Source organism: Carassius gibelio, chromosome B20 (genome assembly GCF_023724105.1).
Source record: "Carassius gibelio isolate Cgi1373 ecotype wild population from Czech Republic chromosome B20, carGib1.2-hapl.c, whole genome shotgun sequence".
Classification (NCBI taxonomy): Eukaryota; Metazoa; Chordata; class Actinopteri; order Cypriniformes; family Cyprinidae; genus Carassius; species Carassius gibelio.
The window spans coordinates 26,818,648-26,959,900 of record NC_068415.1 but is presented as its reverse complement, the minus strand read 5'-3'; the positions used below and the strand labels follow the sequence as shown (position 1 = coordinate 26,959,900).

Sequence of the window (141,253 nt, the reverse complement as noted above, 5' to 3'; positions counted from 1 at the left end):
TACACTGGACCTCAAGCAACATGGATTGTGTGCCTGTCCTCTCTTCCTCCAGACTCTGGGACCCTGATTTCCAAAGGAAATGCAAAATGTACTTTCATCAGAGAATATATCTTTGGTCCACTCAGCAGCAGCCCAGTCCTTTTTGAAGCGAGACTGTTCTGATTCTGTCTGTTGTTCAAGAGTGGCTTGACGCAAGGAATGTGAAGCTGAAACCCATGTCTTGCATACGTCTGTGTGTAGTGGTTCTTGAAGCACTGACTCCAGCTGCAGTCCACTCTTTGTGAATCTCCCCCACATTTTTGAATGGGTTTTGTTTCACAATCCTCTCCAGGGCGCAGTTATCCCTATTGCTTGTACACTTTTTTCTACCACATCTTTTCCTTCCCTCCGCCTCTCTATTAATGTGCTTGGACACGGAGCTCTGTGAACACACAGCCTCTTTTGCAATGACCTTTTGGGTCTTGCCCTCCTTGTGCAAGGTGTCAATGGTCGTCTTTTGGACAACTGTCAAGTCATCAGTCTTCCCCATGATTGTGTAGCCTACAGAACTAGACTGAGAGACCATTTAAAGTCTTTGCAGGTGTTTTGAGTTAATTAGCTGATTAAAGTGTGGCACCAGGTGTCTTCAATCTTGAACCTTTTAACAACATTCAGATTTTCTGAGATACTGAATTTGGGATTTTCTTTAGTTGCCAGTTATAATCATCAAAATTAAAAGAAATTAACATTTGAAATATATCAGTTTGTGTGTAATAAATTAATATAATATACAAGTTTTACTTTCTGAATGGAATTAGTGAAATCAATTTGTTGATGATATTCTAATTATATGACCAGCACCTTTATGTGATTGCATCTGCAATATTGTCATCACTGACATCAAACTCGCTCTTTATCAATGGCTGTCCAGAGGATCTCTCTGCATCAAACACAATAGAAGATATGAGGCCAAAAGATGCTTTACATAGCTTCTCTATAGCTGAATCAACATTCAGCATGTCTTAATTTGACACAAAGCTGGTATATTTTCTTCTCTTCTATATTTTCTAACAAGTTCTTGGATGAGATATCCCTCATTTACAAGATTCATGAGTCTGAGCTCAGACATTTAATCATTTAGCAGACAAGATATTTACTATTTATAAGAGAAAAATCACTTCCTCCATATAATCAATTATCTTTCTGCGCACCTGTTAGGGCTTTCAAAGTGCGAGCCCTGATGGAAACAATTAAAAACCACACAACTCACTCATCAATACTACACTAACATATACAAACAGTGAGAACCCAAAGCACACAACATGTAAAGCATCTGATATTTTACTAATACAGGCCAGTTACAGGAATGATGTAAAGTGGTGTCTCAAGTTTTTAGGAACCCATGAGTTGCTCTCTTATCTTCTTGAATTTGTTGGTCATGATGCTTTGATTTGTTTGTCTCTCAAAACACCATAACTTCACCACAATGATGGCTGTGGGAAAAACAGCATCAAAATGTTTATTTACCAGACCAGCAGAGGGCGACCCAAATCAGCCATCGCTCCAAAATAATGAAAAATATCATGAAATTCACTTCAGTATGTACTGACTTTGGAGGACGTTCTGCTGTTATGGTCGTATTAATGCATGTTTCTTTTCTAAAGTGTTGTAACCTTTTAACAACTGAGCACCAATAATAAGTCCATCTGAATTTGATAACAATTAGGCAGTCCATCTCATAGTGAAAAACCATGTAGCCAGGTTTGCCAGTTCTGTGAAACAATACCAGCCCATTTTCAATTCAAAACTAGCCCAGAATTTCTCTAGAAGCCCATGGACTTGGCAACACTGAATGTAGCTTAACAAAATTAAATAAACAGAAGTTAAATCATATTGCAGTCTTGAAATCAGACTGTGAGAGAGAGAAGGGGAAAAACATTAGTGCAATAACCAGTCTAAACTGGCCTCACTTGGCTCGTCAGATCATCATGTCATTCATTAGTCTATTCCTCTGCCTCTCCTGCTCTGGCTCCAGCGGCTCGTCTCACAGAAGGTCATCCTCGATCTGAGATGCAGCATCTTTTGATGATGCTCTCCGGGGGCACTGCAGCCCATGCCTGGAGGATCTGATCACAGAGCAGCCTCGCCGCAGGCTTCTGGATTTTTCTAGATGCTGTGAGTGTGTGATTGCCAGACAGGAGCATCTCTGAATGGCTCGTTCACCATACATCATGATCCAACACTTGGAGCTGACTTGACATGCCCCTGGTTTGATCACAAGGTCACCGTTCATTGCCTGCATTGAGTTTTGGCAGGTGATGTCACATGTCCACGGAAAGTGCAGTGACAGATGACAGATGTCAAAAAACACGTGTTTGATCGACATGATCTATCTGATCCAGCTATCGTCTAAATATTACACTCTGACACACCGTACTTCCTGGCTGCTTGAGAGTTGTTGATGAGCTTAAAGTTTGCATCATAACCAGTCCTCAGCTGCTGGTTCACTTGCTTGACTTCTGAACTGCTGTGCCCACCATCATGTACTGTAAATTAGTTCAGAGGGCCAGCTTGCTTCAGTCCTGTGGGGAACATCTCTGGCGCCACCTATTGTTGCAGGTGTGTTGCTGATGGAAAAGTCTCGGCCCTGAATTTTTCAATCCCATTTCTTTCAGCTTTATTTCCAGGAAAAAGCACTGCCTGTTGTCAGACAAAAATCTCACTGGATTATTACAATTAATGGCAAAATGAATGTAAACTCATATTTCCTATTGACACACTACAGCAAAATATTTTTTGTTCTAATAATTTTGGCCACCAGTGTACACTGAAGATTGGGAAAATAGCTGCTGAAGAATTCAGCTTTACCATCACAGGAATAAAGTACATTTTAAAACTTAATAATATCTCACAATGATATTATTTTTGCTGCATTGTTTATCAAACAAATGCAGGCTTCTTTTGAAAATATCATCAAAAAGATATAATATTTATATGGCAGAAATAGTAATGGTGGTAAGTTAACTGTGTTATCTCTTCTTCTTCTGTACATACACACCAGCGACGATGTAGAGACGGTCTTGCTCCGTACCCTCTCTGATGATGTCCTCACCAGACCGACAGTCCAGAACCCTCACCATCATACCGATCTGCTCCTCAACCAGACGACGGAGGAAGTCCTTCTTATGAAAGGCCTTCACGATCTGAATCTTCTCAATGATGGCCAGACTCATAGAAACAAAGCATATAACCTTTGGGGTTAGTAAAACAAAAGTATTTATTAAGTCAAGTTGAGAGACAGTGAAAATCAGATTTTTTTGCATAGCCAGATATTATTCAGATTTTGGAAGTCCGGACACATAAAAATGTTTATTTATTTTTTTCTAATATGATTCAAACCACATATGGAGGTAGCTTGAGATCTGATTCCAGTCAGATTTTTACGATGCGTCTGAGTCTGGATGCTGTGGTTTCTCAAATCAGATTTAAATAGTGTTTTTCGACACACAATGATCATATCAGTGTTGTAAATGCCTGTAGTATTCATACAGTATCCAAACAAAGCTGAAGCCAGCTGTGACCACAGCATGTAACATCAGGATACAGTGAGTTTGTGTTGTATGACAGAGAGAGTCCTCCGCTCCTCCCATCTGATCTCAATCACTGCACTTCTGATCAGACTCACCTGTCACCACTTACCTAGTTATGAACTATATTTAAACACCACTTCCCCATACTCAGGCGTATATTTTCATCTGTATTGAGTGAGTAGAAGACCTCATCTGCCATATTTACGTCCTGTTACAACCTGTGAAACAGAAAGATGATTGCTTCCAGTTAAGTGGCAGGTCTCCTTACTCTGTTTATATTTCTGTTTGGTTCTTGCCTCAGACATTTGTGGTTTAAACCGTGTATCCTATCTTCTGTGTGTGATCCTCACCCGTGTGACAGAAGACCAGACCACGATGGATTCAAGCAGAGCTGCCTCATCCAGTCCTCCTGACACTATTGAGGAACGAGTTCAGCAAACCCTCCTTCCCTCAACCTGCACTGATAACTCTCCTCCTTCTACCCCTCCTCACCCGGTGTACGCCGGTCCCAGTGTCCACTCAGCGTCTCCAGCAGGCTCGGCTGAGGACTGCAGCAGCTTCCTTCTCCTGTGTGCTCTCATCTTTGAGATGTAGCCACATTCAAGCCTGGCATTCAACAGATTCGTATTTTGGCTTGATCTAGACTTGACTGCATCTGCTCTTGAACGTTTCATTCCTTCTGTCAGAAGTAACAAAAGATCAACAGTATTGTTAAATTTGTAAAGAACAGAAGCATTTAACATACTACTCTGAGCCTTTTTAAGAGATGATCGAAATACGAACTGCAAAATTTTAAATAAATTAAATATATTCCAGAAACTGTAGTCACTGTTGGTTCTTCACAGTTGTTCCTCATTTTTCAATAGTATCATCAGCGTAATGCTAAATCGTCACAGAAGAGTTGGAATACAGAGCGCTTTTACTTAGGATTTTAATTTGACAATGCATATCCACACGTGGGAGTAAAATATTTTACATACAACAGAGCTCATTGTTGGTAACTTTAAGGCAAAGAGGTACAAATTTCACTAATTTCTAGCAACCTTCTTGCAATGTTAACGTGAGAAAACTGTGGTGTTCTACAAAACACTTGGTGAACACTTCAGCCTTTATCAGATTAAGAAACATTTTTAATATTAAAATGTTTATGTAAAAGAAAGTATTGATTTAATGCCCCCTCAGAAAAAGCTGCTCTTTCAAAAGGTACAAGGATGTAGCTACTGCAGCTAATATAAGGTACAAAGGTCTTTTTAAAGGGTACCACCCCAGTGACTGCATTTGTACCTTTTTGTTTTCTGCAGGTGCACACATGGATACATTATTTGCAGTTGGTTTAGTTTAGTCTCTAAGTCATCAGGGTCACTAATCTTGCCCTCTAGAGTTTGACTAACACTTAAGTGATTGTGCAACAGAGGGATACACACATCCTTCTGTTTATTTCCATTATGACATAACATGTTCAAACTCAGTATGCAGTAAGCAAAGCATTTAGTTGAAATCTTTTAGTAACATTATAAAAGCCATTTAATGTCACTTTTAATGCATCCCTGCTCTCTAACAGAGCATGCTGCACTACTTCTTGTCCAGGCCCTTGTCATTTCTAGACTGGATGACTACAATGCTCTTCTGGCTTGACTCCATGCACAATCAATCCTTTACCACACTTCACAAACCCGAAAGGGCCCATGTCACACCTCTGTTTATCTCACCGGGTGCGGGACATTGATGCTGGTGTATAGAGCAGCCTCAGGCTCAGCACCCACCAACTTCCACTCACTTTGACCATCTACACTTCCTCCAGACGTCTGAGATCTATGAGTCGCTTTGGGTAAAAGTGTCTGCTAAATGAATAAATGTTAATGTTTGGTGACCATCAGATCAACATATTAGAATTATTCTGCAGGATCATGTGACACTGAAGCCTGAAGTAATGATGTTTTGAAACCAGAATAAATTGCATTGTTTATAAATGTAAAGCATGTCTACTGAAATATAAACTGATGGGACTGACGGAGTTGGGGGATTGAGAGGTGGGAATCATGGGTGGGTGAGTTTAACAGATTTAGTGTCATCTTTCAGACTGGAGGGTAAGATAATATGTATCGACCGTACTAATCCTCTGATCCCTTACTCCTTCCCCTCTACTTCCCTTCATTTAACCCTCTTTTTACCACTTACTGTCTGCCAGTTCTAGCAGTTTTTTTCTGCATTGGTTTATCCAGATTACAGCTAATGCCCATGTTTGTGTGGTTGTTTTGAGGGTTTCAGGGTCAAACACAGACACTGTCACCAGACGAGCGTAATTAACTCCAGACAAAACACAACAAAACCTTCCAAGACAAGAATGGTCTAATCTTTTCTTTTTTTTTCATAAATAAATCTGTATATCTGGAGGTTGGTTGGTCATTCAGTGCTTTATTCCCCACTTCAGGCACAACCAGGACCATAAACCGCACACAGAGGAACCACAAATATTTACATTCAAATTATATTCAGAAATTATTAATTAATGGCTTATGTTTAATAGTTAAAAAATGGTGTTAGCTTTAGACCACATAATTTGCAATAGCTAATAGTTACTATAAACAGTAAGCCTACCGTAAAGCTCAACATAATTTTTAACTTTAATTTTAAAACACTTTGCTTGGTGGAAAAAATAAAATAAAATGATAAATTCAAAAGATGAGATGATTTCACTCTCTTAAATATCAAACATTTTATTCATGGATTCTGTTCTGACACAGGGTTGAACAAAAAGTGCAAAAGATTGTACATTAATGCATGATACTTTAATTTCAGTAAAAGCATATATAGTGTGAGTGTGTGTATTTCTAACACATGAGTGATGGGCAGAAACTTGAAATTGGCTGATAATCCAAAGTAAAACAGTCATATAAATATCAAAGGAATGCTGTATTTGTTCAAACACTGTGAATCTGTGGATTAATCTGCAGTAAATGACTGAAAAACATCTTTTGTTCATGCTTTTCTTCTGTTAAAGCTGCACGTCTTTACGCAGGTGGGAGGTGTGTCTACATTACAGACAGTTTACCAGATCAGTCCAATCTGCTAATCTGACACCAGATTACTGTGGTAGAATCAGCCTCTTAATCCAGTGAGGAGTCTGTTAATCACACACAGACACAGACGCATAGCTAGATTCACACACACACACACACACACAATGCTCTTGCACAACTGCAAAATTGCTGAAGTACACTATTTTTGTAGAAAACCTTATATATTCTTAAAAAAGAGTTGAATGAATTACTAAAAAGTATTAAAAGCAACGGACTGTTTGAGAATCTGGCTTGTCGACTTCTGATTGGACTAATGCGTTAGTTTAAGGCAGGACTATCAGTTTCTCTGCTCAGTTAGAGTAATTAGTGCTGCTTGTGTCACTATTATCAAGTCACATACTTGGTCATACTCTGTGTCATACTTTGGTTGATGAAGCTTCACATTGGAGATGTGTTAATGTTGCGTTGCTCATGTGTTCCTGTGTGGTTCTTCATTAGTGAAGGAACAGCAGTCTAAAGTGTGAGGAACAGCGATGCTTGGGCTGGGAAGCGTGTGCATGTACTTCAGTCTAGGATGAATCCCTCTTCAGTATTTCCTGGGCAGGCTGCAGCGACTGGGAGTGATGGATGAAATAGTTAATCTGTAGCTTGTAACAGTGTTAGAGTGGATTAGGACATGTATCTGCAGGATCAGATGGGGACACAGCGGTGGGGTGCTGGAGGGTCGCTTGCTCACTTTGGATTCTGCATATATATCTATATATATATATATAGTTTTGACATAAGAATGAATTTCTGAATGAAAACCGTCCATTCTGACTGGCCAAATTTGCCTGGCTTTCTCTCCTTTGCATACCTTATTTTTTCTCATTCTACATGACCTTATCTGAGGTTATGTTTGGGGTAAAATCAGGGCATTTGCAGCTTTTGGTTACTGAATATAAAGTAATCCCAATTCCATTTTATGTATGTATGTATTTAAATTTGACAAGAGTACTGCTGATTTGCAGGTATTATCAAGGGATATATCAGTCACTTAAAAAATTTATTTTAAGAATTTGATTTCAGATCTAAAGATGTTTCCACCTAATAGAACAGTTTTTAGCAATCCTTTTCACTATATGTATAAATTTGATAAACCATTGTTTATGTCATTTTATTGTAATGTCCGTTTTAAAAATAGTTTACAAGAACAGGTTACTTTGTGTGTGTGTGTGTGTGAGAGAGAGAGAGAGAGAGAGAGATTACATATCTCACTGTATTACTCCCAGTGTCTAAATCAGATTTACTCAGACATTATTACCACATTGATTCCTCAACGAGACATTATTAGGACCTCAGATTAACAACTTTAGCCCCCCAGGATCACTAAAAGTGCTAGTTTGGCAGTTTTTGCCCACCACTAACTCTCTGCAATTACACTGTGCTTAACACACCAAGCCACAAAAACACAGAAGCTTTGCCATGCACAAGACAGAGGATTATTACTTCTCAAATACTGTGCATTGTGCAACATTTTTCATTTTTATTTATTTTATTTTATTTTGCTACAATGTGCAGAAGTTGTACTTATATTGGAATAAAGTCTTGCTGTGTGACAGTTTTAAAATCCTGAATGATTCCCTAAAAGTTGTATAATATACACTAAGATGATTTACTGTCCTGTGGCTGCGGTCACATCATACAAGTGGATGTTTTTTTTTTTCTTTGTAGAATTGTTTAGGGCTGTTGTCCTGAAAAGTCTGATGTTTCAGTCGGTGCAGCAGGGGGCAGCATGTAATGAGTCCAGCTCATCAGTCTGTGTGTTTGCTCTGGGAATAATCATAGAAAAACTGCTCTATTCAAACAGAGTATTTATATATTTTAAGTTGTAAGTTTTGGAAGTCAACATTTTACATCCTAAAATAATGGTTTTGTAAAAGTCATTGTCTATTTGACTGGGGAAAAAAATTATATTGTTAATTTTATAATTAGATTTGTAACATCTTATTTTAAAACTTTACAGGAGAAATTAAAGAACTGTGCTGCTCATTTGACAGTTTACCATTTTGAGTATAAGTTGATTGGTGTAAAATGACAGGAGAGAGAGAGAGATAGACAGAGAGAGAGACGGGATGGGGATGGATGGGGATTTGGTGCGGGGGTCAGATGGGGGGGGGGGGGGGGGGGGGGCTGTTAGTGGCAATCAGTTCCAAAGTGGCTCACACACACACACACACTCACACCGCACACATGCTCTCACACTGACACACACACTCATATACACACTCTGGCAGGAGTCAATCTGTCAGTCAATACCTCAGGATGTGTCCACATGAACACACGGTAAGAAACATGGGCTTTTTAAAACAAACTTTTTCTTCCGTTGTCTCTCCATTTCTCCCTCTGTCGCTCTGTAGTTGTGCTAGTTTTATCCTGACACTCTTTTGTTCTCTCACTCTTTTATTCCACTCTCAAATCCTCTCTTTTCCCACTCTATCTACTCTTTTAACCTTTCTATAAAACTGAAGACCATCTAAAACTATTGAAAGTAAATCATTCTCTCAGCAGCTATCTAAAATAATGATTGTTTCGATTTAAAAACCGTTTTATAAGTTTATTAAAGCTAATATTTCAGTTTAAGATGGAATTACAAATTAATGTTTAATAATTGTTGAAAAAAGAATTATTTTAATCTATTAAAACTAAACATTTCTGATTAAAATTAACTCTTGTTATTCAAGTTTGTAGTTTATATTCTAACCTCTGAATTAAAGGTTGCCTACTTTGCTTAATATTAAGTCAAAACATATTTATTATTATTCAAATTTTAGTACGTTAATTTCAAATTCTTTAAGAAAGATCTCAGTTATTAAAATGAAATCCTGCCTAATGTCAAGATGTTTCTGTACTAAAAGATTTTTTTAATTTGTAATTTATTTATTTTTAATTAATTTATTTATTTTTATTTCCTCTAAAGACAAGATATAAAAATTGTTTAACGCATTGGAATTTAAATGGGGAATTATTTGAAGTTGTAAGGACTTTATTATTTAATCTTTATATTTGATTTTTTTTTAGTAGATTTGGTTTATGATCTAACCATTTATGTGTGACTCTTTGCTTGCTACCATATAACAAGTGAAATATTTGATGTTAGATTTTTGTTGTTGTTGTTGTAAATTTCAACATATGAATTGTTAATTATAAAATTTGTGTTATCTCAAAATGCCACAGTGTTCGGTTTTTAACCCAAAATGCTTTGAATGGTGCTTTCTAGAGAAGATGTGTTAGTTGGTCTGTGTCTGTTACCCTATAATGATAATTTGACCTGTATTTCATCAGTCCTGACAATATTAAATATTGTTGGAGTTGTACATTACACTTGTGTTAGGGAGCAACTGTTCAGTGGGATATCTAGATTGATGGATTAAGATTATGGGATTGGATTTAGGCCTTTCCTCTCTTAATCTGAAACAGTTTGCAACCCATACATCAACAGGATACATAATTATCCAATAAATGAAAAGCTGTTTATCACAAATGTTCTGTAATTTTTCATGATTTTTTCTTTCTTAAATTGGTTTTTATGTTTTTATTATTTAATAAAGGTGTCACTATCACCCTACACTACAATATCAGACCAGGCTTGGGAATCTTCTTGTCTAATGTGACATAACCTTCCAGAACATCCGTCATTTCCTGCTAATGTAGTCCTACTATAACTGCTCACAGATTACCATATGTAACCCTGGACCACAAAACCAGTGCCTGAATAAATGAGCGTCCACTGATGTGTGGTGTGTTAGGAGGACAATATTTGACAGAGATACAACTATTTGACAATCTGGAATCCAAGGGTGCAATAAATAAATAAATACAATAAAAATATTGAGAAAATCACTTTTAAAGATGTACAAATTAAGTCCTTAGCAATGCATTTTACTTATCAAAAATTATGTTTTGATATATTTACCGTAGGAAATGTATAAAATATCTTTACTTCATATCCTAATGATTTATGTCATAAAAGAAAAATCAAACATTTTGACCCATACAATGTATTTTTGGCTATTGCTTCAAATATACCCTTGCTATTTCTGACTGGTTTTGTGCTCCGGGGTCTCATAAAGTATCTGCACCATATAGCTGGAGAAGACTAATGGCTAATCACGATTTCTCTCTCTTTTTCTCTGCCAGTTTCAGATGATAAAACTGGAAGCCTTCAGTTCAAAGGAACAGTTATTTTAACAACCGAGTCTAATTTGCCACATTACTGTTTCCATCTCTGTGTAAAAACCCAAAGTCTGTTGTTGTTCGCCTTGAAAACTCAAAGACAACAACTTCCATACTTCCTGTCAACACAGCAATGTCTTCGTCTCTGCCGCTGCCCTCTTTGCCTCCAAGCCCCCTGGCCATGGAGTATCTCAATGACTTCGACCTGCTAAAGTTTGAAGTGAAGCCTGACACCCCTCCACCTCCTCCGACCTGCCTATACCCCAAACCAGGTGTCCACCAAGAGACGGCTGGTTCCCCGTATGCTCCTCACCCTCCTCCTGACTCCAGCCTCAGCTCCAGTCCCTACACCTCCCTTCCTCCGTCACCCACTCTCAGTGACGGACACCCGCCGCCATCTGCATCCTCCTCGTCCTCCTCTCTCTCGTTCCCACTGTCCATCTCCACTGGGTACATGTCAGGCCAGAGCTCCGGATCTCAAGGAAACCTGGACGGGAGCCCAGCGGCTGGAGGCCCCACGCCGTGTTCAAACCCCACCTCCCTGGAGGACCTGCTCTGGTTGGCTGCACTGCAGCAGCAGTTCGGTGGGGAGCCCGGAGGTGCCGCGTCTCTGCTGGGAGCACTTGGAGGAGTGCCGGACCGAGCAGATCGGGATCGAGGAGGATTTCTGGGATGTGAAGATGCGGTGGAAGCCCTGCTGAACTCTGCTGCAGCTGCTGTAACTTCACAGGTATGATCTAAGATATTTGGACCATGTATTTGTTTGTCCCAAGCGAGTGAAGCAAATTACTTCTAACTTTGAGTGCCCTCTTACACAACCAGCGCAATGCAGCGCCAGGCGCGACGCGAGTGTTTCTTGCTAATTCCAGCCCAATGCAGTTATCATTTTCATGTCCGGCACAATGTTTAATTTGCACCTATTTGTTCACCCGTGGGCGTGCTGGTCTGAAAATTGTGGTGTATTCAGGCACATTGATGGCGGGTTGCTATTTTAAAGCAATTGAAATAGACTGTACCATTGACCAGCTAAAACCTGGTCTAAAGTCAATGGCGCAGTATTATTATAATGGATAGTCACTGTATTAATCAGAATTGGCCTACCTATTTGCAGCTGCAGATCCATTTCCTTGCTAGAGAAGCACTCAGTTTTTTCACCATGTAAATAGCTAATCAACCATGGCGCTAGCGCTAGCTCTTAAAGGGAATGGGAGATGAGACTCTGATTGGTTTATTGCACGTTATGCCCAAAACACACCCATGACTCATTAAGAGAATAGGGAAAACCCCTTCAGACCATGCAATGGGTGCGCCGATAATTTTTCCCATCGGTAAACTAGCAAACGTGGATTCGGACACGCCCTAAGTGCACTTGCGTCATGCGCTTTAGACCATGCACTTAGATCATTAAAATAGGGCCCTGAAGCTCAATTTCAGACACCATTCCATTCCAAAATGTGTTGAAAAACACAATACATAAAGCAATGGAAGTACATGTTGTATTCTTAAGCCCAAAGTATACTTTGCTTTTGTACGTGTATGCTAGCGTATGCGTAAGGTCGAATGCACAGATTGTGAAGTATATGTCATTTGATAGAATGCATGAATGCATGAATGCAGGCAGTCGACACATCTTAGGAGGCAGATGCTGTTTGGGAATGCAACTTTGTGAGACGCTATTTATATAAGGTATTTAGGTAGCTAATTATACAAAATCATTTTGATTATGTACTTTTACTTGGGTTATTAAAACAACATTTGCGATGAGATCAATCCACTGGTTTGTCTAGTTATCCAATCATATGATCTGTTAACTCATTTGGTAAATGTATTTCCATTATAGTTTATGCGCATGATTTCTTATAGGCCGGGGGTTCTCAATCCTGGTTTAGGAGCCACCATTTCAACCATTTCACACAATCAACACTTGTCTCATTATCTGCATACCAAGTTCACATCTTGGAGTCTCTACTAATGATCCCATGACCTGATTCTGGTGTTTCTGATTAGGGAAATACACAAAACTTGCATTTTTTCATCCGGGGACAGGGTTGAGGCCCACCGGCCAAGGGAAACCACTGTTCACTAGAACCACTGGCCAAATGTGCAATTTGTATTGTAAACTCTTTCTAATGTGCTCTTTGTAATATCTTTGCATCTCCTCACAGTTCCCAGTTTTGTCCCAGAGTTCGAGCAGCAGTCACATGGGGGACTCCAGCAGTGACAGCGGTGTTGATGTTGCTCTTAACAAACCGTCAGACATGTGTCACCGGCCTATACTGGTCGTTTCTTCCAACCCTCCATCTCTCTCCAATGTCAACACATCCACCAGTCCCTTCTCACAACCCCTCAGTCCACAGAGCCGCCTCCATCACCCACACCATCCAATGCAAGGCTATTATCATCATCATCATCATCATCATCATCTGCAAGTCACTCAGGTACTTCCAGTCACTCATTCATCCTCCTAAAATGGTTGTCAGGACAAGTCACATGCATCTACTCAACAGCGATCAGACTTCTTCAGCAGACACGTTCCCAAAATAATTTTCATCTTTTCAGGAAACACTTCCAAAAGTGTGGGAAAATTTGAATTTTGAACTTTTATTTGCAAATGTTTATTAGGGAGTGTTAAGAAATATAGTTCTGAAAGTGTACTTACTTTATTTGCATGTAAGTGGCTTTTACATATTTAGGGATAGAAACACCTCTAAATACAGTTCAGTGAGAATGCTTTACATTTTGGGGTTTTGTTTTGAAGTGTGTTGAAAGCAATTTGATGGATGTGGCTGGTGAATGGCTGCCTCTAAATGTGGAGCAGTGCTATCAGATTATGGTAATATATACTATTAATATGATGTAATCCTGATCACTGTCACTTACACTCAATCAGATTATGCTTTATGGAAATGTGCAGCCAAAATGACACACACAGTACACTACACCTCTAGACCAAACCATGTAACACGCATAAACACAAAGCTCATACATTTTTGTTTTATTGTTATGTTATCCAACATGATGTCATGAGAAAACAGCATAGCCGTATAGCATACTAGCATAGTATTTATTAATTTGTTTGGTTTGCCTCGTGGCTTTTGTGTCACAGCTAGAGTTGTGTTCAAACCGGTTGGTATCAACAACATAAGCAAGTTCATTGATAATTACTATAGCGTTGATTGATTGATTGATTTTCAGTTAAGTAGTTTTGGTTGCAGTTGAAACATTATTGATAACAAATAAATCCAGTCTGCCACCATTTTGCCAAAACAGTTATGTATTGTGAGTTTGAGAATGACTAATTTTTAAAAGGAATATATCAATAATGCTTCAGTTGCAACCAAAACTACTTCATTAAAAATGCATGCATGCATACATATATCAATATTGTAGTAAAAAAAAAAAAAATACATGCTCAGATGTATGACTATTGCAGTTTTATTTTTTATTATTACTGTTGTGGTTTTTATCTTGTCATGGTTTTTACAGTTGTTGATATCAACTGGTTTAAATTCTATTAGCACCACAAAAGAAATAAGGCAATACAAACTACACTAAATAAGTAATACCTCTAAATGACAGTGATGTTTTCAACTGACTGTTCAGTACATCAAACATTTCTACCACTGTGTACTAATCATTTATCCGTTATTGTCCACGTGAGTGTTTGCTGAAGCTTTGAATTTCATTATAACACTTTGTGTCCATTCCATAAAAAATATCTCAGACTTACCTCTTGTTGTCTCTTTCTCTTTCAGTGTGGGGTGGATGAGCGCTTTTCTGACGAGCAGTTGGTAAATTTGTCAGTGCGAGAGCTGAACAGACATTTGCGTGGGGTAAGCAAAGATGAGGTGGTCCGTTTGAAACAGAAGAGACGGACGCTGAAGAACCGCGGTTATGCCCAGTCCTGCCGTTACAAACGACTCCAGCACCGGCACGCGCTTGAGTCCGAGAAGCACATTCTCTCACAGCAGGTACACTCTCAAGCACTGAAAATAGACAATATCAAACACAAACAACAAAAGTCAATTGTAACCAGTGTTGGGGAAAGGTGCTACTAAAAGTAATGCATTACAATATTGTGTTACTCACTAAAAAAGTAACTTTAAATAAAGTTCCAAGCATAGATTCAGGAGGAGCCTGATCATTCAGTCCTGTCAATCATCATTACGAGCCCATATAAGCAGCTCTCATTGCGCCCCCCAGCTTCAATTCGTCCGGCATCCCTCCACCTCCCCATCTCCACCTCTATTTATCTTTTCTCCCTTTAGGTAGTACCTCAATGGGGGGTTGAACTAGGCGCTCAAACTGAGCCTCGGGTTCAAACCTCCATTGAGGACAGCAAGCCAAGTTCATTTACCATTAACCATCAGGACTGGATGGGCAGGCGAACTCATGAAAGTAGCATAAAGTCATGCATTACTTTACTAGTTACTTAACAAAAAAGTAATCTGAATTGATAACTTGCGTTACTTGGAATGTGTGACCCCCCCCCCCCCCCCCAACACTGATTATAACAAAGCAGGGAATTATAATAATAATGAGACAATTATAACATAACTCTCTTAGTTTTTCTCATTCAAGAAGCTGTTTTACTCAGATATATAACAGTAGTAAAGAAAAGATGATCACCAGTTTTATTCTAAAGTTAATTTCAGTCAAAATGATTTAAGTTTTAAAGTGATGTCTCTCTGTTTTGGTTCCTCTAGCTGGAGCAGCTGCAGTGTGAGCTGTCTCGCGTGTTGAGAGAGCGAGACACATACAAAGCTCGTTACGAGAAGCTCATCAGTTCCAAAGAGACTCAGCCTTCCCATCCCAACACCTCGCCTTCTCCTACTCCTCCGGACTACTTTTTGTGACAACATTAGCATTGTACAGAAGAGAGCTGAAGGAGAGCTGATTATTGTGATGGGTGAAAGTAATTCCAAAGAGCTGTGAATACAACTCAACTTAAAATAAGCTATTAAACCAAAGCAGGTTGATTGTGAGGTGGACCTGGATTGTGACGTAATGGCGCTTGTGTCGTGCTACTGCTGATGGGATTGCGTTTTTGCCCATCGTTAGCTTGTGTAGCAGCAACATGATTTCATTAGCATTCATAGCTAATCAGAAACAGAAGGGTTCTAGCATATTTTGAGTTTTGGATAGACACTGAAATGTACAGAATAAAAGTAATAACAGCATTTAAAACTTTTAAGTATTTTACGTATTTATAATGAACACTCAGAGGATCATAAACTTTTGAATTAAAGGTGTGGATAGGTAGCTTTATAATAAATAAAATTTATTAAATATGTTGCCTATTTCTTTTTTTTTTTTTATTTAATACATTAACCATTTTTGATATTATATTGGTTTCATTCTATGAATCAATAAATAAGTAATATTTTATATCTTTGATGATTTAGCCATACACTTAAAGGGTCAGCATTTACTCACCCTGACGTTTTTCTAAATCTTCATGAATTTTTCTCTTTGTCAGTATGGAAAACAATACTACAGAAGTGAATCATCAATCATCAAATGTTTGGTTACCCACATTCTTCAAAATATCTTATTTTGTGTGTTCAGCAGAAGAAAGAAATTCACACAGGTTTAAAACAATGTTGGGGTGAGTAAATAATGGCAGAATTTCCATTTTCCGAGAACTGTCCCTTTAAGGCTTTGAGTTACTTTTATTAGGGCTAATGCAGTGCTCATTTATGAATACATTTGATTTGAAAAAAGGATTTCCATCATTTACCAGTTTGTAAAAATCAAACAGGTATACTAATTTGTTAGAGGATAAATCTGGTTTACTTGTGTAAAATCATTTACAGTTTAACTGCTGTTAATATTGATATTGTACAGTTTTAGTGTCTAAACGTACAAAAAAAGTAAATGTGTGCACATTTTCTGCTAATACCTATGAATACAAATGAGATCACCCATGGTAGCACAAAAGGCTTGCTATCTCATTGTGTTGAGCTATTTGTCATGATGAGTTTAGTTCTTACGAGAGTTTCATTAGCACATTTATTTGGCATTCACCAAAATGACTGTTAGAGATATAAATCTATGAAGAACTGCTGACTTTTTGAGCAAGAATGCAACACATGTAGAATCTATGTGTATAAGCCATCTGTGTGATATTTTCATAGTAGCTACTGCAACTCACTGAAAAGTAATGCAATCAACAAACAAACACAAACCAAACGAAAATCATTACATAACTATGAGTGACTGACTGTGTCTTTGGAAGTTACATTTTATGATTAAGTTAAGGGTGTAATTTAACTGTGACATCAAATTCATTTAGCAATTCACAGAGCTGGTCACTGTGGGTGTTAGTAGATGACTATTTAGACACAGACCTTTCTAGGAGGTTTACTTGGCTCGCCATAGGTTTATTAATTAAAATGTATCAGGCTATTTTCATTATTTATTCACAGTATTTATTCATTGTTTGTAATGTGATAATTTTGTTCATTTGATAGTGTGTATTAATTTCATTAATATTTTGTAGCAGGGTAAAACATATTATAAGAAATATTATATTCATTATGCTCTGTTTGTAGTGGTTTCTTATAAAATAAACATACTTTTACCATTAATGATTTCGTCAAGGATTGTGGATTGTACAACTGACTCATTCATCTTATGTGTCACAATGTATTTTATTTTTTTTTATTTCATTTTACTTTATTTTACTTTACTGTTTTCCCTAAGGTCCACTCATAATGTTCATGAAGTTGATTGAGCAAGACATGACCATTTTCAACCCTTTTGGGGATTCTTCTCATTTAAAGAAATAATTTACCCCAAAATAAAAATGTACTCACTCTCAGGCCATCAAAGATGTAAATGAGTTTGTTTATATATACTATTTTAGAAAACCTAAACATTGCATCTCTTGTTCAACAATGGATCCTCTGCAGTGAATGGGTGCCATCAGAATGAGAAGTCCAAACAGCTGATAAAACATCACAATAATACACAAGTAATCCACACCACTCCAGTCCATCAGTTAACATCTGGTGAAGTGAAAAGCTGCGTGTTTGTTAGAAACAAATCCATCATTAGAGGATTTGGAAAAAGTCCATGTCCTGTTGTCCTCTCTCATCAGATAGGATAGGTCCGAGGTATCTTGGAGAAGTGAGGTGTCCAGGTCACAACATCTTACTACTGGGGTGCCTCAGGGCTCAGTACTTGGACCACTTCTCTTCTCTGTCTGCATGGCATCGCTAGGTTGTTTCATTCAGTAAGATGGCTCTCCCTGCAAAAAACCTGCACTGGCCCTTTAAGGGCCCAGTTAGGGCTGCCAGCACAGGGCCCCTGTGAATTTGCTCATTGACAAATGTTGGCCCCTTAGCACTGGCTCACTTAGCCTCCAGGAAGCCTTAGCACTGTTTTATTGAAAATATTAAAGTTTGAAAGTCACCGTTATGGACATAAGTGCTAAGTGGGCCCTTAGAGGCTTGTTTGCAGGGTCTTCATACCACTGCTATACTGATGTCACTCAGCTCTACCTCTCATTCCATCTTGATGATCCAGTGATAGCTGCTCGCATCTCAGCTTGTCTAACAGACATTTCTTGCTGGACTAAGGGCCATTACCTTCAACTCAACTTTTCAGAGACAGAACTGATTGTTCAAGATCTGGTTCTGTTCTATATTGCAACACCCTCTTGGCAGGCCTTTCAGACAGTTCTATCAAAGCACTGCTAACTAACCCAGACTGTGGCAGCCATAATAGTCTTTAACAAGCTACAGGGCATGACTCACCTTTGTTCATCAGTTTGCAGTGGCTACCAATAGCTCCTCACATAAAATTCAAGGCATTAAAGTTTGTCTACAAAACAACCACTAGCTCTGCACCCCTTTACCTAAATTCACTACTTCAGACTTGCATGACCTCTAGAAGCTTGTGTTCTGCAGGTGAACGGAGCATTGAAGTGCCATCCCAAAGAGGCACAAAACCGCTTTCAAAGACTTTAACCTTTACTGTTGCCTGCTGGTGGAATGACCTGCACAACTCAATCCAAGCAGCTGAGTCCATAGCCTTCTTAAAGACACATCTCTTCCATTTACGCTTAACTCTCTACCACTCTTTTTATTCTATAAAAGTTTTTTCCATTTTGACTACTTTTTTCTTTTTCTTTATTATTAAAAAAACCTTACTACATGTACTGTGTTAAACTTACTAAGAAGACTTTCACAGCATTTACATATTATTGCTCTTTTGTTGCTTTAATTGCTTCTATTGTCCTCATTTGCAAGTTGCTTTGGAGAAAAACATCTGCAAAATGAATAAATCTAAATTATGGTGTTACCATTCAAATGTGACCAGCCCACCAGATCCCATTATGATATATTATTATAATAAATCCAATCTTTTTATCAACTTGTTTGTATTCAGTTAGCACAGATTTTGTATCTCTTTTTGAATCTGATTGATTGTTGGTCTGTTTTTTTGTATGAACATTGGTGAAACAATCAACAGATAATGTTTTTTTTGTTTGTTTTTTTTTCACTCAAAACCTGAGTCCAGATCAATGAGGCCTACAATCAATAAATTCCAAAAAGAAATACAAAGCCTGTCCTCACTGAAAGAAAACAAAGTTAATAAAAATATTGAATCCAGTATTTCATGGTAATATATAGCATAATGAGAGATTCACAAGCATTTTTTTAAAGGCCTGTCATTTTTGACCAGGAACATCAAATTCTGTAAGATATTTTCAGCACAGCACAAGGGTTAAAGTATATTATTTACAGAATAAGTACTCTTTTTAAGGTAAGCTAAAGTGAACTTAATTTTAACAAGGGATAACTTGACAGGTCTCAAAAGAAAACCTACTCAAAACAACCTCTGCTCAGCACTACCGTGTCTTCTGTGTTTTATTACTGCATGTGTCCAAAACCTCTTAAAGAGGTGCTCTTAACCTTCTTAAAGAGACACTAATCAGATTAACCAGGGCCATAGCATTTATACACAAGAAATACAGTATAAGTCGAACTAAATGAATAAATAAGACAATAATTTAAACCAATAACAAATAAACACTTTAGGGGGAAAATACTAAATAAAACTATTCTTGCCAAGTAAGATGAGTAAAACCACCCTTTTACATTTTTTGCAATTCAATGTGAAGGAACCACCAGACCGGCCAAGAACACACTAATATCATGGTGGCAAGTTTTGCAACAAGCAGCATTTCTATTTTCTTGTGTTAAGTTGGCCCCAGTTTTTGAAAGCTTAATTTCCTGTCCATCTCTTTAGTTTCAAATGTGTCCCTGCGATTGTTTCTTTTCCACCGCTCTCTCTTTGTGTCTCTCTGTGACTCTGACCCTGGATGAGAGTTGTTTAGGATGAGCTCACGTTTGTCCCTCCTCCCTCTTTCTCTCTCTCTGTCTCTCTCGCTCTCTCTCTCGGCAGAGCACAAAGCCAAGGGGATTATGGGTATAATAGAGCACGGGCCTCTCTCTGCCGGGCCTCATTGTCTATGAGAGGGGCTCAACTGTGGACCGAGCATACACACACTCACCCCACTGCTGTGCTATACACACATATCTAAACAACCACACACTAAACACACAAACACAACTTTTTCCAAAATTAAGTATACAATAATAATAGACAGCAAAATCTACATATAATGAGCTTATAATTAACTTCTATGCTGTACAGAAAAATGTACAAAGCTGTCAATGGGGCGGTAACCTTAGGTACAAATGCTAAAAGTTAATTTTTTTCCATTTCAGCCTCTAATTAAACAGAATGTTTTAGGACTTTAAAAAAAGTAAAATGAATATTGATGAAAAAAAAGAGATGTTTAAGATTCAACACTATTTCTTTTCATAATGTAATAATGTAAGATGCTCAGATTGTTTAACTGATACTGATCTAACAATCATAATGAAAAATGAATATAAAATAGTTCAGATTTTCATGGTTTTCTTCTTTTGTAGCATTCGTTCCCTTATCACAGTAGCCGCTTGAGGTGACAAGGGAATCTGACCCTTTTGTACAAAAGACTTAATATGGTTAACGCAGCAAATTTGATTGAGTGAATATGGGTTATTTCTTATTCACTTTAATTTTGTATGCACTCATACAATGTCAGGATAATAAGGGATGTAGGAGCTTAAGATATATGAATATATCACACAGTATGAATGACATTCTTGTAGAAATATGATTTGAATGGTTCTCTGCTGCTCCCTGCTGTTAATGTTGATCATTGCTGAAACTGCACCTGATCTTATTTGACCGATTTTACTTCAATTATTTGCGGTCATTCTTAGCAATTATCAATAACTGTTTATATATATATATATATATATATATATATATATATATATATATATATATATATATATATATATATATATATATATATATATATATATGAAACTTAGAAACCAAGAAAATATTTAAATCATAGCTAACTTGTGATTTATATCATATTATTATGTGTTTGAAAATTATATTAGAAAATGTATAATTTATTATCATAAATTTGTTGTTTTTAAATGTGTACTTTTATTTTAAAGGGATCTAAAATAACAGTGAAAGTGAAATATTGTTACAAAAGATTTCTGTCAAATAAATGAAAAAAATTTAATTAAAAAAATTAATTATGGTAGGGTGCATTTATAAGAAATGTTGAGAAAATAGCCTACAAACAAGCAATATTCATATGTACAGTATGCTTACAATATGCATTAAACAGGTAGGACGTAATGTTGTTTCTTTCAACTGATAAACTCAGTAAATAATAATGATAGTGTGAAGAACATTTTAAAAGTCTGAAGAAACTTTTTTCCAACCTGTTTTCATGGAACCGCTGATACAAAAAAAATAACTTTATTTTTCTTTCTTTCTTTTTTTTTTTAATGTACTGTAATATAGCTACTTTTGTCTGATTTGTGATTGCACACCCACTTATTTGTCACATTTTATGAACTGTAAACTAATCTGGCCATTGATACATTTTTTCTTCAATGTGCAGAATACAAAGAACCATACTTGTTTTTTTTTTTTGTTTGTTTTTTTTTACAAATATTTTAAATAATAATAATAAAAAAATGCTTTGCATGCTTAAAAAAGGCACCTGAGACAGGAGTTTTGACAATTATTATGCATCCCAAATCAGAGCAAACCATTAGTGAACAGAAATATGCATCCATTATTTATAAGTTAGCATTCTCCAGACTTTCAGATTGTGTTTTACTTTCTACTTACATGCAATTTGTGGTCAAATTGATTTGACTTATGGCCAAATATTTATGATTTATTTTTTCTCTTTCTTTCTTGTACTTATTCACGAGTTACGAAAAATATCATGGCCATTACAATCTAGATAAATACTGATATTTAAGAAGAATATGCCAAAGTACTCGCATTACTAATATTGCACAAAAGTCTTAGCGGAAGTGACTCAATAGCGCTTCATGGTGCAGAATAATTCACTTTTAACCGTTCGGAGTTTCACAAAATCTCATGTTTTATTAAATGCATTTTAGTCGCATAACTATCTTTGAGTTATTAAGCTTTTATTACCGCAGTCAGACGGCTGTTTTCTTTGAGCTTGTTTGCAGCAGGATTTCTGCTCACTTGGACTGCAGATGGACTAAAACACACAAACACACACACACACACACACACACACACACACAAGGCGATATCATTTGACATAGATTGAGTTAGAGTTAAACTGGAGTGTGAACTCATGAAATCAGATGTGAAATATTGAAGTGTTTTAAGTGTTGAAGTGACAGAAGTCTCTGAAGTGCAGTGCGCGAGATTAAACTTGTGTGAAGGGATGGACCAATATGAATCATAAAAAGAGTCTATTTATTGAAGGTAAGACCGGAGCTTTGTGTATTTGTGTTTAGTTGCACCTTTTATTGTGTTTAAAAGTGCTGTTTTGTCTCGTGTTGGTGTGTAAATATATACATATAATCCGTCAGATGTCATTGTGTTTGCGTTAGCGCATGTGCTAAACGAGCAGCTCACTCTGCAAAAATATAAACGTCTGACAAGATTAAACAATAAATATACTTCAGTTAAAGTGTTGTGTATTACATATGTGTAGTGTAAAGGTCTGTCTTCTTGCTAAGGTATCAGTTTGAGTCTATGGATGCTAAAACAGACTTAGGCCTGACGCTATGCGCCGATATAAACAAACTTAAATCATTGAAATATATCTCAACGTACACTTACTCTTTCCAGCTTATCATCAACAATTTATTTATTATAATGTTGTTTTCCTCTCATATGCGAATGACTATATTCTCCTGTTTTCCATCGTAATGTCATTAAAATACATTAAAGGAAAGAATTACATTTATGTTGACTACTCTTGCAAAATATCCCAATATATTTTATAGATAATATCAGATATTTTATAGTTTCTAATTTCTATGCAGTTTTCAAAGCCTTGTCTGAAAAGTGGTTTTGAAAAATGGTTTTAGAAAGCCCCGTTTTCGATAGAAATGTTGTTAGTGTTCACACAAAAATCGTTTGTTCACCAAAAATAGCATTTAATTGATAAAAAAAAAACAGTAATAGTGTAATTGATATTTGACAGAAATAATGTTTCCCATTTTAAGAAATATTTTTTTTGTAGTAGTTCCTTCTGTTTCTCTGTATCTAAGGATTGTCTGATGTGTTCAGAAACAGGGACTTAAATTGCTAAAATGTTGCATTTTCTTCTTGGTTTGGTTCACTTTCAAGGTAAAACTGTTTCAAAATGCATGAAAGAAGATACTTTATACAAGTCTTGTGTGAGTAAAACTGTCCTCTCATTGGTCAGAGTACAACTTTGTTTCTCATCATCCATCGAAAACTTAGTTTAGTGGGCTGATTGTGAATGTAGCCATCGTAATTAACCAGTTAGAGCCTTCATCGGGACATTATTCTTGAAATGCACATTTATGCACATTTAATTCCTTATTCAGCTGTTTTCTAAAGATAATAAAAAATGGATTCCTTTAGCTATCATTTATTTAACGGCTGTGTTCTGATGTGTTTGATAGCTCTGGATAAATATGAGGACAGGGGAGATGGAGGCTTTAAGCAGACCTGGAGGTGTTCCCTCTCAGATGATAGTGAAGACGACAGCAGACACGAGTAAGGTCCTTCAGCACAGAACAGCTTGCATGTGTGCAAATGTGTCTGAAGTTCACTCCATGTCGTGGTCAGTCTGCATGACGTAGTTTTTATCATCAGCACAGTACTAAAGATGCTTTCCTAATAGTAAAAGCATACAGTTGACCAGAAGATACACCCACCATAAAAACATTATGTGAAATAGACTTGGAATTTAATAAGTGTTGGGGAAAGTTACTTTTAAAAGTAATGCATTACAATATTGCGTTACTACATAAAAAAGTAACTAATTACATGGTTACATTTTATGGAAAGTAATGAATTAACGTTACTTTTGCATTACTTGCATATTTGCATTCAGATATGAGCAGTGCTTAATTGTTTTGAATATAAGAAGTTCTGTTTATAACAAATGTAAAAGCCTTTTCACACCAATAAGTGTAATGAATAAACCTCAGTTACTTGAAAAAAGCAATCTGATTAAGTAACTCACGTTATTTGTAATGCGTTACCCTCAACACTGAATATGATAATGTGACCGGAGACTCGAATCAAACACTCCAGGTCAAGCAGTCAAACAATGCAAACTCTTTTGCATGGCTTTTGCATGTGAATACTTTCTAGACAGGCAGAGCTGGGTATTAACCGATTGCATGTGATATGGATTACATAACCAGATAAAAAAATGAAGTACTTGTAATTAATTTAATTACATTTTAAAATACTCAGAATCAGACTATAGTGACTTTTTTTATTGATTAGCTACATATTATTCACTCAGTGGCAATACATTATTCAAATTGATTGATTCTGCCTGGTTTGTCTTTTTTTTTATCTTTTAAAATGTTTCTTTTAAAAATACCCTTTCATATATATACATTCCCAAAGTCTTCCAGTTTTGTGAACATGAACACAAAGAGCTGTCACTGCTCAGGTGCATGCAGAGACCATGCAGCGTTTGACCACTGGATTTGCAAAAATCAAAATCAGTGTTTTCTTTGCTTCTCAACACTGCATCAACTACTGATCACTCAGTTGGTTATTTAACCCTATATTACTATGTCTCTGGAAGGATTTTGAATTTCAAACACATTGAAATGCACAAATTCACCTTATTTCTTATTGCCATGTTATGCAGGGGTTTTCTTTCACCTACTATTTTTACTTGAAGTACCCTTGAGATTTTCAGATAAATATTATGATAATTAGGTATCACAATTGCACGTTCAAGATTCTCTTTGCATTGGTTATTGTTCACATGACATGCAGGTAAACAAATTAAATATTGACTTTTTTTAGTAAATGATTTGATGGATGTTATTTTAAAAGATTTTAATTTAATTTGACATTTTTCTGATTTAATTATTTGCTTTTCATTAAACTCACAAACCCCCTGCGGTTCCTTTACTAAATCCCAGTTTGGAAAACCTTGATAGTTAAAATGCCTAATATTTAATGCAATAACAATGAATGGAATATATTTATCCTATTAAATTCAGTGTTACAAATGGTCCAAAGTAATCAAAAAGTAGTCTGATTATATTAACTGAATTGTGTAATGTATTGCTTTACTAACCACGGTTTTTGTCAGTCAATTTGGAATCAGTAATGGACTACAATTTGTAAGTAATCCCCCCAGCTCTGTGGACACTTGTATCTTAGACTGTGCAGCTAAAAATGCAGCTTTCACCTTTTAAAAACACTTCTTGTGTTTCAACCCCACAACTGTCTGTGTGTCTGGTTTTTCAAAGCAAATACGTGAATAAATGGCCTCTAAATGTGTCTCTTGTTTTCCACTAGCGCCAGCCTTGTGACCATGGAGCGAGTGAGTGGCAAGCAGGAGCTTTCCCCCGAGGGAATGAAGGTATCCACAATCTTCCTGTCCCTCTCAAATGGTCCATTATCTCTCATTTCTTTCAGTTATCTGTCAGTGATTGAGCTCCGGTCCTCTCTGTTTTTCTTTCCTGATTCACCGAGGGTGTGTGTTGTTTTTCTGCTGTAACAGACTTATACCATAATCACATCTCATGGTGCAGTATGGTGTGGGTGGTCTTCTTAAATTTTCATATCACACAGAATCACGATCCATGATCTTCCCAGTTTTAAGAGGCACTATCATGACTTGTCTGTTTGAACAATTTAAAACGCAGTATTGCATTTAACAACAAAAATTATAGTTAACGGAGACTTCTGAAAACGCTGTAGAGCCCATTTTAGTTTGAAAACTCCAGGCTTGTGTTTCAGTGTTAACGGACCAAAACGAAGACTTTTGAAAATGATGTCATGGCTGCACACATTCTCTCTGCGTTCCTGGACGACCTGTAAACTGTAACATCATGCTCATTGTTGTACCCATAGATATGTAGAGGTAGATTCCCCTTTCGACCGCTCCAAGACACATCCGCCATCTAAATAATAGGGAATCTACCTATACATATCTATGGTTGTACATTTATTAATGGTCATGTGACGTAATGGTGACGCATGTTCTCGTTTGTGTAGTGTAGACCGAGATTGTTTCTGAAATGCAGTGAAAATGCCAGTGTAGACCAGGATCGTTTTCATTTTAAAATGCAGTTTTAAAGCTAAAACACACTAATGTAAACAGTAGGGCTGAGACAATAAATCAATGCATTGCAAATCGAGAAATGATTCTGCAGATTGTTCTCTCTTGAATCCATTCTGAGCTTAGTTTTTAACAACAGATGGCACTGCATGGTTTAGAAATAGCCATATTCTGCATGCTTCCAGTTCCTTACACACGCACCACTTGAACCTAAAGTAATCAATCATAAAGGTTGAACGAATTACAAGGATGTTGGCTCTGTTACCTGAATCTTACATCATAAAAGCCAATGTGAAAGTAGATCACAATACTCAGCAAAACACACAAGCACTGTTCTTCATGAGCATTTGCGTGTGTGGTTTAAATCACCTAGAGCACCATCTCCTGTTAAAAACTATGCTCCGAATCGATTCGTGAGAGAATTACAATGCATAACGAAACTCTCAGAATCGATCCACGACTCGCCATGCATCGATTTATTGTCCCAGCCCTAGTAAACAGGGCCTCAGGGGAGATTAAACAAAGTCGTCTGATAAAAAGGGCTGGGTGATAAATTGATAATGATAATTGTCCTTGATAAAACAATATGAACCGTTCGATAAATGTTCAATATAATGTTATGAAGCACTGAGTCACAGTCATACAAGCGCTAAACACCGCTGTAAGATTTACAGACTAGACCGAGATTTAAACTAGTTTACAGCCAGATAAATCAGCGCTGAAATACTGTGTGTAACAATAGAGTGAGAAGAGTTCAATCTACACATTGAAGAGTACACTGTGTTAGTGTCAGAAATGTGGGATATATCAAATTTTATTATATTATTAATGTAGAGATGCACACTTTAGAACATGCCGAAAGTAAGACATTATTTTTTTATAGTAAGACAATTATGTTTCTGGTTTCTAAAACTTTCATTTTGGAGCAAAAATCTGGCGTTAGTTTAAACTTCAAATAAATAAATATGTGACTTTTTTTTAAATAATTAATGATATTAAAAAAAAAGACAAATTTCTCTTGAAAAGGAGCAATAAGAAAATTAGCAAAAGTGCAGATGAGCAGATTCTTTTTTCACTTTAATTGCGATAGCCATAATAAACAGTTTACTTGTGCACGGCATCTTGAATTTGGTGGCCATGTTCATTTTGGTGGCACACTAACATTAATTGTTTGCAGTTTCTGTGTGTTTTTACAATATTCTACACTTTCACAGCATTGCAATGTGTTCTGGAGTCTTTATTTACTGAATGTGTTACCAACATGAAACTAAAACAAAATATCATGATATTAGTTGTGATTTTATTAGATTACTTCAGGATCCAGTTCACTAGTAAATGCTATCTTTTATCACCTTCGTAAAATAACACTTCTTTATGTACTTCAATGTTTTTTGCAGTTCAGTGGAGAAACATAGTCCTAGATTTCCCTGTGTCTTCATATAACATCATCACTTTGTGGGATTGGGGGGAAAGGACCCAAATTGTTAGCAATAAAGTGTAAAGCACACAATTTTCTGGAATGTCATTATGTGATGTAACATATTTTAACCTTTAACATGACTGGAATAGATGTTGTAATACAACATTATTTTGCCCATATGGAGTAACTGTGGTCAGATACGTGTTAATGAATTGATAGTTGTTAGGGTTGGTCTGTTACATTGAGCTGTGACCTTATAACCTGAGCACTCCGATCTGTCTTTGGCAGACTCCATCCATGAAGCGCTTCAGTGCTAATGGGTCAATGGAGACTCATGAACGACGTCCAAATCAGTTAAGGCCACTCAACATAACCGGCAAGCTCAGGTATTGCAATTGTATTGTGTGTGTGTGTGTGTGTGTGTGTGTGTACATGTATTTGAGTTGCATGATTACACTGTAAACTAGGGGTGTAACGGTTCACAAAATTCACGGTTAAAGGGAATCCAAAGTTATAGCTTAAAGGGAATCCAAAGTGCACCCAAACACCAGACCTGTTGGTTACTGGAGGATCTTCTCATTTCTAGTCTGTTAAACGCATTGGCTATTTTGCAACGAGCCTTCAGCGCGTACTGAGTGAGCGAGCGCCTGCTGAGTAGCCTAACATAAACATATAAGATGGTGTTTTTTTCTTCTTCGGGAGTGTCAGGGGCGTTGCCTGTTACGTTGTTTGGGTTATTGGGCTACCTTGTTGAACGCATATCATTATATTTCTTTCTCTCTCTTTTTTTTTTTTTTTCAAATATAATTAATTACTCCAACGAACCGTTCGGTATACATAATGCGTACCGCGTACCGAACCGAAAGCGTCGTACCGAACGGTTCAATACGAATACGCGTATCGTTACACCCCTACTGTAAACCTTGATAATCTCACAGAACTCAAAAAATATTTTGTAACAGATTACACAAAAACATTTAAGTGATGTTTTTAAATGTTTTAAGTTTACATAAACTTAAATGTAATTCCAGTTGCCTTAAATTATCTCAGAGTTATCTTAAATAATTATATTTCTGAACTTATAATCAGGGAGTAATTCACTCATAATTTTATCTATTTTTCAACTCCTATAATGTGGGAAATACACTCAAAATTAGGCTTTTGCTGTCCATCCTCAGTCTAACCACAGGCTCTACTCTTCACCACAACGGTAACACTACAAATCCAACATAACATAAATCTTTGTAAAATCTAATATAACACAACATTTATGTATTAACTTATGTCCCTCTATGTTAATCTTGTGTAAAAACACACAAAATAACACTTAATTTCTAAATTTATTTTCCATGTTTTCTGATGCAAAGCATGCTGGGAACTAGAAAACACAATCATTTTAAGTTCACCTCACTACAACAAACTTTTGAGTTAACAGAACTTATTTAAATTAAGTCCAATGAACTTTCGTTATTATTTGAGTGCAATTAACTAATTTCATTTGATTAATTTCACTGTTCGGTTTTACAGTGTAATCTTATTTAAATTTCTGATTCTCTCAATTATTTAAGGATAATATTTGCCCTCTGGGTAATATTCTAAAAACAATTAATTTTCAGTTGACATTTTTTAGTTATCTTGCATCGGTGACTGCCAGATTTCAAGAGTGTACATCCCCCAATTGGTGCTTTTCCCTTAAGAAGATTTACTTTACTTAAAACTTTTTACTTTACTTTAGAAGCACTTTACTTAAATTCACAACCTGGCAATAATGCACATGAACTAATGAGCTGAAAACAACGGCAAACATGCAAGTTGGAGTTTAGTGATCTGCCCAAATGAAAGTGTAATATGTTTTCTTTCTTGTGGTCATTTGCACTGTTGCGGTGAATAAATCTGTAAGCGAACAACAATTGCAATTGTGGTTGCTTGAATGCAGCATTATACAGTACATATACAATTTATTTGTAAAAAAAAGTTTGTTGAGCTATTCAGAGAAGCTTCTTGTACCATTTTTCATAATGTAAAGAGTGTGTTAATTTACATGATAAACACAATACTAGGGTTGTGACGGTGAGTAAATTTTCCCTCCTGTTAATGGACTTGTGACAACATTAATTGAATGAACAGTGTGCTCTTGCACCCTCAATACCCATGTGCCCTCGAGCAAGGCGCTTGGATGGGTTAAATGCAGAGCACGACTGCAAATGTCACGACTTTCACTTAGAAGTAGATTTCATGTACAAGATCTTTTGGATCTTCATTTGGTTATAAAATTTTTTCTGCACAAAAAGATTGTTTTTAATCCTTTTATTTATATTTAATGTATATACTCGTGTTGATGTTGTTGATGGTCCCCCAGTGAAGCAGCTCATTCAGCGAGTGCGTCTCCGCTCCCGAGTCGAACCAGCTATCTGATAATGAGTCCAGCACCGTCCCAAGGAGTCATGGTTCAGGGGCGGCTCTTCCAGCACGCACAGTTCTCTGCTCCAATCAGAACGCTGGAGCAAAGGTATGGCGCTGGATGAGCCAATAAACAGGCTAACTCCTCTTCAGATGTTTGATATAGATTGAGTGGAAATGCATGCATTGGGAGTAATACTGTCTAGTTAACAGACTGTGACATTTGTTGAGTGGATCTGATGTGTTTCAGAGTCCTTGTGCGGTTTGCCAATGTTTCTCTCCTGTAGATCCGATATGATCCAAAGAGTTGAGCTGGACCGCATTCTTCTCACCTGTCCCCAGACTCCAGGTGAGCAGATGAAGAACTACTGAGTTTTCTCATTTGATTATTTACAGAAAGCAGAAAATATCCAACAGATTGTTGATGTACATTTTCCTATGGCACTGAGAGAATAAGCACGTCAAAATTCAGAAACTGACTGTCTGGTTACTGGAGTTACTTTATGAGCAATCAAGTTAGTACAGTGTTCATTTTGGTCATTTCAGTTAGGTTAGTAGTGATTGATCTGAGATGCTTTGAGTCCTGTGGAGATCTTAGAAGCATTTGATCATATGAAGATGAGTTGAAGCACATGGCTGTTGTTCATCACTAGATTCAGAAGACATCAGTGTAAAGAGGCTCGTCCATCAGAAACGACGGCCCATGAACGATAGTCCTGTTCCTGTGGGCAAACCAGTTGAGGTGAGACCATATCTCTGCACATTCACTGCCTCTGCTTTCAGATGAGGGTAATTCAGAAGACAGATGAGGGTTTCTGAAAGTCTTAATTTGCCCTTGCACCAATAGGGCCCTAAAAAGGTCTTAAATCAGACTAGAAAGTCTTAAAAGAATGACATTCAGGGCAATAGTTGCATGTATTCCAAATCGTCTTTAGTATTTTTGACTTTCTTTTCAAAAAGATACCCAAATAGCCTTTAAACAATGATGCATTTACAAGAGTTGCAAAATGAAGACATTAAGTCTTGTTTTCTTTGAAACTGAACAAAATCAGCTTATGCTTAAAACTAAAAAAAGAACGCAATAAATGCCAGTGGGGTATAAAAACCTTTTCACGGGAATGTGAATTTCATGTTAATTAAAGCAAATGTTTCTTTTCTTTTTCACATAAAACATTGTTATTTTGCTGCTTAAGTAAATGTATCTTGATTTACAAATCTTTAGACATTTGCACTTGGCAACAAGACACAGATTCTGAAGAGCATTGATTTTTTGCTGTGTAATCAGAAGACATAGTCAAAGTTATTTGCATATTTTAGCAATTGAGGGCAAGAGGTATTCAAGCCTGAAGTGATTTTTTTTGTTAGAGTTAGGATATAAATAAATTAATGGAGACAGTATTTTCAAGTTTCGAAGGGTAGATTATACAACTTATTGTGTGCTCCTGTTTACATTTGGAGAACATATAGACAGTTATTCGTCATATTGATAAATACAGATATGAAAACAAAGTGGTGAGGGACCGACAGGTTTTTCCCCCCTGAAAGCCATTTCCTCAGGTGAACAATCGGTTTGTTGTTAAACAACATTACAGTAATCTGTTGAACAAACTGTACTTCAGTCCCTCACAGCTTCGTTTTTATTCCTGTCAGAAATTAAAAACTGTATAACCTTGTGTTTTCTTCAATTTATTCCTTAAATTTTTTTTTTCTTGTTCTTAAAAAGGCCTTAGTCTTACATTCACATTCATAAAACATGCTTATTCGTTTGTGTGTTATATCAAGAGTAAAAGGTGTTTGCATATTTTCAGCAGTTCCTTCAGCCTGATGATTACCTCACAGTTTGTGGTAAATGTAGCCAACCAAGTGAGGACCATGTAAGATGTGACCGCTGTGGTTATATCCTCCCTGCGGAGACTCTTCCTCTTCCTGCTGTGACATCAGCGCTGCTCCCTCGGCCCTCCATTCACTCGCAGCCGCCCACCCTTCAGATACGGACCTCTGGGGGCTGCTCTCAACAGATAGATGTTGTAATGAGTCCATCGGTGCGGATCATGCACGGAGGTATGCTGCTTCCTCACAGTGGAAGACTCGTCGTCACTTCTGGAGGCTCGGTGTGTAATGGATTGAAGCAAGCTGGGGGCAAGAAACATCAGATCACCAAACCATGTGAATTAAATGACCCCAGTAAGTCACACTTTTACATCACAAATCACATTATGGTACAAATGATCAACATTTTAAACATTTGTTGGTTAGGTTTAAGTTAGCCTGCCACTTTAGCAATACCCTTTCATTAAGAAGGACCAAAAGGCACAGTTTAAGTTATCCAAACACTCACTGGCCACTTTATGAACACCTTGCAAGTACCAGGTTGTACACACTCTTGCCTTAAGAACTACCTTCATGGCATAGATTCAGCAATCGATTCAGCAGAAATTGGATGATTAACGAGAAATGTAATTTTTTTGGGGGCGGGATAAAAACAGACATCAGCTAACCATAGACTTTAAAATGGCTTCAAATACATACAGTATATTAGGAAAAGTATTGGGAGACCCTTCTAATGAACAGGATTGACTGCTTTAGTAATTTCAATGAGTACCGATCTTAATGTTTAAGCATATAATTATATTCTAGGGAACTGTGTGATTCTAATTTTATAGCAACAGATTGGACAGGATCCTTCTCTATTCTAACATGACAATGCCTCTCTGTATAAGGCAAAGTTTAAATAAAGAAATGATTGATTCAGATAGTGTGGAAAAACTGGATTGGTCTGCACAAACCCATCTGAACATCTAGGGTGAGAATTTAAATGCTGACCTGGAGCCAAGAACTCCTCAGAGTTTCAACAGAGATGTAAAAAAATTTTTTTTTTGTGCATTACCTATCATGTGTTCCCGGGGAATCGAACCGAAAACCATGCGCTTGATAAGCAATGCTCTACCAATTGAGTTACAGGAACACTATATTAACACATATTAACCATCACAACATAAATGTACTATATTAAGATATATCATGTACTGTTTATTTGTGACTATAGTGAGTTAAAAAGCATTTTTGATCATGCTTAGCCAAAAAGTAAGGGATATGAGATGACAACAGTAATCCAGAATCTGTTTGCCTGTTTTGATGAAAATGCAGTTGTGCTGTCCAGCGACGAGGATGAAGAAAGTGATGATGTCAGCAGCAGTGGGATCGGTAACCGATTAGACAGCGTGTCGCCACGACCTGCTGACTCTGCCCACTCGTCTCCTGCTCCCTCCGGTGGTCGGGTGGAAGCGGCCATTAAAGCAGCTGGTGAACATGAAGACCCTAGCAGTGACTTTTTCACACAGACAAGCCAGAAAAACCTGGTGCCCAGAAGGAAAAGCATGAGAGATCCAGTAAGCAGTGTTACGTCTTAATGCTGTATTTTGGTCAAGTAAAATCAGGGCTTAGTATTTCAGATTTACACTTGCACTGCCAACTGCTACTGAACAATTTTTTCAAACATGTGACACGTGAAAAATCAGCAGAATTTGCATTAATTTACATATATACATATATTACAATATATATATATATATATATATATATATATATATATATATATATATATATATTAGTGGTCAACCGATATATTGCCAAGGCCGATATATCGGCCAATATTTGGCAACTTTCAAATATCGCCATTGGCCAATAAGTTTTTTCTGCTTGGCCGATGTGTTCGAGGCGGGACTCTTATTTTGACGGCGCTTAGAAAGACAACACCCGAGTGTGTAGCTCACATTCTCCCTCTTGTTCGCAGTCATGGTTAACAGTTCTGTCTAATACAGAAAGAAGTCTGTCTAATAATCAGAAATAATGGTTAAACAAATATTTATGTATACAAAAAAGTATTGTAATGATTGCTTTTATATTATTTGTAATAGAAAGGCAAACATTATTAGTGGTCGACCTATGTTGGACAATATTTGGCATTTTCTAAATATCGGCATCGGCCAATAAGTTGTTCTGCTTGGCTGATGTGTTCAAGGCAAAAATGATTGTAACGATTGCTTTTATATTATTAATAATGGAAAGTCAAACATTAAAATACTTTCTCGTTTGCCATCAGCACTAAGCAAATATGCATTTATATAATTTAAACAAATCTTTGAATGGCTAATGAACATTTAATATCACAAACCTTGCAAACTTATTCAAATCCAGCTGTGATATGTATGATCACCTGATTAAAATTGGAGCGGCATTTAATAAACAGAACCGTAGATCACTGACAAGCTACGCAGTATTGCATTCATTATCCCAGATGAATCGCCTTTGATAATGAACACTATATTGCGTAGCTGGTATGTGATCTACGGCTCTATTAAATGCCGCTCCAATTACAAGCAGGTAATGGTGATTTAACAGTAATCATGGAACCATATTTACTGACTAGATGTGCATGATCATATCGTTAGATATATCGCCCAGTCCTAATGTTAACTAATGTTAAGTGTGAATTAACAATAATCAAAACACTTTCAAACAATATCTTGGACATGTTAAACAGTCCAGATTAGAATGAAAAAAAAAGTTTGAAAATAAATAGCCCATTAATTCCAAATATTTAAGTATTTGGCGCTGTGATGAACATCACAGCGAATATCACAAATCAGAATGGCTATTTAAGATTATTTAAATATGGTTTAGAAAGTAGTGCAGCTGCTTTATTTATGGGTTTCCCAGGGTAAGGGCTGCATTTTCTGCAGTTAAGCTATCTGCTGTCAGAGAGTGAATGTGCTTTCATTCAGCGCGTCTCTCACGTGTACCTCCATGTGTTTTTCATGCGTGCTTGTTTATTTATTTTTTATATGAAAGACAAGAAAAGGGCTAGTATTAGTTGATTAAGTGCTGGCATCTTTCGATGTTTATTGAAAATGAGTAAAGACTCAGCTGTACGAATTGAGATTGGGAGGTCATTCCACCAGCTGGACACAGTCCAGGAAAAGGTCCGTTAGAGTGATTTTGAACTTCTTTGGGATGGCACCACAAGGCATCGTTCACTTGCAGAGTGCAAACTTCTGGAGGGCACATAAGATTGACTAGTGAGTTTAGGTATGTTGGTGACGTGCCAGTGGTCGTCTTGTAGGCAAGCATCAGTACCTTAAATTTGATGTGAGCGGCTACTGGTAGCCAGTGTAACCTGCTGAGGAGTAACAGGAGCTTTTTTTGGCTCATTGAAGACAACCCTCGTCTTCAACCCTGCATTCTGGATCAATTGCAGAGGCTTGACAGTACATGCAGGAAGGCCCGCCAGGAGAGCATTACAATAGTCCAGTCAAGAGGGAACAAGAGCTTGGACAAGAAGTTGGGTGGCTTGCTCTAACAGGAAGGGTATAATCTTCCTAATGCTGTATAAGGCAAATCTGCAGGACCGGGTCGTTGTAGCAATGTGGTCTGTGAAGCTTAACTGATCCATCACAACTCCTAGGTTTCTGGCATGTACTCGAAGGAGTTATGTTTGACGAACCCATCTGTATAGAGAAGTTGTGATGGTTAGCTGGAAACACCAGGAGTTCTTTCTTCATAAGGTTAAGCTAAAGGTGATGGTCATTCATCCATAGGGGTGCTCCGATCACGATCGGCCGATCGTTATGCGCATCTCGGCTCTGTGTAGTAACAGCTGCTCTATGTGAAACCACGCACCTGATGGAATTAACCGCTGATTAGAGAGCCGGCTTTACTGACGAGATGCGCATTAACGATCGGCCGATCGTGATTGAAGCACAACTATTCATCCAGCTAGAAATGTCACTCAGACAGGCTGAAATGCGAGCAGCTACCGTCGGGTCATCTGGTTGGAATGAGAAGTAGAGTTGAGTGTCATCAGTGTAGCAGTGATAAGAAAAGCCATGCTTCTGAATGACAGATCCTAATGACGTCATGTAGATGGAGAAGAGAAGTGGTCCAAGTACTGAGCCTTGAGGAACCCCAGTAGCAAGGTGTTGTGACTAGAAACATCACCCCTCCAAGACACACTGAACGATCTGTCAGAGAGGTAGGACTTAACTCACAGGAGTGCTGTTCCAGAGATGCCCATCTTTCTGAGGGTGGACAGAAGAATCTGGTGATAAACAGTGTCAAAAGCAGCAGACAGGTCCAGTAGTGAGTACTGAGGATATTGAAGCTGCTCTTGCTAGTCGCAGGGCTTCAGTAACCGAGAGCAGAGCAGTCTCAGTTGAGTGGACACTTTTGAAGCCAGATTGGTTGCTGTCCAGGAGGTTGTTCTGTACAAGGAACATAGAGAGCAGGTTTAACACTGCTCACTCAAGTGTCTTTGCAATGAATGGAATAAGGGATACCGGCCTGCAGTTTTCAAGAAGCGCTGGATTTAGAGATGGTTTCTTGAGCAGTGGGCTTACCCGAGCCTGCTTAAATGCTGAGGGAAATGTTCCAGAGTGAAGAGAAGAGTTGATAATAGGGATGCACCGGTTGACCGGCCATAAATCGGAACCAGCCGTTTTTTGCTTAAAATACGTGATTTTTGGCCTTTTTTTGGCCGATTTTTCCGGAAGGTGCGCCCGCGTACACAGACTTCATTGTAATCGTTCGCTATGTCATTTGTGTGGAAGTATTTCGAAATCTGTGCGTAGGACATGGTCAGCCGATCAGCACTGGATACGCAAAGCTTCATGTCCTGCACAGATAGCAGGAAGCGAACAGCCGTTGGTGTCATGCCGCACAAATAAGAGTCCCTTTTCTGCGCGCACTGAAGCTGTGCAAGCATATACTGTACTGGTCCACTCCCTGCACACGATTACACCGTGAAGAGAAGTTCAGACCGATCAACTTCTCATGTGTTGGTTGAGAAACGAAATGGACTAAACTGTGACAATTTTTTTTTTTTTTGTAAATTAGAACTTGCATACACGTTTGAAAAGCCAGAAATAAAAGTCAGTTCTGTATAGGATGATTATTTTTATTTTACCTTAAATAAGGTGTGACTTAATTTAATAAAAAAATCACCTGCTGTAGCACACTGAGAAAAAGTGTTTCATTCATCCAATTAAAACATTTTAGGGTAATTTTTAACTCAAGTTAAAAAAAAAAAATATGTGAATCATTAAAAAACTTTGCATCTTTGTTTTATTCGCACCAACATTATTTGATTTTAACATTTTTGAATAATCTATTTATATAGCATACTTTTATTTAGTCTCACTGGTAAAGACCTTTTTTTTTTCTAAACCAAATTTAAAAACTAAAATACTGAATGCTGATTAAGAAACCTCATATTGAATGTGTGTTGATTGTGTTGTTTGGATTGTAGAACTATGCAGTTATTGTCTTTAATTTTACATGGTTACAGTTAATCTTTAATTTTAAGGCTAGTTCTCTGTAGTTTCAACCCAATTCAAAAACAAAAGCTAAATGCTGATGTCTGTACCATCTATGTTTGTACTGAATGTAGGCTACTTACTGTGCAGTTACTGCTGTTAATTTCAGATGGTTGCAGTTATTGTTTATAATAGCCAAAAGCCAGTTTGGCCTATTAAATACGAAATATCTGGTTTATGAACACTTTCCTTCTTTCTTGTTTGTTGCTTAAAGATAAAATTAAAAAGAAAACGGAAATCGGTATCGGAATTGGCCAGTTTGCTTGTAAAAAAATCTGTATCGGAATCAGCCATGAAAATCATGATCGGTGCATCCCTAGTTGATAATGTGAGTAAGTGAAGGTATGACTGAAGAAGAGATCGGAGCCACAGCGCGTGTAGATGAGGTCCAGTTGGTTGCCTTAGTGGAGAGGGCTGCGGGAGTGGCAGTGTCTTCAGGTTTGATCCAAGTCTAGTAGTAGAGGTCAGAGGGACAGGTCGTAGGTTTGTCGGATAGTTCTTCCTTCGACGTACATTGTGTGCTCTCTGAGTGTTAGTAGTGATAGTAGGGATCTGAAAGCATATAGTGACTACAAGTGACCTAAATAAGTATTTGAGAACAAGCTATACAAAAAGTAAAGAAAGGTGAGAAAAGCAATACTCAAGTGCCTTGTCGGTGTCCTTGCTCGGTGGAGTCGCGCAGGTAGAGTCGATTGTTTTTACACTCGTCGGTCTTCACAGGAGGGCTTCCGCTGCCATGGTGAAAACTATCGCTTTTATATTGGCCTGATTACCTGTGATTGAAGTCAGCTGGCCATGCCTCACTATTTAGCAGACCTAAACTGGGCAGGCCCACGAAACCAAGCCCCACTTCAGCACGTGTTTACCAGGGTAAGACACACAGTAAATAGTAAATAAACCAAAGTTTCCTAGAAATGACGATCACGCAGTAGTCTAATGAGAAAACGAGGCAAAACACTTACAAACTGCTGTCCTTATCTGTTGCTCGACTTTTTCCCAGTTGATGGGAATAGTATTCTTAAAATGCATTCCAAATTCTGAATAATTTGTAGTGTATAATTATTTACGGTATTTAGAAGTGCCCACAGTAACAATATCGTGCACATTCATTACCGTAATATATCACATTACCGGCACATGTCTATTGTATGTAGAGTGTGTAGGTATATATTATATTATAAATCTGTGATAAACTCTTATATCAATGACATGGCAGATAGAATGGGATAAATGTCATGAAAATAAGTTATATTGAACATATAATATATATATATATATATATATATATATATATATATATATATATATATATATATATATATATATATATATTTACAAATTTTACATTTAGATAATATGACCAAGTTGTTTTTACAAGGTGTCTTCTAGGTCATACATTTGATTGGATTGTACTGTTTTTAATGTAAAAAGACAACAGTTTTATTCAGAGGTGTGTATAAATGATTTATTTATAAATGTATCACCTGAGTGTATTTTAGATTTTTTTGTCTAGTGTACATCTGAAATCTCTTTTATAACCTTTTGTTAATTGTATACCTTCTATAATTTATTCAGAGACCACTGTGAAAAATAGCCTTGATGTTGGCATGGCATTAAAAAGTGAATAAATAAATAATATATGTAACTTATTATTCTCTTGTAGTTTGGGAACACTGTGTGTGAAGATCCCTGTCCTAAGAAGAGGAAAATGGATCAGAAGATGAAGCTGAGCAGTATTATTCTGGGCTGCAGGAGCGTAAGGATCGGTACTCTGCGCAGGATGGTCACCAAACCTGTTGTGGTGAGATCAACCAAAAACCTGATTCATCTCACCTGCAGGGTCTGCAATTGAGATTTCGTTGTTTAACCTTTTTTTATATATACAAAATTATCTTCTTGCCATTTATTGCTGTTAGTTCTTGAACATCTAAATTATTCTGCAAGTTATGCAGCTGATGTGTCCATCAAAAACACTCAGATTAGTTATTTTTTGGATGCTGTCTACATAATTGTCCATAAATAAGATTGCTTGTTACTGGAGGTATGTTATAATTATTCACCTAAATTAGAGTTAAACCAATTGTGGATTTTATAGATACTTGGGGCATAATGTTCTCCATCACGGTGACTGATTTCCGGCGTGCTGCATTTGGCTGCGGAAAAAAATAATCCTACATAAAAAAAAATTCTTGTTTTGAGTCCATGAGTTCACCTACCAATGGTTTGAGAGGAGCAGCTTTCACTCTCAACCAAACTAACACTACTAGCCAATCAGAACGTTTTGCTCTTATAAACATGAGATGCACATAATAGTATTCAATTGCAGAGTTGCAGCCCTGATGAATGGAGAAGCGCAATTATATATGTACACATATATTTTACATTACTGTGAATGTGAATTTACGTTCATCTGGAAAAACAGTGTGCATTGTCTCACTAGAATTATAACGTAAATAATTTATAAACCATTGCCAGCACAGGAGAATACATAAACCTATGTCGAAATATGCCAAAATATGTCGCGATTTCAAAATAAAAGTTTCTGCCTGTGGCCAAATATTAAAATGTAATGGACAGAGGTGGAAAGAGTACAAAAATATTCTACTCAAGTAACGTGAGTAAATGTAATTCGTTACTTTCCACCCTGGTAATGGATTTAAACATCATTTAATCACGCTGTAAAGTTAAATGTCAGCAGGCCGTTGGTGCCCTCTACAGGTATTTGTTTTAATACATAATGTACTTAAGTTGGTTATGTTCATATTATGGCATATTAAATTATTTATTTTAACAGTGTTGTTTAATACAGTCATGTAATTTCTTGGTTTTGATATCATATTTGAGCCAAATATTATTACCTCATCGTTAGTTTAAATGTATGTAAATGTTTATATGTAGTTTTTACCTTAAGTTTTTCACTTAGGTCTGTTTCTTAAAAATAGGATTAAAATATTGTCTTCTTTTAGTGAACCAAGTATCTGTACTTTCTCATCTCGTGAGCTAAGTGTATTGTCACACACATCGTGTCGATGAGCAGTGATATAGCTCATTTTCCAAGTGCTTTCATTCTTCAGGTCAAGCATTTACTCATGAAAAAGAAAATCAGTTTGAATAAAGAAAGCAATAACTTTGCCATAGTATCATTTCAAATGTTAAAGTTGCTGCAGTCATTGCATGTGGATTATTTTTTTGTTTTTGTTTTTTTTTGCTTTAACCCCTGGACACTGGTAACTAATCTGTCTAATATACAGTAGTGATAAATCACACGATTTGTTTTGTAAAATTTGTAAAATCGATAATATGGAAGTAAACCATGTAAAATAGTGCATAGAATAGAAAAACATATATATATATATATATATATATATATATCTCAGTGATGCGCGGGTTGATCCAAAATGAGTGAGTCATCCAAAAACGTTTTTAATTATATTCGGGTCGTGGTCGGTGGCGTTTGCAATAAAGATCAAATAAACCTTTGTAATTTATATAGTACTAGACACAATTTTGAAATACATGGGCCTTAACTTTATTGGCTGAATAACTGGCGCGAAGATGACGCATGAGCTCAGTCTGCAAGAAGAGAAGGAGGTTGTTTTATAGAAAACTCTTTTTAAAAGATTTTCGTTTTGTATAAATTGTATCTTAATTTTGATCAATGTTTTATCAGTCAATTGACCGTATTTAATAAATAAGAAGCAAATAAATAGCAGACAATGTAATGAGGCGCCGACACGATCACTTGCATTGCATGTGAACTGGAGGACGCCAAAACTCAGCTTGTGCCTCACAGATTTGAGAAATATAGGCTATATATTACAGAAAGCTTGAAATGTCTATTTTAAAAGAAAATATTCAAACCAAAATAAATAGGCTACTCTCTGATTATGTAGACTAATCCATATGAAATGTGCATTTCTCTCTGATGTTCATGGCGAGTCTGCATCGTCAACTGCATCTTTGCAACGACACAAAAAACACTAGTTTATTACTAAACAATTACTTTTTAGTACAAGTCATGAGTTTAATGATGATTTTTTTTTTATCATTCTGAACAAAATTAGAATATATTTAGGTTTTTTTTGTTGTTGTTTTTTTTCATATAAATGCAGCATTCAAAGAACAATCATTGTAAACTATTTTGTAAAGATTTTTTTTTTCTGATAACCAGTTGTTGCTTTCTGTTCAGTCAGCCTCTAACATAAATATACGTTACATCTAGTGTATGTTTTCTTTGTGAGAATTGTATTAATTGTGGGTTTTTCTCTTCTAGTTTACAGTGGAAAACATACAGCTGGAGACAGAAGGTAAAAATTCAAGTAGAAAGCAATGTTACACGTGGTTCATTCATTTTGTGTAAAATAAGACCTCTTGAGTTGTGGTTTGCTTGCCGTGGTGTTGTGTTTGAAGGTGCTGATGTGAGTATGTTGGAGAGTGTTTTCTTGCGGTCGTCGGAGCTGACCAGATGTGAGTGGTGTACCGTCAAGAAGCTGCCGGTCCTGTTTCTGCAGACCACAGAAGAAGAGTGCCAGCGATTACAGACTCAGCTGCAGATGTGTCAGGACGAGGGAGGAGTGTGGTACGACTGCAGCGGCAACAGTGAGTGTCAGGACCTTACGTCACGTTACGCTCTGTATAAAGCTAGGAGCACCTTCTAATCAATAATTAAAAATTCTGATCAAAAATGTACCTTCCCATTATGAGGTGCTATTTGACTCCTTTAAATGATTTGCAGGGAATTTTGTTTTAACCTTTGTAATGGCATTTTTCTAACTTTATTATCATCTTGTGTTCTCAGTTCAAAACAGTGTTAATTTTGACACGAAATTTTAATTTAGTTTTAGTCTTAGTCTTTTGACTATAATTCTTTTTAGTTTTAGTCAAGTTTTAGTCATCTGATTTGTTTTAATTTTAGTCTTATTTTAGTCGACTAAAATTGCTTGGTATTTTAGTCGACTAAAATTGCTTGGTATTTTAGTCGACTAAAATAAGACTAAAATCAATAACAGATTTACTAGACAATTTTTTACAGCTGGTATAGGAAACAAACTTAACCAAAATATATAAAACACAAATTCAACTTTATTTCAACACAACTGTGTCTTTATTTCGATTCAAAAGCTTTTATGCAGCAACAAACACTGTCATGATACTGTAAACAATAACTAGCTGCCAATTGACCATCAATAAAAGAAAAATAATGTTAGGTCCAGGACCTTAAAGCTTACAGCTGAGCTGAACAATAAGTGCATACATTTAAAGTAAATATTTAATAAGTTGGCAGCTAGGTGGATAAAAAAAGTAACAAGATTTTATAAGGTATTCATTTGTCTAGCAATATTGTATGTTTTAAATACTACATTATTGCTAGATTTGTATGTATAATGATAGGATGTGAACATTCATGTTTCACATGACTAATATAGAAATATTTGTGATATTGTCAACAAGTAGAACATTATAAAATATACTAAACATTAGTATTAATCAAATGTATTTATCATGATATTACGTATTAGTATTGTGCTCGCATTTAATTTGAAGAAGGGGCTATTTTACAGTACTTTTCAGTTCGTAATATTTAATGCTACAACATCTACGCACTGCACTATTCCAATTTTGCTTAGCTCAATAAACAAAAGAACATCGTTGTGAAATTACATTTCAGAAAATGTCCGGGTGGCTCGTCTGTAAATGTCTTTTCAAATTGGTTGTGTTCTTGCCACGAATGAGCACTCTGCGTGCTTTACACTTTGTTTTGTTTTGTTCGTCGTCAAACGTGAAGTGAGCTGTGGACATTTTGTCGCTCTTTTAGACAGTAGGGACTTTAAGCAACAGCTGCGAATGGAACGGCTACAGCGACCGGAAGTTTGCCGTCACACCGCTGTAGCCAAGAACGTAAAAGTCACTAAGCAACGGTAAAACAGAACAGCGCAACGCAGCATTAATTCATTTATTGAGATCCAAAAAAATATATAATTTAAAAAAGCAGGAGAAGGATTGCTTTTGGCGTTAAATGACAATCTTTTGTCAGAAGAGGAGTTTTTAATATTGTATGATGTAAATAAGTCTAAAAACATAACATTTATTTACCTAACCTCTCACGTTGTAGCGACTCTGGCAAATCAGCTGTTCTCCCGTAGTAGACCGTTAAATTAGAACGTCACAAAGTAGCAGTTAAATTCGCGCAGGCGCAATACAACGCCAGAATGGCGTTGCCGTTCCACCAGAGGCTGTTGCTTAAAGTCCCTATCACCTCTTCGAATGCCGACTTCCCGGGAGCTCATAAAAACTGAAAACCTTCGCTTCACGTCTCAATAAGTCAGGCTCTGAATGGTTCTCTTCTCTCATGCAGTCTGTTCTTGTTTGCCGGTTCTTTTGCTCATTCCTCGCATCTCTCCCGTCTGCTGATTTGATTTTCGTCACAGTCTATTTTCGTCTCGTCCTTTATTCGTTGACGATAATGTCAATCAATTTAGTCATAGTTTTAGTCTCCATCAGTGCCTTCTATTTTAGTTTTCGTTTCGTTTTCGTCGGCAAAAATATATTCGTGACGAAAATAATGACGAAAATATTTAGTCAATGAAATTAACACTGGTTCAAAAAAAGTTTTTTATTGTAACATTTCTAATTAAAACAACAGAATTGAAACAAGTAGAATAAGATTAAGTTACCAATCAAATGAAATCAGTATAGAAGCCACAGAGTCGGCAGATGGTAGGTAGGTGCTTTTCAGGCATTTAATGATTCTCAGAAGGTCGCATGACTGCAATTATATTCATAAATTCATGTTGGGGTTAATTTTTTAAATAACATTTTAATTCAGAAATATTAAATGATTGAAATAACAGAAAATCACAAAAACAAAGCATATATTCAAACAACTTTTGAAAACGCCCTTTACACTCATCGTCCCCTGTATTCTCATTCATATAAAATTGTTTTGACAAAAAATAAAAAATAAAATCGACTTCATCTTTAAAGGTCATTTGAAAAACGACTCAAAAATTTCAGAGAAAAGCTTTTCTTTGAAAATGATACTTGCTTAAAGTTTCACCCAGTGTAGGGTTGCAGAAAATACTGTTAAATATGACAGATGTTCTGTGCGTCTATGAATGAATATGTCATTTACTGCCCACATGCTGAAGTATTTTCAGCCTCTGCCGCCTCAGTATAGTAGTACACAAACACATAAACTCTCTAGAACTTCTCTAAGAGTCACTTCATGAGCATTTTACAGTTCTTAAAAAAACTATCATCTTCATATATACAAACAGAAAGAAACGTAAAGACCTTCACAGCAACCCGTCAAAATATAAACTCTGACAGAAATATCACTATGTAATAATGATAGAACTGCTACTAATAATACAATTATTAAAAAAGTATTTTTAAGAAATATTTACCAGACAAATTATTTTAGTAGAAAATTTAAATATACAGAAAAAATTAAATGGTAATAAATTCATATTCGTTATTAAATCAATTACCGTATTTTCCGGACTAGAAGTGGCACTTTTTTTCATTGTTTGGCTGGTCCTGCGACTTATAGTCAGGTGCTACTTATTTATCAAAATTAATTTGACATGAAACAAGAGAAATGAACCAATAGAAAACATTACTGTCTCCAGCCACTAGAGGGCGCTCTATGCTGCTCGTGCTCCTGTAGTCTACACTGAAAACATAGAGCACCCTCTCGCGGCTGGAGACGGTAATGTTTTTTCTCGGTGCTCGGTTATAAATAAATGCGACTTATAGTCCAGTGCGACTTATATATGTTTTTTTTTCCTTGTCATGACATATTTTTGGACTGATGCGACTTATACTTAGGTGCGACTTATAGTCCGAAAAATACGGTAAACTGATATTTTTTTTCATTACAGTTAAATTAAACCATCAACGGAAACACAGAATTTGGTAAAAGTAAAACATTTAAAGGGGCTTTAAAATGTTTTTTTGACTAATGAAATCTAATTTAACCATTCAAACTGTTCTGAGTGATTGGGAAAAAACTGAATCCATAAACAGAACTTAAATGGATTTCATTGGGCCCTACTGATGATGCGAAACTCTGATTTTAAGATCTGACTTACTGACATAGGACACTGTCCAAAACACTTTCTTTTGGTAGTGATTTTGTTTCTGGAGGACTTTATGCTCTTGATTTCTTTTGGTTCTGTTGGTTATTTTATTGGTTGTATTTGAACTTGAACATCTTACTCCTTTCTTTTTTGTTGATGCTCTCCAGATGATGAGAAGTATATTGTATTGATATTCGAGAGTGGCCCCTCATTGCAAGAGGAGATGATTCTGGAGGATATCCTTGCTGAAATCGGCAGAAACAACAATCTGTCAGATTTCCCCAAGATGATCAGTTTTGAAGAGGCCAACAGTCGACTGCTTGAGTACAATAAAGCCTCCATAGACAAAGAAAAGGTGATTTATGTTGCGCTCAGTCATGATAATTATGACTTGATGCGTTTTATTCTCCTGTATGAAAGGAGCCAATGTTTGTCCTTCACCTCAGGTTAAAGGAGTTCGAGCTGCACCTTGTGCATCGACAGGGGTGCGAACACGCATGTCTGCTCGGCTCCAGGAGTACTGTGAAGAGGACGATGAGATGACAGAGCTCCAGCCAACCTTCACTGGTCCTATCATAAAGTAAGACCCAACACATCAGCTGTATCTTCATGTGTCACATGGCACATTTGTTTTAATTTTTTTTTTATGATTTGGCACAGTGAATTATTATTTTTAAAAAAATTGTAGCATAAAGGTACAATTTGTAAGATATTTGAAGTAAAATATCCAAAAACCACTAGGCTAGTGTTATATATTTTGTCCAGCTGATTACTAATGTTTTCAACTACTTGTAAATCATGAGAAAATCCCCATCTAAACAGTGACACGGCGCAGTGCAGTCGCCTGTCAATGACGTTAGTTACCGTTTGTTACTGCCTTTACTGACGTAGAAAACACATGACAACAGTGTCGTGGACAAATGCGGAAGTAGCTTCGCGACAAACTTCAGCTAGAAATAGGTGATGATCTCGCTTGTGTTTTACTCGACCGGTGAGTTGTTTTGATTCGTATCTTTACAGAAAACGTATGCTATAATAACGATCAACAAGATAAGTGTTATGGGGCATACACGCCAAACGTGGGGCATCGCATCTAGACCAGCGCGAGGACGCATCTGATCCATCGTCTGATCACGTCTTTGCATTGACTTTATATGTAATCTACTTGGGCAGATCGTTGAACTCACATTAAATCCATGATTTATCTCTCCGTCTGATTGATGGCCGTCAGCGGTTGGGTAGAAGACAACAAATCCCATCATTCCACGCTCCTCCTTAGTGTCAACAAACCACGCGATTGTTATTGTTTTGGTAGTGCGCCCTCTAGTGGCTGGTCCTACAACATGTACCTTTAATCAGGCCAGTTGGTAAAATGTTCACTTCCTACTTACTATCTTCTCTGGCTTCAACATTTAATTTCAGCAAAAAAAAACGTTTAATCAAAATGTCTTTATTTGATTTCGTAGTGAAGATGACAGACTTCTTTCTGCATGACTTCTCCAATCAACAACCAACTATTTTTTTTCATTGAAAATAATCACAGTGCATCGATTATTTCCAACAACCTCAGTATACAGTATATAGTGCATCATCACAAAACTTTAGCATTTGCATGTTTTGAAGTCATGCATATTTAAAAAGTCAAGACATTAACGTTTATAAAACATTAACATTTATTACAATACAAGGTTGAATGGGTGAAAAACAATAAAAATTATGCTTTTTTTGTTGTGGGCCATTGACAATTTTGAGAGGCCAGTGGAAATTTTAGCTGATGTAGAGATGGCCAGTAGAAAAAAAATCAGGAAATAAAATATTCCATACATTTGGTTGGTGTTGTTTTTGTTTGTTTCTGTAGGTTGCTGGTTTACCCCCCGCCGCCTGCTAAAAGAGGAATCTCTGTAACCAATGAGGACCTCCACTGTCTGAATGACGGAGAGTTTCTCAACGACGTCATCATCGACTTCTATTTAAAGTCATTATCTTTATTTCAGTCAATATTAATTGTTGTGACCAGATATAAAAAAAAAATAATTCTAAACCTCATTTTGTGAGTGGGCATAAATTCTGATCTGATAATCGTGTACTGTGTGCTCCTAGATATCTGTTTTTGGAGAAGTTAAAGAAGGAAGATGCTATCCGCAGTCACGTGTTTAGCTCGTTCTTCTATAAGAGACTCAATCAGAGAGAGCGGAGAAACACTGTCGACACGTCCAACTTACCGTGAGCTCACGTCGTCATCTCAAAGATTCACATTTCCTTGGAGCTCAGTTACTGTGCTGAGATCCATTTGAGACGTGACTTTGTGATGTGTTTCAGCATACAGAAGAGGAAACACAACAGAGTGAAGACATGGACGCGTCACGTGGATCTCTTCCAGAAAGACTTCATCTTTGTGCCCATCAATGAGTCGTAAGACACTGTTTATTTATCTCCATTTATCCATCGATCACGTGAGGAATTGGCCATAATAGGGCTGGGTGATATATACGGTGGTAGACACGATTAACCGGTAGAAATTTGTCACGGTTATGCACCCATGCCAAGTTGTGATGTGCTGTGGTCACGAAAATGTAACGTTTGCACACCTTTTAAGCATTGCTGTTTAAGCCGCTCAAATGCAAACAATATTGCTGTCTGTGAGATTTGAATCCGCTGCTCATAAGGCACAAGTATTTTTGTTGCTTTTTTGGCCTTGAATGGTTCAATACACATATGAATGAACATGCCCATCTTTGCAAGTATCCTCAGAAAAACAGTCATTTAGGTCTTAAGTGTATGTAAACTTAAAAACGTTAAAAGTACTACAATACCAGGAAGGAGGATTGGGTTTGTCTGCCATTCTAGCTCTGTCTGCACAGTGTGCGTGAACGCGATGATGATGTTTTCTGTCTGCGTGAACAGGGTGTGCAGATGAATGCAGATACACATGTTGACAGGCAGGAAGGAAAGAGGATTAAAATGCTTAGACTGAGCGTTTTGATTGGACGAACATTTCTTGGTCCTGCACCTTCCACAGATAAATACATTTAGACCACTTAACTTAATGATTGCTATGTGAAGAGACATTCAACCAGCATAACAAAAACTGTTTCTGAAGACAATCACCTACTGTACCTTTAAAGGGGAAGCTGCCTGTTATTCCTCCTGTCTGTCTGAGAAAACCTCTCACTGCTCTTGACTGAATCACTTTTGTAACTTTAATAATAAGAAACTTACTTTTTTTTTAAAATTAATTTATATTGTTGGTTTTTATTGTCCTGTTGCTTGTAATTAGTTACCTTTTTTTGTGTGATATTGACACAGAGTGTGAAAATTGACAAGAGTTCTGAAAATTCTATTGCAGCAAAAACTTTGATATCATAAAAGCCTTATTAAAAGCAGAAATAACTATATTATGATTAAAAGTCATTATTGTGATAAAAATGGTCATATCGCCCACCCTTAAGGAGAATGCATGGGAATGTCTTTCATTGCACTGTCAAGACTTTCGTTTGAATTACAAAGTCTTTCATCGGGTGTCTTCTGTGGTTTAGGGAAGGGTGTTGCCTGTAGTATCAGATAGTGTTATTTAAAAACTTGTGGTTTCTTAATAACTTGAATGTTGTACTGCAAATGCTCAGATAATAGGAAAATCAGTTATGAAATCAACTTCTGTATGGTTCAGGGGAAAAGATTGAATTCATTTAACTAGTTGTTTTACACTAAAATGTCAAACTGTCCTTCAAACTGTCCTTCTTGTGATTCATATTAAATCAGCTGCTGAAGTGGTGTGTAGTGTCATGTTTTTATAATGAGTCTCCTGATCTGTCTTTCTGTGTCCATCTAGTGCACACTGGTATCTTGCTATAATCTGTTTTCCGGGTCTGGAGAAGGCTCATGTTGAGCCAAACCCACTGTACCAGCCTCAAACTCTTGTGTCCACCAGCCCACCCACTGATGGAGGTTCGGATGAGCTGGATGGCGTCAGGCAGCACACGGCCGTCTCACACAGATCTGAGGCTGATGTGAACAGACAGCAGCAGTACACAGGTCAGCACGTGAGCCACATGAGTGATTGAATGCAGACTGCTCCTGTGTCACTGCTTGATTTCCACTTGTCTTATATTCTAGATGGTTTACACCGAATAATCGAGTGTTATGGGACAGATGACTCCCAACACTCAGATGACCAAAGTTCATGTCAGGTAAGTTGCTTCAGTTTGGCTAAGTTGACTTTTGTCATGTAGCCATCGAAGTGAGCTTATATTGTAGGGATGTATTTTATCTGTGCAGTGCTAGAAAAGATTTATAATTTAAATAAATTCTGTTCTTTGGAATTTTCTATTCTGCATGGAATTCTAAGAGAAAATGACAACTGTTAAGCGGCACAACTGTTTTCAACATTGATAATAATAATAAAACAATTCTTAAGCAGCAAATCAGCATATTAGAATGATTTCTGAAGGACCAGCTGTCACTGGAGACTGTAATGATGCTGAAAATTCAGAATTGATGAGGCTTTTAACAACATTAAAACAAATTGACCACAAAATTTTGAATGGTACTTTACATGCTTAAATGTAAATAAAAAGGTTACACATGCAAACTGCTTGTGACACGGCAACAATGGAACTATTTTAGGTTAAAAAAAAAAACATTGTTTCCAACATTGTGTTTATTTGTTTACATTATTGTTTTTGGTCCCCCCAAATTGAGAAACGGGCTTATTAAGGAACTTGGCAATCATTTCCCCTCAGTTTCTTCTCAGGTCAGGAACCTAGGTGTCATCTTGGACTCTGAATTATGCTTAACCAAGAAAATAAATTTGGTTGTTAAAAATAGTTTTTATCAACTACGGATTATTTCTAAACTTAAATCATTCTTGTTCGTTTCAAGATTTGGAGAAGGTCATTCATGCTTTTATTTGGGCCTTTCTTAAGTTAACCATTTCTCGCCTCCAGATGATTAAAAATGCAGCTGCAAGGATGCTAACCAGAGCAAAGAAATTTGACCATGTCACCCTGATCCTAACATCGCTCCATTGGCTCCCAGTCCATTTCAGAATTCAGTTTAAAGTTATTTGTTTGTTTTTAAAGCTCTTAATGATCAAGCCCCCTCTTATTTAAAAGTTCGTATTATCCCACATTCATCTAGTAGATCCTTAAGGTCTGCTGATCAGTATCTTTTATATGTCCCTCAATCACGTTTAAAAACCAAGGGCGCCAGAGCTTTTTCAGTTGCTGCCCCTCGCTTATGGAATCAGCTGCCACTGGATATTCGTCCAGCACCTTCTATTATAATGTTTAAAAAGAGGCTGAAAACATATATTTTCTCCCAGGCATTTTAATCTAATCTTAGTACTGTGTTTTTAGTACATTGTCTTCCATGTTGTTTTATTCTTATTTTATATTTATTTATAATTATTGTTTTTTTTTTTAATACTCTGTTCAGCACTTTGGTCAGCTACTTAGTATTATGGTGTAGTGTGTGTATTAGATTTTGTCAAGAAATGTAATGTTTGGATGATTTTTGGGAGTTTTGTCTGTCTCTTTTACATGTTGCTTTCTCGGTTTTCAGGACGAATGTAGTGAAGATGACAGTTTGATCGATGAGTGTGGGAGCTTTGACAAAGCCGAGTTGACATCCAAACCCACCATCTGCAAACAGTAAGAGCAAATATTCCTCAAATAACTTTGTATAGCTAATTCATTATGAAATATTTTGATTCAATATAACATTTTTGAACAGAGTGAATCAGTTACATCAAATCAGATAAATACTTTTTAATTTACACGTTAGCTTTGATGACCTGATATTAACCCTGTTTGTTTACCAGTTGAAAGCTACAGAAGAGTTTAAACTTGAGAAGCACCGTTAAGACATTTCTCAGCCAGTACAGACGGTCATTCAGAATTATATCTGCTTATACAGATGCCAATAATTTAGTTTTATTAAAGTTTTAAGAAAAAATCTCTCCCAACTAATGCTGTAAACTATACAGAGAGCCCACCTCCATTTGAAAATTTTGTGATCAATTACTTACCCAAAGGTCCTAAAAAAAGTATTCGCCAAACAATTACATACTCACTTGAATCACAGAATCATTGGATTTTTACCTCACCATAGTACAGAAACCGCTCTTCTAAGAGTAGTAAACGACCTGCTTCTTGCTTCTTTCTGGTTCTTTTAGACCTGAGTGCAGCTTTTGTTACTGTTTGCCATTCTGTACTGCAGATCTATCTCGTTTGTTGGAGATTGGTATTACTAATACTGTCTTACAGTGGCTGGGTTCATATTTCTTAGACAGGCAACAGTTCATTAGCACTGATAAATCCAAATCTCATTCTGTCACTTTGAGTGCCTCAAGGTTCTGTCCTAGGTCCACTTCTGTTCTTAAACTATGTGCTTCATCTGAGTCAGCTCATCCGGCGCCATGGTCTGAACTTCCACAGTTACTGATAGTTAATGATATGCAAATCTATTTTACTGTACAGCCCAACTTGCTTACATGATCTCAAAGTATGGATGACACAAAATGTAATTTATTTGTTTATTGTAAATTGTTCCAATACAGTTCCTATTTTTCAGCACTCGTTGTCATGTTATTAAAATCCTCAGGCCTTGTATTCTGATCATGGACTCCCTGCGTGGACCAACCAGGTCGACTGTGGTGAAAACATTACGCGAGTAAGTTATTGCTCTGACACAGACGAGTAAAAATAAAACCTTTAATTTAAAATGATTTTCTGATCGCAGGTATTTTTGCATGCACTTATGTATTTTTCCGTGATAATCATGGACAGTTCGCATGAGTTTTTAAACAATAACGAGAGTGGCTGTAAGTTTGCATGTATGCTAGTGAGTGTTTGTCCTGGTGTTTGTGCAGGTATCTAGAGGTGGAGTGGGAGGTAAAGAAAGGCTCCAAGAGGAGTTTTGGGAAGGATGTGATGAAGGGCTCGAGTCCTCGTGTGCCCCAGCAGGATAACTTCAGTGATTGTGGAGTTTATGTGCTGCAGTATGTGGAGAGCTTCTTTGAGGTGAGAGGACTCATGGGAACTGTATATCTAATAGTGGACTGGACGACATATTATAGATCCCCCAGAATAGAGTCTGAAAGATTAAAAAAAACTGCCAGAGCTTCCTCATTTTCTACACTTTAGTTGACACACATCCCAGACATCCTGGTAAAGATAAATGACATTGCAGTGTAATAGTTTCACATTTAAGCCAATAGGTAATTCAGGTCTCACTTTAGATTTTGGACCAATTCTAAAGGCTATTGCACAATGAGTCCGAAATCTTTGCATAAATTGAAAAATAAATATGACTTCACTTTGTGTCAATCACTTTTACACACTGCCTAAACTTTTGTCCATCATTAAAAAAAAAAAATTGATCGGGTTACATTTTCAGCATTTTTAGCATCCGTAGCAAGCATTTTTAAGGGATGTTTTGACAATTTATAGCCACCGTTCGAGATAACAACAAAATCCAGAATGGCGATTGTCCACCTCAGCTCGCTGCACAAAGCACCGTAAAGATCCTTGCACACTGATTTCACAGAATTTGGGGGTCTTCCTTTTTAATATGTGGCTCTAGTATCGCTAGCAAAACATCAAACTGAGCCACTGACATCCTGAAAGTGAACTTAAAATCACCCGTGATGATCTCTCTTCTACTTAATAAGGAGATGGAACTGTCCCAACTCTCTATATATCAGGATTAGATGGAACCAATATGTCCTTTATTTTTCTTTTTTTAAGACGCGAGAGGACCACAAAATCAACCTCGCTGCTTGAAGACTTGAAGATTTAGCTAATATTTTTTCTATGGATTAATAGGCATCACACTCTGTGTGCAAGGCTTCTGAGCATGACCAATTTTTAGGATGACGAAAATGAAAATTTCAGACCTTTTCTATGAACCACGATGCCACAATAATCCCCTGATTTGCTGCTTGTAGCAATAGTAAGATAGTTGTTACATTTATGTATTGGGTAGGTTTAATTGATCTAACATATGGTCATCCAGAATAAGACACTAATATGTGCTTTATAAGTACTAATAAACAGCCAATATGTTAGTAATATGCATGCTAGTTAATAGTGAGAATTGGTCCCTAAACTAAAGTGTTACCAGAATTTTCATAAAACAGTGTCTGTCGCCAGCTGTCATGTGCAGCTATCGTGGGCTGTGAAATAATAATAATAATAGTAATAATAATTAAAAAAGTTACAAGCTTTTTTTTTTTTTTGCAGTAGCACAGTTTTTAAGGAGTTATCTTAACTGATATAAGAATTTTGGCAGAAGTGTTGTTGTTTTTTGTACCAAGATATATTAAAAAAAAGAGTCGTTAAAGGAACCAGTAACCATATGGGCCGTTTACACAATGTTTTCAGCCAAAAACTGTTTTTACTGTTTACGCAATGAAGTTTTTGAAAAAGGCACTGTTGTTTTTTCTGTGTAAACACCCAAAACGGGAATCTTTGAACAAACATGGTACAAGTACATGGTACTGTTGTTGCTGATCAAGAGTTTGCTAACGCTTCTTCAGGAAGGTGTTGATTTACTTCATCTATTTTACAAACAACATCGGCGACACATCTTATTCAATATATAATCATCACTTCACTCAGGTACTGTTTACTAACAATATGACAGCGCCAACTACTGGTCTGGCATATGTAATACGGCGTTTTGGGCCATTTAAGTGGATGTTTAAACATGAATCATTTTGAAAACGCTGTCGTGTATACATAAAAAAAAAAAAATTTAATGCAAGGGACAAACTTTTCAATTTTTTGACCACACTGTTGTTATGTAAACATAGCATTAATCTGAATGGAGACCACCATTGAATTTATTACAATTTCTGTTCATAATAGCTCTGCACACATGAAAAGTGTGTCAGCTGATCAAAATCAGTAATTCAACAGTACAGGGCTGCAACAACTAGTAAAGAAGAAAACTGACAACAAATTTGATTATTGATTGTACTCTGTACATGGAAAACATCTGTCAGCTAAACTACTTTACACCCGTGAAGTTGCGGGAAAAAGTAAATGACACAAGATGTCCTAAACGTGAAGCACTTTGAAAGAGCATGGAGTTTAATATGATGGATGCATGTGTTGGTTCTTGCTTTTGAGCCTTGTTTTCCTCAGCACATTAGCTTGCATTTTACACTTGCATCCTTCTCTGTAAATGTAAGAAAGTCACACATTTCTATTTTGCATAAAGGCTCATCATGACAGAACATTTCTGTTTAAAATGTGATGGCATGCATACAGTATTCACATCAAATAGATGAAGCACAATATTTCTTTGTACATTTTACTAAAGCATTACTAGTTTGACTTTTAATGAAGGTCTAAAATTTTGAAAGTAACAAGTAATTACTTTCAAATGGTAAAGCAGTCAGTTTAAATTGCAACCCCTATTTATTTCACACAATGATCAGTTGCTCATAGCCGACATGAATACATTCACTATACTTGTTTTCAATCACTTCAAATTGCACATCATTTGGAGGACAACATTGGGCAGAATGTAGAATAATATATTTTTTTAAATAATGGATTAAACAAAGCAGTGTCCTACAGATGAATCCGCTCTACAACAATGCTGTGTAGTACATTATTTATTAAATTTTTCTCCACTCACTTTGACTTGTCAGCAGTGAAGTTGCTTCAGAGGAAGAGACAATAATGCTGATGAAAGAACATAAGAACACACTTTAGTGACCCTCATATAACTGAACTGACTGTTAAGTTGGCAACTAATGCAATAATTTATTTGTTTTTTTTCCCCAGAAACCAATTCCAAGCTTTCATCTCCCAATTAGTTTATTGGATTGGTTTCCCCAGCAACGGATGAAAACCAAGCGGGACGAGATGAAGGAGCTCATTCTGAAGCTTCAGACTCAACAGCAGCTCAATCTGGAGAGCTGTGAGCAGACACACAGCCCCTGTGAGGATACCTTCGAGTCAGCTGATCTCATCCCTCCAGTCAGCTCCTGAGCTCCGCCACGCTGCTACGCTTTCTCCATCACAGGACTCAGAAACACTAAGAGCCAATCAGGGCCTTGTGTGATTGTACGCTGCTGGACAACTCTGACGTTATTTCTTATGACCTTCTTATAGTTTTGAAATTTAAAAAGAAGAGCGTTTTGTTTTTTTTATTTGTATCGAATAAATGGTACATATACATAAGCTAGGCTTTTTTCTTTCACTTTGCTGCCTTTTGAGTATCACATCTCATTTACGGTCACTTCGTCATTTCAGTTTTGCACCATCTGTAAAATAAAGTTTGTGTTCATCAGTGATGGTTTACTCTAATGTGCCTAGAGGGTTAAAAACCGTATTGTTCAATATTCTGTTAGCACTTCATACCTCTTTTTTGTGAAAATCAGTATCAAAGCAAACTTTGTATCAACAACAAGATAGAAATCGTTTTTCAGTGTTCTGCTGTTCAAGAGTGCACATTTGTCTTGGTACAGTCTAATACAACAATATGAAGTGTGAAAAAATGTGGTGAATATCTTGTTTCCATATTTGAGCTGATTCACAACATTTGAGGTCTCGAGGCACTTTCACATGATTTTACGTTTCATAAAGCATACACTGGAGAAGGTCAGGTATTGTAATGAAAAGCTCAAAGTTCAGTGATTTTGACCCTGTCTGCTGTAGACTTGTAGCCAGTGGAAGTCAAGCATTGCATGATGAGTTGAAGCCATGACCCGAGTCATGTCAAACGGCCTTTAGCTTGTGAAGCAATTTTACAAGCATCAGTTCATTTTTGCTAAGTATTTGTGTCCATATAGTCCAAAACTGAAGCTTGCCATTTAATTTAAAATGCTGGTTGACGTCCTTTATAATGACAACGTTCTGACTGTAGCGCCAACAAAACATCCGTTAGAGTCAAAGAGGACGATAGTATTTCTGGAGAAAGCCATCTTGGTAGCTCATGAGCGCTCACCAGCCTAATTTTTGTTGTCCAATTATATCTGAATAATATTTTTCATAATACACATTGTTTCAAAGTAGCTTTAGAGAAAATCATGATGTTAATGTTTATAATAAATCCTTATAGTTGCATTTAGCGGATTAGAGCTGGGAGAGAATATAGTTAACGTTTTGCAATGATACAAGCAATCAAGCAGTTGAGAGATTTGCTGTATACACAAGTGCCACATGTGTTCTGTGGGGGTTCCTTGTGTTTGTCTTTTGACAGCAACCAGCTAACAAAAACTGAAACACATGGTGTATATAGTAAATGCACAGGGGGGTAACAAACTGGAACAATCCGAATAATCAATGGCAAAAACTTCAAAAAGACTACAAATACAGCAAAGGAAACACTTCAACATAAAAATCAAGACAAAAGGAATTTTTTCACAGAACACATGTGATACCAAGTATATTATGTCTACCCGATCTCATGAAAGTGTGTATCAATAGCATGAGTTTGTTTCGATTTGGCGTACTGTTTATATGTAGAAATTGACAGAAATTTAATTAGTTGTGATGGGATTGTTGCTTATCATATGCACACACACAAAGTAAATTTTTACCTATCAATATCACAATTTTGTGTTTTTATTTGGCGTACTATTTATATGCATTTTCATGAGACCGGTCTCATTATGTGGCTTAAAGGGGTCATGGGATGCCGATTTTCCACAGGTTGGTATGATTTTTTAATGAAAAGTCTGTAACATAGTTTGGTTAAAAGTTCTCAATGGCCATGTAAAAACACCTTTTTTACTCTTTCAAAAACAGCTATTTTCAGAGCAAGCCGTTTTGTAGCATTTTCCTTTAAATGTTAATGAGCTCTGCTGACCCCGCCCCTCTCTTCCAAGCCACTCTCTGAGTGAGTTTACTTTAGCGCATTCATCAAGAAGCTTGCTAGTTGGCACATTATTAGGAAAGGCAATTTGCAAAGATTCAAGATAAAAAAAAAAAACGTAATAAAAAAAAAATCTTACACTCAATTCTTCTGTTGGTGAAGCTGGATCACGAATGATTATGTAGATCGGGGATGCATTCCCTTCAGAAACAAATGTAATCTACTGGGTCTTCAGTGAATTCAGATGTCGGGAGTAAATGACGACTGCTGTGTTCATTATCACATCCAACAACAGAACATCACTTAGGGTCATTAGTCTCACGTAGCCAGACCTTCAGACTGACGGCTGAAGGTCTGGAATCCATGGCAGCTTTCATTGGCCAAGGCCTGCTCATGAGTCCATTTGATGGACATATCTAACAACCAATCACAGTTTGTTTCATTCATCGTCAAGTTTCGCGGCGTGGAAATGTCGCCACAATAACAGACCGGTGTTTGTAAAACTCTTGAATGTTTTTTAAACATTCTATGCCACGAACTTTAAATATTTCACATACTTTTAAAAATCCAGTGTTTAGTTGATCCTGATAAGGGCTGTTCATCACAGTAGTTAACACAATGTCTTTCTTCTTTCGTGAGGGGGTTTGGTGCCACAGTATCTTTGTTTCCAGGTGGAACATTAAAGAATGTGACACAACGTCTCGCGGAAATCCTGTAGAATACAACCAGCCTGATAAAGACTTTGACACTCCTCAAGAGTTTGTGTCCCATATGCATCAGACATTTAGCCAGCGGTCCGTGGGTGTGATGTATGAGGCTGAAACTAAGGGGTCATTCTTGTGTACATTTGTTCCGACAGTGAAACAATAGGGGACTAATGACAGTCCCTCAGGGCAGGTCTAAGGTAAGACCAAGCGGCAACCTTCCACTCCCTCTCAAACCAACACGGAAGTGACTAAAACTGCAGATCACCGATTGGCTCCTGGAGGCTGGCTACAAAAGGGAGTCTATGTTAAAATGTCCAACTTTACAGCAGAAAAAAAATATATATTTAGCTCTATATAGCTAATTTTGCCCTTCGTGACAACTGTGAGGGGGGTGATTTTTTATTTTTATAACTCATATGTTTAAATTATATTGTATGTGGTTAATGAATGTTCTTAAATGTTTAAATGCAAATCTTGAATGCCTACTAAGACTTGCATATTTGTGTATAATGTTTTGACCCTGGATGCTTACAGATGGATAATCATTTTTAATATATATGCCGGAAACATCATAAGCATTCAAATTTTTTGTTGGTTCATACTATAACCATGGGGAATCAACTCATTTATTAACAGTAGAATATAGAGTGCCACAAGGATCTGTCCTTGGTCCTCTGCTATTTTCAATATACATGTTGCCCCTTGGTAATAATATTGAAAATACAGTATTAGTGTCCACTGCTATGCTGATGATAATGAACTATATATCTCAACAAGACCAGCTGAATCTCTAAATTATATAAGCTAACAGAGTGTGTTAAAAATGTAAAAGATTGGATGACCAATCATTTTCTCCTATTAAATTCAAATAAGACAGCTTGTAACTAGACAGATTTATTGTTACTTTCTCTACAGTCAAAAATCTGGGTGTAATATTAGACAGCAACTTGCCTTTTGAAAAACATTCAACCCCCCCCCCCCCAACTTGCCTTTTGAAAAACATTCAACCCCCCCCCCCCCCCCCCCCCCCAAAAAAAAAAAAAAAATCATGCATTTATGACCTCTAGACTGGACTATTGAAATGCACTTCTAGGTGGTTGTCCTGCTTCTTTAATAAACAAGCTACAGGTAGTCCCCCAATTAGTATTACCCCAATTCTACACTTTTTTCTGCACTAAGTTTCGTATCAGTTACAAATGATCATCACTTACCTATGGTTTAGCTCCTGCGTACCTAACTAGCCTTCTACCACGCTACAATCCAACACACTTCCTATGGTCACAAGAGAAGAGAAGAGATGATGCTGACCCTCAGACGATGCTAACCCTGAATCAACAAACAGAACTAACAAATATCGCTACAAGTGTGACTGCATCATATAATAATTGCTGTTCATAATGTTCATCGTCTGGTTGACTACGTCTTGTATAAATTTTTCAAAAAATTGCATATGCACACAAACTGAGTCACTACTGATAATCTACTACTAAATATTGTAGAAACTTAATTTTCTGTAAGGTTGCTTTGCAAGATTTGTATCGTATTATATTAATAAGTCAATTTATATTGTCACTCTTTTTTTAAGTTACATTATATGGAGATTTTTTCAGTGTCCAAAGTTTGTTTGTATTTTATGGGGCAAATTATAATCTATATAAAATGAAAACATTTATATGTGTGGAGATTTAATTTGTTTACATAAAGTTTGAGAACACGGGAATATATTCTATATAACATGTTTGTTTAAATATTTGAATGTTTTAAAATATATTTAAATTTATATAAATGTAATATATTTACATGTACAGAAATGTAATATGTTAACAAATATTAGAAATGAATATATGGACATATATTGCAAATTAATATATTTTACATAGTCTGATATCTAAATGTGTTAAGGAAATAAATATATGTAAATATTTCTGAAAAAAAAAAACATATTTACATATATTAATATATGTTAAAAAGTAATATATGTCCAAAATCTAATATTTAAATATATTTACATTTATTGTATAAAATATATTTTCTTCTATTGAATTTAAGACACATATACACACACACACACACAAACATACACATCTAAAATGTCGTAACAAGCTTTATTGAAAATTAAGACATGACAAATGACAATTAATTTTATCAAGGCCCTTCTCCATTATCATTATTACCATATTGGCCCCCTGCAGCCACACACCAGACCTGGCAGGGGCCCAAGCAATTACTGATGGCTTCACACGCGTCCCTCATCTGAACCCCAGGATGTGCACGTGAAGGAGCACCATGATTACACTATACACCATTATTCCTAAATTGTTTCATCATGTTTTTATATGTTGTCATTTTTGTAAAAAATAAAAATTAAATAATAATAACTAATAAAATCGAAAGATTATGTAGGCTATTTACTTTGGATGTTTTGGTGATCTTATTTTTCATTTACAGGCAATATTAAATGCACCCAATTTATTACAAGTCGGGTTTTTTCTCCCCAACTGTTCACAAACAAAATCTTTATGTGTCACACAAAACATTAAACACAATTCTCTATGCATAAAGTGTCTTGATCCCGACCCTGTAAATGTACATAGGAGCTCATGAAAGAAGAGCTTTAGGTTTGGAATAAGTGTGTATATGATATAACCAAAAATAATATATTATGGCTAAGGTGTTTGTAAAGAAAGGCAATAAATGTTTGCTTTTGAGATGTGTTTGTGATCTTATGAACGCAGTGCTTCATTTCGCAAGAGATGTGAGGTATTCTGCATTTTTGTGTGTGCAATTCTTGGATTTGAAGATTAGGGAAAAAAGGCAAAGTTTTGAAAATGTGTGAAAGCAGTTTAAAAAACTTTCTTTTTTTAATGGGAAAACACTAGAGTGCGCTGTTTTCCATTAATTTCAACCAACAAACAAGACATTAAAGATCATAAGCCCTACCATTTTACATAATTTGTAATGTCAGATACTCAGAAAATTCAGTATGTGTCATTAAGCAACAGCCTTTTCCTCGCGGAGGTGAACTCACACGGGACGAAGCCCACACCGCGGAGGCAGGCGCGTGACGTCACAGAGGATCAGCATCCGGGACACCGGGACTGAGTTCATGTGAATGCCTACACACTTCACCGACGGACTGCACAGGCGGAGAGCGACAGAGGTGAGTTTCGTCGGTGCATGATGTTCGCTTTCGCTTTTTTTTGTTCGTTCCTTGGAAGCAAGCGGAAATTGGATAATTGTTAGTTTTGACAACGAAAAATAGCCCAGATATAGCATTGTGAGGCAAAACACAGTAAGTCATCCTAGCACTAGTGTATTCTGTGCTGTGTTCATGTGAGTGTGAGCGAGTGCTTTTATGCCTCTGTTATGTCACACCACTGTGAACAGTTCCTGATGGTCAAGGCACCGCAAGCCATCAATGCATCTCATTTTTATTTTGTCTGATCAAGTGTTTATGGCCATTCATTTGGCCCTTACTTTTAGAAAACACATAATATTTCCTGCTCCCTCAGAGCTCATTTACCTTGCAAATGTTGTTGCTGTGCTTGTGTAAGGAATTCAAATGGTCAACCCAAAGCAAACTTTCACTTCCAGGCACTGTATTGAATTGTATGGTTTTAAAATTCTATTTTATTCTCCTGAATGTTCATAAAAGCCGAATGCATCCTTGGACGTTGTTTAGTAGGTCATCTTAACAGTAAATTGCTTCTGCTGTGTCACAAGAAGTTGTAAATGCCCTTTGCTCCTTGGGAACTTTTACGTGTTCTGCGTCCCTTTGGTTTGACTGTCACACATCCGTCATTGTGTATGGAACAGATCATATGGGAACGGCTAAAAGAAAGCAGATATGTTGTTATGCTCTGGTTGTCCATTATAATGAAAGAAATATGAGAAGGACGCACACAGACTGTGTGTGTGTGTGTATGAAACGGTCTGACCACAGTGACACACCTACAGGTGCGGCTACCAGAGAGTCGTGACTCACTTCACTTGCACTTTAAAGACATTTCTGTCATAAAAGCTCTCGAGGGATTGGCTTGGTAATGTACATGACAATGTTAATGTGTTTGGTCTTGGTACCGTGACTTGCTACTGCTAATGCATCCACAACATGCTGCTGTGAGCATGTTAATAAAAACTGCTGTAAATATAGCATACATGAAATACCCCACACCTCGCATACATGCATCACCTCGTAGCAGATCTATACAGGTGGAGCTGGGGAAGGTGGAGGGTTTCTGGAGCAAGCTGCAATGGTTACGGCAAGCACTAGTCTTATATTTGAATTAGAGCTGCATGATAAATCACGTGCCATATTTAATACGCATCTTGTCAGTAAATCTGGTTCTGCAATCAGCAGTAAATCTCCATCACGTGGGTGGTTTCACATGGTGCAGCATTTACTACACAGAGCCGTTGTTCACTGACAAGCTGCGCAAATCCATGTTCATATATGATCGTAGTTTTGCACAGCTTGTCAGTGAACAGAATCGGCTTTACTGACAAAATGCACATTAAAGTCCGCTTGAACCGGAAGTTGTTGTCGAATTTATTTCAGTTTATTGACGTATTTCCAGCTAATACAGAATGTTGAATAGAGGGCATGGTTTTATGTTTGCGCTCCTCCTCTCTGTCTCTCAGTCATAGCAATCTAACGGTTGGAGGGGTGTGTTTTAGGATATTCTGCCCAAGCAGTCAAACTGACGTCGTCAGAAAAGGTATGCCATTCCAGAGCGGAAGTAACTGTTCAGATTTAGATTTAATATTAAGAATACAATATCTTTTTTTCAGCCCTACTTTGAATGTTGAGCAGCAAGCTCATTGGCTACTGATACAGGAGAGAACCAATCACTGTGCCATGTGATGATGATGTCATTAGGTCAGATTGAGTTAGACCTATTGGACTGCGCCATCTAGAGTTTCAGGCCAGAACTCTGTATTTCTGTCAGTTTTTGCCTTAACTGAATCTGTAGGCCTGTAATCATCTTGGGAATTTCAACATATGAACTGTGCTGTGTTGGTTCTACATATTTGAAGGACTAATAAAGTAAAAAGCCCATAGAAGCCGTGGTTTACAGTGAGTTTATAACTGCTTAGGGCCATTGTCCGTATCATGCATTCATTCGTGGACACTCTTCATACATCATTAACACAAAGTGCACCACTTGTCCAAGGATTATGGGACCTCTGCTACTATGATATTACCTTCTCCTCTGCACTATTGACATTCATTATTCATCTTTGACAGCATTCAAATTTATGCACTCTAGGTAGAAGATAACCATAGCAACTCCCCATTGGTGGCTGCTGTCCTACAGAGTGATGGGTTTGTTTTTTCGTTTCACTGCACTGGTTTCTTGTGTCCTACGCTAAAGAGTGGATGTGTTGCAAAACTTGTTAGCTGCCTACGTAGGCAGTATTTTAAGGCATTATAGATGTACAGCAGACATGTTTTGTCTCTCGGAGGACTTGTTTTGGGGTACAGATGTAAATTTACTTCCCTAACAACAATTTTTTTCTCAGGGTTGTGAGATACACCCTTGCAATTTTGACACTTTCTCATAATTCTAAATTTATCTCTCAGAAATGTGAGCTATAGACTCAAAATAGCAATTTATGAAGAGGGGAAACGATACTTATCTTACATTTGCGAGAATTGAGTCTGTCGTAAGTTTAGTGTGCCGTACAGACAGGGTTCCTCACGTAGAGTTGCTATCTAACTAGGTCACTTGTGAGCTTCCATGTCAGTTGATGACTACAGCCTGCTTAGGAAGCTTCTGAAACACAGCATTATTAGCTTTTGGAGTACAGCCACTGAAAAGCTGTGTGTTGTGCTAAGCAGCCCACCTCACTGTGAAATCACATAAAGGTGTAGGAAATATTAAATATGATCTGAAAGGAACTTAAAACTGACGTGGTCATGTCATTGTTAAGATAATTTGCATAATGAACGTTCATGTGTTCACAGCTTGGGGACTTTTACTGTATGATTAACTGGAACCGGTTGACCTTAGACAGAAATGACAGCAGTGTTTGTGTAGGTCTCGTCAGGCTTTTGTGTGTGTGTGTGTGTGGAGGAACAGACCGGTTGCATATGTGACCTTTCTGCTGGGAAACAGGTTTTGGTGCTTCAAACTCTTGATGATTAGAAGACTTTAATATTCTATAGTCTATGTAAAGAAATAAAATCATTAACCATTCTTTGTCAAAAAATATAGCACACTTGATTTAAGAATAGCTTGTCGGTCACGCGTGTATCTTGTGGTGTAGAAACCTCTGCCACTGATTAACTTTTTTACCAGTGCTGTCACACCATGGTCAGGTCTTTTATACTAGTCTTGAGAGTTTGACCTGTGATCGCATCGCGGTAAATAGTCAATCTTTAAGCCAGCGTGAAAATCACTGAATATTTCAACTCAGATTGAACTAATATGGACGCAGCTAGAAAGTTGAATAAAGTTGAGCATTGTGTTGTCTAATGAGCTCCACCTGTTCTGTTGTCATTGTGTCGGTTGCAGCTGACTCCACCTGGACCAGCCTTCATATGTGTGACACCCTACAGTGCATCACTGCATGTCTGATAATCAACCACTGAAGCTGTTCTGAGCTTAATGCAGTTACTGGAGAATTTGTATAATATAATGTCAATTCAAAGACACAAAACCCTATTTGTAAGTTCTATTATATTATATATTTTATTATATTATATAAATTTAAATAAATGCAAATAAATTAAATGTATTATTAATAATAATTATATATATATAAATATTAAATTATTTAATTTATGTAATTTATAAATGTATTATATCATATTATTTATTCTAAAGTTATAATATTATTCTAATATTCTAATATATCACAGAATTTTTTTTTGTTTTTTTTTTTCTTTACCATTCTTAAAAATATATAATATAATATAATATACAATATAATGTAATATATTTTCTTTCACGTTAGTTACTGAAAAACATGCAAACAATTATTTTCTTTACCGTTCTTAGCTGAAAAACTAAAATATGTAATATAATGTAATACATGTAATATAATACAATACAATATAATGTAATGTAATAATAATAAATCACAGAACTACACTTCTAAGAGCTATTATATTTTATAATATATATTATATTGTGCTGTCTATATTATATTGACATTAGATTTGAAGTGGATCCAAAAAGTCGATCAAAGTTGTTCTAAGACATTTAGGTTTTAGGTTTTAGGACAACTTTGATGAAAGGTTTTGATCCACTTCAAATATTGACTACTGTATATTAAAAGTCTTATACTGTATTATGTTTTACTATAAAATTCAGTTCAGATGTTAATAGAGTTACTGAAAAATAGGGGAAAATAGTTTTCTTTACTTTTTTTAGGAGAAAAACACAAAAATGTGTTATGTTTTGTTTAAAGTAAATTAGAAAACGCTTTGGTAACACTTTAGTTAAAACCATTATATATAATTAATTGAAAAATAGTTATTTCTTGTCCAATCGCATTAATAATTGTAAGTTAATACATTATAACACATCAATTAATTGTTACACTATACATTTTAAATAGGTTTTGACCGATATGTGTTTTTCAAGGCTGATGTGTATACCGATTATTACAGATCAAGTAGACCGATAACCGATATTTTGAACCGATATATATATATATATATATATATATAGAATAAGAATTAACAATAACAAAGGCTCTGACAAAAACTGCCTTCTCTAAGTGTTGATTGAGTGTAGTTCTCCCACATTACACGTCTGATTCTTGTCTTCCTCTGTGCATCCATCTGCAATAAGGGTAATATAAAGAGAGGGGTAAAAGCAGGCCACTGTATGTTTCATGATTAAGCCTATGAATACTGTGCTACAGCTAAACAGCTTGGGAAGATGTTAGTATTTGGCTTCAATAATTTACATGTCAGAAATATGTGTGTAATAGCATAACCTCTCATAATTCCTCATTAATTATTTTCTGATGGCTAAAACATTACCCACAATAGTTGAGGTGAGTATTCAACTCATCATCTATTGCACATTCATGGATTATCTTAAACATTTATATAATAACTGTTAAAGATTGTCTTTATAGTTATATTGTAGAAGTTGTTAAGAAGACTGCAACTATTTTTATGAAACTATTACACTAATAGCCTTTTTACAGGAACACTTAGTTCATTAGTCTATTAAACTGTCTCAGTTTTTGTCACTCTAATCTTGGCCTATGTGACACTAAATTTCTGTTAGTTTTAATTTACTGCACAGTGAAAATGAAGGCATAAATCAATTTAATATATCTTTTAATCAAATGAGCATCAAACTCTTATTAAAACGTAAGAAATAGCGTGTGAAAATAATAATAAAAATAATTGTGTGATTTATTTTAAACAAAAGTTATAAGAATTGCTGTAGTAGTCAAGGGTTAAAGCAAAAACAAAACAAAACAAAAAAACAAAACAAGCTAAAAATCTTTTGACTGAAGATCTTTCCTCAGCCAAACCCCATTCCAGAGCCATACCTGTGTCACACACCCAGTTTCAGAGCAGTGTTTTTCTTCTTTTAATTAGGAGCACTTGTCCTCTTAATAAAAAAATAATAATTAAATGGCACCTTCTGATCAATAATCAAAAATTCTGATCAAAATTTAGCCTACCTAACACGAGGTGACATTTGACTCCTTCAAGTGACTTACAGGTGTATTCTCTTTACCTTCGCAATGGCATCATTTTCATCTGTCAAATTAAAAAATAGTTTATTCTTTTAAAAATTATTTAAAACTATATAATAGGAAGTAGAATAAGACACTAGTTACAAATCATATGAAATTAGTATATATTTGGTATATATTTACATTTCATACATTTTTCCTAAGCGACTTGCAGTGCATTTAGGCTATAATTTTTTTTTTACCAAACAGTATTTGTAATATTAATACTGTCAACTAGTATTTTTTTTTTTACCAATATTACTTATAAAAAAATAATTTGTACTACAGAGGTGCCACAGAAGAACACAAAAGTTGCTTGTAAGTACATTTTCAGACGTTTAATGAGACAGAGTTGGCATGAGTGCAATTCAATTCATGTGGAGATTAATGTTTCAAATATAACATTTTGAATACAGAAATATTCAATTATTTAAATACCTGAAATTATACCTAAAAATGACACTGAAACCGCCAACAGGTGGCGGTAAGTCACTGATTTTATTACCGAATCAATATTTTGAATCATTCATTCAGTTGATTAGTTTAAATAGCTGATTCATTCAGGAATTTAGCAAGTGACTGTCTTTATGACTTTCATTCGTGAATGGAACACCGTGGTGTTTGCTTTTAGAGATGCATAGCGGCTGAGATGTTACTTTATTTGGAACTATTTTCATTGATGAAATAGAGCAAAATCAGGCAGTGTTATTAAATCAAGATCACATTTGCAAACACCTTTAATAATTAATAAATCTGTCACTTTCCTTATCGTGATCTGTGGGCGCACAGAAAATGGGAGCGCACGAGTGAGTTCTCGAGACTCAAAAGCATGTGCAAATGATATTTTCTGTCATCTGTTATCGTGTTATAAGTGTGGAACCTGTGGGAATGAGTGGAACTATTAGTAGTAGCTGCAATCCCACACCGAAATTCAACTCCTACTCTGTGTTCTCTGAAGATAACCCGACTGTGAATGATGCGAGCGCCATCACTGTGTTGTCAGTGAGAAGCTGCAGCCGTGGCGCGGAGGATTTTTGTGTGCCACAAAATGCACTACGTTTCTTTTCCCCTCATTTTTTTTCCAATCGACAGAAATCTTTGATGGCGACAGAAAACTTGAATCCCTGAGTAGTGTTATGTATATCATTCTGCACCACAATAATGTATTTCTGATCATTTCTTTAAGCTAACCCAGACTTATATTTTGACGGATTGCCATGAGAAACTTTTACGTTTCTGTAGCCAGTGTAAATGATATGACCATACTTTTACTCAAATGAAACTGACAGATGCTCATGAAGGGACTCTTAGAGGTAGTCTGAGCAGTTCAGGAGATGTTGTTTGTGTGTTTATGTCCTCATGTAGTTAGACAACAGAAGCTGAAATCACTTTTGTATGAGGAGAAAACAAAACAATTTACATGCACAGAGATACAGACAACTCAAAATTCATCAAAAGTTATTTTATCGGCAAATTGGTTTTGAAAATGACCAATACTGGTAATCATAAAAATGCTTAATATCGCCAACGATAATAAGCCAATAATCGGTCAACCACTAATTTTAAATTTGGTTGTAATTATGTACGACAGGATATAAGCTTTATGTATTAAAACACACATTATGAATCATTCTAATGCATTATATAGCCTTTGATAAACCCTTATAAAACATTATACATATAGGCTGTTTTTGTGTGGTGGATGATCTCATGAACGGTGACAGTGAGCTCTCAGTCTCTGCCAGCTTGCTCTCAACAATCCAGATCTGTGTGCTGTGAGGAAGAGTGGGCCTGCAGTCAAATAACTCCAACTCAAACTGTTTCAGAGCAGCAGTTTCTTTCATTTACATTTATGCATTTAGCAGACGCTTTTATCCAAAGCCACTTACAGTGCATTCAGGCTAACATTTTTTACTGATCATTCTTCCCTTGCTTTCCCTCTCAGGCCTTTAGACATGTTTTTATTTTTCATCTGAGTCAGTTTGTTTATCTGCTGTCAGATTATCATGTTCGAATCATGAATGGAGGAGTTATTAGTTGTTTTAGATATCCATCTTGGTTTAGGAGAGGATTTAAAAATTAAAAACCAATGGTTGAATTTATTGGTGACACATTGTAATAATGTTTAATTAACTAACCCTAACAAATTTTATGTTGTTTTTCATTTAAGCTGTATTCATAATATGTGCTTTACCGTGAATGTAAATTAACTTACAAATTAGGTCTGCACGATTAATTGAACGCGATCATCATGCACATCATGTCAAGTAAAGCCGGTTCTGTGATCAGTAGTAAATATCCATCACTTGCTTTGAGGGAGAGCAGTGTTTACTACAGCGAGCCCTAGTTCGGTATTCTCGCGTAGCAAACTACCACATCAAACAGCCAATCACATTTTGTTTAGTTTATTGTTACGTTTCAAGGCGTGGAAATGTCTCCACAATAACAGACCAGTGTGTAAAACTCTTACATATTTTAAAGATTAAAGATTCTATGCCACAAACTTTAAATATTTCCCATATTTTTGAAAATCCAGCGTTTGGTTGATTGTGATAAGCATTCATCATCACAGTAGTAAACACGATGGCTTTCTACTTTCGTGAGGGGGTTTGGTGCCACGTTATCTTTGTTTCCAGACAGAGTGTTAAAGAACGCGACACACACGTCTCACGGAAATCCTGTAGAATTCAGCCAGTCTAATGACGACTTCGACACTCCTGGGTGTTTCTACTTTTGGGTCCCATATGCATCATACGTATAGCCAACGGTCCGTGGTTGAGACTGAGCCTACTAGTTCACTGACAAGCTACACAGAAAAACTGCAGACGATATAATCATACAATTATGAAATCGAAGAAATTTCTTCTTCGGGGCGTATTTGGAGTTTTCACCCAAGAGCGCCCTCTGGCCTTTAGATGGAGATCACAGAACCGTGCTTCACTGAAAGATATGCGCGACAATCGCAGCTGCTGTCTAATCCTGATTTCAGTTTCATTTTTATTAATTGAATTAACCTATTACAAATATAAAAAATAAATAAACTAGTTCTCTCTTGTTGATTCAAGCAGCATTCTAAAAAAAGGTCCTGAACAATTGCTCCTTATATTTTTACATTTACATATGTAAATGTTACTTTTGCTTGATAACCAAATATCTCTTTCACATGTAGTTTACAAAGCATGAAGGAGTAGTAGTAGTAGTTTTTGGGGCAAAACATACAAATTTATTTATAAATGGTATATATCAGTTTAGAATGATTTCTGAAGGATCATGTGACACTGAAGATTGGAGTAAATTTGCAGAAAATTCATCTTTGCTTCACAGCAATCAATTACATGTTACAATGTATTCACAAAAAAAAGATTACAGTGTTTTAATAAATATTCTATCAAATATATGCAGCCTTTAACTCTCATTTTGCATTGTTGACACACTGTTTTCCTAATGAATGTTGTTCAGTTGCTTCGACGCAATGTATTTTGTTTAAAGAGCTATATACTGTAAATACAGATGACTTGACTTGAGCTTGCTGAGGAACCCTCTATAATGTGAGTAAATCACAGGCATATGTGAGGAAGTGTTCCTTCTAGGTGTTGCTGTCTGGCCGCCGTCTGTATGGCTGATAGGGCATTTCTGCTTAGTTGCTGGTGCATTTTGGGTGGTGACTAGAGTAAAGTGAAACTGCCAAAGATATTGATCTTGCATTTGTTTATATAAACCACCATATTTAAAATCAATGACAAGAATGTGCTGTGAATGGCCTCTAAATCATCTAAATACCATTACAACGGAGGCCACTGACTTATTCAAACCATCTGAGAGACTGAGACGTGTGGCTACACTTCTTCCTCTATTCCTGAGATCATGTTGCACCTCTCATCCTGAATCATTGACTCCCTAATCCATTCTAATAGAGTGACATAACCTGACTGATTGCAGCTTCCTCTAGTTGCAAACCAGTTTACATCAGCAAGGTTTATGATGCATGGAGAAAATTAGGCTTCAGAACTTCCTGTAGTGGGGTCCCTTGGCAGCAGACCGGGACAAAATGAATAAATCTCAAGCTGTAATATTACTAGTACATTTACCGTTACTGTAATGTTTTCTGTTAGCATGCAAAACAAGAATACATTCTGAAACAGATGACGCTTTTACTAAAGTCCATACTGTATAGTTTGGTTTGAAGTCGTCAACATCCTTGCCTGTGTGAACAGCACATTTTTGCATTTACCGGTAAAAACGATATTTTATGTTTACCAGCAATTTTACAGGAATTTACTGGAATTACTGTATGAAAGGTGCTAATGTCATTACAATATAGCATAATAGTGTTGACGATGCCATCACCCACCCCACCACCGTTTTTTTAAATGTACGATCACTTTTTTTATTTTAACTATCACTTTCGTTTCGTCATTAAATATTTTTGCGTCTTAGTGTGCACGGCATTTTTTGTAACTTTCCACGCAGCTCCGCATCTGAAGATGTACGAGTTCAGGGTGATTCTAGCAGAACATGTACGTCAGTGTCTGCATTTGTGTGAAAACATAAGCAGTCTGATGTGAAGTTCAAACTCCATCATGTGGTTTTGACGCTTTGACGGAAATCACTGCCTCGTTTTTTTTTTTGCATAGTTTGTCCAAGGATTTTTATTTGAAGTATGTTTTCTGTTTATTGTATAAAAATAGAATTCATATTCATTTAGATGTTGTTTATTCACTATTTTCTTAAAGTTGTCTTGTGTTTGATGCGAAATAAAGCCAATAGTTTAAGATTGTTTTAAACAGTTTGTACCTAAAGAAATTATTAATTCATCATCTCATTCATCACGCGAGAAGTCTTGTACTGGCAAATGACTTCTTCTCACCGGTGATTCCCGATGGTTTTAGAGGACAAGCGCACGAAGTCAGCAGAGGCTTGCGGAGCCAGCCGAAAGTATAAATCCTGCTAACTCTACACTAACTGCCCCCGCTCACCCCCGCCAATGTCATCATCCATGCCCATGTATCACTGTAGACATCATCCGATGCCAAATTTGTAGATATCACCCAAAACTACTGCATAATCATACAGCATAAGATAGTTTTGATTGACGTTTAGAAAAATTTTATAATCTATATAAAAATTCTGCCTTGCATGTTTGAAGGGGACCAGTTATGATTTTGACTGTCCCTGCTTCTACTTTAAGGAACCAAAGTTTTTGCATGAATAACTTATGTTTGTTATTACAGTTATTTATGAGAGAGCAAATTGTGACATTGTAAAATTTTCAAACATATATGAAGAGTTCAGATGTAAAAGCCTCTAAATGCTGTTTGAAAGTTTTGTCTAAAATTTATTTTTTCTTAGTTATTTCACTTTAAGGGCAATGAAAATAACGTATTCATTCATTGCCTATATAGACAGTGCCTAGCGAAATATTCATACCCCTTCATTTCACATTTTATGTTGCAGCCTTATGTTAAACTGCTTTAATTTTTTTTCCCCACATCTATCAAAAATCAATACACCATAATGACAAAGCAAAAACAGAACTGTCACAAATTTGTAAATTTATATACATATATAAAAAGAAGTACATTGCATAAGTATTCATACCCTTAACTGAGTACTTTAGCTGAAGCACCTTTACAGCCTCAAGCCTTTTGGGGTAAGACACAACAAGCTTTGCACATAAGAATTAGGCAATTATCTGCCATTATTCACCTCACTTGTTCACTTCTCAAGCTCTGTCAGGTTTGATGGGGGCAGATGCCCATTTTCAGGTTTCTCCTGAAATATTTGATTGGGTTCAAGCCCAGGCTGTGGCTGAGTCACTCAAGAACATTCACAGAGGTGTCTATAAGAATCCTGTTTCTCAGAGTCTGAGGGTCCTTTAGGTGCTTTTATGCAAGTTCCAAGTGTGTTCACTGAGGAGAGCATTGAGTTTGGCCACACCACCATAAAGCCCGGATCGGTTTGAGTGTTGCAGTGATGGTTGTCCTTCTGTAGGTTTCTCCCATCTGCATACAGTATATGATCATGGAGCTCGACTAGAGTGACCATCAAGCTCTTGGTCACAGTCTAGTCAAGGCCCTTCTCCATCAGTTGCTCAGTTTGGCCAGGGGGCCAGCTCTAGGAAGAGTCCTGGTTGTTTCAAACGTCTTCAATTATGGATAATGAAGGTTACATGATTCTGTGGACCTTCAGTGAAGCAGAATTGTCATATATATTAATGCTGGACAACGGTTTTTTTTTTTTTTTATCGCAATCAGTCGCATTGTTGTGCGATTGCGGGACCCAACACAGCAGGTGCGGGCAGGTAGAGACTCGTGTGTGTGGGATTTGGCAGAATAAGGGTTTACTCACAGTAGGCAAACTTTACCGTGCCTGAGCACATTTGACCCCTAAATCCCGGTTCGTTTGACTAGTGTGATGGATTGTACCTTAGCAACTCAAGTCTGATGATGAAAATGTTGAACTGGCTGATTGACAAGAAACCGATTCACAAGCACGACTGGAGCAGGACGTTTCTCAGTGGTAAGTGACAAGTGTTGACAAGTTTGTGGTAATTATGAGATGTGATCAAATATATGTACTCTCGCATCTAGAGCTGAAACAACGAATCGATTTAATCGATTAAAATCGATTATTAAAATAGTTGTCAACTAATTTAGTAATCGATTCGTCGCTAAATAAATTTTATTTGCCATAAGCGGCTCATTTCGTGCATATTTCAAATCTGCGGTGACCAAAGTGTGGCAGTAATGAGCCACCGGAGGTTTTACTCAGCCAGTACAGCAGGTGAAGTAGCGAATAGCCAATAGCTGGCCTCGTTTTGTGTCACGTGCTTCCCGAACAGCGTCTCTGCAGCATTCAGCGGGAAGTGGGAGTACTTTACTTTGAGCCTTCAGAATGAAGAGTAACCTGTAAACTCTGCACTACTGAACTGTTTAAGGGGCCGTTCACATATCGTGTCTTTTGCGTGCTCAAGTTCGTTATTTCCTATGTAGGCGCGCAGTATGCACTCTCATAATGGAAGCGACGCGGTCGCGACACGCACGCGGTGCGATGCGCCCGTTTTTCCAGGCGCGTCCACACCGCATCCATTTATCCTTTGCTGAAATTTCCGGGTCTTCATGGAGAGGGCACGTCATGGTTGCTTAGCAAAGGCAGACGCCTCAGGGGCGCTTTGGAAAGAAGGAGAAAGCGGCGCGACTAGCGTTTTACACGCGTTTTTAGAAACGTTTGTTTTTAAATGTTTGAGTATATTTAAAATGCACTTCTTTTCTAAGTATTCACTGCTCTTTTTCACACAGCAGGTTTTTTGTGTGTCCCAAATTTTTTTCTGGACAACCTTCTGATGGATTTTACTTTAAATTGTGAGTTCCATTCAGGTTTCATGCCATTGGCACTTTTTTTTTTCCGAAGGATTGTTTACAATTTCATAGCATAAGCTATAAAGCTTTTTCCCAGTAAATAATAAAATACAATGCACTGCAATTTTATTCTGTTTTATCCTTATACTTCGTGAAAATATGTTCTCAAAGATTCCTATGCTTTGTTTGGGATGTAAAACTACTTTAGGAGCTCTAAGGACTGCCATGGTGAAAACAATATTTGAAATCTCCTTGTGAATTTTGCTAGAGTATGGGTCAATGTTTTGATTGCAGAAGAGTTCGACAAAGGATTACTAACATAATAAAACAACTCCATGTATATTTTTGATGAGGATATGACAATGCAAAATGGTTAAAATCTCTTAAAAGTCTATGCTGAATGATAAAGACCCTTTATTAATAATTTCATTGGGGAAAAAATGGAAAAAACTAAAATATAAGTACATAAACCGATTAATCGATTAATCGTAAAAATAATCGACAGATTAATCGATTATCAAAATAATCGTTAGTTGCAGCCCTACTCGCATCGTATGATGTTAACCACACAGAAATTTAACTGGTTTGTGACCAGGCAAGTTAGAGACCTGGGTAGACATTATGCAAATATGTTACTTTGTGATGTAGAGCCATAACAGAATAAGATTAAAATTCCTGACGACTCGTTTCGACGACTGTGAGCAGATTCTTTTTTTTTTTTGACAGACAATAACTTTTATCTATCATGTACTGTTGGCTTCACAACTTTGCAGATAGTTTATGTTCACATACAGCTACATGACACAGTGCATGAAAGATAATATTTGAAAAGTCATAATGGGGCACTGTAATGCTTTGCGTGATAATAACGTTATCTTGCCCAGCCCTAATATATATAGGAGGAAGACTTCAACTCAACTAAACAGCTTTGAGATTAATTGTAACACTGAGTGCAAACCAAAACCGTGGCTTGAGTGGAGCAGAGCTCTGCATCCATGTTCAAACATCCTAGTGAAAGAAGCTGTTCCAGCGGCGAAGGGAGTATTCATGCTTGTTGCCATGCACACATTTAAGTATATCTCCATTGTATTATGTTTAGGTTTGTTTTCACTGGAATTACAGCTCAAGCAGATACCATTTATCAGTAGATAGTTGAGAAGACCTTCTTTACAGGTCATTTTTTTATAAAACTGCTTATTCAGACCTTCCTCGGATCTGCTGTGCTGCTTTGTGTGTGCTATATAGTTTGGATGTATACACACATTACGATGATGTTGTGAGTTGCTCCACAGACATTGTTGACAAAATAGCATACATTATTACAATGTGTAAATTAGGGGTGCACGATATATATCGGGCGATGATTATTGCGCATCTAATCAAGCTGATAATGAACGTGGTTTTGTGCAGCTTCTCAGTTAACAACGGCTCTGTGTAGTAACAGCTGCTCTATGTGAAATCACGCACCAGATGGTATTTACCACTGATTAGAGAACCAGCTTTACTGACGAGATGCGCATTAATGATCGGCCGATGTATCTCGTGCACCCCTAGTGTAAATTACAGAAAATAGACTCCACTCAGACAATGTCATGCTTTTTGTTTCTGTCCACGGTGTTCATTTTGATGAGTTTCTGTACCTCACAGTTCATGGTGGAGACGTGCTATCAATTTTAAGATATGCTTGGCTGTTTTTATTGATTTATAGGAGCCAAAATCTAGGTCAGTTTGATTAGGACTTTCATTTTGTAGCAACAGGATGAAATACATGTTCTTAGGACTGGGCGATATATCTAACAATATAATCATGCACATATAGTCAGTAAATCTTGTTCTGTGATTAGTGTTAAATCGCCATCACCTGCTTTCAAATGGAGCAGTATTTAATAGACAGAGCCATAGACCACTTACAAGCTACGCAATATTGGTTCACTATTGAAGGCAATTCTTCTGGGATAATGAACGCGATACTGCGTAGCTTGTCAGTGATCTACGGTTCTGTCTATTAAATACTGCTCCAATTATAAGCAGGTGATGGCGATTTAGCGGTAATGACAGAACCAAGGCGTTTCTCAATGTCAAGGATACTTCCTTGGCAGGACTGATCCTTCCAGTTCACTTCCTTCAGAGGCTAGGTGAGACTCCTCTTTCGCATTCGGAGAACACGTAAATGGAACAGGCTAGCAAATGCACGTAATTGCATCATTACGTCAGTGAAAAGGTCCATTTGAATGACGCTGTGAATGGTATCATTAAATTACTTTGGACAACTTAACTAGTTATTTATAAAATAAATGCCATGGACGCAACCAATTGTTAAATGACAGGTCCGGTTCAGTTAACCATTTGTATTTGTATAATTTACAATATCAATACGGTAGTAATTTGTACTGGCATTTAAATGTCAAACTTTACTTATATTTACTACAGTTATAACAAATGTTTGGTAACGTAAATAAAAACCGTTAACACTCCGACTCCGCTAACGTTTGACATTTTTGAATTTTTGAACTAGCAAAGATAGCAAAGCTGCACGCATAGGATTGTGGGTGATTTGAGAGCGCGAAGGATACACATATGAATCCTTTCCTGTGTATGGGATATTCTTCGAACGAAGGACTCAGTCCTTGGTTGAAATTCCGAGGATCCTCGACATTGGAACAGTCCTACGACGGATGTCAATGACGTAGCATCCTCGAAATACTGGCTTCCGAGGATCCTTCCTTGACATTGAGAAACACCTCCAGATTTACTGCCCAGCCCTACATGTTCTTATTAAAGATGCTTTAACGTATGTCAGGTTATCATTTTGTGTAATTTCTGGCAGTTGGTATATGCTTTTCAAAGTTATACCACGTGTAATGTCATCGACCCACATGTGGAATAGCAAGTACATTAAACAGTGTTTTTGTCGGTTTACTTGTTCATTCTTATAAGAAACATTCAGACAATGTTCTTTTTTTTTCTTTTTTTTTGTGAATAACTCAAAAATACTTTTAAAATACAATTCTGTGACATGACAGCTGATATGTTTAAAAAAAAAGCTATGTTAAAATAATTAAATTAGATATACAATCAAAATTGTGCATGACATAGTTGTGTGTGCATGTGTAGATGTCATATATATATATAGGTAAAAATTGGATAAAATCGTCTGCTAAATGCATAAATTAATTTATTTAATTTATATATATATATATATATATATATATAAAAAAATGTATATATACACAATGCGTTCACTTGCACTGCACTGTGAACTAAAGCGCATCTCATCGTAAATGAAACTCAGCGTAGGCCTATGCCTCATACATTAGCATTAAATATCTTTGCTGCATCCTTTCTAGAACAGACAATGGCTTTTTTTTTTGCGGCTCGCATCAGCAAAGCATTGCATCGCCATAGACCGCAAAACAATCAGTGGATGGCGGGCGGGTGCGGCTTTGAAATTTGCTCAAAAAACGTTGGCGCGGATGATGAGTTTTGTGACAGATCTCCTTAATAAACGGAGTTCTGAAATCTCTGCCCCTTTACCGATCAGAGTGGCGCTGATACGGAGTTAACCCGCTATCTCCAAGAACAACCAATTGACTCTACGGCAGATCCACTACCCCCCCCCCCCCCCGGCATATATATAGCAGGTAAAATAAGTATTGAACGAGCCACCATTTTTCCCAGTTAATATATTTCTAAAGGTGTTGTAGACAAAATGTTTATTTTTATGTATGGATTGCTTGAGTTGATACCAACATCTGGTGAAAATTTCAAGTCAACAACACCTTTAGAAATATATTTACTGAGAAAAATGGTGACGTGTTCAATACTTATTTTACCCGCTGTGTGTGTGTGTGTGTGTGTGTGTGTGTGTGTGTGTGTGTGTATATATATACATATATAAACCTTAAATGTATTTATTTAAATATTATTATTTATTAATGTTTTCATTAAGTTTAACTTGAAGTACTAAGTTAACTAAAACGAATAAATAAAAGTTAATGCAAATCATGTAGACATTAAAAACAAATGAATAAAAATGGCAATCACACAACAAAAATACTGCATCAAAATACTAAAGTAAGACTGGTATATTTGGATATGTTATTATATTTTCTTGTTATTTGAAATGAACATGAACATTTGGCACATTTGTGTTAAACTAGATTTTTCCCTTATCTTTATCATGGGCATTTTTAAATGTCATTGACTCATAAATGGAAATGATTATACAGCAACACGAGACCAGGAAGAAATGATGGGTTCAGGTTGCACAGATCCAGTTGAACGCAATAAATTTTACAACATTGACAATAAGTTACTTTGTGAACTTTGGCCTTATTTCTAGCCTTGAGCTTAAAGAAAGAGTTGGTCCGGAAACATTTCACAGAGCTTGTGTGTGACTTTAGTTTTTGAAGTTGAAATGAGACAGAGAGTGGATGTTATTGTCGTCTCCAGGTGGCTCTGAAAGTGGATGAGGGCGCTGAATACAGTGTGTTGTGAGTCAACAAGTACAGCTGGTGGGTGACTTTGTAGTGATCTTGCTCTGATGTGACATTCACGGACCCTGAGGCTGTTTGCACTGCCAGACTGGTTTCAGGAGAAATGATGGTGGACTTACACAGAAGTGTCTACTCTGCTCACAGTTTGGCAGCAGGGATCTAATTTCAGGTCCATGTTTTTGACCTGGATGTGGGCTGATACTCTGGGAATGTGACCTACTGTACCTGTTCTGGGTGACCTTCTAGTATCTGAAGTCATCATACTTTTTAACTGTGAAAACATGGCTAGTTCTTGTCTTGTCACACCAAGGACAAACCTAGCCTATATAGATATGGCCCAGCTCTCCCACACTGACATTGCTCAGATCCAATAGCTGCAGTGATTTCTCTGACCTGTCAAGGTGTAGTGAGCAAGGCAGCTGAGTTATCTGACACATTATGACTTAAGGCCAGAAAACAGATCTGGAGTAGATCAGTTAGCTACTTGACTGACGGATCATAAATTAAAAACCAAACTAAAGTTTGGTGGCTTTTAGTCCATATTTTTTCCAGTTTAACAGCGTAAATAATTTCTGTCTTGTTTTTCCTTGACAAGAACTGTGTTTATTTCAATGCATAATACCTTTGTGATCACATCAATGGGGGTATTCATATTTCAACCCTCTACATGTTGACTAAATCTTCTCTCTGTGCCACTAAATGATGTCTAATATTAGCCAGTGGCTAATAAATTCTCCGATTTTACTCGCCAGTTTGTTAGCTGGAGGCTAAGTATAAGTTTAGCTCAGATTGATTAGCTCAGTCTGACTGAGGGCTTCAGAGTTTCTCTCTCCATCAAGCGATCTGTGATATTTCTCAGTTCATCTCAATGGATGCACACTGTACCTGTGTTTGACGTACTGTAAACTCTCCTCGCCGTTGCTTTGGTGAGAGCAGAGAGAGCGAGAGATTCTTACAGACGTGCAGAATTGACGCACTACATGTAAATGTAAGTAGAAGAAACTATTTCCTAGAGACATCAGTGGTGTTGGTATCAGTTACACTTGCAGTCAGTCTTGTGATTTGTGATTGATTGACAGATTTGTGTCCGAGCTATGTGATATCTCATGTGATATCTAACAAGGATAAATTGTAATTAATATTATTAATTAAAATCAATGGTAATTTTCCATCACTTACCAAAAGCTCAGATTTGTATTTTATTTATATTTTTGATGAGGCGCAATTAATTGTATGATACAACAAACACTACTACATTTTTTAATTAAATTTTGCACACACACAAAAAAAGTTACAATTTCACCTCACAAATGTAATTTTCAATGTGTAAGTGCATATCTATATATACTATTTTTCCCGGTATATTATCTTTAAACATTTTGATATTTCTAAATTAGGCAATAAAAAAAATGTTCAGAGTTTGTCAGTATTGTAGACCCCAGTCATGCATTCTGCTGTGTTTCTTCCTCAGCAGTGAAATGGATGATGGGAAGCCGGTGTGGGCGCCTCACCCTGCGGATGGGTTCCAGCTGGGAAGAATCATCGACATCAGTTCTGATAGTCTGACCATCGAACCTCTCAACCAGAGAGGGAAGGTGAGCAGGAGCGTCTGCAAAAATACACAGTGTCACTTGTTAAGGCTGAAACACACCGCACACAAGTACACAAACACACATGCTTCCAGTTTGCATTTAATATGTGACAGAATGCCATTCATAATGCAATGTAAGCACTATATAAATGCTCTTCTATGCTCAGTTTTCTTTTAAGGTAGAGACAGACTGATAATTGGTTTGTACTTGTAATGATATTATGTTATAAAATTCTCATAGTAATATTACCGTTACTTTTAAATTTTGTGCCAATTTTACCCATTACGAAACACTGAAAACATTTTTTTCATGCATAACTTTGTAAATCTACTGCTCATTTTATCTAAATTTGAGAATGTGAATTTGTAAAGAAAGTAAACTTTTCTAAACTTTTCTAAATTTATGGTGGCAAGAAAGTAAGATACTGTACCTCAAAATGATGACAAGAAAACATGTCTTTCTTCTTGATAATGAATCAATTGGTATTTTAAATGACATATTCTAATAAATCCTTCATTCACTGAACTCCCTGAATCCATCAGGACGGTTAATAAATCATTATATGACTGACACCTGAGCTGAAAGTTGTCATTGCTTATAGCCTTGTCCATCTTGAAATGTTGGAATGCACATCTTGGAGCTTTATGAAACTTTATATCAAAAAAGCTTTAAGCATTACTGGCTCATTGTTCATCTGAATGTAGTTTTAATGTTTTATTTGAATATATATCTTAAATTACGTTGTCATGAACACTTAGTTATGTTTTTACAAACCTTAAGTACACAAAACTTCATTTCAAGACGGTCGCCATTAAAAATAATGAGGGAAGGGTTAACGGGAGAGACAGTTCTGTAGAAAACGCAGGAAGACAAACGTGACCTATACCTCAGGCTGGAAATATAAGTGCTCTCTCACTTACTAGTTGTCAAGGAACACCAGTGAACATCGTAATTAAAAACTATATTCCCAAATGAAAGTTTGGATGATTTAATAGCTTTTATTAAAATGTTTTTGACATAAGGACAAGGAACTGCTAATATGATCTCATAATGAAGGTACTCACATTTGCTCTCCTGTTCTGTTTCTGTCAGAAACATTTTTGCACTTCACAGATTCTTTGCAGAATGATTTAAACTCTTCGGATGAATGCTTCTGTTTTCAGAGCCACTGCAAACACATCCTGTTGCCCATATGGAGTCTGGCCTTCTCTGGAGCTTGACAAAGATTACAGTAGCAATAGCTCTGTGTGTGTGTGTGTGTGTGTATGTGTTTTCACATGTGACAACTACAAGACAGAGTGTTGTGCGCAGCATTACATCTAGCCCATGTGATTTGTGTGCAGTGTGATGTCCCCAGGATGTGAAAGCACAATGGGCAGTCTGTTGACACGCTACAAATGTGTGTGTGTGTGTAGTACACACTACTGTCTGATATTAGAACAGAAGCATGGAGGTGGAATATGTAAAACAGCAACCTTCAATCTTGCATTTGACATGTTTGCTATGGAAAGCATCAATATTGCTTTTCTCTAATCGCACATATTAAAGGGACAGTTCACCCAAAAATTAACTGAATTGGTGTTACTCACCCTCATGTTGTTCCAATTATCTAAGGCTTTTGTTCATCCTAAAAAAACAATTTAATATATTTTTTATGAAACCTAAGAGATTATTGCCCCTTTATTGACAGGCCATGCAACCAAAATTTTTTGCATCAGTAAGTTCAAAAAATATCATAAAAGTTATGCAAATTAAGGTCTTCTGAAGAGACACAATGGCTTTATATGATGAACAGATTTAATTTGATTTATTTACACATTTAAATTAATCCACACGCATACATAGAGCACATCAAATTAAGGCTGTAACCTTGGCTTTAACATGGGGGACCAGTGGAGGGTCTCACATGTTGCATTACATATATTACAATATCTTTATTTGAGTTTAGCATTGATTTTAACATGAGTTTTTTGTTTGGAAAGACATGAGGATGATTAAAGCATGTAACTAACACAAGTTGTCATGTTTTCAGCATGCTGTGCGTTTAACATTAAACTCATTGTGTTCCAGAATTTTCAAGCTCCTGTCAATCAAGTCTTCCCTGCTGAAGATGATGTCAACAAACATGTGGAGGACAACTGTAAGTGTTACTGTGTTTGAGATCTTCATGGTATGTTTTGGTTAAAATGACAGCATTGACTAATGATTTCACCTGTATGTTACAGGCTCACTGATGTACTTGAATGAAGCCACGCTACTAAATAATGTCCGTGTGCGCTATAGTAAAGATAAGATTTATGTGAGTATTTATTCTGTTGCAAATGTTGTCATGAAGATTCTGTATGTCCCCTGTGCTTTATGTTATCCACCCTATATGGCAAGATGTCTTGAGTACTGTGGCTGAGAGAGCTCAACTCGCTGCAAATGAAAAAAGACATGCAAATGGAAAAAAAAAAGACCTGCAAATTAAGAAAACATCTTTATCAGTTTGACTTGCAACATAACCAAATACAGAAACGCGCTACAAATGCTCGCAATACAACCAAATACAAAAACACTTTGCAAATACTTGCAACCCAACCAAATACAGAAACTTTCTGCAACACAATCAAATACAGAAACGCTCTGCAAATACTCGAACACAACAAAATATAGAAACAATCTGCAAATACTCACAACACAACCAAATACAGAAATGCTCTGCTAATACTCACAACACAACCAAACACAGAAATGGTCTGCAAATACTCACAACACAACCAAACACAGAAATGGTCTGCAAATACTCACAACACAACCAAACACAGAAATGGTCTGCAAATACTCACAACACAACCAAATACAGAAATGCTCTGCTAATACTCACAACACAACCAAACACAGAAATGGTCTGCAAATACTTGCAACACAACCAAATAGACAAACGCTCTGCAAATACTCGCAACACAACCAAATACAGAAACGATCTGCAAATACTCGCAACACAACCAAATACGGAAACGTTCTGCAAATGCTCGCAACACAACCAAATACAGAAACGATCTGCAAATACTCGAAACACAACCAAATACAGAAACGATCTGCAAATACTCGAAACACAACCAAATACAGAAACGATCTGCAAATACTCGAAACACAACCAAATACAGAAACGATCTGCAAATACTCGAAACACAACCAAATACAGAAACAATCTGCAAATACTCGAAACACAACCAAATACAGAAACGCTCTGCAAATACTCGCAACACAGCCAAATACAGAAACATTCAGCAAAACACAATCAAATACAGAAACGCGCTGCAAATATGCAGTTTAAGATAATCGCAACAAGTGACAAACATGGCTGGGACACTTGTGTCTACTCTGAAAGGTGATATTTTGTTTATTTTAACATCCTTATCATGTGATTCCTTTACTTTTTTTTATATTATTAGCCTAAATAAGCTGACGAAATACATAATTAGTGTAACTGTAAAACGTTGCATTAAGGTATGTAAGTTGGCTAACTTTTTCTTTCCAAAAATTAACCATGGTTTTAATATAAAAACCAAAACAAACTATGTTAACCATTTTTCAGCTTTAGTTTAGTAAAGGTTTAGTAACCAAAGTGTTTTTGTTTGTTTGTTGTTGGTTTTTTTTGCCGTTTTTATTACCATTTGTACACAGTAAAATATCTGAGTGTTACTTAATATGGTAAGTGTAGCAAAACCATTCACTTTCGTAAGGGTTCCGATGCATTCTGGTATTTGGTTGTGTTGTGAGTATTTGTTGCACATGTGCTATCAAAATGAAGATGAAGTTTTCTTTATTTCCTGTTGTGTTTTTATTATTATTATTATTTGCATTGATTTCTTGAGTTGTAGTGTTGAGCTCTCTAGGCCACCGTACTTGAGCCCACAGTATAATTTGCTTGTTTTCTAATGAAAAGTAAATTTCATAATCAGCACAGTCCGCTAATACCTGTGTGCTGCCTGATTTTTTTTTTTCTCTTTACATAGATTTGTACATGAACAGCATTGTATGTGCAAGTTACTCAACGCTTATATGTATAGTTTCACTGTGTATTGCATACATCATCTGGACGTGTGGTGAATAGCGTATACGTTAAAAGTTTGTGAAATGAAGCAGCATGCAAAACAAACAAACAGAAAGGAAAAACCTAGGCATAAATATACCCAGGCCTTTAGTGTCACCAGAAGACCGCTTCAACTTTCCGAAGACACAGTTGCTTCATAGTGAATTTCCTAAATGAGAAAAAAAACTATATATATATTTATATTATTAAATAGGCCAATAAATTCGATAATTCTATAAATTTTTGATACATTTTTATATTCATTTATTTAAAAAAAATACACCGCCTCTCAAAAGTGTTTTTAGGATAATTATTTATTTTTGATCTTGTTATCATAATGAAGAAAAATGCCTTTGTGTTGCAGACGTTTGTTGCAAACATCCTGATTGCTGTGAATCCATATTTTGAGATTCCCAAGCTGTATTCTCCAGAGACCATTAAACAGTACCAGGGCCGATCGCTGGGCACGCTGCCTCCTCACGTCTATGCAATTGGTAAGCAAGGGCTGCAAAAAAAAGCATAGACCGTTTATGTGTGGGTGGGCCTACGTATATGCTAAATTTAATGCAGAGGCAGTGAAATTAAGGCTTCTCAGTCATGGTCAAAAATATATACTACTAGCTTGTATACATGTTAATATTCCATGTATCTGTTTGTATTTTTTATGTTTTTATTTGTTATATTTAGCGGATAAAGCTTATCGTGACATGAAGGTGTTGAAGATGAGTCAGTCCATCATTGTGTCGGGAGAGTCAGGAGCCGGAAAAACTGAAAACACCAAGTTTGTTCTCAGGTATAGAAAGGTCTTAATATTATATACTGCATCATTAATAAAAAGTTAATAATAGAAGGCTAAGCATGTCTGTGTAATCCTTTATTCTTTACTTGTTTTATTCAGTTACGCTTTCCTCTCACAGGTACTTAACTACATCTTATGGTACAGGTCAAGACATTGATGAAAGAATAGTTGAAGGTACGTTTGAAGGACTTTACTATACTAATATACATTTGTACTCCACTATACTGTTATTACAGTAATGGAAAATATAGAAAATAAGGCTATTTTCTGTTTGTTTCTAGCCAACCCTCTGCTCGAGGCGTTTGGAAATGCCAAAACTGTCCGAAACAACAACAGCAGTCGCTTTGGGAAGTTTGTGGAGATTCACTTTAATGAAAAGGTTTGTTTTGTACAAAATCCTCTCTACAAACACAAAACTGTGAAGCTTTTTAAATAAAAATGTACAATTTTAGCTTATCAAGGACTATTACAAAAACACCCATGACTAAAAGATCCCTGGAGTCCCCACAATAAATACAATTACAAAAGCTATCAAACACAAGAGAAAACACTCATTTATATATATATATATATATATATATATATATATATATATATATATATATATATATATATATATATATATATATATATATATATATATATATATATATAAAGGGCCCCCACCTCTCTATCATGCTCCAACTACAACAGTTGGGAAAATAGGAGCCAAAATAAGCAGAACACCAACTAAGATCACAAATGAATCAACCTTAAACATAGTATCTACAACAATTGTCTAGTGTACCGATCACCACGTGTAAAGCACTATAGTTAACATTATGCCAGCTCAACGTCAAGGACACCATGAAAGCAGGGATCCCATGAGTCCAGGCTTCAGGAGACATAAATACAGCAACAACCACTCTCATGATCAATCATGTCATCCCTCATTAGCCATTCCACCTGTAATCAATACAGCTAGAGCGTAAAGACGGAGCGGATACACACAACAGTTGTACGCAATACACACCCAAAATTACTATTCAAACACATCCATAAATAACTCTGAGTTTGGGATGAAATCTCACTATTAACTTACCACCAAAAGATGCTAACAGTTTAGGGGAAGGAAGTGAAGATGAAACCATTGCAGATAGCCGGGAGGGTGAGAGTGAGCGTAGGTTACATCGAAAGATGACATGTGGAGGGGTAAGTGATGTGTCAGGGACCATGTTGAGGATAAGAGTGAGGAGGAAGTGTTTCGACGTGTGCAGTGGAGTAACCAGAACATGATCAGTGGAGCAGTGTTGTGTATAAATAAGGTCCAGTTGGTTGCCTAATTTGTGAGTAGCCGTAGTTGACACTCGGTTGAGGTCATAAGAGGCAAGCAGAGTGTGGAAATTGAACAAAGGCCTTCTAAAGTGAATCGATGCATTTTTTAAAGAAAAATATCCATATTCTAAACGTAATAATCACTTTATTGTAGCGTGCGCCAACAGTTGTACTTGGAAGCAGCTCCGGGCGGATGATGTATGGAGGTCAGTTATGCGCATGTTATGTTCATAACATAAACTTGTGTGTATTTGACATTTAAGTGCAGTAAGACATGAAAGAAAAAATGGTAGATCAGAAGTTTAAACCATAGACTTTATAAAAACATGGACATAGTGTCCGTGACGTCACCCATTGGTTTCCGAAGAGAGTTTTTGAAACCAAAAGTGGGCGTGCCATCTTGACATTGTGTCACTCCAAAGTAATCGAAAATGGGCAAAAAGGTGGGAGCTGGTTGCTGAAGCCACGCCCACCTAGCACGACGGCGGTGTCAGTAGTGGCACACCACCTGTCACTCAAGTGACCACGCCATTAATTATGCAGAACTTTAAGGCTTAATATAATTAAAAAGGATGAGTTATTAAAAATTCCACCCCCCTCACAATTGTCATGAAGGACAAAATTAGCTATATAGACCAAAATCATTTTTTGCACCAGGCTGTAAACGTTTTTTCTGCTGTAAAGTTGGGGATTTTAACATGGGAAGTCTATGGGATTGACTCCCTTTTGCAGCCAGCCTCAAGCGGCCAGTCGATGAATTGCAGCTTCAATCACTTCCTTATTGGATTCACGAGAGAGAGCGGGAGGTTGCCGCTCGGTTTAAACTGATATGGCTTTAAAACAAATGATTTCGGTAGACCTGATAGACATGATAATCAATACCAATCACATGTTTTTTTTTAGCAGATTATCTGAGTGACGACCTGTAAAGGCAGCCCTATTCTGAAAAAGGGGACAGGGAAGAGCAGTTCATTTGCATACAAAGAGATATACTCTGAAACAGCCTGTTTCTGCTTCCACTCAAAATAGACATTTTTAAATTATATAATAAATGATCTGTGAGGTGTTTTGAGCTTAAACTTAACAGACATTCTGGGGACTTCTGAGACTTATTGGGGTCACTTTATCTACAGCGATATCGTTGACTTGATTGCACAGACACTATTTAACTGAACAGAGATGATGACATCACTGAATTCAATGATGAACTGCCTTTAACTATCATTTTGCATTATCGACACATTGTTTTCCTAATGAATGTTGTTCAGTTGCTTTGACACAATGTATTTTGTTTAAAGCGCTATATAAATAAAGGTGACTTGACTTGATTTGACTTATTATTACATTCATATTACATCTTGTAAAAAGGGGCATGATAGGTGCCCTTTAATAGTGAGAACTGATCCCTAAACTAAGTTTGTTATGTTGTACACAGAATGCAACTCCATATGATGTTGCTGTTGTTGCAATGTGTGGATTTGTACATTTAACTAGTTACATGTTTATTGAACACTGATTTGTTTTCCAGAATGCAGTAGTAGGTGGTTTCGTGTCCCATTACCTGCTGGAGAAGTCCCGTATCTGCACGCAGGGCCAGGAGGAGAGGAACTATCACATCTTCTACAGGCTGTGTGCTGGAGCTCCTGAAGACATCAAGGAGAAGTTCCACCTCAGCTCTCCAGACTGCTTCAGGGTTTGTGAACTCTGTGTCTCATCAGTCTTACACATACACTTACACTTTTACTTCTGTAGAATGGCCAGTGAGTGATTTCACAGACTCAGTAAAGACATTAACAAGCACCATGGCATTTACTTTGACATTTTTCAGTTAGGGGTGCTCCGATCAGGATTTTTGAGGCCGATCACAGAAAGCAGTAACTGCCGATACGATCACCGATAGCATGCCGATTATCGGCCGATAGTGATCGGTTGCCGATCAATCGGAGCTTGAGTTTCAATTAAGGTTGACACATTTATGAGTGTGATCATCCAAAGTGCTGAAAAATGTAGATTAATTCTTGACTGTCTGCCAGATGTTCTTTTTCTGAACATTTCTTGTGTATATTTTCTATTTAATCCAGTATCTAAGTCGAGGATGCACAAGGTACTTTTCTACCAAGGATTCAGACAAGCTGGTACCTCAAAACCGCAAGAGTCCAGAGGTAAGGCATTTATTTTCAATTCATTCTCTGTATAATCTGAGAGACTGCCACCAATTTGTTTTCATTAGTATGAATGGGGAAAAACTGATTGTGGACATGAGGCAAGACACTAAAGACAAAAACATTGTTGGTCACACTTTATTTTAAGGTCCAATTCTTACTATTAACAAACCATTAACTATGACTTTTGCCTCATTAAACTCCTAATTTGCTGCTTATTAATAGTTAATAAGGTAGTTTTTAAGTTTAGGATTTGGGGAGGATTAGGGATATATAATATGTTCATTCAGAATATGTGGTTTATAAGTACTAATAATCAGCCTATATGCTAGTAATATGCAGGCTTCTATGCAACTAGTTAATATTGAGAATTGGTCCCTAAAGTGTTACCACACTGTTTTATCATGCATTTGTAAATTTTGAGGTTTTGGGCTATTTAGATTTGTATAAACTGTTGTTTCAGGCCACTGGAAAGAAAACACTCAAAATACACATTGCAGTTTATCAATTTGTGCCTGTACAAAATGTGTCTTTAAAGGCCGTTTTCTCAAAATTATTATTTTTTTCTCTTGCACAAATCCAGTTCCATTAGTTTTATTCATGTTTACATTCTGAAGGTTTTTACAGAACGATTTGTACATATTCATATTTTATACAAAGTTTTTTCTAAAAAAATATGGTGATTATTATTTTGTATTTTTTTTTCTGGATGTATTCTGACAGTATTTTCTGATTAATGGAGTGATAAACAGAGAGATCCAAAATGTTGAAATGTCCAAAATGTCAACAAAATTATTTAAATAATGACTCATTTGCATTTAAACATAATTTCAGGGAACTTGTAATTGCTATGCTTAATGTAATCAATCAGTTGGGGAAGTATGGTGATATCTGTTCTGTTATTTTTACACTGATCTATATATATCATGTATATATCATGTATGTATAATGTATATGTATGTTTTGGATCATGGGACAGTAGGTGATTGGTGTGGTGGTAGAATAGGTTTTGAAGGGTCAGTCAAAGGTCCAGGTGGATGTGGTTCTGGTTTTATGGCAGCATTAATTCATCATGAGTGATTCAGATTGTCCTATGCAAGCATTTACACTTGTGTTTGGTTGCTGGTCTACAGCTTGATTTTAATTCTCTGATACTAGGCCTCTTGTTAATGACTGTATATTGTGTGTAATTCAAGCATGATTGTTCATACTAATCAAATCACTTCACTAATCATTTGTAACATCATTGTCTGTGGTTGTGTGTTTGTGTGTATCTGATACATCACAGGATGAGAAGGTGAATATGTGCGCTGTGCAATCAGAGGGGCTTTGCTTTTCTTTTCTACTTTTGTCATTTAAATACTACATGACCTGGGTCCAATGTGTTTCATGGTTTGTTATACTTAACATCCTTAACTTGTGGACTTGTGTATTGCATGGAAAGTGGTTTTTATTTAATTTAACCAATCTCTTATGTTAACAAACCTAAAGGAATATTCTGGTTTCAATATTAGTCAATTTCGTTAAATGTGTCCTTTCCTTAAAAAAAAAGGAAAAAACTGCATAACTTTGTATAAAGTTATATCCTATACTGTAACATTTCTGTGCCATTTCCATGTAATACTTGAAAAAAAAGCATATGAAATATATTTGACCCAGATCGTGTAAAAAGAAATAAAAATAAAATTGGGAAATTTACTTTCATTTCTTGGGAGCGAAACTGTCATTCCCCTCCACTGTTTTGACTTTTCCTAAGGTAATGGGATATTGTTCTCTTAATATTGCTGTTTTTGTCACAAATAGTAGAATTACAGCAGGATCTAGTGCTCTTTTAAAATCCACCACATTGAAGTAAAAGATATTAATGATGTACTGTGACACTCTTGCTATGCTGCAAATTTTCGTGTCCATCATCATTATCTGCTCCTCTCACAAGACACATTTGTCTTTAGCAGCTGCATTTGTGTACCAAAATACCTTCAGCTTCCTTTCAAGTGTTTTTGAACAAAATGCTATTCAAAATGAAACTATTGGCTATAGTTTTGGCTCAGTTTTATCAAGCATCTGGGGGATGTCTCTGCCATTAAAAAGTATCCACAGCGTTACATCAGACTCGTGATTGTTATGAGGAGTTGGGAATTTAGTGAAAACCATGATACTAGTAATAGAGTTTATCTGTGGCTGTCACCAAAGGTATCACACCTAAAATGTACAACTCCCAGTCCACAAGCAGTTTATGATGAGGAACGAACAGTGATAAATCCTCCCAGCATGTCACTGCCGCAAAACTACATTTTTATAAGCTGTCGACCCCAAAAAATGGATCTCAAAAGTAAAGCACAATGTTTCATATTACTCTGAGAACTACGCCCACTGGAGGGAAACATAATTGCCAACAGTAACCATTTTTAATTTATAGCAACGTCAATGGATTAATACCAACATATTTGAACCTGAGAAGAGGAGATATATTTAGAAACTAAATGTTATTGGTCTATGTCACTGCCCCTTTTCCTTACCTTCCTTTTGTTTAAGAAATGACAAAGTCCGTGAGCATTGGATTGCTTTTCCCAGTGTGGGCATGGCCTAAATGTGCTCTGTCTCTATAGGCGATATTTCCACTGCATGGTACGACTCTGCTCGGGTGGGTTTGCGTTTCCACTTCAGTTTAGTACCGCTTTAGAGTGGGCAGCACTAAGTTGCATTGGATCCTTTGTAGTGATGATACTCTCCGGCCAATCAGTGATCAGCAGGGTTTACACATCACATTTTGGTAATGGTACTGAAGAAAGTAGCAGGTACTGTACCCAGTGGAAACCCCCCCAGAAGTGAACCGAACCGTGCCGTAGCATGCAGTGGAAATGAGCCATATCATGAGTTTCACGATGTAGCGTTGTGGATACATTTGAATGATTGTGTTCCCCACCATCAAACTGATGAAGCTGCTTGATACACGACATGGTTAAAACGATGTGCTGATGAACGGGTCATGGTTGGTTTTCCCAAAAGCATCGCAAGCCTCAGTACATCGTAGTTTCACCCATTACCACCAGTGGAGCTATGATCAACTTAAGCTTCCCATGCTTTTGGGAAACGCAGCCAAGTTGAGTTTCTTCTAGCAGTCAGGCTCCTGGATGAACTCCCAGGTTTCTCTTCTGAGTCTAACTTGAGCGTTGCTCCTCAGCATCTGAAGGCAGGTCCTCTGAAAGACCCTCTGCTGGATGATCATGCAGACTTTAACAGAATGTGTGTGGCAATGAAGAAGATCGGTCTGGATGACACGGAGAAGCTCAACATGTTCAGGGTGGTGGCTGGGGTTCTGCACCTCGGAAACATTGATTTCGAGGAGGCTGGAAGCACCTCAGGTAAACCGAGAGCTTCAGTTATTAAACACACACACTGTTTTGGTACTAACAATTAAAATACTCTTGCCAACAACTTGTGTGATTATTAATTTAAAGAAGATGACAGTAAAACTAATCTAGGCTTTAACATGATCTACAAACTTGGAGGATTTATACATTTATATCCAACTGTTTAGTTTGGAGAAAAATTGGTTCGTTACCAGTCAGACAAAATATGCTGATGTGGTTATATAAAAAAATGGATGTTATATTTTACATAAAAGCCCAAGCTAATTGTGGATTAGTGATCTCTAAAACTAAAAAATAAAAATTTTGTTAATTGAAATAAAAAATAAATAAAATATGAAAGATGAAAAATGTGAGCTTAAAAAATTTAAACTTATTTAATTTTAGTTATTTGCCAAAGCAACATTTCTAATTTATATTAAAGTTGAAGTACTACAGTACTAAAACTAAAGCTAAATATTAATATTAAAAAAAGAATAAAAATTACGGAAAGTACATAAAAACAAAAAATGAAAGCTGAAAATATGAAATTAATAGCTTATTGATATATACTATAGTATATAAATGACACAATATATTATAAAATAACTAGTGTTACCAAATGTTTCATAGTTTAAGAGGACTGTTCACACAACAGCGGCTTATTAAAGGGACTAAATAATACATTGCCTATTTTTATAATACAAAAACATTTCTTTAAGGGTTTGATTTATTAAACACATGTAACATTACTATGGTAATCTAAAATCGCAAGTCAATGGGAAGTTGTGGTCATGATAGAAATTGTATTTGTGTGGTGGGTTGAGAATGGTTTGAGAAATCCATAAGCGTATGCTTTTACATATAGGGTTAAAAAATAATAAATTCATTACTCAGCACTTGAGCGTAAATTGCATAGGATTTCCCTCACTATAAGCATAAGTCCACATTAGCCATTAGCTTAGTTATAAACCACATGTTGATGAAAATGAAGAAGAAAGCTAACATGTTGATATTTACTGACTGGTGTTCAGGAGGCTGTGTCTTGAAGAAGACGTGTGCCCAGCCGTTAGTGTTCTGTGCGGAGCTGTTGGGTCTGGATGAGGAGGATCTGAGGGTCAGTCTGACCACCAGAGTCATGCACACCACCGCAGGGGGCGCTAAAGGCACCGCCATCAAGTAAGAGCCGCTCGTGTCGCGTCTTCAGCTGAACTGAGAGTCCAGTGGATAGCCGTTCAGCTTGTTGTCTTCTGTAGGGTTCCTCTGAAGGTGGAGCAGGCCAGCAGCGCTCGTGATGCTCTGGCTAAAGCCATCTACAGCCATCTCTTCGATCACGTGGTCACCAGGATCAACCAGTGCTTCCCCTTCGACTCGTCTGCTCACTTCATCGGTGTGCTGGACATCGCTGGCTTTGGTACAAGACCACCTATGCTCATTAATACACTTTTTGGAGTCCCCTAAGCCGTAAATGTCATGTAACTGGACAACCCTAACTCCTGCCTATACCAAACTCTCATTTTTGTCTTTCTTTTCCTCAGAGTATTTTGAGCACAACAGTTTTGAGCAGTTCTGCATTAACTACTGTAATGAGAAACTCCAGCAGTTCTTCAATGAGCGCATTCTCAAAGAGGTGAGAGTGCGTGCGTGTGTGCGTGTGTGCGTGCGTGTGTGTGTGTGTGTGTGTGTGTGTGTGTGTAAATCAGCTCATTTACTGCAGCTTCAGATGGGGCTCATCCGGTCAGAATTTACTGCCCTTTTCAGATGTCTTTGCCATTACTACAGTAAACACAGTAAATAAACATTTATATTACAGAAGATTTTGTTTTCAAATAAGTGCTGTTCTTTTCAACTCTCTATTGAGCATTTTTTTACACACACACACGCACACACACACACACACACACACACACACACACACACACACACACACACACATATATATATATATATATATATATATATATATATATATATATATATATATTATTGTAATTTTTTTCCTCAAGCATATTTAGCTGCAGTATTTTCTAAATGTGTATATCAACTCATTTTTCAACATGAAGTTGAAATCAACAGTTCAATTATATTGTTTCATCAAATTAAACAACACAAAAAAAGCACCAATAAATTGAAAATACTGAATCAAATTCAACACCTATACAGTGTAGCCATTTATGAAAGACAGCTTACACCAATTTTTTATTTTTTTTACAGTTGTGGGATTATAGCAAGAATTGCTTGTTATAAAGTTAGAATTGTGTGATATAAAGTTGCAGTTACCATATAAATATTTTTAGTAGCGGAAACTGTCTTCCATAGACATTTAGTAAAGCAAAAAAAAACTTTCTATTAAATTATTCATTCTTTCATTCGTTGTGTCTTTTTTTTTTTTTTGTACACTGTTACATGTATTTTAGTTTTTTGGCAAATTAACTTCGTTAACTGTGTTTCACTGTAAATAATTTCATTATTTTTTGCAAGGACAGTTTTATCTTAAACATATTTGGTGCTGAAATAATAAATGCTAAGTGTCTTTGTCTCAAAATTGGCCATTTTAAGGTATGAACCCGACTGATATTATGTCTGTTGTTTGTGTCTGGTTAACAGGAGCAGGAATTGTATCAAAAAGAAGGTCTGGGGGTCAATGAGGTCCATTACGTTGATAATCAGGACTGTATAGGTCTGTGTCTCATTAAACATGACTACACTACACTGATTTGATTGGCATATAGGGTATAAAAATGATACCTGCACCCTTCTATACACCAAATAAAATCAGAATGCAGAAACTTCTGACAGCTTGATGATTGAATGAATCTGCCTCTGCATCTTCTCCTGTTCAGACTTGGTGGAGGCGAAGTTAGTTGGCATCTTGGATATCTTGGATGAAGAGAACCGGTTACCTCAACCCAGCGACCAGCACTTCACTGACACCGTCCACAGCAAACACAAGGACCATTTCCGCCTGACTGTGAGTCACGCTTTACTCTACATCTCACTCTAGTTAAGAGGCTTCATTCTTCAGATCTGTCAACATCCCGCAGGTTCCCAGGAAGTCCAAGCTGACAGTGCACAGGAACGTCAGAGACGATGAGGGCTTCATCATTAGACACTTTGCTGGAGCAGTCTGCTATGAAACGGTACACACACACACCATTTAGGGAAACCGTAAATATCTCATCCTTAAGTCATCTAAGGTGTATTTGACTTTCTTCTTTCAGGTGAATTTGGTTATTTTAAAAATAGTCTTTGATCTTTCAAGCCGTTTGATGCAACTTAGCGGGTGTTGCACTCCATCGCTCCATGATCAAAAAATAACAGTTTTTTTTTCCCATTCAAAATGTGTTTATCAATTCAACTCATTAACTGTTTTATCAGAATTGTGACATACTGTATAAACACAATTGCAAGAAAAAAGTCTGAATTGTGAGATATAAACACAATTTCACAAAAAAAGTCAGAATTGTGAGATATAAACTCACAAATGTGAGAGAATAAGAGTCAGAATTGTGAGATATAAACACAATTGCAAAAAAAAGTCAGAATTGTAAGATACTGTATAAACACAATTGCGAGAAAAAAGTCTGAATTGTGAGATATAAACACAATTGCGAGAAAAAAGTCAGAATTGTGAGATATAAACACAATTGCACAAAAAAGTCAGAATTGTGAGATATAAACACAATTGCAAAAAAAAGTCAGAATTGTAAGATACTGTATAAACACAATTGCGAGAAAAAAGTCTGAATTGTGAGATATAAACACAATTGCGAGAAAAAAGTCTGAATTGTGCGATATAAACAATTGCAAGAAAAAAAGTCAGAATTGTGAGATACTGTATAAACACAATTGCACAAAAAAAGAGTTGTGAGATATAAACTCACAAATGTGAAAAAAGTCAGAATTGTGAGATATAAACTCACAAATGTGAAAAAAGTCAGAATTGTGAGATATAAACTCACAAATGTGAGAGAATAAGAGTCAGAATTGTGAGATATAAACACAATTGCACAAAAAAAGTCAGAATTGTGAGATATAAACACAATTGCACAAAATAAGTCAGAATTGTGAGATATAAACACAGTTGCAAAAAAAAGTCAGAATTGTGAGATACTGTATAAACACAATTGCGAGAAAAAAGTCAGAATTGTGAGATACTGTATAAACACAATTGCAAAAAAAAGTCAGAATTGTGAGATACTGTTTAAACACAATTGCAAAAAAAAGTCAGAATTGTGAGATACTGTATAAACACAATTGCGAGAAAAAAGTCAGAATTGTGAGATACTGTTTAAACACAATTGCAAAAAAAAGTCAAAATAGTGAGATACTGTATAAACACAATTGCGAGAAAAAGTCAGAATTGTGAGATACTGTTTAAACACAATTGCAAAAAAAGTCAGAATTGTGAGATACTGTATAAACACAATTGCGAGAAAAAACTCAGAATTGTGAGATACTGTATAAACACAATTGCGTGAAAAAGTCCGAATTATGAGATTTAAACACAATTGCAAGAAAAAAGTCAGAATTCTGAGATATAAACACAATTGTGAGAAAATAGTCCGAATTCTGAGATCTAAACACAATTGCGAGAAAAAAGTCAGAATTCTGAGATATAAACACAATTGTGAGAAAAAAGTCCGAATTCTGAGATATAAACACAATTGTGAGAAAAAAGTCAGAATTCTGAGATATAAACACAATTGTGAGAAAAAAGTCAGAATTCTGAGATATAAACACAATTGTGAGAAAAAAGTCAGAATTGTGAGAGATAAACTCGCAATTGTAAGAAAAAGTCACATTAAACTTTTTATTATTATTTTTTTTTCTTCAGTGGTGGAAACGTGCTTCCAGTTGATTCTTAAGTTGCTGTTAGAATGCTTTAGAATAAAAAAGTGACAGATATACTGAGCTCATATAAATTAAATTTTAAATGTAAAAAATAATTCCTATCATGGCATTTATTCCAAATGCAGCTTCTATGCCTCCATTAGTGTAAAGAAGGCTTTAAAATATTTTTTATATAAATAACTTATATTCTGTTGATTCAATTTCTGCTTTATCTTTGAATACTAAAACTGATTAGTGATTGAAAATGTATTTAATAAATGAAATAAAAACGGATACATGTAACAGAAAATCTACATTGTAACCAGCAAATCCATTGCAGAAGATAATTAACTAAATAAAACTAAACTAAAATGTAAAAATCTAATTGTGTAGTAGGGAGGGCGTTAACGGTTTAGTTAAAATCTTAACATGCCAGTAGCAGCCTGTGGAGTGAACTCTGATCGTCGCATTTTGAACCAAACCTTAAAATCATCTGCTTTCTAGAGAAGGAATAAAACATTTAGTTGTATGTGATATAGACATTTTTCCCATTCTCTTTCAGACTCGGTTTGTGGAGAAGAATAACGATGCTCTTCACACGTCCTTGGCGAGTCTGGTGAGCGAGTCGAAGGATAAATTCATCGGAGAGCTCTTCGAGAACTCCAACCACTCCAAAGACACCAAGCAGAAGGCCGGCAAACTGAGCTTCATCAGCGTAGGCAACAAATTCAAGGTCAGGCTCAAAGCCACTTAGTCTGACTGATGTTCAAGCAGGGTTCCTATTAAAAATAATAAAAACATATCTTACATGGTATAGCATAGGCCTTCATTCCCATTTATGAAGTCTTGGGGATGGAAAAACAGGTATTGCAATACAGCCTAATGTGATTATTAAACTTCAGAAGACTGTTATTTAATTAAAGGAACATGTGCACTGCACATTCATAGTCAAAACGTGGCACTGTTGCACAATATTTGTGGTTTCAGAGCAGTTCACATGAGTGTACACTGCTGTGTATAATCAAATGCTTGTGATCTACTATTGATGAATTATGACAGTGTTTGCTTTATGGTGTTTGTGATTGAAGTGTGCGTATTCTATTTTGATTACATATTAAACTGTATCTGGCATTTAATTCTGCACAAACTCTTCTCTCTGAACAGGTTCTGTCCCAACAGAAAGACTAAGATCATTATTTAGCCCATTCAATACAGAGAATTGACAAGTATCACCACGATTATTTTTTGCATGCGTTTCATATTGCTAGGCCTTATCATACATATTCATATATTAGTGATCCAAACTTTTGGTTGGTTGACATGCATGCAAGGTCAAAAAACACTTTCGTTGTCTTATAATATACATTTATTTTAACCTTACTTGCTCAAAAACTCCCAAACGATTCGCTCAGCGATTAATTTTTCCAAACCCCTCCTTTGCGTGACACTAATCTGTGGTGATTGGTCAGATTGGATCATGCCTGATAAAGCAGTGTTTGTGAGCGCAGTGCTGCTTTGTGTACAGCGTGACCGGGGAAACTTAATCTTGGTTGCTCCAAAAGCAGCACCTTGTGACAAAAACTGAATTAGCATTTTCATTCAGACTAAGGTGAAAGACCAACAAGTGGGCGGGCAATAGACCAACGCTACTTTTGCGTCATCGAAGGTTAACGCCTCTTTTTTGGGGAAAACAAACGGATTCCCCTGATACAGAACTCGCTCTTAATTTCTTGATAGCAAAAATGGCAAAAACATACACACTCTCTTTGCGGGCAGAGGACTGTGAGAGGTATTTAATGAAGCTACTGGATACGGTGTTTACAGAGGTTTCCCTTTGAAATGGTCGAAAACTGGATTAATACCCCCACGCAGTGGCCAAATATGGACATCTAACGTTACCATTATCTCGTGGAATCACCATTTTGTCATTGACGATGAGGCCATGTCAAGAGGAGTCGGTGGTTTACTTGGATCATATTTCACTTGATTTCAGCTATTGACAGTTTTGTTGTAGTTAGAAATACGAAGCTGCTAGTAGCTACGTGATTAACGTTAGCTCTCATTAGGCATGCTACCTTGGCTGTTAACTGATTTTAAGTTTCAAAATATTAGCAGGCTATGACTAAACAATATAAATATTATACAATATCTGTTTGTAATTGTGTCTGACAGGCCTGTACACATCAGAAACAATGAAAAACAAAAGGTCCCTGGAGCGAGTTCTGTATAAGGAATCCGTTTGTTTTCCCCAAAAAAGAGGCGTTACCCTTCGAAGACGCCAAAGTAGCGTTGGTCTATATGATAATGTTTCATGTTGACGTCAACATGATGGACTGGTTTCAGTGATTCAGAGTCGACTCTTTCTTTTGAGAGCGTTAACTTTATACACGGTACACTTTCAGATTTAAAACTTTACTGGGTGTATTCATTCACTTAAAGGTAATTTTAAACTAATCCATAATAGGGGCACTGTAATGTTACTTGGACAGGCATAAAAAGCTTTACATTTGATACCCAGGTGGTGGTGTTTATTTTGATATATTTTTCTCTCACAGACGCAGCTGAATATTCTTCTGGAAAAGCTTCACAGTACTGTGAGTCATCAGGCCCTACTTTGATGTTTGGTGTTGTTTTCAGTTTTATCTAAATGCTGAATGTTCCCACATACCTGAGCTGGAAGCAATGACTTGGTCTTTGTGTTTTTTTGGTGTTTCAGGGTTCAAGTTTTGTCCGCTGTGTGAAGCCCAATCTGAAGATGGTCAGCCATCAGTTTGAGGGCGCTCAGATTCTGTCTCAACTACAGTGCTCAGGTTAACACACACACACACACACACATTGTTTCCTACAGGATTTTGATTGATGTGTCCTGAGGTGTGTTGTGAAAATCCAGCTAGAACTATTTTAGGTTGCATCCGCAGCATTTCAGTAGCTATTTATTATGAGTGAAGCTTTTATGACCTCATATTAAACTGAGAGGCTCCAGTGAAGTTTTTAATGTAACATTTATAAGTTGAGGTGAGGGAGGGAAGCTCATGCATTAACTATGATGCCTTTGGTCATCCTGTTTATAACTTTTAGTGTAATTGAAAAACCCTTTCACATTGTGGTTCGTGTATCTTTTTGCTGAGAGATCTGTACTGATTTTGATACAGAAGTAAACATAAAACAATATATAGGGAGATTAAGAGTGACAGCTGATCTTTATGTGCTTTTTCTGTAAGTAGCGTGTTACTGCGGACTGGCAGAGTATGATACTCTTATGAAGATCTCATTCATTTACAAGCTGTCAGAATTTCATCATACTTTTTGACCATATAATTATTATCATCTTCACCAAATGTCTCAGTCTGTACTCAGTTTGGGCGTCTGGATAACATGAAGGTGTTTTTCCTGATGTATCAAATATGATTTTTAACAAAAACACACTTGCAGACTTTCTTTGAAAGATTGTGTCTAAATAATCTATGAACTGTTTTATTTAAAAGAAGATTTCTGTTATTTCAGATGTCAGGCTTTGCGGAGTTTAAATTCCTCCAGACTGATTATTGAAGTGTCAAGGAACAAAGAGTGTTAGCTATCATCCCAGTTTTCTCGTCTTCAGGATCAGATCGATTGAGATTCTCCTTGGCATGTGTGCTGCTTGTCTGTTGTCTGACTGTGTGTGTGTGTGTGTGCTCAGGGATGGTGTCAGTGCTGGATCTGATGCAGGGCGGCTTCCCCTCTCGAGCGCCGTTCCACGAGCTCTACAACATGTACAAGCAGTACATGCCCGCCAAACTGACACGGCTTGACCCCAGACTCTTCTGCAAGGTGTGTGTCACACACAGTCAGTGTGAAATACATCTGCGGGATGATGTTTGTTCTGTGTGCTGGGAAAGCTTCCCAACAACTACTACACAGTGTGATAGCAAGTCACATCTTTCAAAACTGTTTTTTCTTTCCTCAACAGGCTTTGTTCAAAGCTCTCGGCCTGAATGAAAATGATTATAAATTTGGTTTGACAAAAGTTTTCTTCAGACCTGGAAAGGTGATGTATCTTCCTTATGATTTTTTTTTTTCTGTATCTCATGCATTTACCCCAAGACTATTTTTGGATAAAGAAAAGTGTAATATCATGGTGTAAAGTAGGTAACACTTTAGAAAAAGGTTCCATTAGTTAATGTTAGTTAATGTATTAATTAACATGAACAAACAATGAATAATACATTTATTACTGTATTTATTCATCTTCGTTAATGTTAGTTAATGAAAATACAGTTATTCATTGTTAGTTCATGGTAATTCACAGTGCATTAACTAATGTTAACAAGCACAACTTTTGATTTAAATAATGCATTAGTAAATGTTGAAATTAACATGAACTAAGACTTATAAATGCTGTAGAAGGATTGTTCTTGCTTAGTTCATCTGAACGAAAGTAGTTAACTAACATTAACTAATGGAACCTTATTCTAAAGTGTTACCATAAAGTATCATTTTGAAGAAAATGTCTCAATTAAAAAACATGAATGTTTCTAATAATATCTCAATGTTTTTCCAATGAAATATGAGCAACCCATCCATTAATTCTGATTGAATTTATCCTAATATACCTTTATGTGATGGAAATCTTGTCCTTTTTGTCTGATGGTGATCATAAATTGATGCAGTTTATTGACTTGTTTGATGTTGTCAGTTTGCGGAGTTTGATCAGATCATGAAGTCGGATCCAGATCATCTGGCTGAACTGGTGAAGCGTGTCAATAAATGGCTGATCTGCAGCCGCTGGAAGAAGGTGCAGTGGTGCGCCCTGTCCGTCATTAAACGTACGTCACACACAGAGGACATCCAGTTCTGCACAAATCAAGAAGGGAAAAAATTAGCCATTGGTCCACACTTTAAGATTCATTCTTTAGACTTACATAAACATCAACAGATGCATCTTGGGATGCTTAATACATTTTGCCTAGAAATAAAGCAATATGGATGCAAATAAATCAAAGAATAAATACAGAAATAAACACAAGAATAATTACAAGCAGTAAATAATTACAGAAATGAATATACCCTCCGTTTGAGTTGTTCATGTTGTTTTCTTGCTCTGTCAGTGAAAAACAAGATGCTGTACCGAGCCAAAGCCTGTATCCAGATGCAGAAGACCGTTCGCATGTGGCTGTGCAAGAGGAAACACAAACCCCGGTGGGCAGTACTTCTTCTCTTCTATGTTTCTTAGTGGCTTGCTGTCAGCTACTGCAAGAAATTATTTTGGCTCATGGGGTACAGCATAGCATTTAATATAAGTCTGGCAGGAAACTTTGTAAATAAACATTTAAAACATGCAAATATCTAGCTGTTTTTATACCTTAAAAATGCTGGTATTAGACTCGGTTTCCCTCTAGATGTGCATTTTAGTTCAAAATGAAACCGTAACATTTTGTTTGCCCCCACGAGTCAGTAAAGACATTTATAATATTGAAAAAGATTTCCATTTCACACAAATGTGTTCTTTTAAACATTGATGTTCATCAAAGAATTCATCACAGTTTCTGCAGAAATATTAAGCAGCACAAATGTTTTCAACGTTGATAATAACGAAAAGTTTTCAGAACAGCAAATCAATATATTAGGCTCAGTATTAGAGCATTGCATTAGCAGTAGGGATATGCCGGTATTTAATTTTCCTGTTGCGGTAAATTGATAGTGCCTTTATCACGGTATACGGTAATTATCATGGTATTGAAATTTTGTTTTGTTTTGTTTGAAAATGAAAATGATTTAAACATTTACTTAAAATGAATTTAAGAATTTAAGTTTAAAAATAAAAAATTATTTAACATAAAATACAGTGCAATACATAAAATATAGTGTAATCAGTTCGGACATCGCATAGTGCTCATTCAATAAATGCACAGCTAAACAATGAGCAATAGCTACATTTACTGTATAAGTTATTAATCTTTGTTAAAAAATACAAGTCTTAGTTCATGTAAGCTCATTAAATAACACAGTTGCAACTTTCAATTTTAACAATGTGTTATTAAATATCGTAATACCTAAGATTAATGAATGTTCAGAATAATTTTTTCATTGCCAGTTTATGTTAACTAATGAAGCCATAATGTAAAGTGTGAATGAACAATAAAAGATCAAAACACTTTCAAACAATATCTAGGGCATTTGTAGTCTAGATAAAAAAAAATAAAAGAATGTTTGAAGATAAATAGTCTATTAAGTCTAAATATTTCAGTAGTTGGCTCTGTAATAAACACCATAGGGAAAACACAAATCTGAATGGTTATTTAAGATTAGTTATGGTTTAGAAAGTAGCAGCTGCTTTATTTACTGTGTTTACAGGGTAAGGGCTGCATTTAGCGCCATCTGGTGTCAGAGAGTGAATGTGCTTTCATTAAGTGCGTCTCTCATGTGTTCCTCCATGTGCTTCTCATGCGTGCTTGTTTACATCAGAGGCACAGGCTCTTTCAAGCAGCATAAAGCGGTGTTGTGCATTTTAAGCAGTTGATGGGAATAGTATTCTTAAAATGCATTCCAAATTCTGAATAATTTGTAATGTATATTTATCCACAGTATTTAGAAGTGACCGCGATAACAATATCGTGCATATTAATCACCGCGATATATCGCATTACCGAATACCAGCACAAGTCTAGTTAGCAGCGTAAAAGGTTGTGGGTTCAATTCCCAGGGAACAACACACATACTGGTAAAAAAAGAAATGTATAGCCTGAATGCACTGTAAGTTGCTTTAGATAAAAGCATCTAAATGCATGAATGTAAATTTAAATTATTTAAAACTGAATATTTTACAATATTACTGTTTTTACTGTATTCAGTCGATTCAAATAAATGCAGCCCTTGATGAGTAAAAGCAGTGTCTTTCAAAAAATGTAACAATAGTGAAAATGAAATGAATTTCTGTGTTAATCATCAGTACGTCACTGATATAAAACTGTTGAAAGCTCAGGAATAGTCAAGCAGGTGTGAAAAGCATTGATGTGTGTGTGTGTGTGTGTGTGTTAGGATCGATGGGCTGGTGAAGGCACATAACCTGAAGAAGAGGATGGAGAAGCTGAATGAGGTGGTGTCTGGACTAAAGGAGGGAAAACAGGAGATGAGCAAACACATGCAGGAACTCGATTCCTCCATCAACGCACACATACTCAAGATAAAGGTGGGCATCAGAGAGAAAGGCAAAGTCCTGTCATATTCCTGAAAGCCCCTGTTCCTGCAGATGAAGACCCATGTGCTGTACGTGTCTTCTCTCTCTAGAGCACTGTGATGAGCCGCATGGACATCGACCACGAGCACCAGGCCCTGGTCACTCGCTCGCAGCAGCTGCTCAGCTCCATGCAGAAGAAGAAGCAGGAGGAGGAGGAGATGGAGCGACTGAGACGAATCCAAGAGGAGATGGAGAGAGAGAGGAAGAGGCGCGAGGAAGACGAGCAGAAGCGCAGACAAGAGGAAGAGGATAGACGCCTGTGAGTAGACGTCCTTAGCCCAGGTTACTAAATGGATTAGGACCATAAAGGAGCATCAAACTATTAATAAAGTACATGTGACTCTTACAATAGCCACCAAATAATAAATCACTAAAAAAACTATTTCCTGTAGCTTTCCGATCAGATGTTGGTGCCCTTGCTGAATAAATGAACGGAAACTGTTTTTACTTTTGTGCCTTTAAGACTTAAAGATGCAAAGGACCTGCTATAATTGGCTAATGTTGGCATGAACGTTAAAGTTAAAAGTTGGCATGAAATTATCATTCACCTGACTTTATAAATGCATATTTTAAATAATTTAGTAAATATTAAAAATGCATATTATAAATCTTATTTTTTAAATGTTCTTTTTTGATAACTCATGTCACTTAGATATGCAGCACAATGTGGAAGAAAAGATCTGTCACTCATTCTGAGGTTATTGTCCCCAGCTCTGCTGAAGCTTGTGTGTGTCTGTCTGTTTTAGGAAAGCCGAGATGGAGGTGAAGAGGAAACAGGAAGAGGAAGAGCGCAAGAAAAGAGAGGAGGAGGAGAGGAGACTGCAGGTGACATCAGCTTTATACACCACATTAATTCTTCTGCATTATTCTTCACATTCATCCCTCAGCAGAGTCTAAAACAAACCTTAAGTCACACCTGCCGATAGGTGAGAGTTTCCTTAACAGCTGTCTATTTAAAATAAATGAATGATCTTTTTGCACCTGTGAGAAGAAGATGGACATTGTTTCTTTACATACTGTATAGACCTTTTTCACATTTCCGGGTTTCTCAGCAGCGGAAGTCGTCATCGTTGGGTTAACTTCGAGAGCAGTGAATGGGAACGTACCACAAATATATATTTTTTCCATCCTCATTTGCTCAAATAGCAAAAGAAAAACTCCACGTGTTTCCATGACTTTCAAAAAAATAACGTCAGTCAGAAGAGAGAACGATGTTAAATTTACCATCCCTTCCGTAGACGCTGCATTAGAAACACCCTTGCTTTAGCGTTAACTAGTTTCGATGTGAAGTTGAGGTAATACAAAGCTTAGTTTTATAAATGCACATAATTTATTTTACGATTCTGATGATCATTAAAAAGGGTCAATTACCGTATTTTTCGGACTATAAGTCGCACCTGAGTATAAGTCGCATCAGTCGAAAAAATACGTCATGACGAGGAAAAAAACATATATAAGTCGAACTGGACTATAAGTCGCATTTATTTAGAACCAAGAGAAAACATTACCGTCTCCAGCTGCCAGAGGGCGCTCTATGTCTTCAGTGTAAACTACAGGAGCACTGAGCAGCATAGAGCGCCCTCTCGCGGCTGGAGACGGTAATGTGAACTCTTGGTTCATGTCAAATTAATTCTGATAAATAAGTCGCACCTGACTATAAGTCGCAGAACCAGCCAAACTATGAAAAAAAGTGCGACTTATAGTCCGGAAAATACAGTATAACAGCTGTTTGAAATCGTAAGTGCTGCTTGCGTTGTGTTTGTGTTGGCAGCAGCTGATTGGTTGATGTGATGGTGTCTCTGCTGGGTTGTTTCAGGAGGAGATGGAGCTGCAGCTGCAGGCGGAGCGCGAGCAGGATTCGGCCCGACAGGCCGTGCTGGAGCAGGAGCGGCGAGACCGAGAGCTGGCCCTGAGGATCGCTCAGAGCGAGGCCGAGCTCATCCCAGAGGAGACGCCCGTGGAAGCTGGACTGCGCAGGTATTTGTGTCCCTCTGAATGCCGCTGCCGAGGAAATGGCATACCTTCAGGCTGATGATACACAGTGCAGTGTTGCTTGGGCACTTTCCCACTGATAATGGGTAACAAATATCTGTCTGGTTACTTTAGATCGGTCGTGGGCCCTGTGTCTCACCAGGTTACCCACTGAAGGCAACATAAACTAAAGTTGCCTGCCAACATTGCTCAAAAAGTTGCCCGGTGTATTTTACCCAGCACACTCTACAGCTAAACATGCCCCATAGAGCGATCTTACATGATGGTGACTCCAGTGGGCTGAGGGGAAAAATGCATTGTACAAATAAGAGCTGTCAGAATAGATAAAAAACTTAAATATTATCAATATTAAATTATAATCTACTTTAAATGGCATAATTCCTGATGGAGGGAAATCTTTTGGCTTCTCTCCTGAAGCCACTAGAGGGCGCAACAAGCAAAATATTACTAATGTACGTTAATTAAAGCTAGGGCTGTACGATAAATCACATGATATGATCATTTGCATCTCGTCAGTAAAGCTGCTTCTGTGATCAGTAATAAATCTCCATCACGTGCTTTCAGATGGAGCAGCATTTAATACACCGAGCCGTAGTTCACCGACAAACTATGCAATATCACGTTCATAATCGAAAGCGATTCATCTGTGATAAGGAAAAGCAATATTACGTAGCTTGTCAGTGATCTACAGCTCATGTAGTAAATGCCTCTCCATCTGAAAGCACATGATGGATATTCATTATTAATCACAGAAGCAGCTTAACTGACGAGACACTTACATCATTATCGCAACTCGTTTACCATTAATGAGGCTGCCTGATGCACACCTAACTTTTGAATGCAATGTTTTTGCATTCGAATGGGGATTTTTATTTTAAATTCGACAAATATTCGAAATTTGAAAAATTATTTGACAGCCCTAGCACAAATGAATTACAGTACATGTGCCATTACAAATGCATTCATATGTTCGAGTGTTTCTTGTCTTGCAAACACAGTCAGTCATACAGCTGCAGGTTAAAGGAATGTGCTGGGTTCAATGCAAGTTTAACTTAAAACCACATTTACAGTGCAACCAGATAACAAGTTTTGCTCAATTAATAAAAATCTTCACTTACGAAATTAATGTAAATTGATCAAAAGTTATCATATAGTTATGTTTCAAAACATTTGTGTTTCAAATAAATGCTATGTATTAAAATACTAAGCGTTTTAAATTTCTATTTTATTTTTTATAGCACATAATTTATTTGGTAACACTTTTACAATAAGGTGTCATTTTTAAAATTAGTTAATGTATTTACGAACATGAATGATTAATAAACAATACATTTATTACTCTATTCATCCGTTAATGTTACTTAATTTGTTTGTTCATGTTAGTTCACAGTGCATTAACTAATATTAACAAACTATTTTTTTATTTTAATAATGTATTAGTAAATGCTGAAATTAACATTAACTAAGATGAATAAATGCTTTAGAAGTGTCATTCTTGGTTCATATTAACTATTGCACCTTATTGTAAAGTGTTACCATTTATTTGTATAGTATAATAAGCTTGAATATATCAAAAGGTCAAGCATCATTGATTTCTCATGCTTTGACCCTTTTCCTTTGTCTTGAACCTGGAAGATTCTTAGAAAGCATTAATGGTGGTGGGATTTAGTTTAATTACCGGCGGAGACTTGGATTAGTTTCTCCGTCACTCTGTTTAATACTCTTCCTGTCTGTTTTTACAGTGCTGCACCACCACCACAAAAACTCAAGAGCTTGACCATGTAGGTTACATTTCTCCAGTTTAAATCTTTCTTCTTTACTGATCACTTCTAGTTTGGTTTAAAAGCAGCTTTTTGACAACTCTTTCCATCAAGCACCATGTCGAGTGTTTAAAATAATAGGTCAAATCATTGCAGTCTCAGCAGATAATCACCAGAATGTGTCATTCTGGCATATTTACATCAGAAAATAACTATGTGGCAGTTTACTGGATCCTATTTAGTCAAAGTCACAAATGGAAAATCCTATGAGCAGTTTTCTAATGATGTCATATACTAACATGTACCATGGTCCAATAATCCTGTCCTTTAGGGAGGAAATGGCCAAGGAAATGTCTGATCTTCTGGCTCGGTGGGTAGAAGGGTTTGCTGTTGGCGCTACAGACATACACAACCAAAAATCAAAGCATTATCCACTGAAATGAAAACAAAATGACCTCGTTGAAGTCTGAAAATGCATCAAATTTGAATCATGCCGATCAACCAATCTCAATATTTCAGTAATTCCACACAGTATTTTGTAAATCAGAATGAATCCAGAGTCTTTGAATTAATGTTCACTCCTTATAATTTATTAAATGCTGATTTGTCCTTTTTTTTATTTTTCTGAAATTGATTTCCTGTTATTGCTGTTGTGTAAACCTTTCTTTTCTTCAACGGATCTCTGATGCCATCTGTGACATTTTTGTAGCGATATTTCAATAAAATGTTTTTTTTTAGCACGTTTGATTTAGGTTTAAAAATGAAGGGGTTTTGTAAATGTGATCAATTGTATGGAGTGTAAATCTGTCTTTTTACATTTTAATTGGTGAGTTGAGATCCTTGTTTCTCTTAGATGAGCAAAAAGAGTCAGGTCAGTAGGGGATTGTATCTGTTGTGTAACTGTATATGTGTATTTGTGTTTTGTGGATTCAGAGCTCCGCAGGTGACTGCCACAAATGCTCAAGCTGATGTGAAGAAATATGAACTCAGCAAGTGGAAATATGCTGAATTACGGGACACCATCAATACATCCTGTGGTAAGACAGTTGTTTTCATGAATGCTTATGTCAATGAGACAGATTTGTGTTTTATGTTTGTTTGATGTTTATGACAGTGTACAGCAGCCCAAGTATCCAAACCACACATGAAATTGCTTTGATTTGCATTTCTATCCAATCGAATAGAGATATTCTCTTTACAACTTATTTTCAGCATAACACATCTCACTTTTGCACTCAAGCTGGCACAGACAAATGAACTTGAACTGCTTCTGAACCAGAAACATGGCATATAATCTGCTTGTCTTTTGTGTCTTAGACATTATCTGCTGTAAATGAACTTAATTCTGTATTGATGGGTAAAAATGTGTTTTGTTTTCTGTTTCCAACGTACTTTTCCAATATCCGTCTAGATATCGAGTTGTTAGCTGCGTGTCGTGAGGAGTTTCACCGCAGACTGAAGGTCTATCACGCATGGAAGTCAAAGAACAAGAAACGCAACACTCAGGATGAGCAGAGAGCACCGAAAGCCGTCACAGACTATGGTACGAAAACCCCCCCCCCTGGAGATCTCCTTTAAAACTTAGATTGGCCGGATCTAGATTTAGGGTGAAATGCAAATGAGATACTGTAGACAGAACTAATTTTTATGTGGGTTTGTTTTTTTAATAGTTGACATAATTGCAAGCCATGGCTTCATAGGTGAGTAAGGCCAAAAAATAAACCAACAGCTGACTAACTCCCCAAAACAGAACTAAAGGACCTAATGAAACAGAAAAACATCCAGTATTCAGCCTAACTCACTCCCTTAATAAAGCCAATAGAAAACAATATTTTTAATAAACAAAATATCCCTTTCCCTGCTGCTTTCCTAACTATTATAAGTATATATGTAATGTTTTAGAAAGAAGAATCCTACACTTACCAAAGATACTGTAGATCTACTTGACCACAAATACAGTAAAAACATTTATATAGCTTAATATTATTACAATTAAAAATAAATGTTTTCTATGTGAATTTCTGTTAAAATGTAATTTATTGCGGTGACCAAAGTTGATTGTTCAGCATCATTTCTCCAGTCTTTAGTGTCACATGATCCTTCAAAAGTCATTCCAACATGCATTTCTTTCTTCCTTTTTTTTCTTCCTTTACATTTATTATTTTCATCAATGTTGAAAACAGTTGTGCTGCTTAAAATTATTGTGGAAATTTCAACCAAATTTCTTTTGGTTTCTTTAAAAGTTGAATAATAAATATTTTGCTATGACTGGTTGGCGCCAAACTTAACGCTATTTAGACACACACTATTAATGCTACTGTTGTGATCCCATTGTCCTCCTCCAGCCCAGCAGAACCTGGTTGTGCCCCGGCAGCAAGAGATCGTCATGAACAGACAGCAGCGCTTCTTTCGCATTCCCTTCATCCGACCAGGAGAGCAATATAACAACAAGAAAGGATGGTGGTACGCACACTTTGATGGGCCTTGGATTGCCAGACAGATGGAGCTGCACCCGGAGAAACACCCCATTCTGCTGGTGGCAGGTCTGATTCACTTTCACTGGCATCTCTTTCACTCATTTGCAGATGTGGGTTCATTGCCATTACCTTGACTTTCTCACAGCATTACATTACATTGTGCTTCTTATAGAGATACTCAATATATTGGTAACTGCATCAGTTTTTCCAAAATGTTCAAATAATAAGATCAGTGGAGAGCAACATCAAATTACATCTAAGTTTTTGGCTGTATATGCCAACCTTTACAGCCGAGTATACTGAGGAATGTCTTTCAGATCAATCTAAGCATTTTGTATTAACAAAAAATTTTATTTAATACAGTAATGTGTAGTTAAATGTAACTGTTTTCTGTTTTAGGTTAATTAAAATGGTATTGTGTTCACACTAGGGGCTGCAAGATATTGGGAAAAATGTACATTGCGATATTTTATTTTTCTGCGATATGAAATACAAAAATATTCTTACAAACAAAAATGGGGTGAGCAAACTTACATTCTCATTTTAAATGATTTAAACATCGACACCATCGTGTCAATTGATTAATATGCGTGAGGGAGAGAGAGCAAGACAGCGCTCGTGTTGTTTGAAGACATTGAGCGTGCGGCCGGGGCTCGCTTTGCGCGCGCGCTCTCTCTCTCAGGCCTGTGACAGGTGCAATATAAATAGGCGTCGGGTCTATTTCTAGCATGCACGTGTTTGCCGCGCCTGAGACGCGCGTCTCACGCAGGCAGTCTGCAAGCTCTAACCTGTTAACATGGGAGCCGAATTAAAAAACGGACACGCCACGCAGCTGAGACGCTTGCGCCACGCATCTAGTGTGTCGCCGGCCGCGCGCTCGCGCTTTCTCTCTCTCTCTCTCGCGCGCGTGCTCTTTGGCCGATACAGTTAATGAATAACGGATTAACTACGACAGCCTACATCGCACATCCTGCGATGTGACTATCGTGGATTTGTACATCGCGATATCGATTCTTAAACAACACATTGTGCAGCCCTACTGCGAGTGTTAGTGCTCTATTGCCATTTAATGTACAGATCTGATTTTTTTTTGGATGTTCACATTGTCTTGTTTTTTTTTGTTTTTTTTTACATAACATGTTCAATATCAGATTCCAGTGAGAATGAATGACGGTCCTGAACTGACCCATATGCACAAAAGAATGATAACATAAAGCACACTTCAGTAAGCGTTTGAGCATTCATTTATAAGCTGATGTGCTGCGAAAGCCAGTCAATCCATTGAAGCAGGACAATGATGATGATAAATAAATATTTACTGTTTGACCCCTTATGTTTAGCTCATGGAGCCATCACTGTAATACTTATGAGTTTAACACCTCACTGTCTCCACTGAATACATCCACAACTTTCTGTAATATTCACCTTAGTGATCAAAGAACTACCGCTATGTAACGAGTGTCATTCTTGAAGGATATGACCATTCATATCAGACCTGAATCTGATTTCGAAGCACGCATGAAAGTATCCCAAATCTGAATCAAAGGTCATAAATATATGATAGTAATATAGGAGCAGTATCTGTTTAATGCAGTTACTGTTATTGAAATCCTCATTAACTAATTACTAACAAACAATTACATTGTTTAAATGAAAAATTCTATATTCGTGATATTAAATTATATGATGCACATAGAACTTTAGTGTTCACTTTCAGTTGGTCACTTTCACATCAGTATTGACAAATGAAATTGGTCTCTCGAAGCGAGAACTCTGACTAAATAGGTGCATTGGCATGTGTTGATTGCATCCAGCTACCGCTGACAGCAGCGCAAATATAATTAGGCAGCAGGTGCAACGCATACTCAGCTTTTCGCTTGGAGCCGAGCGATGACATCGTTCTGCCCCTGACTGCTCTACAGAGAAGACTGAATGAGTTCAGTGCACTCTTTGGAGCTTCTTAGTGCTGGTGGCATGGTTCTTCAGCAGTGGTGGTTTCCCATGTTGAGTGTTGCACACATCAGGCTGCACTAACCCCTGTTTGTGTCGCAGGCAGGCACCCCTGTGTACTTCAGCATGCTAAATAAGCTTTTTTCCCTAAAAGAGCATTCATGGGTGTGTCTTTTAAAGCTGACATTGCGTCTGGCAAACTCTACATTTGCATCTTTGTAAAGACAATGTTGCGTCTTGCTTACGTGGATGAGTCATGTTCTCATTGCAGGAAGATGACCATCTCAGAAATGGGGACCAGGGGGTGTATTACAGAAATCATCTGTTTGGTAACCACTGCATTTTCAGTTAGGACCACATTTAGAACAAAAGCTATTACAGAACAGCGTTTCCTAAGTGTGTATTCTTATCTTAACTACAGATAGGAAAGGGGTATTACAGACCTCCTAACTTGACAAAAAAACCTTTAAAACTGTCTCAACTTTAGGACAACCCCACAGCTGTCCTAATTTCACAATTATTTGAAAGCTTGCAAAACCTCTTTCTGTCAAATCTGTTTGGAATTGGGAACTATCTGATCTTAATTCACCTGTCGACTGGGAGAAGGTGTGGTCTGACCTCAGTTTAAACTCTCAAATCTTGGCTCATCATCTTATACATTTCAAAGTTATTCATAGAGCATATATAACTCCTTACAGAATAATAATTAAAAAAAAGAAAGAAATTACAACTGCCATATCTGTAATTCTGCATCAGCAGGTACTTTTCTTCATATGTTTTGGGAGTGTCCTATATGTCAATAATCTGTGGACACATGTAAACTTAGTTTTGTGTTTTATACTAAATGGATGTAATTATGTTATTTGTTAAATGTAAAAAAATGATTTTTTTTTTTACAAATCTTTGAAAGCTAATGGACAATACACTTACAATTGCACTGTCCAAAAATGTTATTACATTTGTTAATTACTAAAAATGAAGAATGCAGATGTTTAATGGTAAAAAAGAGTCTTGCAGGACCCTGAAGATGTTAGATTATGTAGGAGATTTTGTCCATTAGATCGTAATGATCTCTTTGACTCTTGAACATGAATAAGATAAGCAAAGTACGAAGGAGCTATACCATGCAGAAATTAAAATCTTAAAATTAATTCTATAAGATACTGGTAACCAATGCAACAATCTCAAAACAGGAGTAATGCGATCATACTTCTGAGTACCCATCAGTAAAAAAAAGTTTGCTGACATCCGAGACTTCACCTCATCTACACAGGCCAACAGACGCCATAAGGCAGTGGAAGAATCTGGGTTAAAAGACAAACACAACTGAGTGTCATCAGCGTAAGAATGAAATAACATACCATATTTATCCAAAATCAATCCTAACTGTAGCATATACAGAGAAAATAAAAAAAGGTGCTAAAATAGAGCCTTGGGGGACACTACAAGAAATGAGTGCAAATGTGGATACAAATTCTCCCATATGGACCCAAAAACTCTTATTTTGAAAATATTACTTTATCTTAAGGACTTTCCACAGATATACACAGATGTTTCAAGATGAGATGTAAGTATTTGATGGTCACTGCCATCAGATCTAAAAGTACAGTAAAATTTCTGAGATCAGTTTCAAGGAAAATATAATTAAAAACTCTCAGCAAAGCTGATTCAGTGCTGTGATGTTTTTTTAAAACCTGATTGAAACACTTCACAGTTCTCATTTGTATCAACAAATGACTGAAGTTGGGTGAGAATGCTCTTCTCCATGATATTAGCCAAGAATGGAAGTTTTGAGATTGATCTAAAATTAGCTTTCACACTCTCATGCAAATTAGATTTCTTCAAAAGGGGTTTGTACCACTGCATGTTTACAGTAGTCAGGCACAATCCCAGAAAACAAACTTTTTTTAATTATAGAAGGGCCAACTGCTTTAGTCCAAGTATAATATCATATTGAGATTGAGAGAGAAATTGGCTTAAAATCTGAGAAAGTACCACCAGATAACGATTGCTGAATGACATTAGAACAATGACTAATGTTATTACGTACATCTGATGTTTGATTTATGAAAGAAATTTAAAAGGAATTGCATGAATCTGCAGACAGGTCTCCTACCACCTCTAATTAATAATTAAATTAATAATGGATTAATAATGGAATCTATCGTAGAAAATACCCTAGGATTATGAAGATTTTTCTCAACAAGATCTGCAAAGTACCTCGATTTAGCATTTCTTAAAGCCCTTTGAAATTTGGACAGAGAAACTCTAAACATTTTATAAGAAATTTTTATTTTTTCTATCTTTTTCCATTTTCATTCCGATCGTCTACCACTCCATTTTAATGAATGAATATGCTCATTAAACCACAGAGTTAATTTATGCAGTCGATTTCCCTGCTTTAAAAAGAGCTACGAACCACAACTGATCTTGCGGTCCGAGCGACAAAGGTCACCGCAAATTCTCTGGGTCATGCAATGTCCACACTTGTGGTCCAGGAGTGCCACCTCTGGGTGTGTGTAGTTGACAAGGGGAGATGCCGACAAAGTTTGTTTCCTTGAGGCCCCCGTGTCCCAGACCGTCCTTTTCTTTGATGCAACTTTGGCCAGCAGTTCTCTGCTGCACAGGAGCAGACTGAGGGGACCTTGTCCAGCCCTGGCGGGCAGCCAAGGCCACCCCACCCATCCCAGAGAGGGAGGGAACTGCTCTTCGGGAGATAGTGAACGCACCTCTCCCTCCCATGGAGGAGGGCCCTGTGGAGAATCTTTGTTTCTAAAAGTCTCAACAGTACAGCAGATTTTCTCTATCTCTGGATCCCAAGAGGACACGGAGAGTCACGGACGGACCAAACATGGACCACACTCTTCCTTCTCTGTTCGTGAGTGTCATCAAAGACCCTACTCATGAGTGGCACACTCAGACCCCTCTTTGGTCCACCTATGAGCTGCCCGGGCTGGGTCCCTGCATTCCAGGTACCCCAAGAGGTAATAGACACCTTCCCTTCAGCACGAGCGCTGTCTACAAGACATGCTTACACCTTGAATTGGAACCTGTTCTATGAGTGGTATTCTGAAAGACCCCGGGTGATTTCTGAGATATCAGAGTCGTGCTTTCCTTTCTGCAGTAAGGGTTGGTGCAAAGACTGTCTCCCTATACCCTTAAAGTCTATGTTGCTGCGATTGCTGCTAACCATGACCCCATGGAAGGGAATGAGGAGGAGGAGGCAGACCCAGCCCTAGTTTTGCTCTGTCCCATCCAAGCCTGAGTATGTGTTGCACCTGCTGCCTAATTATACTAGCGCTGCGATCAGCGGCAAATGGATGCAGTTATTGAATGCCAATGTGGATTTGCTTGTTTAGTTACACTCGAAGTGGATTGGTCTCTTAGTGAGATCCCAATTTCGTTGATCAATACAAACCAGGAACAAGGGTTACATACGTAACCAAGACATTTTACATTGTTGCTGTTTGAATACTGGCAAGTATAAATGGATAATATTAGCTAGTATATTGCTTAATTTCTAGATTAGTTCCTAATGTGTGATGTCTATTTTTGTTTTCATAGGTAAGGATGATATGGAGATGTGTGAGCTGAGTCTGGAGGAGACCGGTTTGACTCGGAAGCGTGGTGCTGAGATTCTGCCGCGCCAGTTTGAGGAGATCTGGGAACGCTGTGGAGGAATTCAGTACCTTAAAAATGCCATAGAGAGCAGGCAGGCCCGACCCACATACGCCACTGCCATGCTGCAGAGCATGCTCAAATAAACACACGCACACATATAACAGCTCTAGGTCCATAAGGGAATCTACCAACTCCTACGTAACCAGAACTGACTTTCAATTACCGTATTTTTTGGACTATAAGTCGCACCTGAGTATAAGTCGCATCAGTCCAAAAATACGTCATGAGGAGGAAAAAAAACATACATCGCATTTATTTAGAACCAAGAACTAAGAGAAAACTTTACCGTCTACAGCCGCGAGAGGGCGCTCTATGTTTTTTAGTGTAGTCTACAGGAGCACGAGCAGCATAGAGTGTAATGTTTAATGTTTTCTCTTGGTTCATTTCTCTTAGTTCATTTCACTTGGTTCATGTCATATTAATTTTGATAAATAAGTCGCACCTGACTATAAGTCGCAGGACCAGCCAAACTATGAAAAAAGTGTGACTTATAGTCCGGAAAATACGGTAGTTCTTCTAAGGTTCTTTTCAGTTTTTAGTCTTTTTACATTATTTTTGTTTTGTTTATTTTAAGTGCTTCTTTTTAGTAGCGGTCTCATTTGTTCTGGATTTATTTGAATATCTGGTGTGTCGAATCATCTCATTGATCTTTAATTGCTGTACTTGACAGTGTAATTGCCTCTAAACTGCCTCTTACTATAATTTACTTTAAAGTAATATTTTTGCTGTGATTTGTGATGAACATCAGTAATCCATAAATACTTCACTGGCAATGTTCCTTGAGAGAAATTCAACAGTCTTTTCCTAACGTTTAAATCAGTCTTGCATTGAATAAAGACCTCTTTGACTTGCAGATGTAAATACTGATATTGTTCAGCACTTTACAATATTCTGAGTTTTGTTATTCACTGTGAGTTTAACTGCTTGCATAAAGTATTTACAAAAGCTACAATACAGTAAATACAATAACTCTGGTAATGACAACTAAATTATGACTTTGAATGAAATATGTTTAATAAAAAAATAATGATTTTAATAATAAGATTGAGTGTTTTTGTGATATTGTTATTGTCCCTAATGTTGTGTAAATCTACGATGTGTGTGTTTTGCAAATTATGCAATATGATACACAAGTCATGTTGTAATTGTGATATCAGACCAAATATGTATAAGAGCAATATGCAAATGAGATTTATTTCTATATACAAAATCAAGATTTGTATGAAATGGAACAAGGTACTAATGTAGGCATGAGATCTCCAGCTAAATAAAGTTGTTTGTTTTCTTCCAACAAGCACAGTTTTTCACATTTGTTATAGATATAAACCAGCACAGTTGAAGTACAAAAATACATATAGACTTATTAGAGCCTCGTTTCAGGGATTACCTTCTACAACATTACACAATACAATAACAACGATAATGTATATATATATAATGTATGTATGTATGTATGTATATTTAATGTAGTACAAACAACTGTTAAATGTCATTTTGAAATATGTTTGTTTAATGTAGAATAAATTCAAATAAGTGATGCTACAGTATTAACCGTTACTCAGGGCTGCCCAGGGACATCACTAACATAGCTCTAGATTTAATATGAAACTATACTTAAAGACATTTTGCACTGTTGCAGTGCTTTGGGTAAATTTTACAAAAGTGGTTCATATTTTTGAATTTGTTGTTTTATAGCATTCAAAGAATATTTCTGACAAAGTTCTTCTTTTTATAAGACAACCATGCTAAAAGACAAAAATATATATATTATTATTCGCTATGAATGTGAAACTATTAATAATTATTATACACCAAAACAAAATTGTGTTCCATACTATGATAATTTTTGAACAGTGTGAAACTATTCATTATGATCAAACAGAAGAATAATTTCCTCATTGTGAGGAAACCCATAATGCTTTCTGCCACGTGACAACAATCAACCAGCTCATTTCTTAATGTTCTCATGAGGAGGACATGTTACATAACCATTCAGCTTGGCTCTCCATCTGTTCAGGATGTTTGGCCACTCATTCTACAGCCTTCAGAAGTTGTGGGATCATGGGAAGTCTTTTCAAGCGTCTTTTAATGGCTGGATAAGCACAATCAGAAGACCGCACGATGTGACGTCCCACCTCTATTCAAAGACAAACAAGTTTTTGCAGTGATGTGCAATAGATAAAGGATGTTTAGCTAATAGCTGCATGATTTTGGACTTTTATTTATAATTGAAACCAGAAGGACTGTATAAATGGTTTTGATTACAAAAGTTATGTAATTAATATTTTTTATAATATTTTTAATTGCACTAATGCACAGTCAAGCTTAAAAACCCAGTGACAAATTTAGTCTATAAAAGTTATTATTCACCTCAAACATGACATTAAGTGAGACCTGGGGCCAGTTGTGTACATTTAGCCATTAGTAAGACAAAAGGGTGATCAATCATACTTTTTGAATTCAAATGAGACCAATCTATGTATTTATAAAATTGACTTAAAAAGTCCAGTCTGGTGAGTTGGCTAAGCATTTAATGTCTTATAGTTAGAGATTTATTCTTACAACCACAACAGTATTGGATACCATATGAAATCTGATCTTACCTCAGTGACAGTGATTATAATGTGTAAATCTTCTGTGATTAACTCGTCAGGCCTGGTATAGTGGTCTGGTCTCTGTCTCTATAAAACAGGACAGTACATACAGCAATATGAAGCATGTGTTTTAAAAGGCAAAGAAAAACATTAATATCACCTGAAGGGAAACCAAAAAAAAAAAAAACAAGTCATATCCCAAGGACAAATTCACAGGTGTGTGATGCATCACAGTCTCTGTAAAAAAGACATGTTAGTCGTGAATATATTAATATTAATAGTGAATTCCAGTGCTGCAGAAGTAGAAGCCAAGAATTCACCAAACTGAGTTTACTCCCATGGTAGATGTAAAGGAGATTTTCAAATTAATTTAATTAATTAGTAAAGTGAATAAAGACCAAAAATACCCCACATAATAATGTGTAACAAAATAATAATAATAATAAGTTTTGCATTTAAAGTTATTTAAATTTTGGAGAAGAAACCGTAATGAGGATATAAATACAGTGCTGCCTTTCAATCCCAAATTAAATGCCTGACCTCTTCAGTTTTGAATATTTGAGAACAGCTTGTGCCCTAATAAGATAATCAGATCACTGTTAATCAGGAAGATACATATTAATAATGACTTGATATGCTGGACTCTGCTTTTTATTTATAGTTTTCTGGAGTAATTTGATCAATATTTCTACTCTTGGAGGCTTCAGTTGTTAATCCAGAATGGCTGGATGGGGGACATCTGACTGTCCGGTCAAAGAAAAGATAATATCACAAAGATAAAAGGCACAAGATGAAAATGAAGAATGAGATGTATCTAAAGGGGTAAAAAAGTGTTGATAAATGTGTTTAGAACAAGAGGAATAGACAGGGAAGCAAGTAAAGATTTGAGACATTTTATACAACTCAATTTTGTTACAACTGTTATCATAGTACCACATCCACTGTAATCCACTGTGAATAGTTATCCTAAGAACGATTACATAGGATAAATGTCTTCAAATGAGCATAATCTCTATGCTTTTTTTTCCTTAGTTTGTAAAAACAGACGTGATGAAATTGGACGTCAATACCATTACCTTCAAAGTCTACATAAACAGAATTATTTTTTACAAACTTGAGTATTGGACCTGGAACATTCCTTTAAGTGATAAATACTGGTATGCACAGATTGTTCCATTATTTTATTCATTGCTTACATTAGTATATGTTTGACTAATCATCATTTCAGATATATATTTTTACTGTATGTTTTGCCTTCGTTATCTGTGATAACCGAAAAAAATGTCAGAAAATCTGACTGAGGAAAAAAAAAAAAGACCTGCTTACACTAGAGTTAGTGTCTTTCTGGTCCGTACACATTTCCTGCACATAGATAACAAGAGAGAAATGATGGCATAAAGAAAGGTGAGCACCCCCACCAGGCACACTAGGGAAAGAAAGGGGTCTAGTGTCACGGAGACCAGCTCTGCACATCTCTCCCCGATAAATTGCCAGAATTTACCTACAGGACATCTAAAAGGGTCAAGAGACACAGTTAGAACATGCACAGTGGAGGATGACTCCTAAAGAGATCCATCAGAGCTACACAAAAACATCCCTGTGTTTACATGTTTCTCAAGAACAAAGTTAAATTTTTTTTTACATTTTTTTATTTGCCAACATTTAGTCAGAAACGTGAATTACCTATAGTTAAGGTAAAAACCTAGATCTCACATTAGAGACAATCATTGTATTCAATTCCAAAACAGAATTGAATTCCATTTAGATCATGCAATCTAATAGCTATATGTGACCCTGGACCACAAAACCAGTATTTTTATTAATAATATTATTATCATCTTAAAACTGGATAAATAAGCTTCCATTGATGTACGATTTGTCAGGATAGGAAAACATTTGGTAGAGATACAACTATTTGAAAATCCAGAATCTGAGGGTGCCAAAAAAAAAAAAAAAAATTTGAGAAAATCTCCTTTAAAGTTGTGCAAATGAAGTCCTTAGCAATGCATATTACTAATCAAAAATTTGGTTTGTATATATTTATGGTAGGAAATGTACAAAATATCTTCAAGGAACATGATCTTTACTTAATATCCTAATGATTTTAGCTTAAAAGAAAAAAAGATAATTTTGACCCATACAGTATGTTGTTGGCTATGTCTACAAATATCCCCGTGCAACTTAAGACTGTTTTTGTGCTCCAGGGTCACATATGTGATTGTTCTCTGAGGTACCTGCAAGCGGCACCATGCCCGGGTACAATCTCACACTCTCCTCCATTGAGACAGAAGTCAGGCTGGACCACACAGAGGCTCCGACATGGCAGTCCATCCACGGTCACGTAGCCTGGGTCACATAAACATTGTGCTTCCTTTGTCCAGAGGTTCACCACGCATTTGGAAAACTCGTTGCAGGCAAGAAACTTGCATGGGTCACCTTCATCAGCTAAAATGAAAGAAGAAATTGGACTCATCTCAATTGTAGCAATTCTTGACCTTCTGAGAGAAATTCTGTCCATGTTCAGACAGACTGATGCATTTTTTAAATGAACCAGCCAGCTCATGTATGATGCTTGCAAAGCCCAAGACACTTACCTGGTTCTATGTCTAGGGAATGGCTGTCAACCTTTATGTCCAAATGCTGGGCTGCAGCATTACAAAACTCCTCCAAGACGTGCTGGACAGCCTGAGTAATGTTGTATGGCACAGACTTGGCAAATTTTGCCTTGCTATTGACCACCACACTTCCGTTTCTGAAGTTTAGGATTTCTAACTTCTTAAAGCCTGTTAGGTTGGACTGTAGATATGGGAGAAGCTGTGCACAGAGAAGACAAAGGCATAGGCAATAAAGGGTATGTTTTCTTACAGTAATATCCCACTACTAATGAGGATGTTAATAAGCCTGCCAACAGAAATTGAAATAGCTGCACTCACCAGTTCAACAAATTTGTTTTCCAACACTTGGTATTCTGCAGAGCTCTTATTGAAAAGATCTTCAGAGAACAGCATGTTTGTGACACGCAAACTGAAAAACACAACTAGTTCTTTGCCTTTGTTAGCTGTGGTCATTGAAGGAGTTGTGAAATACTTTAGTGATGGCGCTCTTGTTGTCTCCAAGGGATATCCTTCATTTGGGAAAGAATATCCATTGTCATAACTCAAGAGATCAATGGTCTCAGTACTTACTATATCTATTTGGTCTAATTCTTTTAAATTAATAAATGGGTCTTCAGTTTCCACATCCAGCACTTGGTCATTTTCTGACTCAAATATAACATCCAGGGCAACAGTTGGTTGTACTTTTTCAGTCTGTGAATCATAATCCTTTTCCAGAAATATTGGAGTAACGACTGATACATTTGTTAGAACAACTACCTGAGTTTCTACATTCAGCTCTTTGTCATTTTCGGTCTGCGTAAAAGCAACATCATGGGCAACAGTTGATCGTTGTTGTATTTTTTCAGTTGGTAAATCATAATCCTTTTCTAAAGGTGTTGGCGTAGTGACCGATACATCTGTTAGCACTACTTCCAAAAGTTCAAGGTCTGCAGGTGAATTTGCCAAAGGTAGATCAGTTGTGAGTGTCTCCATGTGTTGTGATGCAGTCTCTTTTTCTTGTTCTTCAAGGAGATCTTCTGTCAGAGTGTCTTCCTCTGGGAAATCATTAATGATAGGTTATAAATGACATTTATAGTAATTTACAATTTATCTTGTTACATTTTTTCAAAATATTTTTTAACATTTCTTTGACCAAGCATGTTTATTGAGAAACACACATGGCATGGATCTCTTACCCATTTCTGTGACCTTTGGCTCCTCAGTATCTCCAACAACAGATGTTAACTCCTGGGCAAAAGTCGATTGTTCTTTTTCAGTTGGTGAATCATAATCCTTTTCCAAATGGGTTGGTGTTACGACCAATAAATCTGTTAGCACTACTCCAAAACGTTCAAGGTCTGCAGGTGAAGTTGTCAAAGGTATATCAGTTGTGAGTGTCTCTGTGGGTTGTGATGCAGTCTTTTCCTCTGGGAAATCATTAAAGATAGGTCATAAATTATATTCGAAGTGCAAAATAGTTCAGTGTTTCAGATGACTGCTAAAACTCATTTTGTGAACATTTTCACAAATTCTAAATATAATTTAAGTTAATTCTAAAATGTTTTATTGAGAAACATAACGTAGATCTCTCACCCATATCTTCAAGCTGTGGCTCCTTAGTATCCCCAACAACATATGGTAAGTCCTTGTCTTTCTCCGAAACTGATTCTGTGATCGTTTCAGGTGGAGATTGTGCGGCACTTGATTCAGTAGTGAGAACATCAGACTCTTCTGGTCGTAGGGTGTTTTCCTCTATAACCAGATCTGGTATCTCAAGAACTCCCTCAATAACCTTAGGTCTGGAGAGTTGATCCTCCACCCCAAAGTCTTCCACATGTTTACCCATGTCTGTGCCTCTTTGAACACTGTCAACTGGCACAAAAGGCAAATTGGCACTTTCTTTGGGTTGGTAATAGTCAATACTCTCAACAAGGTAAATTTCTGTAACAGAAATCTCAGGTGGTTTAATCTTAATCATCTCTGCAGGAGGTTTGGTTGAACCGTCAGTCGTTTTTGGGACCTCCCTCGCAATCTCCACAGCGGTTTGTTCAGTTCTAATGCTAACATCATATTGTACAACTTCAGCAGGTTCAGATTCATCAGCTTCTCTTTCAGGTTCCACTACCTTTTCTGTTAAATGAATTTCCTCCTTAGGTTGTCCTGTCTCGGTTTCTGGCCTCCTGGTTGCCTGAACATCATCCACTTGTTTAACTTTTATCTCCTCAACATCTTCTTTTGATTCTATAACGACCACTGGATCTGGCTCTAAAACTTTTTCCTCAGGTTCTGCTACTTCATCCTGGCTAGTTGATTTTCCAACCTCATCCTCTGGTTTTGGTAGCACAGCTGTTCCCACAGGCTCTAATGTGCCATACTCAGCATACATTTCTGTTACTACAGTTACTTCTTCAGGTTGTAATACCCAATCTTCTAAAATGACAGCATCTCCAGTTACATTGGTATCTTTCTCAGGTCTAGATACTTCTGCAAGTTCTTTTGTCACAACTTTCACCTTGGGGAAATCAACCTCAGACTTGGTCTCTACATCTGCTTCATGTATCACGATTTTTGTCTCTACTTGCTTTACTACCGTTCTAGTGTCTATTGGTTGAGGCACCTCTAGAATTCCATTAGAATCTGTCACTTCAGTTATTGGATCAATTGGTTCAGTTGAAGGTTGCAGGGTGATTCTAAAGTTAGTTGTGACAGCCAACTTTGGTTGTTCAGACCTAGGACTAACGACTGAACCATCAGTGGTTTTGGGGACCTCACTCGTGATCTCCACAGCAGGCTGTTCAGTTTTAATGCTAACTTCATATTCTACAACTTCAGAAGGTTTTAATTCATCAGCTTCTCTTTCAGGTTTCACAACCTCACCCTTTTCTGTTAAATTAATTTCCTCCTTAGGTTGCCCTGTCTCAGTTTCTGGCTTCCCAGTTGCATGAACATCATCCACTTGTTTCACTTTAATCTCCTTATCAATTTTATGTTCCTCAACATCTTCTTTTGCTTCTATAATGACCTCTGGATCTGGCTCTAAAACTTTTTCCTCTGGTTCTGCTACTTCATCCTGGTTAGATGATATTCCAACCTCATCCTCTGGTTCAGGTAGCACAGCTGTTCCCACAGGCTCTAATGTGCCATACTCAGCATACATTTCTGTTACTACAGTTACTTCTTCAGGTTGTAATACCCAATCTTCTAAAATGACAGCATCCACAGTTACATTGGTATCTTTCTCAGGTCCAGAAACGTCTACAGTTTCTGTTGTCACAAACTTTTCCTTGGGTAAATCAACTTCAGCCTTGGTCTCTACATCTGGTTCAGGCATCACCACTTTGGTCTCTTCTTCCTTTACTACTGTTCCAGTGTCCACTGGTTGAGGCACCTCTGGAATTTCATTAGAATCTGTCACTTCAGTTATTGGATCAATTGGTTCAGTTGAAGGTTGCAGGGTGATGCTAAAGTCAGTTGTGACAGCCAACTTTGGTTGTTCAGACCTAGGACTAACGACTGAACCTTCAGTGGTTTTGGGGACCTCACTCGTGATCTCCACAGCAGGCTGTTCAGTTTTGATTCGAACTTCATATTCTATGACTTCAGCAGGTTCTAATTCATCATCTGTTCTTTCAGGTTTCACTACCTCACCCTTTTCTGTTAAATAAAGTTCCTTCTTAGCTTGTCCTGTCTCAGTTTCTGGCCTCCTGGTTGCCTGAACATCATCCACTTGTTTAACTTTTATCTCCTCAACATCTTCTTTTGATTCTATAACGACCACTGGATCTGGCTCTAAAACTTTTTCCTCAGGTTCTGCTACTTCATCCTGGCTAGTTGATTTTCCAACCTCATCCTCTGGTTTTGGTAGCACAGCTGTTCCCACAGGCTCTAATGTGCCATACTCAGCATACATTTCTGTTACTACAGTCACTTCTTCAGGTTGTAATACCTGATCTTCTAAAATGACAGTATCCACAGTTACATTGGTATCTTTCTCGTGTCCAGAAACGTCTACAGTTTCTGTTGACACAACCTTTTCCTTGGGTAAATCAACTTCAGCCTTGGTCTCTACATCTGGTTCAGGCATCACCACTTTGGTCTCCTCTTCCTTTACTACTGTTCCAGTGTCCACTGGTTGAGGCACCTCTGGAATTTCATTAGAATCTGTCACTTCAGTTATTGGATCAATTGGTTCAGTTGAAGGTTGCAGGGTGATGCTAAAGTCAGTTGTGACAGCCAACTTTGGTTGTTCAGACCTAGGACTAACAACTGTACCTTCTGTGGTTTTGGGGACCACTCTTGTGACCTCCACAGCAGGCTGTTCAGTTTTGATGCTGCCTTCATATTCTACAACTTCAGCAGCTTCTGATTCATCAGCTTCTCTTTCAGGTTTAACCACCTCACCCTTTTCTGTTAAATGAATTTCCTCCTTAGGTTTCCCTGTCTCGGTTTCTGGCCTCCTGATTACCTGAACATCATCCACTTGTTTCACTTTAATCTCATCATTTTTATGCTCTTCAACATCTTCTTTTGATTCTATTATTACCTCTGGATGCAGATCTAAAACTTTTTCCTTGGGTTCTGCTACTTCATCCTGGTTAGTTGATTTTTCAATCTCATCCTCTGGTTCAGGTAGCACAGCTGTTCCCACAGGCTCTAATGTGCCATACTCAGCATACATTTCTGTTACTACAGTTACTTCTTCAGGTTTTAATAGCTGATCTTCTAAAATGACAGCATCTCGAGTTACATTGGTATCTTTCTCAGGTCCTGATACTTCTATAGTTTCTGTTGTCACAACATTTACCTTGGGTGAATCAACCTCAGATTTGTTCTCTACATGTAGTACAGGCATCACCACTTTGGTCTCTTCTTGCTCTGGAATTTCATTAGAATCTGTCACTTCAGTTATTGGATCAATTGGTTCAGTTGAAGGTTGCAGGGTGATGCTAAAGTCAGTTGTGACAGCCAACTTTGGTTGTTCAGACCTAGGACTAATGGTTGTTGCAGTGGTGAACAACATGTGGGCGGTGGTTACCTGGTGAAATATGATATCATCTTCTGGTATCGTGTTAAGACTAAAGTCACTATCTGATGTAGGTTTCTCTGTAGTCCTTGGCTGTTCTTCCCTCGGGGGTAAAGCTGAGGCAGCAGCTGAAGATGTTGGAGCCAAATTGTTCTCTTTTACAGCAATAACAACTGGTTTACTTTCATCCTCACTAGGAGCTTCCTCTACTGGTGGAACTTGAAAAATCTCTGTTTTGAGTTCACCAGTTTCCCCTTGAATAGTTTTAAGCTGGTGTACAATGACTGCATCACTCTCAGACTCAACTGTTTCTGATTCTGATTTAGTTGTTGTGGTGCTGTCTGTGTCCAAAGTTGGGTCTACAATGGTCTCATCATCATCTGATGAAATATGAACTTCAATTTTTGTTCCTTTTGTTGGAAAACTGAGGTCCCCATGTGACACTTGATCGAAGGACTGCAAGTTAACAGTTGTACAATTATGTTATTGCATTCAAAGATTTTATGTTAACACTATCTCTGTTTCATAAACATAAAATAAGCAACAGAGAACAAAAAAACTTAATTGCTTAATTATATGACATTAGTTACCTCAGTTATAATGTCTTTAGAAGCCTCAGTCACAGGCATACTCGTTGAAGACTGGTCTTTGTCTGATGCGAGATAATGTGTACACAACTTATAAATACTATGGGATGAACTTATACAAGATAATCAAACAAGACTCTTTTTAAATAAATAGTAAATGGACATATTTATAAATATATGCATTTACCTGTCTCAAAGATTAGTGATTTAAGATCAAGAAGAGATGCCTTTTTGCTTAGTGCTTTAACTATCATATCCTTCAGACTTGGTCCTGTAGATGAAACAACTGTGCCAATGTCCAGAATTCCATCAGGAACGGAAGGTATTGTAGTCTCAAACACAGCTAAGTAAACTGCAGATACTCCTCCAGCTCTGGATAAATAAAAGTAATTTGCATTTATATTTATTTGTGTAATAGACACTTTATTGAAGCAATAGAAACGAAAGCTGATGTACTGTACACAAAAACTAAACACATTATACAACACCCATAAACACATTATGCAATGTTTACCCATTAGGTGCTTCTGCCTCACTTGCATGTATGAAAGAAAACAGAACATAAACAAATGCAACAAGTAATTAGACATGCACAAACAGCTCATTAGTGAAATATGAATGTTAAGGGATACAGGATACAAACACATATAGGCTTGTATTTCTGTGTGAATGTAAATCCTTATTTTCACAGCAGTAATCCAGAGCTCAGATGATCAGTTGGTCACTGTCGTTATAATTAAAGTTATATTACAAAAGTACGCCTACCTAATACTTAACACTTGGACATCCATAAATCCAGGTAGGTCATTAAGATCATGTTGCATCTGCAAAAAAATAAACAAGTATGCACCTTAATATCTAGTATTGACCATCATATATGGGTGTACAGGCATGTATTAACCAGAACTGCGCAATCTTTGTCAAGACAGAATACAACAATCCCCAACAGATTCACAGAACATTTTCTACAACACTGTTGAATAATCTGAGCCTCTGATGCACTCTTAATAAATAATATAAAAAAAAATTAAAGATTAAATACATGCTTAGTTGGAAGTTCTATTCTAATTTATTGATTTAACTTAACATTTTAGTTTGCAAACATTACGTTAATCTTTATTACATCAGCTTAATGTTTTATAAACTCTGTTAATTGATTTTTTTTAAATCTAGTTCCCACCATGCTTTGCATAAGAATGGATAAGGTGAGTCATCGTTTAGTGTTGTGGGGTGGCTATAAGGACATAGATACTATTCTGACTCTTTATCAGCCTTGTAATCATGTTCTTTAATCTTTTAATTATCATTTTACGGTGATTTTAAGGCATGCAGGGACAAATTACTCAGAATTTGTGGATCATTGTTTGGTCATTTTCACACACCTGATCCTGAAGATGCCTTGACAGGTCATGGTACTGAGGTGAATCAGTGTCTCTCAGTATCTCCTGGTACCCATAGTCCATCAGTTTAACACTGAACTTTATGACCTGATGTACTGGCTGCTCGGGAACTACATTATGAAGATCCAACTCCTACAAATGAATTACAAGAGCTATTTTATAATTAGTGCAAAAAAACATGCAGAATTCCCCAAACAGTTGAAACTAATTTCTAGGCTAAATATAAAATTTAATTTTACAAAAGAATACATGCAATTGCTACAATAAAAATACATCCCTTGCCTCCACTAAACACCTACAAACTGTTCAGAACATCCTTCACTTTACCCCATCCTCCGCCACCACCTTACTGTTCCTCATCTTCTAGATCTGACTCCCACTCACATCAACAACATATCTATCACTACTGAAAGGATCCCTTAAGTATTTAAGCAGGCTTGGGTTACTCCCATGCTAAAAACCAACAACATCTCATTGTACAGCAGTTGAAAAACTCCAACTTGTCTCTTTCCTTCTTTTTCTTTCAAAACCCCTCAAGTTGTGTTCAGTTAGCTACTGTATGCTTTCAACTTCAACTTAAGATGCATGGTTAGGCTAAGCATTCTTACAAAAGCATTATTAGCCTTAGTGATATTATGATTATGCAAGTTCTATTGTTACCAACATAGTTCTGTGATTCAGTGGCTGCATCCGAAACTTAAGCAGCTGACTCGCTGCCTCGCTGCCGTATGGGCCAAGGACTTTGCAGGCAGCGTTTTTGCACAAAGGCACCTCATGAAACTGATTACGGACAGTCTTCTGAGGCAGCCTAACTAACAGTTTAATGATCTACAATAAAATAGAATAGAGTTTTTGTGATAACTAAACAAATATTGAATTACTATTAATACTGATTTATCGCTAGAACTAACATCAAAAGTGCAAAAAGTTAGTCAGAAATATATATTTACACACAAACAGTCCACCAAATGGAACTTTCAGATGCCAGAGTTTCAGCCAGAGTTTCCCAAAATCATTGATCCAACGCACATTCACAGCCAACATTGCAAAGGTGGGGTTGAACTTACAATTCCTGACTCGTGGTTAGTCTGATATCTAGACTTAAATAGTTTATGCTCTTTGTTTGTTAAAAAATTTGTTAAAAGAATAAAATAGCTGCTTTTTGTGCCTATTAGAGGGAATCTGAGATGTAATCAGTCATCTGGAAATAAAGCAAAACAAAAGAAAACAATAGCAATGTAGTCCTCCAAAGTTAGTAGTTCATGTATGTGACATCATTGCAGAAATGTCTATATTGTTGAACTGCTGTGGTTTGAATGATGGATGTCTGACACTGTTACTACAGTTTCATGACTAGCTTTCTTTCCAGTTCCAATTCTACTTCCCCTTCAACGCTGTAAATCACCAGATTCTCTCTTGGGCATTGCAGAGTCTGGAAAATAGGTGGCTTTAGTCTTAATGAGCTGATCCTTCAAGGTTTCTTGAAGAGGAGAGTTCTCTAAGTCATTAAAAGTCACTACTCACTGAGGTGCATTAAGGTTTTGTCTCCTGTGTTCCTCCACATGTATATTCTCACTGGGCTTGATCATTAAGACAAATAGCTTCTCCCATCATTGTTTATGCAGATGATATGTAGTCTACCTGTTGTTCCAATCTGACAACTCCACCATTCTCTGCTTGCTTTTCAGATATCTCAGCCTAGATAAATAAATGTCACCTTCAGCTCAAACTTATGAAAATAGATCTCCTGTCAGTCATCCACAACATCACTGTTCAATTAGGCTCTACAACAACAACGCCAACAAAGATAACAAGGAACCTGGAGTAAATGTTTGATGACCAGCTGAACTTTGCTAATCATTTTATTATTCATTTTTAAATTTCTGTAGATAAAAGTAAGCCAAGGCTAATTGACCTGGTGGTTGTGGCCTAAAATGAAATCAGAGCAAAGGCTTATATTTTAGAAAATTAATTTCTATCAACCACTGCTGCCTGTTTTTAAAGTACATGGATTATGTTATGTAAATTGTGCTCCAGACCTGTGAGGCAGTAGAGGCGTCTGTTGTAGTGCTGACTGTACTAGATAGATCTGGGGGAACAAATTCTTCTGTTGCTTCAGTCAGGACTTCCTCTGACAATGAACAACAGAGATTGATCTTAGTTGAACTTTCCAAGATGATTGAAACTGAATACCAAAAACAATTCAAATATACCTTCCGTTCTCGGTGCTCCATCTGTTGTTGGCTCTTCAGTCAAATTTCTATGAATTAAAAATGTATTATGATATTAAAATAATCATGGTTCACCATTTTTGTTATAGATGAATTGAAGATATTTCCAGAATATGAAACAATAGTCATGATTCCAAGTGCAGTCTCACCGTTCTAATTTTTCACTATTCATATTCACGCTCTGTAAATGAAAAACAAACATATTACAAAACAAATTTAACTTAAACATTTAAAGGAACGGTTCAGCCCAAAATAAAAATGTACTACCCTTAGGCCATCCAAGATGTAGATGGGTTTGTTTCTTCACTTTAAGTCATCACCTTTATTTCTACAGTGCTTATACAACAGCAAAAGATTTGGAGAAATCATTTGCTCCGCAATGGATGCTCTGCAATGAATGGGTGCCATCAGACCGAGAGTCCAAACAACTGATAAAAACATCACAATAATCCACAAGAAATCAGATGTGAAGCAAAAAGATGTGTGTTTACAATTAACAAATCCATCAAGATATTTTTAATTTCAAACAGTTGCTTCAAGCCAGACTATGAGCTTTCTTCTGTGAAAACGTTGTCTCATCTGAATCAGGAGATAAACGTTTACAAGTGAAAACGTTCCAAAAAAGTTCTTAAAGAAATTAGTTGGTGGATTTTGATATGAGAAACAACAGGGGATGGAAATTTTAGACCCATTTTTTGGCCAGAATGCATTAATGATAGATTTGTTGCATTCAAACATGTTATCATGTAATTGAGGGTTGTATGGATAACTTGTGGATTATTGTGATGTCTTTTCAGCTGTTCTTATTCTGACGGCACCCTTTCACTGCAGAAGATCCATTGGTGAGCAAGCCATCTCATTTTAAATTTCTCCAAATCAGTTCCGATGATGAAAACAAACTCCTTTACATCTTGGATGTCCTGAGGGTGAGTACGTTCAGCAAAATTTTCATTTTGTGGTGAACTATTTCTCTATTTTCTGGGCATCTGACTACAAACAGAGTTTGAATTATGCTTTTATGAGATATTCAGGGCAGCTCTTATTTCACATTCACTCATAGACATAGATGCACTGGGAAAAATAAAACAAAACTGGTAACCTAAAAATAGCAATATTTACATAAATCAGACATTTGATTTGATATAATTTATACAAACAAAACATACTTAAACTGTATTTACACACAAACAAGTGACATTATGGCATCTTTTGAATGTACAGTATAGTGTGAATTGTTGATTAGTTTACCCTGTAGACCATGTCTATGTGTTCCTGTGAATTGCTGAAAGTCAGGGCGAGATCTGAGATGCACATAGAGTCATGCTGGCATTTATGGACCCATTTCTGGTACTCTGAGCTGCTGGGAATTCTGTCCAGAAAGATCCTGAAAGCCTCCCATACAGCCTCCTGGCAAACTGACAAGGTCAACAAATAAGTGTTCAGATGAGAAAATTCACAGCATACATTAGTCTTTCTGTCATGTTGAGGGTAGGGATGAACTCAAATCGCAGACAGGAAGTACAACACAACGGTTTATTAAAGACAAAAGGGGAAAATAAAACCCACGAGGGGGAAAACAATGACAAGGGCAGAGGCTAAATAACTAAACAGGACTGGGTTGACAAGATAAACAAAGACTCTAAACACTAACTACAAACAAACACTCACAGTTATACAACGACTTCTTCAAGGGGTGACAAGGATACAATATCTCTCAAGCTAACATTAAGGAGCACATATGTAGAAACATATAGAAACAATGAACCGACGAAAGACAGAGCACACTAGGGAATATAAATAGGAAAACTAATCAAGACACAACAGGTGGCACAGGTAAGGCAATCACGACAAAACTAGGATAACAAGGGGGCGGGGCAAGGGAACGAGACAACACAAGCACATGGCCCAAAGACAAGGCCATGTGCTTGTACATGAAACACGGGTCTGTCATGATCCTGCCTCAAGACAAGAGAAAAGTCAGGACATGAAGGCAGAATCATGACACTTTCTGGATCTGTTTTGTAGTAAAATATATTGTTCTATATTTTGCTAAATTGCAATGAAATAAAAATCATACAACAGGGGTATTTCATTAATTAATTCATATTTCATAAACAATTACTTAATTTGATTAATTATACTTATTTATTCTCTGTAGATCACATTTTCTGCCTTCAACTGCCTTATTATATTTCTCTAATTTTAAATGCACTTATCATAGATGGATCTATTGCATGATTAATTGTTTATTTATTTATAAGTAATAAAGCTGTCATGATCACCAGCTGGAGTGCCCATGAGCTCCACCTTGCCTTGCCTATGTGTTTTTGATCTTGGACTGTTTCCGTGTTTCGATTGTTTGCTGCCTGCCCTGACCTTGCGCCTGTTCTTTGGTTTACTCTCTTGGATTATTCCTAGATGTTACTGTTTGCTGGTGTTTTACCCTGCCTGTCTGACCATGATTTTTTAAATAAATCTAGCATTTGGATCCACAACTCTGGTGTCATGACTCCCACATTACAGTAGTATTTGACAGGGTTCAACACTTTTAGATAGTAGTTTTATTTTTCGGTAATTCCTCTCTCTCTCTTTCTCTCTAGCACCTACACTTGAAAAGAGCATGTAAATGAATATGCTCATGTAATTCGAGCATAGTTGTAGTGCAAATTTGAACATACCACTTGTTTGATGTATTGTTTTTTTCATACTATATGGAAGGCATTTATTTTATTGTGGTTACTTTCAATGTGAAATAATATGTCTTGCAAGTTTTTGGTCTGTCTAGGTCTATGCTACTATGCTTACAGTTTTTGGAGCAAATAACCTAAATATTTATCTTCTCACTTTCACTTTTACTGAAAAGGGAAACTGCCAACAATACTTTTGTTTGTCCTTTGTTAATGGCAAATGTATTGACAAATCAAAGCTCAACAAGTATGAAATATCTAATGAAAAACACCATTAAAGACAAGGTCAGCAGTACTACTACTAGCACATGCTACAGGCAAATATTTTCTATTTAATAATCTTAAAACGTTTATTTTGATGTTTAATCTAAAATCATGATTTAATTAACTGACCTAAAATGTAATTTAAATTCCTAAGTCGTAGTCTCCTTTATCTGACACACCCATTTCAAGTCTTGGAGTCTTTACTAATGAGCTGATTACCTGAATCAGGTTTGTTTGATTAAGGAGACATACAAAATGCACAAGCAGCCAGGAACTGGGTTGAGAGCCACTGCACTAAACAGAAGCATGGATGCATCTGGATGGTTAAACTTTCTAACACAAAAGATGTTCCGTTTACACGTTTTACAGCCATGAGTTACCTCTCAGTGTGTAGTATGCTTGGTGACTTGCTATGACTTCCCTCATTGTCTCCTGTGGACATACTTTCACCTCTGAGTGGAAGAAGTCTGACCTCTTGATGCGATGCTTTTCCATTTCAAATATAGTCCTGATCCCTGAATTCTGCTTTGGTGGTTTTTGCAGGTTTGTTAAGCTGATATTCTGTAGGTTCTCTGATGGATTTAGTCTGCTTTGGTCTGTGAGAAAAACAACAAAATATGTCAAAAATAAAAGGTTACTAACTTTTGTTATGATTTGCTATATTTCTACTAAAAGGTGGTTGATATTTCAAAGCTCTCAAAACCCTTGTGTCTTTTGGCAAGAATACGATATTATGCAATGCTAAGATTTGTTTCTTCAGTCTGTATGGTTCTACCAATACAAATCCTGCCCTTTTTTTTTTTTAGTTGTAGAGGGCACTACTGGGGGGAAAAAATCAATGGTGCCCACATGATCTAATCTTTTAAATTTATGGTGATTTTCTCCACTCTCCAGTTCTCTTCACCTCTATAGTCATTTGCATGGCTATATTTGAAACTTGTCATTGTTTTACACTTACAGTAAAGTAAAACAACTTCAAACACAATTATATGTTACTTAACAAAACAACATTTTGGAACCTTCTACACATTGAAAAAATATATTGGTGTGTCCACTAATTTCATATTCTTTGAATACTAATCTCAATGTATGCCCAAAAGAGCATCCTCCTCATTCTTTACTGTAACACTACACTGTAGAAATCAGTAAACCAAAATGACCATCCTCATCTACATCTTGTCATAAACGTTAACTTTGTTACCTTGAGTTCCTGTGACGGACACAATGAAGAAGAGGAGTGTGAAGAAATGCCCACATTTCAAAGACATGCTGACTTCAAGTCTTACATCTAACCCCATGCTGTATTAAGAGAGCACAATACTTCAGGTGCTAAGTCCTTTGTCGTGGCTGTATCCGTCAAAAGCAGGAAATGCCATTATGGTCCCTGACCTTGGTGCCAAGCACTGAGACCTAAAAATGCGAATGGAAACTGGAAATGAAAATCAATTTTCGGTGTCTGACAGAAGACAAAACTGTAAACATAAAAAGCAGAACGCAAGAGAAAGCAGGTACTGATAAACAATACTAAGACTACTAAGGTGCAGTCGTGGTGTAGAGGCATGACATTGTGTGACAGATTACGGTGAATGAGTTAAAAAAGCGAGATCTGTTTCTGGAATAATCTGATTATCTGATGCTCAGACATAATCCCCACCCCATCCAATTAGTGGCTTTTCCATTCAAGCATCTGTCACCTGCAGTGCCATCTCAGGCACTCAATTCATCTTGGGCTGCCGACCCGTGTCTGACCTCGGGAAGTAGCAGGGCTCATCCCGGGTCTGTTCCAGTCAGGCCTCCCATGTGAGTGCATGTGTGGACAGGGCTACAAATGATTTCTGACCTTAGTGATGGGTTTAAATTGGGTGTCCTTTCTCAAAAATGCATGCTATTTAAAGCCTGTTGAGTTTGAATGCTTTTGAACTATGACCGCCATGATAGGGATGAGTGGAGGAAAGTAATCACTACTTCCATTGACGGTCCAAAGAATTAGTCTATAAATACTAAAGCCTTGGCAACGGATGAATTGCATGCTAGTTCACTGCTGTTTTTTCTTTGTTATATATATTTTTATATATCATATATCAGTCTACAAATCAAGCCAAGCAATACTTTCTTTAATATTTTCAGTCTTTAAATAGAAATCATGTAATATAATTTTATATCATATTTAAAAGTTTGTAATATTTGTAATATGTAATATAGTTTGTGTTTGATCACGGTAAAATTGTAAGGTCACCGAACGGTTTGTGTTGTTTGAGAATTTGGGATTTGCATCCCAGTTTGAGTCCATTTTATTTTACATTTTATTTAATCTCTGATCAGAGTTGCAGGCTGGATTATATTTACAGGAACATTTTAAATGATGACAGAGAGTGTGCGTCAATGTGACTCTGACTCCAGGACCATTTCGGTTTTTACACTGCTTGACTGTTTGAAAAGTAAACATTTATTGAAAGCTAGTGTGCAACAGCAATCATTTCTACCTCATTATTATGGTCCACACAAAGTACATAAATCTTACAATTGTCTCTCAGTATTAGCAAAATGAAACAAACAAAGAAAAAATCTGTCTGTTGATTTAATCCCACTGTGTAAAAAGAATTCCTGATAAAGGGCTAATGATATTTTGTGAGGAAGTCTAATCCGATTGGACTGCCTTGTTTTGATGACTGGAGAGCCGCTCTCTGTCTGGCCAGTGCTTTATTGCTCAGTTCACTTCAGGGATCTTCAAATAGCTTTATGAAGTATTTGTGGTACTTCCTCTAAAATTTGGAATCACTAAGACATTTGGTAACACTTTAGAATAAGGTTCCATTAGTTAATGTTAGTTAACTACCTTCGTTAACATGAACTAAGCAAGAACAATCCTTCTACAGCATTTATAAGTCTTAGTTCATGTTAATTTCAACATTTACTAATGCATTATTTAAATCAAAAGTTGTGCTTGTTAACATTAGTTAATGCACTGTGAATTACCATGAACTAACAATGAATAACTGTATTTTCATTAACTAACATTAACGAAGATGAATAAATACAGTAATAAATGTATTATTCATTGTTTGTTCATGTTAATTAAAACATTAACTAACATTAACTAATGGAACCTTATTCTAAAGTGTTACCAGACATTTTTATGTTTTTGGAAACAAACAAACATACAAAAGAAAAAAAGAAAGAAAAAGTTCACCCCTTCAACCAGTATTAATCTAAATTATTAGTACTGTCTTTTTTTTTCACTGTTGTTATGTATTGCATTGTTCCATTATGAATTCAATCATTAAGATGAAGCTTTTACTGCAGTCTATTAAGAAAAATGTGTGTTAATTAAAAACATAAATCCTTACGATTATTCATGCTTTACTGACCTTCTTTGATAAATAATAATCACCCTTTGTTAACTGAAAGTATTATTTTTCAAAAACTGAAAAATATGTATATGTATTCAAGCAAACCTGTATATTAGATTACCCATTCTGCTGGTTTTCTTTTAAACATTATTATCAACATGTTTTACACCCCAAATTGTATTGAAGGGTTAGTTCACCCAAAAATGAAAATTAGAATGTCAGAGAATTTCTATATAAGCTAAGAGGAGACTGGTTTTCCATTGATTAAGTAAGGAAACTTTCTTCTTTTGATCCTGTAAACAAATGTTGGTTTTGACCAGACTCACCAGCGCATGCTCAACGCTGACTTCATACGTCATCCGCCCAGAGATGCTTCTTGTACTGTTGGCGCAAGCTAGATTAAAGTAATGATTGCATTCTGAATATGGATATTTTTCTTACAAAAATTAAGGTGTATATTAAATGTTGGTACACAGGCAATATATTAGTGTTCTAAGAATCTTTAGTAATTCTGCATCAACACCAAACCAAATTACATATGCAAAATGCATGCTCTAAGACAAAGAGTCTTAGAAAGAAACTTTCCCTCCAAAAGTGAAAGACACATTTGGCTCTTTAATCTCCTGGAGATCTGAGCTCAATAGGAGATAAAGTTCTCACATCAGTGACCCGCCTCGGTCTGTCTGCGGTTTGGTTGGATTCTGACAAGATGAGGAAGTGAGCTAGAATGCTTCTGTAACTCTAAGTCTGCACCAGGCCTCGGTTTTGACTTTCCATTCACCGAAGACCCTAGGATCTCAGCTGATGTCTCTCTTAACTTTTTTTCACTTTCCTCTACTCCCAATCACCATTAAGTCAAAACATCTTTGGATTTCTTTTCGGGAAATGTCATGCCCCTTACCATAGCCACCTGTAAGCTTCAGTGCAAATATTGCATCAAAATTTGTTCTATTCTTCGATATTTATGATATCACAAATCCTGGAAAATATGTGTCCAAATTAGTCCTTCATTTTAGTTTTTGAAAAATAAAATATCTCCTTTTGAAGTGGACTTTGAGCTTTGTAACTTTGCAGATCTTTTTTATGCTCAAAACAGCAACATTACAGACTAACTAAAGTTGAAAAAGTTAAAAAGCATAATAAAACCCTTTTAAGATACATGGGAAAAACGTATTTTCAGCATAACAACACTTGACATCTGTTCTCTCCTGTCTCTCACATGGTAATAATTACTGAGTGGTCCAGGCATGGATTGTTTACTCAAAGATAATAGGTTACTGTTTAAACCCCCAAAACGCTGAACATTGTGCTTTGACTGTACTGAAAAGGAACAGCAACCGTTTGTGGCAGGGGGGGCGTGGTTTAGCGAAGTCTGTAGCGGGAGAGAGAATCAGGAGACGAGCGGTAAGTGAGTGGTTTGGGCAAAAATTATCATCACCTGTTTCTCGTTCTAGTAATTGGCGTGGAGAGAGTATAAAACGCCGGGAGAAACGGATGCAAGCGAGAGAGAGACGGACTGCTGACCCGAACCGGAAGGAGTGAACCGGAAGTTTGACGGAGTGTCAGAATAAGAGTCCCCGTTTGGGTGGTTGTGATTTTCTTTGTTCTTTGTTTAGTTTTGGTCAAATAAATACGTCAGCAGTCCAGCCGACCCCTTTGTCCTCTTCCTTGCCACACGAACTCACTACACTGGTGCCGAAACCCGGGAAGGAAGAAGGACCGCCGCCGCCATGCAAAGCCCGTCCTCCACGCCGCTTGCGGATATCATCGCTTCCCTCGCGGTCCTGCACCAAGAACAACATCAGGCCCTGCTGGACCTGAGGACCGATCAGGAGAGACGATTCCAGGCCATCGTTCAGGCCCAGCAGGAGGACCGCGAGAGGTTCCGGAGCTGGATGGATCGGGAGGTTCGCGCCGAGGCCGCCGGGCCGCCCGCCGCCCCCATGCACCTGCCGCTTCACAAGATGGGGGCCCAGGACGATCCGGAGGCCTTCCTGGAGCTCTTCGAAAAGTCGGCGGAGGCCTGCGGGTGGCCCCGCGAGCAGTGGCCGGTACGCCTAATACCCCTGCTCTCCGGTGAGGCCCAGGTGGCCGCGCAACAACTTCCGGTGGCGAACCTCCTGGTCTTCGACGACCTCAAGAGGGCCATTATCCAGCGGGTCGGCCGGTCGCCAGAGCAACATCGCCAGCGCTTCCGGTCCCTGGATTTGGGCGAGGCCGGCCGGCCCTTCGCGATGGCCCAACAGCTCCGGGACTCCTGCCGCAAGTGGCTACTGGCCGAGGGAAGTGACGTGGAGCATGTCGTCGACCTGGTGGTGCTGGAGCAGTTCATCGCTCGGCTTCCCAAGAAGACGGCCGAGTGGGTCCAGTGCCACCGCCCCACGTCGCTGGACTCGGCCATCCATCTGGCGGAGGACCACATGGTGGCGTGCCCAGGGGTCGGCGCACCCCCACCTGCTAACTCTCTCTCTCCTTCTCTCTCTCCCCCCTCTCTCTCTCGCCCTGTCCCTCTCCCTAGGTCCCGTCCACCCGGCCCTCCTCGTGTCCCGCCCCGGGGGCGGGACAGGATCGACCATGGACACTTCGGGAGCCCAAGGGCCCCGCCCAGGGGGGCAGGGATTGTGCCTGCTGGGGGGGACAGTGCTTCCTTTTCTCCACTCTCTCCGCGCCAATTCTCCAATCCACTCCCTGCCACTGGGGCGGCGGGTAGGTCTGGGCTGGCCTGTTGGCGTTGCGGGGACCCGGAGCATTTCGTGGACAGGTGTCCAGCGATGGAGGTGGGGACAATGATCCGGGTCCCGGATGTCCCACAGGTCACCCCCGGTCAGGCTGGCGAGTACCAAATACCCGTGAGTATCAAGGGGGGTACATATCCGGCCTTGGTGGATTCGGGATGTAACCAAACCTCAATCCATCAAAGCCTGATTCAACCGGGGGCATTGGATACAAGCCGCGTGGTTAAGGTGCGGTGTGTACACGGGGATGTGGTGGAGTATCCGGTTGTCCCAATTAGCATTCATTTCCGGGGACAAAAGCATAGTGTAGAGGTGGCGGTTAGTCCCCACCTCCGGCATCCGGTAATTTTGGGAACGAATTGGCCTGCGTTTACGGTTTTATTGGGGTCGTTATGTGCGGATGCCTCTTGGGGAAATAAGGCACGGAAGGAGGCCGTGCGGGTACAGGTGGGAGAAACTGAGCCAGGGTCACTGTGGTCTGCTTCAGGGGAACTGAACGAAATCGGGAGACTAATTCTCTCGGAGCGTGATGACTTTCCTCTGGAGCAGTCTCAGGATGAGACACTAAAACATGCGTTTCAACAGGTCCGCGCCATCGATGGCCAGTCTCTCCAACCTGCCCTCCCGCTCTCCTATCCGTATTTTGCCATTTTAAAAGACCGGTTGTATAGAGTGACCCAAGACGCTCGGACAAAATTGAATACAACCCAATTGTTAATTCCAAAGAGCCGCCGGGAAATGCTTTTCCAGGCGGCTCATTCTAATCCTATGGCGGGCCATTTGGGACAGGCCGCAACACTAAATCGCCTCATGGCCCGCTTCTTTTGGCCGGGCATTCATGACAACGTGCGCAGGTGGTGCGCGTCTTGTCCGGAATGTCAATTGGTAAACCCACCGGCCGCCCCAAAAGCGCCTTTGCGCCCTCTTCCCTTAATGCAGGTCCCCTTCGAGAGAATTGGCATGGACCTCATCGGGCCATTAGAGCGATCGGCACGAGGACATCGCTTTGCATTAGTCATAGTTGATTATGCAACACGATATCCTGAAGCGGTGGCCCTCCGCAACATTTCCGCTAAAAGTGTTGCGGATGCCCTGTTTCGTCTTATCTCCCGGGTGGGGGTTCCAAAAGAAATCCTCACCGATCAGGGCACGGCGTTTATGTCACGTACGCTACGCGAACTGTACGGATTGTTGGGCATTAAATCGATTCGAACTAGCGTCTATCACCCACAAACCGACGGCCTGGTCGAACGATTTAATCGCACACTTAAATCCATGATTCGTAAGTTCGTTCACGAAGACGCCAAAAATTGGGATAGGTGGCTAGAGCCCTTGTTATTTGCTGTGCGAGAGGTCCCACAAGCCTCCACGGGGTTTTCCCCCTTCGAGCTTCTCTATGGACGCCAGCCCCGGGGGGTGCTCGACGTACTGAGAGAAACTTGGGAGGAGGGACCGTCTCAGGGCAAAAACGAAATTCAGTATGTGCTGGACTTGAGAACAAAACTCCACACATTGGGGCGGCTATCCATGGAGAATTTGTTACAAGCCCAGGACCGCCAGAGCCAGCTGTATAACAGGGGAACTAGGTTACGCAAATTTGCACCGGGAGAGAAAGTACTTGTATTACTCCCAACGTCGAGCTCCAAATTAATGGCTAAGTGGCAGGGACCGTTTGAGGTCGCACGACAGGTCGGAGATCTCGATTATGAGGTAATACGGTCCGATAGGAACGGGTCCCGTCAGATATAC

The 141,253-nt window shown here is 37.2% G+C and overlaps 4 protein-coding genes across 8 annotated transcripts; 3 read left to right on the top strand and 1 right to left on the bottom strand.

Moving 5' to 3' along the window:
• The first annotated feature begins 8,791 nt into the window (after nucleotides 1-8,791).
• On the top strand, nucleotides 8,792-17,394 carry LOC127984078 (transcription factor MafA-like). Its single transcript, XM_052586550.1, has 5 exons — nucleotides 8,792-8,914; nucleotides 10,769-11,534; nucleotides 12,970-13,242; nucleotides 14,560-14,775; nucleotides 15,511-17,394. The coding sequence occupies exons 2-5, from the start codon at nucleotides 10,938-10,940 to the stop codon at nucleotides 15,658-15,660; spliced, it is 1,236 nt and encodes a 411-aa protein (XP_052442510.1). The 5' UTR covers nucleotides 8,792-8,914; nucleotides 10,769-10,937; the 3' UTR covers nucleotides 15,661-17,394.
• Nucleotides 17,395-22,216: 4,822 nt separating this feature from the next.
• Nucleotides 22,217-55,926, top strand: LOC127984076 (sentrin-specific protease 6). The gene is made up of 23 exons (XM_052586548.1): nucleotides 22,217-22,648; nucleotides 23,824-23,917; nucleotides 25,697-25,760; nucleotides 28,171-28,268; nucleotides 30,242-30,391; nucleotides 30,570-30,631; nucleotides 30,936-31,024; nucleotides 32,091-32,466; nucleotides 33,430-33,671; nucleotides 39,316-39,453; nucleotides 41,926-41,959; nucleotides 42,063-42,251; nucleotides 45,901-46,088; nucleotides 46,180-46,313; nucleotides 47,592-47,708; nucleotides 47,834-47,956; nucleotides 48,053-48,145; nucleotides 49,563-49,765; nucleotides 49,847-49,920; nucleotides 51,293-51,381; nucleotides 52,334-52,402; nucleotides 52,602-52,752; nucleotides 55,528-55,926. Exons 1-23 carry the CDS (start codon nucleotides 22,618-22,620, stop codon nucleotides 55,732-55,734), a joined length of 3,015 nt encoding a protein of 1,004 aa, XP_052442508.1. The 5' UTR covers nucleotides 22,217-22,617; the 3' UTR covers nucleotides 55,735-55,926.
• A 5,377-nt stretch (nucleotides 55,927-61,303) lies between these two features.
• Nucleotides 61,304-117,078, top strand: LOC127983896 (unconventional myosin-VI). Of its 5 annotated transcripts, none has more exons than XM_052586278.1 (34): nucleotides 61,304-61,429; nucleotides 80,304-80,427; nucleotides 82,495-82,564; nucleotides 82,650-82,723; nucleotides 84,867-84,996; nucleotides 85,190-85,295; nucleotides 85,420-85,475; nucleotides 85,583-85,680; nucleotides 88,144-88,308; nucleotides 88,697-88,777; nucleotides 91,962-92,142; nucleotides 93,162-93,306; nucleotides 93,384-93,541; nucleotides 93,666-93,757; nucleotides 94,735-94,807; nucleotides 94,971-95,098; nucleotides 95,172-95,267; nucleotides 97,523-97,693; nucleotides 99,516-99,554; nucleotides 99,677-99,770; nucleotides 100,640-100,770; nucleotides 100,910-100,987; nucleotides 101,636-101,765; nucleotides 102,048-102,138; nucleotides 103,978-104,128; nucleotides 104,227-104,435; nucleotides 104,923-105,001; nucleotides 105,993-106,153; nucleotides 107,911-107,949; nucleotides 108,260-108,298; nucleotides 108,862-108,965; nucleotides 109,340-109,471; nucleotides 110,274-110,471; nucleotides 115,920-117,078. In XM_052586278.1, exons 2-34 carry the CDS (start codon nucleotides 80,311-80,313, stop codon nucleotides 116,117-116,119), a joined length of 3,816 nt encoding a protein of 1,271 aa, XP_052442238.1. In that variant the 5' UTR covers nucleotides 61,304-61,429; nucleotides 80,304-80,310; the 3' UTR covers nucleotides 116,120-117,078. The 5 variants fall into 5 exon arrangements, with proteins under 5 accessions (XP_052442238.1, XP_052442240.1, XP_052442242.1 ...); XM_052586279.1 differs by having other exon boundaries at nucleotides 61,426-61,561; XM_052586280.1 differs by lacking the exon at nucleotides 108,260-108,298.
• Nucleotides 117,079-117,203: 125 nt separating this feature from the next.
• On the bottom strand, nucleotides 117,204-130,640 carry LOC127983552 (interphotoreceptor matrix proteoglycan 2-like). Its single transcript, XM_052585741.1, has 15 exons — nucleotides 130,618-130,640; nucleotides 130,451-130,497; nucleotides 130,277-130,368; nucleotides 128,220-128,369; nucleotides 127,603-127,661; nucleotides 127,352-127,372; nucleotides 127,025-127,209; nucleotides 126,841-126,902; nucleotides 122,821-126,706; nucleotides 122,424-122,654; nucleotides 121,564-122,282; nucleotides 121,225-121,444; nucleotides 120,865-121,075; nucleotides 118,640-118,717; nucleotides 117,204-118,173 (listed from the first exon to the last, which is right to left on the bottom strand). The coding sequence occupies exons 1-14, from the start codon at nucleotides 130,638-130,640 to the stop codon at nucleotides 118,678-118,680; spliced, it is 5,946 nt and encodes a 1,981-aa protein (XP_052441701.1). The 3' UTR covers nucleotides 117,204-118,173; nucleotides 118,640-118,677.
• Between the last annotated feature and the right edge of the window lie 10,613 nt (nucleotides 130,641-141,253).

Coding starts and splice junctions, on each gene's coding strand:
- LOC127984078 (XM_052586550.1), top strand. CDS start 10,938: ATGTCTTCGTCTCTGCCGCTGCCCTCTTTGCCTCCAAGCCCCCTGGCC. Junction 11,535..12,969: donor CAGCTGCTGTAACTTCACAG/GTATGATCTAAG, acceptor ATCTCCTCACAG/TTCCCAGTTTTGTCCCAGAG. Junction 13,243..14,559: donor ATCATCTGCAAGTCACTCAG/GTACTTCCAGTC, acceptor TTTCTCTTTCAG/TGTGGGGTGGATGAGCGCTT.
- LOC127984076 (XM_052586548.1), top strand. CDS start 22,618: ATGAATCATAAAAAGAGTCTATTTATTGAAG. Junction 51,382..52,333: donor AAACCCACCATCTGCAAACA/GTAAGAGCAAAT, acceptor TAAAATCCTCAG/GCCTTGTATTCTGATCATGG. Junction 52,403..52,601: donor GTGGTGAAAACATTACGCGA/GTAAGTTATTGC, acceptor GTGTTTGTGCAG/GTATCTAGAGGTGGAGTGGG.
- LOC127983896 (XM_052586278.1), top strand. CDS start 80,311: ATGGATGATGGGAAGCCGGTGTGGGCGCCTCACCCTGCGGATGGGTTC. Junction 101,766..102,047: donor CGCCCTGTCCGTCATTAAAC/GTACGTCACACA, acceptor TTGCTCTGTCAG/TGAAAAACAAGATGCTGTAC. Junction 106,154..107,910: donor GTGGAAGCTGGACTGCGCAG/GTATTTGTGTCC, acceptor CTGTTTTTACAG/TGCTGCACCACCACCACAAA.
- LOC127983552 (XM_052585741.1), bottom strand. CDS start 130,640: ATGAATAGTGAAAAATTAGAACG. Junction 130,369..130,450: donor TGGAGCACCGAGAACGGAAG/GTATATTTGAAT, acceptor GTTCATTGTCAG/AGGAAGTCCTGACTGAAGCA. Junction 121,445..121,563: donor AAAACAAATTTGTTGAACTG/GTGAGTGCAGCT, acceptor CTCTGTGCACAG/CTTCTCCCATATCTACAGTC.